This window comes from Tiliqua scincoides, chromosome 2 (genome assembly GCF_035046505.1).
Source record: "Tiliqua scincoides isolate rTilSci1 chromosome 2, rTilSci1.hap2, whole genome shotgun sequence".
Classification (NCBI taxonomy): Eukaryota; Metazoa; Chordata; class Lepidosauria; order Squamata; family Scincidae; genus Tiliqua; species Tiliqua scincoides.
The window spans coordinates 235,626,343-235,770,521 of NC_089822.1; the positions used below are offsets into that span (position 1 = coordinate 235,626,343).

At 44.7% G+C, this 144,179-nt stretch overlaps 1 protein-coding gene across 1 annotated transcript; it reads left to right on the forward strand.

The window, feature by feature from the left end:
* Positions 1-18,532: 18,532 nt before the first annotated feature.
* Positions 18,533-99,961, forward strand: SHQ1 (SHQ1, H/ACA ribonucleoprotein assembly factor). Its single transcript, XM_066614796.1, has 12 exons — positions 18,533-18,571; positions 23,157-23,330; positions 24,289-24,350; positions 25,579-25,701; positions 26,453-26,604; positions 32,119-32,231; positions 35,432-35,562; positions 47,412-47,566; positions 50,073-50,126; positions 51,953-52,076; positions 61,267-61,387; positions 95,942-99,961. Exons 2-12 carry the CDS (start codon positions 23,188-23,190, stop codon positions 96,606-96,608), a joined length of 1,845 nt encoding a protein of 614 aa, XP_066470893.1. The 5' UTR covers positions 18,533-18,571; positions 23,157-23,187; the 3' UTR covers positions 96,609-99,961.
* Positions 99,962-144,179: the final 44,218 nt, after the last annotated feature.

Genomic DNA, 144,179 nt, shown 5'->3' on the forward strand with positions numbered 1-144,179 from the left:
CGGATTCCTGAGCACTTGTGTAACCCTATTCATCCTTCCTGCAAAGATCGCCCCCCTCTGGGGCACCCTCCCTCAGGCAGCACATCGCCCCAGAAGACCCCCCCTCCTCTCCACCTGCTGTGTGTTAAACGGGCTGCACCCATCTCTTGGAAAAGAAAACAAATGGTTGAGAGCCCAAGCCTATGCGTGTCAGAAGTAAGCCCCAGTATCGTCCATGGGGCTTACTCCCAGGAAAGTGTGGCTAGGAGTGCAGCCTTAGTGCCCAAGCCTAGGCATGTCTCCTCAGAAGTAAGTCCCTTTATAGTCAATGGGGCTTACTCTCAGGAAAGGATGGATATAGGATTGTAGCCTACTGCAGTGGTTTTCAACCCTTTTTCTCTCATGGCATTCCGGCAAGGTGTTCAAATTGTCAGGGCACGCCATCGGTTTTTGGACAATTGACAAGGCACACTGCACTGCTGGCATCCCCCAGTGGCCCTACTAATATATGACTCTTCCCCAAACTCCTGAGAAACACCTGTAGACTATTGGGAGCATGCCAATGTGCCGTGGCACACTGGTTGAAAGTACCTGGTTTAATAGAACTTCGAATCACATTAGGGCACTCAAGAAGACCCCATCACTTCTTTTCCAGATAGTAAATGCAGCTGAAGATCCATAAGGGCCCAATCCTATCCAACATTGCAGCACCCATGCAGCCCCAAAGTAAGGCAACAAATGTTCCCATACCTTGAGGAGACCTCTGTGACTGCCTCCATACTACAGGATGCATTGCATGCCCCATTGGCACAGCTGCACCAACACTGGAAAACTGGATAGGATTTGGTCCTAAGACTCTTACAAGCTTAACAAAGTACTTTGCCCCGTATGTGTGTCTTCTGCACACACATACAGGCTTTATGATACAGGCCTTTTGTGTGACTGACTGTAAATATAATCATTGTAAAAGGGGACCATCTGGACCATCACCTGTAGAATACAGGTGTGCCTACTGCTGGATGTGCATTGAACACGTGTGAATACATACACACAGATGAGATCAGCATCCAATAGAACATGTGAACGGCCTTTAGTTAATCCGGGGCAAAAGGAATCCATTGGGGTGGGGGGGAAGCAGCATTGCAGCCAGAGGTTCCATTCTATATGTCTTTGGATACAATCCTAACCAACTTTCCAGCACTGACCTAGCTGTGCCAGTGTGGCATGCAGTGGGGGACCTCCTCAAGGTAATGTTTGTTACCTGACCTTGGGACTGTATTGTGGCTAGGTCAATGCTGGAAAGATGGTTAGGATTGCACCCTTCATTACAATGTGCACACAGATCCTGGCTTACAATGAAATTCTGTGCAGAGGTTCCACTTTTGGAGAGAGGGCTCTCCACACACAACACTCTAATAGAAAACACATGGGGAAAGCCTGTTACTGCAATGCCTCCCCACATGCATTCATTTTTCTTTGGATTAACATCCAAGAAGGGCTTGAAAAGGCAGAATGGTATCTACAAAGCTTATGTGCATACACTTCGTACATGCACAGGCACCTTTTACAAAGTATGCTAAGTGTACATGGGATGGAAGGGGAACCTCTGGGAATCCCTTAGCCCCCCTCTTCACATATCACGGGAAGAGCTCCAAGGATGTTCAGAAGTGTTTTCTATATGTATAAGCAGTTACGAGGTATGGAAAAATGAAAGTGAAGCAGTGCCCTAACATTTTGAGTCCATGCATGTGCACTGCATTCGCACGCTGAAAGTTAAGATACAACCTCCCATCCCCCACTCAGAGGTTTAAAGAGCTTCTAAAGACCCAACATTGCACCCCAAAGGTGAAATGGGGACAGATTTTTTCCAAGGACAGGTACCCCCAAATAGGAACAATCCCCGGTAAAAAGGAACAGTAAAGAGTATATGATAGTGTGAGCCTCATATTTAATCCCTTAAATGTATAAAATTATTACTTTCCAGTTAATGGATATATTTTAAATTATTAGGCTGACTCTGCTCAGCCAGGTCCCACATGGCATGAAAATAGAATTATTGAACAAAGGCAAAGGCATGGCAAGAATATTAAAACAGACTTGCTAGTTCAGACCATCTGGTCTAACATTAGGCCCAATCCTATCCTTGGCTGGCCTACTTGGCTTCATCTGCATCCCATGGGCTGGCTAGGGATCAGGCTGGTGAAGAGAGGTAAGTAAAGAAATTTTATCTCCTCTGCCGCTCCCTGATCCCCATTGGGACTACTCAAATCTATGCCAGCTGTTTCGCTGGCATAATCTATTAGGTTGAAGGAGACGGAACTGTTTCGCTGGCATAATCTTTTAGGCTGAAGGAGCTACTGGAAAGGGCTCTGGATCTCACAAATGCTGCCACCGCCAAGATCTGCCCCTGCCCTGCCCCCAGCACAGCCCTGCTCTCACCTTACCTGCTTCGGTGGCCAGTCTACTGTCTGCTGCTGCCAATTTACTGGCTTCCACACCACTGGAAGTGAGCCGCACACCGTCAGAGTGGCTCATGCAATGGTGGCCTGCGTGATACAATGTGTGATCAAGGGATCTGCTATTGCATCACAAAGCTAGGATTGGGCTGTTGGAAATAGAGTGCAATGGTGTCTATGTATATGATTCATTAATTTCTCCATCACTTTTCTATACAGCTCATCGTTAACATTTGCAGAAGAAATTAGATGAAAACATCCTGCCTTGTTTCTTTTATTAAAGGCACTCCTAAAATCTGGTTCCTATACATCTGGAAAATTCTGACTGCAAGAGAAATGCCTTGTTACGGCATTTTCCAAAAATAATAATTTAGAGTGATGCATTTTGGGGATCAAAGGGCTATGCCCTGTTTAGTGGTTAGACTAAGGTCTAAAGTTCAGAGAATCAATTCATCTGGCTCTATCCAGTGATTCACTGTATTACTCAGACTCAGAGTTTAATTTATGATTTGCTGGTTTCCAAAGTTGTGTGTGCAATTAAACTATGATATTTTATCCTTCCTGGAAGAAATATAAGAGGAGAACACTGAATAATGAGTTGTCATTGGAGGTGTTAACTAACTGGAAGGGGAAGAAGGAAGAAAACAGCCTAGCCAATCTGGAGACAACTGGAAGAGGGTAAGGAAAGCTGGTCCCCCACCCTATCTGGCTTTCCCACATATAAGTAATGTATTTGTATATTTAAAATATATTTAATTTGTATGTAGGTGTAGGAGTAGACTGAGCCGTGAGTAACCTGCTTTGCATACAGGCAACTGTGAATTTTAGACAGCAGCCATGAGCTAGAAATAGAGTCAGTGTTTCCTTGCCTGTATAATGCTGAGTTACCTTCTTTGGCTCACATCATGAGTAATCTGAGGTGTTTTGAGTTTCCTACTACGGAGTTACTGATTATTCCTGAGACTATCAATTTCAGCGTCAGTATTACCATCAGTAAAATGGGTAAATGCTTCCTAGAATGTCTCCTAAATGCTTATTTACTTATGCTGTGTCCATGTGTGTTATACTTCAGACTAGATTTGTAGTGTACAGTTGGACTCATTTGCTTTAGGTATCTTTTTTTGGCATGTACTTTTAGTCTTTGCTTCGTGCTAGTGGCATTCTTGAAGTCTGCATTGTGTTCAATTGCTCTAAGGTGCCCTCATATATGATGATGGCATTGCTTAGTGGTAGGGGTGAGTGGGCTCTGCCCCTTTGCTGCTCCATCCTCAGGTATGTCAGTCTTCAGTCTTTTATTGCTGGACAGTATCCTCAGGTGAACAAATCTCTACCATTAGGCTCTGCCCATTATTCCAGGCACTGTCCTAAATGACACACTGAACCACTTCTAGGCCCTACCTTGGAAGGTCAGAGTTATTTATTGCATAAGTTGGACACCCTAGCTGTTATCACGCAAGCATGCAAGCTATTATCATGAAGAATACTGAATTCTGAATACTGAATAATAATATCACTGAATTTTCACTTTCATACACGACATACTTAGGGTCATTGTTATCAGAAAGAATAATATATTGGATAAAGAAATCCAAACTAGGTCTTGTTTGTATTTTAAGAATGTTTGTACTGTGAAATTGTTAGTTTCTCTTAAAGCTCAATTTAAATTTATTCAGGATGGAAATAATTTCCCAGCATCTGATTTCCACTTAAAAACAGCTCACATACCAGATTAACTCTAAGTACTGGTTATTATAAGCAGAGACACATGGTCAGTCTCAGTTGTCACACAGCCAGAGCTTACAGAGGACTAGATTTGCTGTCTTGTAACATCCCAGAAGTTCAATCTGCTCCTTTAGAACTGGGAAGAGCCAAAGTGTCAAGACTTCTCTCACCTGTACTTTCCCCTCTTATTTCCACACTCCCTGCTCCAGCAATTTCCAAACTTTTTTGACTGGCAATTCCCTTGATCTACTGAGACATTGGCCACGGCTTTCAAGGGCTACAATCCTTTACATTGTATAGGACTGTGGGTTTTTCATGAGGATTCCACTGCTCCCCTGGCTGGTTTTTGCGACTCTCCAGGGAGCCACAGCTCACAATTTGGGAACCACATTCTCCTTTGGCTGTCCTGTGTACCTGAAATAGACTCATAATGACAGTTGGGGGAAAGGCAAACATCAACAGGGATGGGGAGGGAATGGGTGTGAAAAGCTATGGCTGTTGCATCTCTAAAAGGGATAGAGTGAATCTCTTGCTCATGATCTGGCAACTGGCATGATCCGGTAACTGGCTCTCCATAAGGTCAGTATTATCACATGGAACATTTTCCAGTAAAAACCACATGACATCTGATGCTACCCTCTGTTGAATATCCTACTTATTTCAAAGAAATTTACTTCTGTATGAGCCAATTACATGGAAATATTCTACTACAATTGTTAGGATTCCCCTTGACTTAAGAATGTCTCCCTCTCTTGAGACCTTTTGGCAAGGCCTGAAGACCCTTCTGTTTAAACAGGCCTTCTGAGTTCTCGGCCTGTTAACATCTTTTTAACATTTTTTAATATTTTTTACAGGCCTGATTCTTTTATGACTTGCTGCTGCTCTATGCTCTTTTTACCTATTTTTTTACTCTGACTGCTGTTTTTTATGATGTGTTAATATGTTTTTATTTGTTTTTTAAATTGTTTTTAATATGTTGTAAGCCGCCTTGAGTCCCTCAAAAGAAAGGAGAGGTAGAAAGGGAGAAAGGCGGGGTAAAAATAAAGTTATTATTATTATTATTAGGATTCAATATGATAAATTCAAATTCAACGGTTATAAACAGTAAACTCTAGACAAGTGTTCCTCAAACCCTCACTGAGGAAGCACTACCCTATCAAAAACAAGTTGAATTCCAATTCGTGCATCAGCTCTCCTACTGAACATCAGCGCATCTGCCTTGTCTCAATTAACTCAGTCTGTTACTCCACATTGAGTACATCGGTGACCCCAAATAACAGTTCAGAACATCACTATGTAGAAACAGCTGAGTATATGGTGTTATCCATATACTTGTGATAGCTCAACCCCAAAGCCGTGACAACCTCTCCCAGTGTTTTCATGTAAGTATTAAACTGTATTAGCCATGCAAGATGAAACCTGAGGGACCCCAAACATCATCACAAACTCAACCACCTTGCTGAAAAATTGGGTGATTAGTAATCAGATGGTAGCTGTCAAGGGTGGAGGGATCTGGTGAGGACATCTTACCACATCTGCCACATCCTTCAAAACAGATGGCACTTTGCATTCAGAGCTCCCTCTTCCCACTCATTGAGGGATCCCTGTCTGGCAGCTTTAATCAGCCAAAACGGAAAAAGGATCAAGAGCATAGGGAGACAAAAGTTGTAGGTTTGCAATCCTGGCGCTGCTATTTTCTCTATATTTAGTATTGTCTGAGCAGACAAACTGAACACGGGAGGGCAGGGACAGGTTACTGTGCACGTGTTATTGGTGGGGTGGCGGGGCTAATGCAAGAAGAAGACCCTCACATGAGAGCAAATGAACCAATTGGGTTTATGTATCTGCCGTATCAAAACAGGGCATCCAAGTATATTTCTGTTAGGCATAACTGATCTTTTTGTTTAAGTTGCTTTTCTTTTGTTTTTGTGCAGTTTGAAAATGCCTGGCCAATGTTGTCTGGAAACTTAACTAAGACCAGATGTTTTTCTCTGTAAACAAAGCAAATCAAGATGCAACCCAATATAAACATAGCATTGTTCAAACAGAATCTTTGCATTTAGCATTAAGATCACAAATGATCATTTTCCAATCCAAGTACAGTTACACGTCACATGCCATCATTGTGTTGTATATTCTCATATCTGGGGAAAAAACAGGGATAAGTTCATTTGTATATTGACATACACAATTGAATATGGGCAATGTGACTTCTTGTGCAAATGCATTTTTTCATACTGAGATTTGATCACAAATTTCACTATGTCTATGGCAGTGTCTGCACTAGTTATTGTGAAGATTTGTGGCAGCCTTACATATATATATATGACCTGCAGTGTCTGGTCCAAAAAGGAATCTGAGTTCCTGTGCTCTGACCACTGTTAAAATTTTTTGATGATGCTCCTCAGAGTTATCAGATTATGCTCACTCTCAAGGATTGATTCAAAGCAATTGTTGTTCATATCTAAGAGGAACAGATAACAGAAGTTACTGGTGAGAAGCCAACACGCTGCTCCACACTTTCATTCCAGTAATGTGATAAGTCAGGTATAAGAGGAACTGGGAACAATGATGCACATGGACAATGTACATAAAGGATAATAGATGGCAACAATGGTTGTTGCCCCACATAGCAATAAACGAAACTCTCCACTGAGAAAAAACTGAATCTCATAGTGAAACATCAGCCATACGGTTATGCAGTTGTCCTTCTTTTATAGCTGGTCAAAAGTTTTTTTGAGATAATTTCACAAGAATGTGTGTCCATATACATACTTGTGAGCATGTTTCTGAACAGAATTTTGTGCTACTTGCCAGTATATACAAAATTGCCAATGGACCAGGCAAAAGTGGCCAGACCTTGTACCTTTAAGCAGCAAATACAACTGCAGAAATCTGCAGGTGAAGCTTTTCCATGGCATGGAGATATTCACCTGCCTATGCCAGCAGATCAAGATGTTGTTAAAAATACAGGAGGAGGAGCTTGTAAAAAGTTGGAGTCTCCAAGCCAATAAAATCTGTGCATTGTTTCAAAACATATGAATGGATCCACAGCAGGTATGAGTAGATCCGGCAGCCAAGCACATGTTTACCCTAGTTGGCCAAGGGAACAAATGTTTCCTTGGCTCAAGGAGGCCTCTGGAGGGCAAATGTTCCCCCATTGGATAAAGTGGATGCACACTGGTGCCACTGCATCACATGCCATTGTGGGGAGTACATAAGACCCTAGTCAAATGTCTCAGTTTACCTGAGTAGCAAGACCAGGATGGAACAGCAGTGACCAGAGACAATGTCATTGCAGGAGCCCTCAATTCTGGGAGAGCTGCTAGCCTTAAAACAGATGGCAATTAGTTGCTGGGAGGGCTGGGCAACTAGTACTACCCAGAGAGGAGGAGCAAAGGGAGAGGAGAGAAACAAGAGGGGGAAGGAGAGAGAGAAGCTGACTACAGATTTGCAGACAAAGGAAAAAGAGGAAAGGAGGACAGGGAAAGAGGAACTGAGTGGGGGAAAGAGAGGACAGAGTAGAACCTAGGGCTGGAGAAGGCAAGGTGTGACAAGAAGATGAGTGCAGATGAAGAGACAGAAAGGGGCTTGACAGTGGAAAGAGATCAGAGGGGAAAGAGGGGCAAGAAGAAGAAAAGGAGAGAGCAACCACTCATAGATTTGGACTAGAGATGGGCACCTGGGACAGAGGCTGCCTGGGATTGCACCAAAATAAGGCCAACAGACCTGTTGCTACAAGGCCACGCTGAAAGCTGACTCCTTCCCTCAGGTGGAAACATCATGCCCACATTCCATCAGGAATCCTGGAGACTGAGTGGGCTGCCTGTTAGGCTGAACAGATATCCACTATCCTGCTATGCCTTTTCAGAGCTAGCATGGCAGGCTTTGACCTAGGAAGAGAATGAACAGATCTCCGAGGGGGAAGTAATTCTCAGGCTGACCCTAAAAAACTGCTTATTCACGGAGTGCAAGAACCCTGCGAAAGGCAAGGGGCTTATGTGTCTGTTCCATGGAAACCCTGTGTGGGTCCTGAATAAAAATGCAGAGTCCTGTTGTCCCAGACCAGCCATTTTCAACCACTGTGCCACGGCACATTAGTGTGCCATAAGTGGACCACAGGTGTGCCACAGGAATTTGGGGGAAGGTCATTTATTAGTATGGCCAATGGGGGATGTGAGCCCCCACGGCAGCATGGTGTGCCTTGTCAATTGTCAAAAATCTTATGGGGTGCCTTCACAATTTTAGTACCTTGTCAGCGTGCCATGAGATGAAAAAGGTTCCAGACTCTCACTTCGTAAGAATAAATGGCCTACACCCACCTCTTTGATGTTGAGCTGCCCCATTGAGCAGAGAAGGACACTACAATGACCTTGGGACAGTCACTCTCTCTCAGCCTCACCTACCTCACAGGACTGATGTGACAATTAAAGATGCTCAAGAACTACACATGCAACGCTGAGCTCCTTAAGAGAAAGGGCAAAATAAAGATGTAATAAATATCAGTCCTTTCCAGCATTGATGCAGCCATGCCAAAGTGGTCTGTGCTGCATTCTATGGTAGAGGGGCAGTCACAGAGTGGCTGCATTAGTGCTGGAAGTTAGTTAGGACCAGGCTGTAAATAATCTATACTGATGCAGAGTTAACATCTATATATGCAATGAAACGTGCAAACCCACTTTTAACTCTTTTAAAGGAAAGTACTCTAACTTAACTGGTTTGTGGACTACAGCCAATTACATAAATGACATCATGATATAATATAGGTACAGTTATGAATTGACAGTAATGATTTTATCATCAGCAGCAACAAGATGAAAAAGTCTTTAACATGGGAATCAGTCCAGCATAAAAGACTTTACAATACATCATTTTCTAAAGTAGCATATAAAGATGATTGATTCTTAATCAGGTTGTTAGTCTATTACTGCAAAGGCATTAAAATAGGACATAGATTATTTTTTCATATTGGCTCAAAAACATGGGCATTATGCCCTCTCACATACGGAGGCAGGAGGTAGGATATAAGTGATTTTAATAAATAAAATAAATACATGTGCAGCGCAATCCTATCTTGTGCTGGAACAGGCAGGACAGGAGGCCTGTGCTGTATCCAGCACAAGATAGTGACCCAAAGTGGCTCAGCCGGAGGTAAGGGGAAACTCTTCCCCTTACCCCTGGGTAAGCCACTGCACCCCAATGGGTCTTCTCAGACTTGCACCACCTCCAGAGGTGGCATAAGTCAGAGGAGAGTGGAGCGGCTTGCAACCACTCCACATTGCTTAGAAACGGGAGCTAGGATTCGACATATCTGCTGGGTCCCAATCCCGCCTCCCGCTCCCTGCCCACCCACCCCTGGGACCGTCCTCCCCCTACTCCAGAATGCCTCCCTCCCACCTCCTCCCTGCCCTCCCCACATCCCTGTCGGCCGGGCTCAGCTGATACAACTTACCTGGAGCAAGCCGCCGCAGAGGCTGGATGCAGTCTCCGTGCTCCAGCACACCTCTGTGTACTGTCACGGCTTGCTCCCAAAGAGGTGCAAACATGCTTTAAGGCGTGTTTGCGACCCTCCTGGGACTGGGCAAAGTTGTTGTGCTTGCCCAAGGGCACTTTAGGATTGCGCCCTTAGCCACAGCTGAAAATGGTGGCTATGTGCCATGCTTTGTCCTTTCTTGCTTTAATGCTGGGTAGAATTTACCCCATCCAACCCAATCCACACACCTGAGCAATGTTTGTGCACCCCAAGGGAAGTATCTGCTCTGCACAAACAGCACCTTCTTTGTACTAACAGCATGGGAATCCCAGCCTTTGTAGCAATTTTGCCTTTCTTCCATGCTGAAGTTCATTGTGTAGGAATGGAGCCAGGTGATACTGACTGCTGGCATGTTCATAAGTGGCAGCAAAAGCTTTTTGGACGGTCTCCCAAGCATCTTTGATGACTTTAATTATGTCTGTTCACAAGGTATGGTTTCTTATGTTTCCCGGAGCTGGTTCTTCCATGAAGCAGAGTGAGGAGGGCTGCTTCAGAGAGCAGACTGTGGATCACTTCCCAGGCAGGCCTCCCACCACTTCCCCTTAAGGTTGACAGCTCTTCAGAATTGGCCCAGAATCTCCAGAAATCATCTGCAATCTTCTGATGGCTACTGAAAGCAATCCTGGAAATGTTACCAGGGAATCTTTGCTTATAGGGCAAACCAAATGTAGACTTGAACTGATGCAGGCCCCCTGCGCCAGCTCCCGGGTGTCGCAAACGTGCCATAAAGTATTTTACACTGACTTGGGAGTCAGCTGGACCACCGTGGAGGCCTGCGCTGGATGGATCCATCCCTGGATGGGGTAGGTTTGCACCAACCAGGGCAGGGAAGTGCAGGAGGTGGAAGAGTGTGGCAGAAGGGTGGAGCACAGGTGGGGAGGGGCAGAGGAGGGAGGATCAGGAGGCGGATCAGGCCTGGGGGGGGTGGGAACGGCAGCAACAGTGTGTGCCAAATCCTAACCCAGACTTCCAGGCCTTGGAACCCTGCACAGGCTGCCTGGATTGTGCCAGTGAAATCACTGGCGCAGATCCAAGTAGCCTCATGGGGTGACTGGGGCTCAGCAGAGGATAAGGTGAAAAATATCCCCTTACCCTGAGTTTACCTCCAGCTTGCACCTAACCTGTGCTGGATATAGCGCAAGCCACTGTGGTCTGCCTGTTCCAGTGCAGGTTAGGATTGCACCCTCATTGACATTACAGCAAGCTGAAAGAAAAAAAAATATGTCCAGAAATAACTACAGACAGAGTTGGCAACTCTATGTGGATGGTCTGCAGAGACAGGAAAGCAAAATGGCACCACAGTGGTTTGCCCCTTCCCTCCCTAACAGAAAAGGAAGGCAAGTGGAAAGATGTGAAAGGAGGAAAGAACTGGGATTGTGATTTTAAGAAGTAAAAGGATAGGGAAGGGAAGTGCCATTTGACACAATAAATAGTTATGGGGGGGGGGGTTATGCTTTCTTGCCAGCTACCACCACAAAAGACATTTCACCTCCTGCCATGTCTGGGCATAGTTACACAGCTTTATGGTAAGAAATGTGCTTTGAGTTGAGCACATCTATTCACAGGTAAACATAAAAGGCATAGTTCAAATATAATAGAGCCACCATCCTCCATAGTCCTCAGTTAATGAAAAACTGCATTTGTCATTCAAACTGCATTCAAGTAATTCTCACACAGTGAATAGTATTTTAATGTTATGCGTAAAAATGCCTTACATTTTTCCTAATATGGAAATACTTTTGTTGATTTCAATAGATGTTTGTTCTTGGCAATCCCGCACAAATGCCATTGAATTTGCAGTAATGAATCTGCAACTTCAGCATTTGCCAGCTTATTGCCGGTGCGCCCTGTTGCAAACATGTTGTAAGGCACATTTGCAGGCCCTAGTGCTGGGTGAGTGCCAATGCTAGCCTGGTGCTGGGCTAGTGCCTGGCGGCCAGTGGAGCTCCACCGCTCAGCAGTTGTGTGAACCACCCAGCAGCAGAGAGGTAGGCGGGGGTGGAGGGGACATTCCAGGGAGGGGGAAGGCGGGCATTGGGCAGGGAGAGGGTGGGGAAGAGGTGTTACAGGGAGGGGGGAGGCGGGGAGGAGGTGTTCCGGGGGGAGGGAGCAGGGAGGAAAGGAGAGAAGGAGCCGCTGGTGGTTGCCTGGAGTGCACAGGATGCAGTGGCAGCCATTCTGTTGCCACTGCAGCCCTGAGCCCCAGGCAGCTCAGGACTGGGCTGTTAATTAACTAACACTACAAAGCATTTCAGGTCTGTGTAATACTTTAGCTTTATTTTTGTGATTCAAAAACTAAGCAGAATGGAAAATAAAGATATCTGTTCTGTGAAAGAAAATTCCCTTGATGAATGCCTCAAACAGTTACCAATCTGTAAAAAATCAGCAAATATACAGTATATCTAATAGTGCAATCCTATTCAGAAGCCAGCCCCATTGAGTTCAGTTGGACATACTCCCATGAAAGTGTATATCAAATTGCAGCCTAAATACACTAGCAAGTATATGACAAGAACCTCTGCTTTCTAATGTCTTCCCTTGCTGAAAGACAACTTTATTTCAAAGCAATTCCAAGCAAATAGAGACCACAGTCCAGAGTATTTTATGCTTGCACTAAGAACTTGCTCAGCTTGAAAGAAACTAGGTTTCCTACTAAAAATGAACACAGAATTGAAAGATTCAATTTTTTCATACTCTCTCTGCAAGGATTAAGCGAGGGATTTGGATAAAGATTGCACAAGGCTAGAAATAAAATAAAAAAAACCTAGAAAAATATCAGTGGATGGCCATAATACTATTATGAGTGAAACTACTAAGCCTATAAAGTCCTGAGAAATTAAATCAATGACCTGGAAAACAAGATGAAGTTAAGAAACATTAGATTAGAGGGGTATCCCTCAGGGCATACAAGAAAAGCAGCAGCCCTTCGTGTGTGTGTGTGTGTGTGTGTGTGTGTGTGTGTGTGTGTGTGTGTGTGTGTAGAAACACCACCATCAAACCTGGCATCTTGTAAATTCAAGGATGAAGTATGATTTTTTTTTTCTTCAGTAACATTTGGTGAGACTTTATATTCTAATCTCAGAAGGTCCTTTAAACACCATTTGCCTCATATCTAGAGATTGATGAGGGAGGCTCTGTGAATGTTTGGCAGTATGGAGCTTGGCAAGCCTGCAAGAATGCATTTTTAGCAATGGTTACATTGCCTTGAGAGTTGAGTCTGTTTGGTGCACCCAAAACCAACCTTTACGCCTTTCTTAATGTGCACACTGACTGCACAAGCCTAAGCCATGTCTACGCAGAAGTACTGGTAAGTCCAATAGTGTTTGATAGAGCTTACTCCCAGTGTGTTTAGCATTGCAAGCATAAAACATTAAACTGTACAAAATAAATAAATAAATAAATAAATAGTCTCACCTAGGAGGATCCCTACTTTTAAACCCTTTGGGCCTAATCCAGACAGACGTGTAACCTAATGCTGTTGAGCATTTAACCAGAAGTCAATCTCCATAAGCGTGGACAGGATTGTACTTTACAGCTCAATTCTATGCCTGTTGATTTCACAATAAGCCCAATGTAGTTCCAGCTAATTGAACATAGGATTGCAGCTGTAATTGAATTAAGTCCTATTGACATACACAGGAAAAATAAGTCATAAGTAAGTACAGGGGGAGCTCAGTATCCACTGATTTGGTATCCACTGAAATGACACACCACTGATACCGAAGTCCACCTTTAAATGCCTTGTAACAAGGGAAAAAGCACCAAAATCCAATTTGCTACCTTCGCTCTATTAAATAATTATAATTTCATTCCACTCGATTCCATTACTCACTGCATGAATGCGGTATAGTGTCTACATACCAATGCATTCTTGGGCGACAAAGGAGGAGCAAGAAACCTGGAAATGGATCTGGTAAAGCTATTTTTCCACTGATTTGGTATCCACTGTTTTTTAATCCACTGGAGATCCAGAACAGAACTCCCAGTGTTCTGTTCTCCCAAGGCACAACCTATTCTGTAATTTATATCCAGTTTACATATTTTGCATGTTTACAAATTTCCTTTCTGTCGAAGTAGTCTCTCATACTGTAATGTATGAGCCCAATCCTATGCGTTTACTCAGAAGTAAGTCTCATTAGAGTCAGTGGGGCTTACTTCCAGGGAAGTGTGGATAGGATTGGGCTGAAAGTTAGTAGAATATCACTGTAGATAATTAGATAGTTAGGAGATCTGTACTATCACTGTAGATAGTAGAAAGTTAGTAGAATGGTCACTGCCTGAGACAGTTTTACATTAAGAGGACCCAAATGGCTGTTGGTCCCAGTCGAGTCAGTGGAGGTGGCCTCATTGTCTCATCTCTCTTACTGCTGCACTCAAGAACATGGCTGCTAATAGTGTCCAGGAACTCTTGAGGAGCCAGATGACAGATGGTCCTAGCTGAGCCGAAGGAGATGCCCTCACTGTTTGTGTTGCCCTGATGTCAGTAGGCCTTAATTAGGACAAACAGTCTCTGGGTTAGGGGTTGTCCTCATGGATACATACATCTTAAGAAAAGCTTTTTCCTTTCTGGAAAATCTGTTCCATTTTTATTCATTAAATACAATACATTAAATTAGTTCTACTGATGTTTATCTTCCTAATTTTCAAGGCAGTCGTTTCCAATATATAAATATATATTTTTAACTTGTCCAGCCCCACTCCAGTTCTTACTGCCAGGAAAGTGTGCATAAAATCACAGCTGGGCTCCCCAATCCTACGTATCTTCCCATGCGGAGATGCAGCTGTACCAATGGGGTGCGCACTGTACCCTGTGGGGGAAACTCCTGTGGGGGAAACTCTGTGGGGTCCCAAGGAGTTTCCTTGGGTTAAGGCAAGATTTGTTCCCTTGCCCCAGGGTAAGCCTGGGCTGGCCCACTACTCAGGTCTGCTTGGACCTGAACCAGCCTCCATGATTAGAGAGTCTGCCTATGGAATGCTGGCATTGTGAAAGAGTTGAATGCTGCAGGTTCAGATGTGAGATGTGTTTCCTTGATAAAATGGGCTTTGATTAACCACAAATAGATATACCTGGCTGGGAGATTATGGCATGAACTAGCCAGAGGGGGCAATCTCTGGCTTGCGTATGACGCAGGTTCATTTTTGCTGCTCCATCCAGCCACATATAAACTGCAGAATTCCAAAGGTGATAAATACAAAGGCTTTATTGAACAAGTTCAAAGATGGAACAAAACCTGAAAAAAACACATACACAAGTGGGGTTGTCAATCATTCCATCATGTGCCTTTGCAACTTAAACTGTACAAGAGTAGCAGGAGTCAGTCTGAGTGCATCCAGACAGTGGTTCTCAAACTTTTTAGCACAGGGACCCACTTTTTAAAATAACACTCTATCGGGACCCACCTAGTTTTACAAGACATGACGAGATATGCCCTCTGTCATGTGCCCTTTCATCTATGGTCTCCCTGACCATAGACAGACATAAGTACTAGAGTAGGAAGGGCCTGTTTTTAGGCAATTGGGGAGATTTTGCCCAGTTGGGCCCTGCACATGTTAGGGCCCCTGCACAGTCCTTCCGCCCACCACTGCTTCTACTTGGCCTGAAATTGGGTCATTTCAGAAGCAGCTCCTGACCACGGCTGCTTCCAGTTGGCCCGAAATTGGTGCCAAGCAGGTAGCAGCATGCGCACCCAGCTCTTTCCCTGCCCTCACAGCTCCCAGCACCATCCTTTCCCCCATCTCGCTCCAGAGTGGGCTGATGTAGACAGGGCAAGAGTCAGGGAGTACTGCAAGCTGAGCATTTGCATTCCTCTCCCTCCGGCTGACCTCTCGGGCGCCTATTCTGCACTAAAGGGTACAGGATTCCTTTCCACTTGCACAGAAGTAACAGATTATTTTTCTTGGTCTGGTTCCATTCATGCTAAGAGTTAAAAAAAATAGTGGGGGCCCCCCACAAAAGTGTTTCCAATTGGGCCCTGCAGCTCCTCAAACCAGCCCTGAGGTGGGAATGCTCTGATTTGCTGTAGAGATTCATCTGAATCTTATGCTTCATTGTAGCAAATTGTTGAGGGTTGTGGAGGATGATGGGATTTTTCACTTATTTTTTCCTTCTATCTTTTGGTTTCTATGGGTGCATTTTGACACATGCCTCCTGGTGTAGAGTTCTGCCAATGCTGGTAGCTCACTTGTCACCTGGAGAGAATTTAGAATATGGTGGCCGCCAATTCCTCCTAGTCCTGCCCACATCTATACCCTGTCCTTTGGCTGGCAGTTGTGTCTTTGTGGAGTTACACGAGCATCCAAGGGCACATCTGTCAGCATGGCCAGACCTTCAGTTCATGAAGTTGACCGAGAGCCCAACTTTCCAGTACTGACCTAACTTTCCAGTACTGATGCAGCTGTGCCAATGGGCTGCATACTGCATTCTGTGGTGGGGGGTTAGTTACAGAGAGCCCCTGTAAAGGAACACTTGTTCCTTTACCTTGGGGTTGCATTGTGGCTGTCTTGGTGCTGGAAAGTTGGATAGGACTGGACCCTCAAATGGCCACCAAGCAGTGGACGGGGGGGGGGGGGTGGATTGGCCACTGCTGGCCTACCTGCCTGCCCAGTCCATCCAGCCACAGCCTCTCCCTCTCCTCATGTGCTCTCCAAGCAAGTGGGCTTTGGCAGTGCAGGGCTGGGCTTTTCCTGCTCCAGCTGCCATCACTGCTGCTTCCTTCAAATTGGCTAGGTGGGGGGATGGAGGGAATGGACAGGCTCCACTTACAGGACCTCCCCTGCCTGGACAGTTTTAAAGAAGCTCCAGCAGCAGAGAAGGACAGGTAATGACAGTGGCTGCAGTGGGGCAGTGTGTTGGAATGTGGTGCTGCTGTGTGGCTTGGCCACTCTCCCACGATGTGGTGCTCAGGGCAATTCTTTTTCTGGTCTAAGATGAGGCTGCCCCTCTTGGCAACTGGCCATGATAGAGTTCAAACTTAGGCATACTTATTCCATGCCTGGATTGAGAACTGGTTGGAGGCCAGGAAGCAGAGAGTGGGTGTCAATGGGCAATTTTCACAATGGAGAGAGGTGAAAAGCGGTGTGCCCCAAGGATCTGTCCTGGGACCGGTGCTTTTCAACCTCTTCATAAATGACCTGGAGACAGGGTTGAGCAGTGAAGTGGCTAAGTTTGCAGATGACACCAAACTTTTCCGAGTGGTAAAGACCAGAAGTGATTGTGAGGAGCTCCAGAAGGATCTCTCCAGACTGGCAGAATGGGCAGCAAAATGGCAGATGCGCTTCAATGTCAGTAAGTGTAAAGTCATGCACATTGGGGCAAAAAATCAAAACTTTAGATATAGGCTGATGGGTTCTGAGCTGTCTGTGACAGATCAGGAGAGAGATCTTGGGGTGGTGGTGGACAGGTCGATGAAAGTGTCGACCCAATGTGCGGCGGCAGTGAAGAAGGCCAATTCTATGCTTGGGATCATTAGGAATGGTATTGAGAACAAAACGGTTAGTATTATAATGCCGTTGTACAAATCGATGGTAAGGCCACACCTGGAGTATTGTGTCCAGTTCTGGTCGCCGCATCTCAAAAAAGACATAGTGGAAATGGAAAAGGTGCAAAAGAGAGCGACTAAGATGATTACGGGGCTGGGGCACCTTCCTTATGAGGAAAGGCTACGGCGTTTGGGCCTCTTCAGCCTAGAAAAGAGACGCTTGAGGGGGGACATGATTGAGACATACAAAATTATGCAGGGGATGGACAGAGTGGATAGGGAGATGCTCTTTACACTCTCACGTAATACCAGAACCAGGGGACATCCACTAAAATTGAGTGTTGGGCGGGTTAGGACAGACAAAAGAAAATATTTCTTTACTCAGCGCGTGGTCGGTCTGTGGAACTCCTTGCCACAGGATGTGGTGCTGGTGTCTAGCCTAGACGCCTTTAAAAGGGGATTGGACGAGTTTCTGGAGGAAAAATCCATTATGGGGTACAAGCCATGATGTGTATGCGCAACCTCCTGATTTTAGGAATGGGTTAAGTCAGAATGCCAGATGTAGGGGAGAGCACCAGGATGAGGTCTCTTGTTATCTGGTGTGCTCCCTGGGGCATTTGGTGGGCCGCTGTGAGATACAGGAAGCTGGACTAGATGGGCCTATGGCCTGATCCAGTGGGGCTGTTCTTATGTTCTTATGCTTAAGTAACAGCACCATGCTAGGCATGTCTACTCAAAGGTAAGTTCCATTTGGTTCAGTGGGCTTTACTCCCAGGAAAGTGTACATAGGACTGCAGCCTAAGGCTGCAAGCCATGTTGGCATCAATGCCTGTCTACGCAGAAGTAAGTTTATTTGAGTTCAACAGTGCTTACTCCCAGGCTGCAAGCCTATCCACACTTTCCTGGGAGTAAGCCCCATTGACCAGCATGGGACCAAGTCTTCTGAGTAGACTTGGGCTCGCCCATCCTTGCTTCGCATGGTTTCTATGCCAGTGTTCAACGTGGCCAGCAGCAGAGCCACGCGCCCCTCTCCCTGCACCAATCCCTGGGAAGCGGTGGGGGCGGGGGAGGAGCAGGAGGAAGCTCTCGAGTAGAGCGCATGCGCGGAACAACATTCCACATCACCCTGTTTCCCACCACCCCGCCTTGGGTCACGTGGGTTGCCTTCCCTCGGAGGCTCATTTCTTCGGCACCGCTCTTCCTCCGGACAGTTTGTGATTGGGTGACACGCAGCAGCTTTCCGCCAATCACGCTATAGCCCGCCTCCAGAGCGGCCCCGCCGCCTTGTTCCCCATTGGGGGAAATGCAAATGTGACCGCCAATAGGAAGCTTGTACGTCATCGAGATAGGCGGTCCTTAGACTGGAAAGAGAATGGTGAAAGCGTGAGTGTGGAGAGTTGGAGGTGAGTCACGTGGTTGTCTTTCCAGGTGGTCTCTTCAACCCTTTATTGCCTGGTCCACCGGTGTATAGTGTACTTTTGGTCCCTGTGGTGTCTATGCAGAAATGGCTCAGCTGCAGCCACACTTAGTAGTTGTGGGCAGCCTGGATTATGCAGGGCTGAGAGTCAGGCAGTGACCTCTTCTGCCTGACTACTCAGAAGTAAGTCCATTGTGTTCAGTGGGACTTACTCTCAGGAAAGTGTGGATAGCAGTGCAGCCTGGGAAGCCCACTGGGGGGGGGGGGAGGCTGGAGGGGAGCCCAGGCAGGCAGGCAGGCAGCCTGGGTCAGGAGTGGGAGGTTGTGGGCAAGCCTCATGGACGTGGTTCTGCAGGCACATAAGTTGAGGCACATAAGTTGAGGCACATAAGTTTCAGAGCGCGATACCATAGTCTTTCGAGACTGAAGGTTGCCAATACAATAAGTTGAGGAATGTGAGTGACCTGCTCACTGGCCATGGCTTCCCCACTGGTTGCTTGTGATACTCTGTTGAGTTTTATGGAGGAAGGAGGGGAACATAGCATGATGTGTGTGCTTAGTGGATATCCACTAAAATTACAACAGACAAAATATTTCTTCGACCAGCATGTAGGAGCCTGTGCAACTCCTTGCTACAGGGCATGGTGATGGCATCTGGCCTAGATGCCTTTAAAAGAGGACTGGACAAAGTTCTGGAGGAAAAGTCCATCTCAGGTTACAAGCCATGATGCGTCTTTGCAACCTCCTGATTTCAGAAGTGGGCTACCTCAGAATGCCAGATGCAAGGGAGGGCACCAGGATGCAGGTACCTTGTTGTCTTGAGTGCTCCCTGATGCATCTGGTGGGCCACGGTGGCATACAGGAAGCTGAACTAGATGGACCTTTGGCTTGATCCAGCGGGGCTCTTCTTACACGTACTTACTGTTTTCAAAGAAGAATTATAAGCCCTAACTAGAGCACTGTAGGTTTTTCTCAGCCTTGAAAAGCATAAACAGAAATTTATTGAACTGGCCCAAAGTTCAGAATTCTGTTTCTCACAGCCCCTTACCATTGTTTGTCCTGTTGTGTCTGGCCTCCCAATTTGGAAGGGATCATTGCCAGTTACTGTACTTCTGGTGGTACTTCCAATAAATGGACTAAGCAAAGTGTTATGGCAGGGGACAAATGTTGAGAAATAACTGCTCTAAATTGTATGGCTGCACAGCTAGTATCGGAGCGCCGCACAGCTACCTTCACAGTGCAGTGGATTACGGTGATGATAATGGCATGATGTCTGAGTTCTCCAGAGCTGTCCCTGTGTAATAAAGATACAGTGCTGCATCATCCTGATAACGTTTACAGGGAAGACAGGCCTTGAAGGGCAGATGACTGTAGCTGCCTTCCTTTTGAGGAAGGAAGGGGTGCAGAGAGAGAGGGAGAGGCAGCGGCAGCGGCAGCCCCCAAGCTTAGCTGACCAGCCCATGCTCGGTCAGTATCTAAGGACATAAAGAAGGCTTGAAAGGAAACAGGGTGATGGAGCATTACTGATCCTGGGTTTAGCTGGCTGGCCCAGTGGTTCTTGGAGGAGGTTGAAATGGGGGTGGTGGTTAATGCTTCATGGGCCAACAACAAAGCAGGTTTCAAAAAGAGCGATGGAACAGACAAGGTGAGGCTCTAAAGCCAAGGGCCTTTATAGGTATTTATGTCATATAATCCTATGTAATTCTAGATGGGGTTTCCTCATTCGGGGGATTCTCTATTGCTGGAAGTGACTGGAAAGGCACTTCTTGTTTGTCTGTGAGCCCCTGAGCGGATTTCATTATCTTCAGAATTCTGTATCCACGGGGGTCCAGGAATGCATCCCCTGAAGATACCTACCAAGGACCCACACTGTATGCCATTTCAACTGGATTTGGAGTTGTAAGGCTTTGTCTGAATTTTGGAGATGTGAAAACTCCATTTGAATCTGGTGTCTTGCCAGAAGACCTGTAAATAATCATGTTACTGGTCTGTTCCTTTGCTCTCTGGGTAAAAGGACCTGTGTGTGTGTGTCTTGCATGGCTTGATGAAAAGGAAATGAACAGAAATAGAATATTTACCATGTAACAATTCATGGACGCTTTTGTGGTGGGAGTAACTACTATGTGAGTGGATCTCTGCAGGTCTATACATCCAGTACTTATCACACCTATTAATTATAGTGCAGTTTCATCTAGTAGGGTATTTCTTTGCTGAAGTGACTGAAGCAATGTAATCATTTGAAATGGCAAGACCTTCCTTTGTTTTAAAACATATTACTTAACATAAGCAAGAGAAGGTTAGTTACATTACAAAATGTAGACATTTTTTATTCATTCATTTGATTTATTCCCCACTTCTTTCTCAAATGGCTTATATTCAGGTACTACACATGCAGAACTATACTTCTTTACTTTAGATCAGTGGTGGGCATACTTTCAGATTTAGGGATTCTGGACCTTTAACAGTTGTGTAGAGGAGGGAATTTCAGCCAGGCAGCTTGTCACCTGTGAGATGACAAGCTGCACCTGCTGAAATTCCTTCTCTCATAACTGTTAAATGACCAGGATCCCTAAAGCTGAAAGTTTGCCCACCACTGCTTTAGATTAAACTGAAACACTGACCTTCTTCTGTCTCTGCACTCACAATAATTAATGTGCTATGAAGTTGCACTTTTATCCACATTGAATGTAAGGCTAAGCAATTTAAATAGTTTTTAGTTGATAAATCTTCTGCCTATCAACTGATTAAGCCAGTGGTTCTCAAACTTCCCTGGAGTTTTACTCCCGGGGTAAGTCTTGGGGGGGGGGGCAGGGGCAGCAAAGCAATCCCCTAGATTGTGTCCCTTCAGGGGAGGGGGACTATTTTTTAACAAACCATACCTGCTCCCAGGGAGTTTGGGGAGCCCTGTGGAGCGCTTGCAGGGTTCCCTGTGGCTTCTAAACAGTGAAAGCTTCTAAACGGAAAGCTCTTCAACCTCTCCAGACTGAGAGCAAAATCCAAAGTCCAGCTGAAATGTCTGCGTGACTTCCTCTTTGCCGACGATGCAGCTGTCACTACCCACTCTGCCAAAGATCTCCAGCAGCTCATGGATCGTTTTAGCAAGGCCTGCCAAGATTTTGGACTGACAATCAGCCTGAAGAAAACACAGGTCATGGTTCAGGATGTGGACTCACCTCCCTGCATTACAATCTCTGAGCATGAACTGGAGGTTGTCCATGACTTTGTGTACCTTGGCTCAACGATCTCCGACACTCATTCTCTCGATGCCGAGCTAAACAGGCGCATCGGTAAAGCAGCTACCACGTTTTCCAGACTCACAAAGAGAGTCTGGTCCAACAAGAAGCTGACGGAACATACCAAGATCCAGGTCTACAGAGCTTGCATCCTGAGTACACTTCTGTACTGCAGCGAGTCATGGACTCTTCGCTCACAACAGGAGAGGAAACTGAATGCTTTCCACATGCGCTGCCTCCGAGGCATCCTCGGCATCACCTGGCAGGACAAAGTTCCAAACAACACAGTCCTGGAACGTGCTGGAATCCCTAGCATGTATTCACTGCTGAAACAGAGACGCCTGCGTTGGCTTGGTCATGTCGTGAGAATGGATGATGGCCGGATCCCAAAGGATCTCCTCTATGGAGAACTCGTGCAAGGAAAGCGCCCTACAGGTAGACCACAGCTGCGATACAAGGACATCTGCAAGAGGGATCTGAAGGCCTTAGGGATGGACCTCAACAAGTGGGAAACCCTGGCCTCTGAGCGGCCTGCTTGGAGGCAGGCTGTGCAGCATGGCCTTTCCCAGTTTGAAGAGACACTTTGCCAACAGTCTGAGGCTAAGAGGCAAAGAAGGAAGGCCCATAGCCAGGGAGACAGACCAGGGACAGACTGCACTTGCTCCCGGTGTGGAAGGGATTGTCACTCCCGGATTGGCCTTTTCAGCCACACTAGACGCTGTGCCAGAACCACCTTTCAGAGCGCGATACCATAGTCTTTCGAGACTGAAGGTTGCCAATACTAAACAGTGAAAATTCCAAGCATGATTAAATCGGAAGTGGAACTTTAACTGTTTAGAAGCCACGGGGAGCCCTGCAAGCGCTCTGCAGGGCTCCCCACACCCCCTGGACCCTGGGAGCATGTATGGTTTGTTTAAAAAAGTCCCCCTCCCCCACAGGGGCACAATCCTGGGGATAGCTTTGCTGCTTTCCCCCTGCCTCTTAAAGGGAACAGGGCATAGTTACACAAGCTGGTGGGTTGTGACCCGCCAGTTTGAGAACCACTGGATTAAGCAATTAAGTTTAAACAAATATGTGCATTTTTAAAAGCTCACCAGAGGTTTCTTTGAGGGTATTAAGAATTTATGGGGTAATGGTCATTTTCAGTATTTAGTTTTTCATTCTCTTAACCGCTGAGAACCAAAGTAGCCTCAAAAATGTTGTGTCTGCTCTTAATAAAAGCGCTATAAATTAAAATTTCCTGATCTCAAGTAAGATTGGCATCCACAGATGAAGAAAACTTTTAAAGTCTCCAATTGTCACTTCTATGTGTTTAGTATTTAGTCTTTTATTTTGCAGGTGGTTTGGTTATATTTTTGGCCTTATAACCATGATTACTCCAGCATTTGAACTGAGCCAGGATTCAGGTTTTCTTACAATAGTAATCAAGGTACCTTATGCACGAGTTTCAGAGTTTGATGTCTATTTTGAAGGGAAGGAGTTCAAATTTTATGCAAAACCGTACTTTCTCAGGTAAGTAATGCCATTTCCTTATTTCAAGTTTAATTTCTAATGTCTGGCATGGTTTGAGTACATTTTTTTTTTTAATGTAGTAACATCAATGAACCAGGAAGACTGGGAAAAACTTTGAGTGTTTCTGTGACAGAAAATTCTTGGTGTAGGATATTTATAGTGTACTTCATATACAATTTTTTGGGTGGTTTTGTTGTTTATGGTTTTTATATCTTTGGTACATTACTTTGAGCATGTGCCAGAATAGTGGTATAGGTTGAGCACTGCAAATCCAAAAAGCTCCAAAATCTGAAACCAGTGTCTGAGATAGTGATACCTTTTGCAGTCTGATAATTCTGTGTGCACAAACTTTGTTTCATGCACAAAATTATTAAAAGTATACTTTATGGCTAAAAATTTACTTTCGGGCTATGTTTATAAGGTGTATATGAAACATAAATGTTGTGTTTAGACTGGGATGGCAAGGTAGCTCATTTTCCTGTGGACTAATCAGAGGTAGTAATATTAAGCATACAAAGATTAGGTTTTTGGACTTGTACCTGTCTCTCTACCTAGCAGTTATTTTTTCTGACCCTGTTGGCAATCTGTACACAGTCTTCCTCCCTGTTCCTGTGTCTGTCATTTCCTTGCTACCTGTCACCCCTGACAGGCCCAAATCCTAACTGACTTTCCAGCACTGGCATAGCTATGCCAATGGAACGAGTGCTGAATCCTGCAGTTGGGTGGCACTCATGGAAGCCCCCTCAAAGTAAGGGAATGTTTGTTCCCTTACCTCGGAGCTGCATTGTCCTTATATCTGTGCAGGAAAGTGGGTTAGGATTGTGTCCACAGTTTGCCATTTGAACCTCTTCCTCTTTGCAGTGCATGCGCAAGTGGTTTGTCGAAACCCAGCAAAGGTACACTATTTTTATACCTATATCAGATATTTAATTAAAATCTTTTTAATCTTCTTCAACAGATTGGCTCTTCCTGGAAAAATTGTGGAAGATGGAAGAGAAAAAGCATCGTATGATGACAAAGGTTTGTAATGCTTTTAAGTTATAAACAAAGAATCTGTAAAAAATTTAATTCTGTTCTGTCATGTTATGCTTTCCGAACTTGCCTCTACCAGTAACAGAGTGCAGCGGTGACTATTGACTGCTAGATGATTGAACCATTCTGTCATTTCAAAGTGTATTGCTTTGAATAGATAGGTAGCATACTTAGCATGGCTTACATTTGCTAGATGGAAGATACCAGGATGGTTCCAATGTTATCCATTTCTTTGTGCACGCCGCTTCTAACACATGTTATCTGCCAAAATACACTGCATGACAAGCAGAACTCTGGACGAATTATTATGTATTGCATCTCTTGACTGCTTTGGGGATATATAAAGAACTACTTAAATTGGGTTCTTGTGGAATACGGATCTTGTAAGTTAGGGCTCTTTTGCACGGTACAGAAAGTGGCAAAAGAAAATGGAGTGATCTGTGCTTCTCTTGTTGCATTGGAAGCTTATGCATCTCCTTTACGAGTTTTGGATATGGAACTGACTTCTGTATTTTTTCACTGGGAAGTTGTTTGAGTTGTAATTTTGGTGTTAGTTTAGAACAGGGGTGTCAAACATAAGACCCGGGGGCCGGATGTGCTCCACAGAAGCTTTTTATCCAGCCCTTGGGCTTTCAGCTGCTGAGCAGTGCTGAGGTATTACTGCTGAAAAAGCAGCCCACGTGAAAATTGTGCTCTCCTAAATCTTGAAACATGATCAAGATTTGTGTAATTCCTCTTCAGTCATTTGAAGCTAAAGGGTTCTTAAGTGAGAAAAGGTGTTTATTTTTGGTTATGACCTGTTTAATGGCATCACCCTGCCTGACGACATCACTACCGGCCCTCAGCAGGTATCATGGATGCTATTCAACCTTCTGTATGAAATGAGTTTGACACCCCTGGTTTCGAACCTCAAAAAGAAGTGTGAGTCTCCTTATTTTTCTTTTTCTGGAAAATAAGAAAATATTAATGGAACAACTGGAGTTGTGTGACCCTTGCCTCTTTGACTAATGCAAGCAAACATGAGAGTAGGGTTTTTACTGTTGAACCGGGGATAAGTGGGCAAATGACATCTGGTATGGGTAGGAATTTTACCTTTAACATTATAAGAACATATTCTTATGTTCTTAACATTATGTTTTTATAGCTTAACAGAATATGAAAATAACCTGGTTCTTTAAATGGAGAAATACCTTTGTTTAAATCAATCTCTTTCAAGGTGTATTTACAATCCATCTTCCCAAGGAGACTCCTGGAGAGTATTTTGATGGATTAGATATGTTGACAGCTCTGTTGGCACCAAAGAAATCCAGATCAGCAAAACCTTTAGTGGAAGAGATGGGTTTGTATAATTTTAATTAAAAACTAATGAATTCCCTTCTTAGCTCATAAAGTGTTCAGTTCTGTATAAGAGATACAAAATTATGCATGGGAAGGATAAAGTGGGTAGAGAGATGCTATCCTGATTTCACACCAGTTCTAGAGGAATACATATTTCTTTACAGGCAACAGTAAAGAAATATGGCTGACATTATGTATGTCTCAGTCATGTCCCCCCTCAGGCGCCTCTTTTCTAGGCTGAAGCGGCCCAAACGCCGTAGCCTTTCCTCATAAGGAATGTGCCCCAGCCTAGTAATCACCTTAGTCACTTTCTTTTGCACCTTTTCCATCTCCACTATGTCCTTTTTGAGATGTGGTAACCAGACCATCCTCCTGGCTGTTTATGTCAACATGTGGAACTGTAATTGCTAAGTCGTCTTCTATAACTAGCCAGATTCTAGAATTCATTTAGATTCTAGAGCCCAGGCAGCAGAATAGATATTTAAGGTACTCCCAATGCTTTTTAAAGTGATATACAGGTTTTTAACTCGCCCTGTGATTGAGAGCCCTTCAGCTTGCCTGCATTACTTTGTATGCACATATGCCTCTAGTCATGTATAATAGCCAACTTGTGGACGGCGTAGGGTGGTCATGGGAGCAAAGGAAACCAGCACAGTTCTGATTTCTTCACTGGGTTCTGTTGGTGTTTCTCTTAAACTTTAAGATGTGTACATCACCTTTATGGTAACTTCTGGTTCACTTCAAAATTTCAGGTGCTGAACATGAAGGTGAGGAGGAGGAAGAAGAAGAATTTGACTGGGAAGTAGAACAGACACCTTATGATGAAAGCCAAGACAACCCCTTAAGTTCATGCTGTAGCTATGGATTTGGAAGCCTGAAATCGGGAGTTTTCAGACGGCTTCAGGTGTGTAATTTTTATCCTTTCTAAATAGCACCTTTTAGTATTTATATTATTATTATTATTACATTTTATTTTTATCCCGCCTTTCTCCCCGAAGGGACTCAAGGCGGCTTACAAACAAGGTTAAAACAAGTTAAAAACATAATTTAAAAGCAGATAAAAACAACATATCATAAAAACAGTAGTCAGATAAAAACTAATCAGGTAAGAGCATAGGGCAGCAAATTAGAAAAGGATCAGGCCTGTGAGCAGATGTTAAAGAATGTTAAGAGATGTTAAAAAGATGTTAAAAAGCCCAGGAACTCAGAACACTTGTCTAAACAGAAGGGTCTTCAGGCCTCGCCAGAAAGTTATAAGAGAGGGAGTCGTTCTTAAGTCAAGGGGAAGGGAATTCCATAGCGTTGGTGCCAGCACCCCATGTACCTCCCTAGGCAGCAGCACTTGTAAAAAAGCCTTCTCTGATGACCTAAGAGGACGAGCCGGATTGTATGGGAGTAGGTGATCTCTAAGATACCCTGGCCCAGAGCAGTATAGGGCTTTAAAGGTCAAAACCATCACCTTGAATTGGGCCCGGAAACGAATGGGCAGCCAGTGCAGCTGCTGGAGAAGCGGACTGACAGAGTCAAAACGCCTGCCTCCAGTAACTACACGGGCTGCTGCATTCTGCACTAGTTGCAGTTTCTGAACCGTCTTCAAGGGCAGCCCCACATAGAGCGCGTTACAATAATCTAGCCTCGATGTCACTGTGGCATGGATCACTGTGGCCAGGTCTGCACGATTCAAGTACGGCTGCAGCTGGCGCACCAGCCAAAGCTGAGCAAAGGCCCCCCTGGCCACAGTCGCTACCTGGGAATCCAGGAGCAGTTGCGAGTCCAGGTGGACCCCCAAGCTGCGGACCTGCTCCTTCAGGGGGAGTGCAGCCCCATTCACTGCAAGCCGTTACTCCAGCACCTGCATCGAGGGTTTCCGAACCAGGAGAGCCTCTGTCTTATCCGGATTTAATTTCAGCTTGTTAGCCCCCATCCAGATCTTCACTGCCTCCAGACAGCACTCCAGGACCTCAACCGCCACCCTGGAGACTGGAGGAAAGGAGAGAGAGAGCTGGGTATCAGCATATTGATGGCACCCCACTCCAAACCCCCGGATGACCTTTCCCAGCGGTTTCATGCAGATGTTAAATAGCATGGGGACAGAATTGAACCCTGTGGCACCCCGCACCTCAAGGGCCAGGGTGTTGAACAGGCATCCCCCAGTACCACCATCTGGGACCGATCCTCCAAGTAGGAGCGGAACCACCGTAAAACAGTGCCTCCAACTCCCAGCTCAGCCAATCGGCCCAGAAGGATACCACATTTGGCCCGTGGTCCTTATGTTTGACAACCCTGATCTAGATATTTCATAAAGCCTAGTTAGTGCTGGGTCTTGTCTTCTCAGGGAGAATAGGAGATTAATAAGCAAACATATTATAGTTCAATATTGATAACATGCAATAAGGAACGACCAACATGCTGTAGCAGGATTCATGAGGATAACAAATGATGCTGCTATAAGACCATTCTTGGTGTTGTAAAATACTTGACTGAAGTCAAATCGATTAGTTTTTAACTGGTTAGTTGACAAGCTTCATTAAGAGTTCTTGCAAACTTGGATATTGTTACAGTAGATTTAATGCAAAACCCTATAGCTAGCTCGCTCACTCACTCACTCACTCACTCACTCACTCACTCACTCAGATCCCAAATCTCCACTGCCTTGTGGCTACATCCAGTTAAGGAAAAGGCTTCAGGAGTCAACCTGAGGCAGTTCATGACTGAACACAGTCACGTTCCGGCAACTCCTGCGACGCCGCTGGAACCAACCGTATTGGCTTCTGCCTTTCCATTGGACCATTCCAGCGACGTGGAGAGGGGGGATTTGCTGCATGGGTAACAGCATATCCTCCATACCTTCTTTACCCAGGCTTCGCGCACTGGAGAGGACACTCCAACTTCGCCATACGGTGTCGGCACAACACGGCAAGCAGCAGTTTACCGGTTATAAGTCTTCGCTCGATTGGCGTAGAGCGTGACGCCAGGGGCTGCTTCCGACAGTGGGAGAGATCATTGCATCTCATTGGGCAGCTACCGCCCGCCTTAAGCTGGGCAGTCCCCAGCCAGTAAGGTGTTGCCTCGCCACGGTCCGTTAACCTTATGGGGTGCATGGGGTTTAGGGTGAAAACCGACAAGCGGATCGAAAACTCTGCACCATGCAACAGAAAACTCCTGCCCTAAAGCTGGGCACCTGGAACGTAAGGACAATGACACCTGGCTTCTCTGATGACCTGCAAGAAATAGACGATGCACGCAAAACAGCTGTCATCGACATGGAGCTGAGCAGACTGCAGATGGACATCGTCGCCCTTCAAGAGACAAGGCTGCCAGATTCCGGATCTGTCAAGGAGAGAAATTTCTCATTTTTCTGGCAGGGAAAACCACCAAACGAAACCAGGGAACATGGCGTTGGCTTTGCAGTCAGAAATACCCTGCTGGAATCCATCATCCCACCTACTGTGGGAAGTGAAAGAATTTTGTCCCTGCAGCTCCAGTCATCAGCAGGACCTGTCACACTCATCAGTGCTTATGCACCGACTCTGTCATCTCCAGCAGAAGCCAAAGACAAATTCTGCGATGATTTGGCCACCACTATCAAGAAGATCCCTGTAAAAGAGCTATTGTTCATCCTTGGCGATTTCAATGCTAGAGTTGGTGCTGATAACAGTTTGTGGCCCACTTGCTTAGGTCAGTTCGGCACTGGGAAGATGAACGAAAATGGCCAATGCCTGCTAGAGTTTTGCTGTCATCACGGTCTCTGTGTCAGCTGCACATTCTTCAACACGAAGCCCCAACATAGAGTCTCTTGGAGACACCCAAGATCAAAGCACTGGCACCAGCTCGACCTGATCCTCACCAGACGCTCCAGCCTTCCCAGCATCAAGATCACACGCAGTTATCACGGTGCTGCCTGCGACACTGACCACTCCCTGGTGTGCAGCAGAGTGAAACTGCAAGCAAAGCGACTGTATCACATGAAAAAGGAAGGAAGACCTCGCATTGATACCAGCAAGATCCGGGATCAGAGAAAAGTGGAGGAATTTGCACGAGCACTTGAGGAATCTCTTCCAGGCCCGGCCGATGCAAACGCATCCAACAGATGGGAACATTTCAAGAATACCGTTTACAACACCGCCTTGTCCATATTCGGCAAGAGGACCAACAAGACGGCAGACTGGTTTGAAGCCCACTCTGAGGAGTTGACACCAGTCATTGAGGAAAAGAGGAGAGCTCAAGCAGCATACAAGGCCTGTCCCAGTGAGCGCAACCTGCAGGTCCTCCGAACTGCTCGCAGCAAAGTCCAGCAGGCTGCCAGGAGATGTGCTAACGACTACTGGCTCCAGCTCTGTTCCCAGATACAGATAGCAGCTGACACCGGAAACATCAAGGGGATGTATGATGGTATCAAGCAGGCCCTAGGTCCAACACAGAAGAAAATTGCCCCTCTGAAGTCTGCAGCAGGCGAGGTCATCCAGGATCGGGCGCAGCAGATGGAACGCTGGGTGCAGCACTACTCTGAGCTATATTCCAGAGAAAATGTAGTCACCGAAGAAGCGCTCAACAACATTGAGTGCCTGCCTGTGTTGGAGGAGCTTGACAGTGAACCAACCCTAGAAGAACTTCACGTGGCCCTGGACTCCCTTGCCTTTGGCAAGGCACCTGGGAAAGACAGCATCCCTGCTGAAGTCCTAAAGTGCTGCAAAGAGATCATCGTCACTGAGCTGCATGAAATCCTCTGTCTCTGCTGGAGAGAAGGTGGAGTACCTCAAGACATGAGGGATGCAAACATCATCACGCTGTACAAGAACAAAGGTGACAGGGGTGACTGCAACAACTACTGTGGCATCTCTCTCCTTAGCGTTGTAGGAAAGTTGTTTGTCCGAGTTGCACTAAAGAGGCTCCAGGTACTTGCAGAGAGCGTCTATCCAGAATCGCAGTGCGGATTCCGAGCCAACAGGTCTACCACTGATATGGTATTCTCCCTTAGACAACTGCAGGAGAAATGCAGGGAACAACGACAGCCTCTTCAAGATTCTCCCCAAGATCGGATGTCCACCCAGGCTCCTCAGCATCATCAGATCTTTCCACAAGGACATGAAGGGCACTGTTGTCTTTGATGGCTCCACATCAGACCCCTTTGACATCCGAAGCGGCGTGAAGCAGGGCTGTGTTCTTGCACCAACCTTGTTTGGGATTTTCTTCACTGTCATGCTGAAGCATGCCTTTGGAACTGCAACAGAACATCTATCTCCGGACCAGATCTGACGGAAAGCTCTTCAACCTCTCCAGACTGAGAGCAAAGTCCAAAGTCCAGCTGAAATGTCTGCGTGAATTCCTCTTTGCCGACGATGCAGCTGTCACTGCCCACTCTGCCAAAGATCTCCAGCAGCTTATGGATCGTTTTAGCAAGGCCTGCCAAGATTTTGGAGTGACAATCATCTTAAAGAAAACACAGGTCATGGTTCAGGATGTGGACTCACCTCCCTGCATTACAATCTCTGCGCATGAACTGGAGGTTGTCTATGACTTTGTGTACCTTGGCTCAACGATCTCCGACACTCTTTCTCTCGATACCGAGCTAAACAAACACGTCGGTAAAGCAGCTACTACGTTTTCCAGACTCACAAAGTGAGTCTGGTCCAACAAGAAGCTGACGGAACATACCAAGATCCAGGTCTACAGAGCTTGCGTCCTGAGTACACTGCTGTACTGCAGCGAGTCAAGGACTCTCCGCTCACAACAGGAGAGGAAACTGAATGCTTTCCACATGCGCTGCCTCCGACGCATTCTCGGCATCACCTGGCAGGACAAAGTTCCTAACAACACAGTCCTGGAACGTGCTGGAATCCCTAGCATGTATGCACTGCTGAAACAGAGATGCCTGCGTTGGCTTGGTCATGTCGTGAGAATGGATGATGGCTGGATCCCAAAGGATCTCCTCTATGGAGAACTCGTGCAAGGAAAGCGCCCTACAGGTAGACCACAGCTGCGATACAAGGACATCTGCAAGAGGGATCTGAAGGCCTTAGGAATGGACCTAAACAAGTGGGAAACCCTGGCCTCTGAGCGGCCTGCTTGGAGGCAGGCTGTGCAGCATGGCCTTTCCCAGTTTGAAGAGACACTTGGCCAACAGTCTGAGGCTAAGAGGGAAAGAAGGAAGGCCCATAGCCAGGGAGACAGACCAGGGACAGAATGCACTTGCTCCTGGTGTGGAAGGGATTGTCACTCCCGGATTGGCCTCTTCAGCCACACTAGACGCTGTGCCAGAACCACCTTTCAGAGTGCAATACCATAGTCTTTCGAGACTGAAGGTTGCCAATATATATATATAATGCAAAACCCTGTAGCTTTCTAACTAAACCTTTAACAGTTATGTTTTTTCTTTAAAGCTTGGTGGTTAATTCTTTTGTTTTTGTTGTCTTTTCAGGATGAACTCAATGAGGTCATTGACCTTAAGAATCCAGATGTGACTCCTGCAACTGAACGCAGAGAAAAACGGCTGGCGGCAGAAGCTGCCAAATTTGATTCTGATCATTATCTGTAAGTATCTGCCTGATGGTGAGTACTGTTCTAATATCTAGAGCTCCAGAGCTTTGACTGTTGCATAAGTTTATATCTGTTTTGATTGCAAAAGGACTGTTTGTTTTTTTTTGTTCCAATACCTTGTTTTAAGTTGCAACTGGGTAAAGTATTCAGAAGTGTGACAGCCTTGATTCCTTGAATAGCAGCTAGCCATTGAGCTTTTTTTTTTTTTTTAAATGTCTATCCTGTAAAAGCAAACTGTGCAGAGCAGTGATTCCCAAACTGGTGGGTTATGATCTTAAGGGGAACCGGAAATAGGGCATTCCCCTTAAGGGGAATGGCCCTGCTCCAGTGGCAATGACAGTGCTGCAGAAATCTCAGCGCTGCCACTGCCACGGAGCTTCTTTACTTACCTGGGGGGCAGTGCTGGTCTACTGGAGGCTCGCAGCCCCCTCTGATCCTTCAGCAACTGCTGTAGAAAACCATCTCCAATCTAAAGCTACTTCCTGATTTCCCTGAAAACTGAAGTAGCTTTAGAGTGGAGATAAGGGATTTGTAAACAAGCTATGGGGGAGATCACTGGGGCTGCGAGCCTCCAGGACCCCGCAGGAGGCCAGCACTGCCCCACCAGGTAATTAAAAAAGCTCCTGGGCAGCAGCTGTGCAGTGATCTCTGTAGCACTGTTGCTGCCCCCTCCCTGCCCGTGCAAATACCTGGTTCCCAATTCTACTGTAGGAGTTTGGGAACCACTGGTTCAAATGTTGTTTCATAGCTGAGTTCACCTTTGATGGGGAAAACTTTTAATCATTTGATCTATGGACATTGTAGCTGCCTATTCACAACGAGTAATACGGCCATGTTGACAATGACCTTGCTTTCCAAAATGTGTGCAGTCTCTACCAACTCCATCTCACCCAGGTGATTTTCAGATGCCATCATCACCAAGGAGCATCCTGCTTTCTTTGTCCGAAGTCCTGTGAATACCCCTGGTCTAGGAGCAGAATTTTGGCATTTTCTTCCCCACTGATGGCGTCCAGGCTGTCTGTTTGGTAGTCTCTCTCCAGCAGAGGCTTCCACCCTGTCCATTTTCAGTGATGTTGGTTGGAAATCCTCTTTTTGTGTAGCCACCCTCACCTCTGGAGGAGCTACTCTCTCTGCCCACCATGGGGTACCTTTTTGGCTATCCCCTCCTTTTTTCTCTGGGATCTGCAGCCATATAGCTAAGCTTTTCTTTGCAGGACAGTGTATCCCCAGCAGGTTAAGGTAGTGTATCTGTCCAGCAGGTTAAGGTAGTGATTTTCAACCCTTTTCTCTCATGGCACACTGACAAGTCTCTAAAATTTCCATGCACACCATCAGTTTTTGGGCAACTGACATGACACACTGCTCTGCTAATGGTGGTGGGGGGCTCACATCCCTACTAATAAATGATCCTCTCCCAGACTCCTGCAGCACACCATCTGTGGCTCACCAATGGGCTGTGGCACAGTGGTTGAAAATCACTGGGTTAAGGATAGCTAATTTCTCTTCTCACCCTCCTAAAATTCCTCTGTTCTCTAGTACTTGTTTTAAACCTCCTGCTAACTCCTATCTTCCCATTGGCTCATCTCTGGCTGAGGAAACTCCACCCAGCTGACAGGCCAACTCACATGCTTTTGCACCCATGTATTGTACCAGTTGAAGTTTCCGATAGGGCTTCAAGGGCAGGCCTGCATAGTGTGTGTAATCCAGAGCAAGAGATGAGCAAGGGATGGGTGACCAAAGCAAGGCCTGACTGAGAAGGAAATGGCCACAGCTGATGCACCAGTCTAAGCTGTACAAAAGTATCCTGGGGCACAGTTGCCATCTCTGTATCCAGGAGTAAAGCTGTTTCCAGCAGTGCTTGCAAGCTGCAGGCTTGTGCATTCAAGGGGAGTGCTAACCCGTCTAGAATGGGTGGATGCACCATTACTGAAGCAGCCAGCCTCCTACCCAGGATAACCTCTTTCTTGTCCAGATTTAATTAATCAGCTGAAGACTGTCTCTCAGTAAGCATGTTGGTTTGAGGTCAAATGTGTGGACACATGACATACTCTTCAGAAGGACTGTTTTCAGTCCAGTTTTCCTTGAAAGACTTGAACCTTCATCTTCAAGTTTTGCTCTTTGATAACTTTTCTGCTAGTTTCTGACAAAAGGAAATATTTATTCACCAGCTTGTGATTAACCTGTGGAACAGCTTGTCACGGGATGTGATGATGGCACCTGGCCAAAGTGCCTTTAAGAGGAAATTGGACAGATTTATGGAGTAAAAGTTCCCAGGTTACAAGCCATGGTGTCTATATGCAACCTCTGGGTTTTAGAGGTATTTTATCTCTGAATGCCAGATGCAAAGGTGTCAGAATAGGATACTGGTATCTATTTGTCTTGAGTACTCCCTAAGGAATCTGGTGGGCCACTGTGAGATACAGAAAGCTGGACTTCTTGGGCCCATGGCCTGATCCAGCAGGACTCTTCTTGTGTTCTTAAGCATGGTAGGTGGGAAGCAGCACTGTAAATCCAAGCCAGAGAAGAACTTTTGGAGTCATAGTGCTTGTTTTGCATATGAGTGAGCCCATCCAGGTTCATATTTCCAAACTATGCTCAAATAATGTCCAGAAACATGACTTCATTAACAACATGAGATGTTAATGGTATGAGCAAGAAGTATTTCAGATTTTTTTTACTTTCCAGGTTCTCCCAGTGCTCCCAAAGTTCTTTCTGATGTATTGGAAGGGAACTATTCTTCTAGGAGGCCTGCATTTTTTCCCATTTTTGCTTGGCAGAAAGGCATATTGGTTTTCATCCTTCCTTTCTCTTTTTCCCTTCACCCCCAAACAGATTATGTTTGTGCTCAAGCTTTCGAAAGCTGGGTATTAAGTGGAAATAATAAAGAAATGCACTGCAGCTGTAGGATTGACATGGAAATGACCTGAAGGAGTGAACAGAGGAAATGATAGCTTGCGCTCTCAAGCATAAATCTTTTAAAAAACAAATACGCATAACTACAAGGGCCTGATTTTTTTTTCTCTTTTCACACATCCTGTGCTTAGTGTGCAAAATGGAGATCTCTAAATGTCAGTTGTGTGTGATGGTAGTGCACGTCAAGTCCTTGTTTTGTATACTTAAAATCCTACAGTAAAGTATTACATTGGCCGCATACATGGTATCAAACTGTAGTGCACGAATCCTTTTCTTTCCAGTGCTGACTTTTTTGAAGATGAAGCTGTTCACCATCTGTTGAAATACCAGCCTTGGTGGGTTAAAGCCTATGCAAAAAAGATGGCATCTCAAGAAAACAGTTCTCTGCATGAGGGTAGTCAAACTGCAGTTGGTAAGTTTGTACTCTTAAATTTTTGATTGCTTCTGTTTAATGTTGCTTGCCAGTGGTTTACACACTCCTTTGTTTGGAAAGGAGGGATTTTCCAAATACCTTTCTAAAGAAGGGTCACAAAAGTTTGCTTAAGGACAATTGACATGTTGTGGAATGATGGTGAAACGCACCTTCGCAATGGACTGCTACTTCTTACTTTTTCCTCTGAACTTATTTTTTGCTCTCTTCTCTCCACCCAAAAGACTGACTCATTATCTCCAATTTAAAAGGAATATTTTTAAGCATCTTGATGTGACCAGCCACCTGGCCTTAGCACTGAGGAATGTGCTTGTCACTGGCATAATTTAGATCCCATTGAAAAAGAGGGGAATTACAGATCAAAAATGGAAGATAAGCTGAATCTGAAGGAAGGCAGTCTGTCTGTCTGTCAGGGCCCTGGGGCAAAGGTGTAGTGGACCACTGACTTGGGGGTACTTCTTAGCCTTATTAATCCCACTAGGAGGCCATTATGTGGGTTTGATAAATCAAAGAGGAAAGCATCTATGGAAATGGCTGCCTCCTCTTCACCTTTCTCCAAGGTTTGGATTGGAGTTGGGCTCCTGCTCTGCATTATAGCTCCATGCTGCATGCTGTGCACCTTAGGCTGCAGTGATATGCAGCTGGGAGTAAGCCTCATTGAACCTAATGGGGCTTACTTCTGAGCAGACGCACTGCCAGTCTCTTCCTACCAGGGTACTAAATGTGTCATTTGACTTAAAGGTCTATTTTTACTATGTTTGGATTCCTTGTTCATTCAAAGAGCTTAGGGTAGCATGCATGGGATCATCTCATTTTATTCTCTCAAGAGTCCTTAGAGGCAAGCTGGGCAGAGAGACGATCACTTGCTAAGAGACTGACTGGCTGATGATTTGAAGTAGGATTACTGCCCTAGACTCACTCTTCACTGGCTTATAGGGTTTGTCTGCCAGATTTCCTATATAATTGTTGGAGGACAAGGAAAGGGTCTTAAATGTCTGGCATTGAACTTACCACGGGTGACTCTACATGCGCTGACATGGGGTGGTCTCCCCTCTCCAAGATCTGTGGCAGTCTGCCAAGAATGCCTGATGCAGAGTCTGCACCTGGCAGCAACAAGGAAGCTACTCCTCTTCCCCAGTGTAGCTGTACACACCTCCATCCTTGGTGGCAATGAGATCCCAGACAGGGGAGGCGGGGTAGGGTAGAGGCAGACCTGACTTCAACCATATTGCAAGGTGGCAAGTGGGGAATAGAACAGCTGAGTGGGTTGGAGGAGTTCTTAAGACTTGGGAACTTCATCTGGTATTTGGTTGCTGAGTTAATGTTTGCCTTCTGTGACTCTGAGTGATTTGCTGTCTGTGACAACTAATTTGATCTAAATTGGCCCAATGACATTTCTTAGATGTTGGTTTACGTTTCACTGTGTAATGTTAAAATTCATGTTTTAATGCCTGGTTTGATGTTTTTCTTTTTATTGGTTGTGATACTTTGTACTTTATAATAAAGCTGTGTAAGCCGCCTTAGGCATTTGCTTCAGCATGGGAAAGGCAGGCTACAAATTTCTTAAAGAAATTTCTTAAAGAAATAAATAAAATGAAGGGTGTGACAACTCCCTCCCCAGAAGCACTTCTGAGGCTCTATCCTGCTAATAGCCTGCCTTCGACATCAACTGGCTGGGAGGAGGGACTTGCTCCAAGCTAGCACAACTCTGTTAAGTAGGAGCCCCAGGCCAGCCCACAGGTGGGGTGAGGTACATCAACAATAAACAAGGCAGAATTCACTTTTGGCTCTGTGTCTGTTGTGCCTTGTGGTGGTGTAAAGTGCCACACATCTTATTGGAAAGGCTCTGCCTTTTTTAGTAACTAAGTGAAAATAGCCAAGTGCCAGAGTGTCACTGCAAGACATTCTTAAAAGGCTCTATTACCCAAACACCCCTTTTAAGTTAGTGGCGCATTTATGAGCCTATTCAACTAATGCAGATGAAAACCTTGCTTTGACATTTGTCACTGTCTGAGCAAATTGTGGCTGTGATGGGGTTTTTGTTCATGTGTTCGTGAATAGCACAGTTCTCCAATGGGATGATATTAACAGATGTACTACTTCTGGAATTGCGCTGCCTTGTGTCCTTAACTGTTACATTGAGTGAATGTATTAAAAGGAATGCATTATGTGCCCTTCTGAAGTTAGACAGTGCTTTCTGTTCCTGCTAGAAATTTTATGATGAGAAAAATTACTTCAATTTGCGCTGTTTTACAGAACTTAAGAATAAACTGTCAAGCCTTTTATTTGTAAAGTCATTTAGGTTGTGAAATCTAAAGTGCACATCATAGGCATTGGAAAGCTGTTTTTATTGTGCAACCAGAACAATTCCATTTTATGTAAGAAACAATTGATTTGCATATCTGAGGACACTGAGAGCCCAATCCTGTGGTCGGCGGCACACAGCTGTGCTGCCGTCCACAGTCTCAAACGTGCCATAAGGCACGTTTGCGGGGCTCACTGCTGGGCTCCCGCCAGTGCTAGCCCAGCACCGGCCAGTGCTGGGCTAGTGCGGGGTGGTCGCCCAGCTTCCATGGCTCGGCGGTCTCCCGGACTGCAGAGCAGCGGAACGGGAGGTGGGCTGTGGACCGGGGTAGGGAGGAGGCGTTCCGGGGAGGGGGAGGCTGGCGGGGATGGAGAAGGGGCGGGCGGGAGGCGTGCCGGGGAGCAGGAAGGAGGAGGATCCACGGAGCTGTGCTCCGCAGGATTCAGGGTGCTCATGGAGGGCTGCGTGCCCTACATGAGAGCCTTTTCCCATGGTAAAGTGAGTAGCCCCATTGCGGGACTGCTTACCTTACTCGGGGAAAGGGAAGGAACATCCCCTTCTCCCAAGGAGCCTCCCGCGGTAGTGCGGGAGGTGCAGGATTCAGCGGCAGCCCTTCTCGGTGCCACTGAGCCTGGGCGCTCTGGGCAGCTCAGGATTGGGCTGTGAATCTGTATCTTGGTTATAAGATTTGGTGCTTAAAGTGAAAGTGGGTGGCTAGGATCTTTTGATCATCTGGTGCTGTTTTACTCTCTAGGCACTTGATGTTGGGCAGCTTTTTACTCCTCATCTCTGTGATGCACTAGTGTGGGTTGTGGAGGCTGGAACATGGAAAGCACGTATGACTGAGCCTTGGCCTGCATTCTGTGGTTTTCTTTTGGTAGTCTGCTTCTGTGTATTTGTTGAGCCTTGTTAATCTTTGGATGTGGTATGGACCAAAAGAACCAAGTGCTTATAAGAATTGTATGCTTTAACCATCAGCTTGAAAATGGGACACTCGTTTATCTTCTCAAAATCTAGCCCACGTAAGTTATGTTCATCCCACATTGATTTTTCTGTTGTCAAAGATGTGTCTCATCTTCCTTGAGTACTGACATCACATGAATGAGCAGCTGCTTGTGACATTTGACTAGCTGTCAGTATTTTATAGCTTTGTTTTGTAGTAAGTGTCAAGCCCATCCTAGGCACCTTACATAGGAGTAAGTCCCATTGATTTTTCCCTGCAACATATTTCTGCGTGACGGAATGTCAGGCTGTGGTCCAAAGAATCTTTACTAGAAAATGAGTTTCACTGATTTCAGTGGTAGTAGTAAAATGAGTTTGTTTGGACTTGGGTTGTTGGCACTGGAGCAGAATGCGGTTAGTAGTTTTCACTCTGCAAAGGATTTGGTAACTACTGCAGCATAGTAACTCCCCCCCTGAATTTTATCAAATATAGTCATAATTTACAAGTGCAAAGTAGTTGGTTGAGCCCTGAGACGTCTGATATTTTCACATCTGTGCACCAGTCAGCTGCCCTTGTTGAAGGTCTCCAGTACCTTTAGGTACCCCCCCCCAATCCTCATTTTTCTCTACTGATGTCCCTCCACAATGCATGGCTTCTCTATAAGGTTTGCACCAGCCTCAAAAGTAACTTGACTCTACTGCTGATGGGATTTTTAAAATCTTGATTTCTATAGCAGTGCTACCCAAGCTCTTTAAATGACACAACCCACTTTGCACCCCAGAATGCTTCGTGGTGGCTGGGTATCACCCACAGTTTGGGAACCACTGTTCTAAAACATTTTATACTTTTATGACTTTGGACAACAGAGGCGGTGCCAGGAATACACAATCTGTTCACTCTTCTACTTGGGGTAGTTTTGCCTTGGGGAGTGCTGTATAATGGCCATCCATTGTGCTGCATAGAGGTGTGCCCCCATATCCATGGATAAGTGAATTCACAGATACAGGACCTGTGAATATGGGCAACCCAAGTAATTTTTCTTCAGCTTAAATCGGGGGTGGGGGGGAAGGCACTTAACAAAGGAGGCACACAGAATGTGAAGTTATGGATTGTGGCTGTAAGAACATGTTCTCCAGGGGAGTTGTGGCACCTCCTTCCATGGAGATATTGAAGTGGTATTGAACATCACTTCTGCATGAAAATGAAAGCCAGCAGTGATGGGGGCCACCTCCTGGGGGGGATGGGAGACATTTTCTAATGTTTGCATTGTGATAGAAAATGATTTGTGTTTGTGACCACCCACCAGACTTCAGTTAGTGGAGGAACATGTAGCAGGGTCTCTGAGCCTATTTTATTTATTCATTCATTCATATCCCCACTTTTCTACCACACCAAAGGGCCCTCATGGAGGCTTGCAAAATAAAACACCAATACAATTGTAGATAAAACATTAACATAAAAAACAATAAAAAAAACTCCAATGGATCACAACTAAAATTACATTTCATAAAAAAGGGAAGATAACATATCAATGAAGGTAGTTCATAAAGTACCCCATTATCAGCCTGTTTAGGACTTTAACGCAAGAGTGGCACATTAGATTGGTCCTGGGAACTGATGGAGAATGTTCCTCCATCTTGCCATCCTGGTCAATACCCTCATGGCAGAATTTTGGACTAATTGAACTTTCTGGACACGAAGCGATTTTTTTGAAATTGAGTGTACCTCAAAAATGCATTTTTGGCTTAGAGAACTATAACTGCTGCCCAGTGTGTTTCATTCTTTGCATTAGCTACCAATGTTGTTTGATTTGTTTTAAACTAATTTACTGCAGAGCTTTGGGGCAGAGTGTGTGTAAATTGCTATTGTCCCCTACTTTTCTATTTTAACTTCTGTGTTATGCATTTGTTTTGGTTTTTAAGTGGCTATCTTGCCCATTTTATCTCCCCTGATGTTTGCACTTCTCGCTCTTCCTCTCCTCTCTTCCTATATTTTACTCAAGAAACCCACAAGAAATTGTGATATGGCACATAGGCCATCATTGTTGTTGGCTTTGTAGCCAAGTATCCCTCCAGTAGGGGGCACTTCATTCCTTCAGCTGAAAGCCCCAAGCTTTCCTTCATGGTTCCATTGTGTAAAGCAAGTCATCAAATTCTTTGTATAAGCGTAACTAATTTTTTGACATTTCCTATGATGGGGAAAACTTTGCGAAGACGTAGGCTGCTGCAGCTGAGGTCTGCACTGTATTCCTTCTTCCTACATTCCTCCAGATGAAAGGGTTTAAGTTTTGTAGCAGTCACGTCAGGGTTCGTTAACTGATCCATTTTTATTTGGCTTCACAATGCAGAACTCTAAAAGTCCATTTTAGGTGACAGTCTTCAAAAGCACAGGCAGCCACATGTGTTTAATATATCATTTGCTTTCTGTGAAGTAATTTATTTTGTCTTTAGTAATCTATCATGCTTACTAGCAATCAGTCTCCAATTTCCTTTTATAGGAGAAGAAAAATGATAAAAAGGCCTTTCCCTAGGCTTCTAAGTGCCCAAATAAAATATTCACAGCTCTCACTTTTATTTATTAGGGCCTTGAATTTAATGAAATTAAACACTCCAGGTCCTACATTCCAGTCCTTGTAATGTCTGTCACGACAGTGTTGAGCAAAAGGATTTCACAAAGTTTCAAAAGTCGTGATGACTGTAATGGTATAATCCACGACATGTTATCACTTTGGGTTGATACTCCTATATCTTTGTAGAGCTGGTCTTTAAGATATAGACTAGTGTCAATCTGCAACCAGGTTCTCTGTTTGCCCTGCCTTTGCACAGTGATAACTCATGATACTTTCTAGAGCAAACAGTGTATTAACCCCTGCTAATTGGATAAGAGGCACTTTTTCAAGTGGGTGCTCCTTTTTTAAGCAGGGGGAGAGTAACTGGCCCATCTCACCCCAGCAGTGTCTGTTCTAGTGGCTGCCTGCTGGTATTCTTTTGCATCTTTTTAGATTGTGAGCCCTTTTGGGACAGGGAGCCATTTAGTTATTTGATTTTTCTCTGTAAACCGCTTTGTGAACTTTTAGTTGAAAAGCGGTATATAAATATTGTTAATAATAATAATATTGCTTTTATTTATAATTTTTAAATTACAAAGAGTGAGTGGTAAAAGTTGGTAGTCATTAACATCCCTGGCATCTGAATTTTGTTCCCTGTAAGTGCTTATCCTTAAGCATGGCTGTTTTAACTGGAGTACCCTATACATGAATATAGTTGAATCTTTTTATCCATGGGGGATCTATTCTAGGACCCCCTGCAGATATGGGAATCTTCGGATACATTAATTCCAGCAACTTCCAGTTTGACAAGCAAACATGCTTTCCCTGGAATCCACAGCATTCATAGTGTGTTAGATCCGTGGATGCTGGTTCCGTGGATACCAGGGTCACACATTACACAGGTTTGTCTTGTGGGACATATCTGGGAGGTGGCAGAAATCACAATTAGGTTTAGAACTGACAGCCAAGCACATACTGCAGACTTTAAATAGTTCTTTCTCATTCAAGGAACACAAACTGTTACAATGTAGTATAACTATTAGGGTGTGTTGCTACCTTAGCACAGTACGTTACTTACGTTATAGGTAAAGGTTCCCCCTGGTGTTATACTCAGTTTGGTGGATTCAGAAAGATAGTGGGAGTGCTAGTAGCAGGACTCAACCCAGTGTATAAGTCGTGGAAAGTGGTTCCTTGTCAGGATTCATCTTTCAACTAAGTGGTATGAGACGGCATTGTCAGAAAAACGTCTGTTGCAGTAGTAAGAACAGGCTTTCCTCTACTGCCAGTTGTCATGACTGTTTTTTTAAGTGGAGGAGGGAAGCAAAGGTGTGGGAACTTCTGACAATAGCAGGAGGGAACTGGCCTATTCAGTAGGCTCAAGGCCAAGGATTGGGCATCTAGAATAGCTAATTGGATCCAGAAAGGTAGAGCTCTGAAGCAGCAACTAATGCTGATTGGCCTTGTAGAAATAGCATATTTTACTATTTTGCCTTTGCTACTGAATGCCAGTCTGGATTTTTAAAAGGGCTGCATTTTGTTGTTGTAGGTGGTGTTTTTGTTTGTTTGGTATATTGTTTATTTCCTGGCTAAACAAATCCAAGATTAAAAGTTGACGGTACAGTAAATGTCCAGCTTCAGCATAAATGGAATCCTAGAGACAATTGATATATTTTAGAGGGAACTATGCTCTAGTGTTTGCTGACACTGCTGCTGAGCAAAGTCATGTACTTAAATAAATATTATATTATGTCAGTATGTTGTTGATTATATTATTGTTAAATGATGAAACATGAATACTTAATGCAGTTAAATATATTCTGCAAATATTTTTGCTGCTGTGACAAATGCATTTTAATCAGCTTGTGAAAATTAAATTTTCACCAGATTTCACATTAATTACCGACTGCAAAATACCTTTATATGTCAGTGAGAGCAGGAGAGGCCTTGAAGGAATATCTTTAACATCTAAAATATTTTGCATTAATCATCCCTCCACACCCATGCCTTAGGAAATAAAATGCAAACCTTATTTGCTCCTCTCCAATGGACTTCGATGTGCTTTGTATAATGCAGTGCTTCTCAAACTCTAAAACCCAATTTTTAGTATGTTGTGGGTCTACCAAGGGCCAGGAAGCTGCAGAATAAAATGGTGTGTGACCTGGAAGTTGTGTCATTGGCTGCATTGTGCCATGTTTCCCAAACTGTGTGTTGTGCTGGTTGCACCATTTTATTCTGCAATTTCCTGGCCTTGGTGGATCCTAGATCCACTGTGGTAGAATATATTTTAGCATCACTTGTTTCTGAAGCAGAAGGCTTCTTCCATGTAACTGCTTTCTTGGTACTGAACAGAAAGTTCATAGAGTTTCTTCAGGTGTTGAATATTCATGCTTCTCTAAGGCAGCATTTCTCAATGTTTGTACCACTTCATATGGCCTACCTATTGGACGTAGCACTGGAAGTAACTGGCATTGATATCACTTTTGGATTGGGAGGCCAGATGCAATGTGACAAACACTGGTAAGAGTCCCAGGGCAGACGGAAGGGCTTTTCCAAGAGCACAAAAAGCACACGTTGGAGTTTGGCCTGTCAAGCTGGGCCTCCTACTGCTGCTTCTTGCATTGCTTTGCTGGTCTTTGCTGCCAGGTGCTGGGGGTCCGAGGAGTATCACTGGGCACCACTTCAAGTACCATAGGTTGAAAAATACTGCTCTGAGGCATTTCTCTCGGCCGATAGAACTCCGTGAGAGCAACATGTAAGGAAACTGCTGGTTGGTTGGCAACCTTGAGTCTTGAAAGACTATGGTATAAGCCTACAGCATCCGGTATTTCCCAGGTGGTCTCCCATCCAAGTACTAACCAGGCCTGACCCTGCTTAGCTTCCAAGATCAGACAAGATCAGGCATGTGCAGGGTAAGGAAACTGCTATTACTCCTTAATGGTATCCTTAATGAGCATGATACCTGTGCTTTGCTACAATATTTAACTGTTCTAAATCCATTTTGCTCTAACAAACTTTCCTCTGATTGCAATAAACAATTAAGCATAATTACCTCATGTCAGGCAACACCCTGTAATTATTGAAAGTCGTGGTTCAATCAATTTTTTTTGTTTAATAAATTGTTTTTTGAATTGGTGTTGTGCTATAATAGCATAGCACCCATGCTTCACAAAGGTATTTGCAAAAGTAAAGGAAAACCAATTAAGAAAAAGTATATGTAGTTTGAATAAAGTGAAGTGTGTTGATTTAGAAAAATGATGAAGTGAAATTCGAAATGCAACATTTGGTGAAGAAATAACAAAGAGAAGATTGTCGTGAAAAAAATATTGTGAAAAAGACCTACGACCTTTGGTTCTCTACTTAAGGACATCTTTGTAGACCACATTGGTTGTTTTCCCCTCGGGTGCTAAGATCATCAGGCTGCTGGGTGAGCTCACTCTGGAGCAGGCAATGTAGAATTGCTCATGTTAGAAGCAGTCCTCCCTTAAGTCAATCCCTTCTACCTTCAGCGATTGCCTCTGGGACTTGTCAATGGCCATAGTAAAGCAGACCCTGAGGGCGAACAGCAGCCTCCAGAACTTGAAGGGATACTCTGATGATATGAGCAGTATACATGGTATGAACGCCGACTCTCTTCCCCCCCCCCCCAACTCAGCCAGTGAACACTGTGGCCTCTGACATTCCTGTGGAGGGCCTTCACTTGCAGCCTGTGCTATTGCAGGCTTTGGAGGGTTGAGTTTCTGAAACAACATTACTGGAGCCCCCACTTTGAAGAGAAGCTTGTGGGCTGGGAGACCAGGAGAGTTGAGGGTGCTGAGGAACTCCACGGGGTAGTGGACCGCATCATCAGTTTACACCACTGAGTCCACAGACCTGTATTCCATTTCTTTCCCTTCAAACTGTTATTTATAGTTTGTTTCAGCTGTTATTTGGAGAAACTAAAGTCAAGAGAAAATGCCTCCTGAGAGGGAAGCTAGATTGTACCATAGAACTCTAGAGCCAGTACCCGTCCCTAACTCTTCTCTCACTGGAACACAGGGATAAGCAAAGCATGGTCTGGCAATAGCACAAGTTCTCAGAAGACAAGCTTGTCAAAATTTTGGGGTGGCAGAACTTTGCATTGAGCCAGAAATACACTTCACTATTCAGAGTAAACACTAAAATGATTGTTGTTTTTCTATTATTTTACTGTACCTACCCCTTGCCATACCGACTAAAATATGCCCAGCCTGGCCTCAGTTGCCATGTAGGCCACAGGTCTCTCTTAGGCAGTAGCACATGGGGGAAAAGCCAGCCAGGCCTAAGTAACAGGTAGGGTTAGAACATAAGAACATAAGAACAGCCCCACTGGATCAGGCCATAGGCCCATCTAGTCCAGCTTCCTGTATCTCACAGCGGCCCACCAAATGCCCCAGGGAGCACACCAGATAACAAGAGACCTCATCCTGGTGCCCTCCCTTGCATCTGGCATTCTGACATAACCCATTTCTAAAATCAGGAGGTTGCGCATACACATCATGGCTTGTACCCCATAATGGATTTTTCCTCCAGAAACTTGTCCAATCCCCTTTTAAAGGCGTCTAGGCTAGACACCAGCACCACATCCTGTGGCAAGGAGTTCCACAGACCGACCACACGCTGAGTAAAGAAATATTTTCTTTTGTCTGTCCTAACCCGCCCAACACTCAATTTTAGTGGATGTCCCCTGGTTCTGGTATTATGTGAGAGTGTAAAGAGCATCTCCCTATCCACTCTGTCCATCCCCTGCATAATTTTGTATGTCTCAATCATGTCCCCCCTCAAGCGTCTCTTTTCTAGGCTGAAGAGGCCCAAACGCCGTAGCCTTTCCTCATAAGGAAGGTGCCCCAGCCCCGTAATCATCTTAGTCGCTCTCTTTTGCACCTTTTCCATTTCCACTATGTCTTTTTTGAGATGCGGCGACCAGAACTGGACACAATACTCCAGGTGTGGCCTTACCATAGATTTGTACAACGGCATTATAATACTAGCCGTTTTGTTCTCAATACCCTTCCTAATGATCCCAAGCATAGAATTGGCCTTCTTCACTGCCGCCGCACATTGGGTCGACACTTTCATCGACCTGTCCACCACCACCCCAAGATCTCTCTCCTGATCTGTCACAGACAGTTCAGAACCCATCAGCCTATATCTAAAATTTTGATTTTTTGCCCCAATGTGCATGACTTTACACTTACTGACATTGAAGCGCATCTGCCAATTTGCTGCCCATTCTGCCAGTCTGGAGAGATCCTTCTGGAGCTCCTCACAATCACTTCTGGTCTTTACCACTCGGAAAAGTTTGGTGTCGTCTGCAAACTTAGCCACTTCACTGCTCAACCCTGTCTCCAGGTCATTTATGAAGAGGTTGAAAAGCACCGGTCCCAGGACAGATCCTTGGGGCACACCGCTTTTCACCTCTCTCCATTGTGAAAATTGCCCATTGACACCCACTCTCTGCTTCCTGGCCTCCAACCAGTTCTCAATCCACGAGAGGACCTGTCCTCTAATTCTATAATTATAATATAATTCTAAGGGTTCTATAATTCACCCCCCAAATTTAGATTCGCCCCTTTAGGGGTTGATTAGGGTGAAATCCTGAATTCTGTTTTTAAGCATTTGTAAGCAAAAACCAAGTTGATATCTCATTGGGCCTAAGAGATATTGAGGAATCCTTGAAAACACATTTTACCCCTTTTCACCCCTTAGGGGTCACATTTCTAAAAAATTCCTTCTTAGTGGGTGCTTGCGTGATGGAAGGAATGCAGTCTCCGAATTTCATGTTTCTAGGTCCAGGGGTTTGGTTGGGCATTGATAAGTGAGTTGGGACATTCATATATATTTAGATATGGAAACAGGTGCTTTAGCAGCTAAGCGGTTAATGCCAGACTTAAATGGTGGTAGTCTAAGAACTTAAAAATAAAGATTCCCTTCATCAATACTTTCCTTATTTAATCCATGGTATGAGTTCTTACTGCGGCTATGGATATGGTGTGTTAAAATAACCTTGCTGTGTTTAGTTTCCTTTGCAGAAGACGAGAAAGAACAGCTAAGAAAATTCACAAACAGAACTTACCTGCTTGATAAAAGAGCCTGTCATCAAGTATATCTGAGCTTAGTTGATATACTTCTGGCATATTGCTATGAAGTCTGTGCCACTGAAGGAGAACATAATGTGAGTAGGTTTATATTTTTTCTTCGCTGTGTGAAACTTTAGTTGAGTGGCTCCACCAGTGTGGCTACAAGGCACACTGTCATCTGGGAAGCAGGGCTTTTAAAAGCGGACTTTGTTCCCAGCGTTAAAGCACAGAACTGAAATGCAATATCACTAGATTAGCTTGCCAGGTGGCCATGTGAAATTAACAGTTGAAACTGGGGGTTCCTTTCTTTTTTTGGAATGCAGATCTACAGCTCTGCTGTGTTGTGTGTAAAAGCAAAGGAAAAAAAGAGCTCTGTTGGACATGTGAACCTGAAAATGGTGCTTGAAATGATTTTACAAATCATGGCTGACATGTCTTGCTCCTGTTTGTAGGATGTCAGCTTTTTTTTTTTTGGATACTATTTTGATGTTTTCCCTGGTACTTCAGAACAGTGCTAATGTATGTTTTGAGCAACCTCATTTGCTGAGAGTTACGACTCGAGTTGTGAGGGGTGCGCCATTCTTCGTGGCCTATCTGAACAAGCCAGCCTGGTTCTGAGCAATGATATGGGCATCTGTATGTCTCCATGATAATTTGTGGGGACTTGTTGTGGACAGGCAGGTATGTAATCCTGGCTGGTTCAAAGCCAAGAACCAAGTTTTGGAAGGGTACAAATTCTGGCAGGCCAAGTCCATAGTAGACATAAGCTCATAGAGTCCAGGAATGTCTGGATGCAGGGATATGATAAGATTAGGAATAAAAATTGAGGGCATGCAGTAGTCTCAAAGGAACTTTCACAATGTGTGCAAGATAAGCAAAATAATGAAAAGATTCAGAAATGGTAAGGGAAAGTTCAGAGATATACTGTAGATACTTGCCTATAGTACGTGAAATTTTTGCCAAGTAATCAAGCTCAAACTATCACTTCACCTGATCTCCAGGTCAGTCAGAGGGCAAAGCCTTTCAACTCTGAAAAGTTTCACTTCTCAAGCGACAGACAGGTGCCAAGTTTCTCAAGCAGCAGACAGGCACAGCTCCTTAGAAGCAATTTGTTAACCTTTTATTCTCCTTCCTTCTGCTGCAGCCTGGTTCTGCTTTGCAAAGCTGGTCTGTTCTTTGAAACACCAGGATGGGAACCCTCCTTTCCATTTGAAGCAGGCTACAATTCAGTGCACGCTTACTTAAGAATAACACCCATGGAAAGCAATGGGTCTACTTTTGAGTAAAAAGGGTTGCAAATATATGCAGCTCCATCTCTCTGCTGTGAACTGAATTGCAGACTCCCAGTTATGTGTTATGGGTTGTATGTTGTACGTAGAGCTTCTGGCTTAACACACCAGAAACCTTAAAGGTGGATTTGATTCCTGGTTCTCCTGCAGTGGTTCCCAACCTTTTTCACTTGCATATCCCTTGGCAGCCCATTACCATAAATTGTACCCTTCATATTAGCAAAATGTTTGTAATTAATAATACAAGCCCTCAACTCCTCTATATGAAAGCCCAGACTTCATGTATTTATCACAGTGTTTTCTCTTTTTATCTGTTTGAAGAACAGAAGACTCTGCCTGCGCACTGTTTTGAACCAGAAGTGTGCTGAGAAATTCTGGGTGATTGATCACTTTTCATATTTCCATATTCCACAGCTATTTTACTGTGCTGGTTTTCAATCACTGGTTCATACATAAATTGATGACCAAAAACTAGCCATTGGTAGGGCTTTCACAGCCAACTAGCTACCTCCCTTCCTGCATTGCAGCTCCTTGCAAGGCATTCTGGAGCATGACCTGCCTTTTTCTGCCATTATTCCATTCTTTTTCAAGTATCCCTAAACGTCCTGTTGAGTGTCCCTGGGAGTACATGAATACCAGGTTGGGAAGCATTGTTTTACTGGTATGTTGTTTACAGTGCACTTACTCAGATAGTGCTTACAAAAAGGTGCTGAAGACCAGAATTTAAAAAGAATAAAAATGTATCTTATGATCTTTTACTATGTTTTTAATAAATTAGAGACTACAGTTCTTAGGTAACAATTAGTGGTGGGTTATTTTTCAGGATCTGACCTCGAGTAAAATCTGACAAACCTATAGTCAGACACCCCCCTAAGTTTAACCCCTGTCTTATCCGAAGGTCATAGAAAATTCCATGGTTGGCTCAAAACCTGCCCTCTACTTATCTGTGGGATCGACTTATAGGCGGGTATCTGTGGTAGTATTGGGCTAAATGCAGTAACTTGCAAGGTAGTCATTTTTCTTAAGCTTGGTGTTCTGAAATTGTTGACTTGTGAAACAAAATATAGAAAGAACATAAACATAGGTGAATATTTCAAAAGCTAAAGAACCAGCCAGGCCTTTCTGAAAACTGGGGGACATGGGAAGTATTTTGAGCTTGTTGGTATCAGAAAATTTCAAAGCACATTTATGTGCTTTATGAATTTTTATAATCTTGCAGTTTTGTTTTCTTAATTCCTGTGAGAACATCCTCTGATCTTTCTAACACAGCATACAGTATAATTGTGGACTTTTTCTTCTCTTAATGAACAAGGTTGAGTCATCATGGAATATTCGAAAACTGAGTTCAACTCTGTGCTGGCTGGAGGTAAAATGAACGCATAAGTGCTCTATTGGTGATGCAATGTGTGTTAAAATCCATATACAGGGCCCCCTGTATCCACAGATCCCATACCTGCAGATTCACTTATCTGCAGCCCCTCCAGAGGTGAGGAGAGCTCTGCTCCCCTATCCTCCGGTCCTCTTAATCCAACAGAGGCCACGGACATCCGTCCGCGGCCTCTGCCAGGCTCAGACTGTGCCTTAGAGGCAAAAAAGTAACTTCTGTTTTTTCTCCGTGGGAGAGAAGTATGCCTTTCTCTCTGCTTGTGAGGCTTCCCAGAGATAGCTGGTAGTCTGTTGTGTGAAACTGGCTGCTGGACTAGATGGACCTTCGATGTGATCCAGCAGGACTTTTTTTATGTGGTCTTGATCAACTGAACATTGCAAAATGACTCTGGGGCCAGCGGAAGCTTAAGTCTACTCAGGGGTTAGACGGCAAATTCCCTGTCAACTGGAAGCCCGTCCTTGACACCACAGAAATCCTCAGCATTAGAAATAATGCAACTTACTCTTACTGTGCTTTTGTGAAAGTTCAATGCCCAAACCTGTCTCATGGCTGCTCTAATCTCTGCCTGCCTGTCCTCATTCATGCTACCTTGAATCTCTGTAGGGTGCCTCTTTCACAAGAAGAAAAATGTAGCTATGAGAGGGGCTGACCAGGGCACCCAAAAACCGTTTGAAATGGAACTCCTGGAAGGTCTGCAAAAAGGCTTTCTGTGGAATTTATGTCCTTTTTACTACCTGAAAATTACCCATTCTTTTCACAGACAATATCTATTCATTTTACATGGTAATACCAGCTGACAGCGTCTGCTAGTGGGAATATTTTCAAATATCTTTGAAAAGCTAGCTACAGAACAGTCAGGAAGAAGCTTCATCTTCCTGGGCAGCTAACCTTGGTCTTAATTCTTACCTAGCTTGCAGTAAGTTCGGCATAGAACATGTTTTCCCTTTTGAAAGGACTCTAAGGGTGTAATAGTTTTGAAGCTGTTCTTTTATCCTACTTCTCTGATCAGCTAAAACCTTTTCATTGGTGTTTTTCTTCAAACAAGGTAATTGTGGCATGAGAGGAAGGACAAGGGAATAAACAGAAGTGCCCCCTGCAAGTGTCATGCAAAAATGAATTAATTCAAAGTCTCTTTAGGGAATGAGCCCATTTATGAACAATCGTAGGTTTGGAATGTAATGGATGAGAAGCATTTTTTCTTTGGCTGTAGGGTTACCTTCATTTCCTAGGTAGCAACGGACATGAAGCATGGGATTTTATATTTCAGACATATTAGTTACGTAATGTAAAATCAATATGGGTCTCTGTGCTGATACATCAGTGATGTGCAGGATAAATTATGGTCCTACTTGATGATAACCTTCTGTAATCTCATTTCCTACCAAGAGTACCAAAACAGAAAGTGCCTATAATTCACTACTTTGCCTAGGATTCTGGAGAACACATTCCATCTTGAAAATTCCAAAATATGACTTCAATCTCCAGCAATTTTTTCCTCTGTTTATATTTTCATCAGACACACAATTTATGGTTCTTGTCCTGAATGCTGAACAAGAAAGTTTGGGTTGACTTGTCTGCTAAACTAGGGAAGTGAGGCAGAATTTTGTTCCTGGTACTTAACCGAAGGGCAATCTTGTAGGCAAGACAAAATCACAAGCAATTTTGTAGGTAAAAGCATCTACTGCATTTTGTTTTTATTCTCTAATCTTTTATTATAGCTACTGTTAAAATCAACATGTCTTGTTAATTTTATAATTCACATAGGTCTTGTTTATAATTCTACTTTAAAAATTTGTTTCTTGCAGAGTTTTACTAGTGTTTCGGAAGTTCTGGTTTCCTTTGGAAGAAGAGTTATGTGCTACCCACTCTACAGACACTTCAGTTTAGTGGTCCAGGCCTTAAATGACACAGTTATGATATTACAACTAGGTAAGATACTTGTTTGCTTTGTGGATTAGGTTATGCTGTTTTAGGAATCTGCTCCTGTTTGCATGTAGTCGATTCAGTTTGCAAGAACAAAGCTTTAGAGCAGTGGTTCTCAAACATTTACAGAGATTTACTGCCTAAGTAAGTTTGTGTGAGGGAGGGGCCAGGGCAGTGAGGCGATCCCTAGGATTGTGTCTCTAAGAAGGGCGAGGGGAGTGCTTTTTACTTTTACTCATGTAGGGATGTTGCAACCTCCAGGAGGCACAGGGAGCCCCATGCAGTCCTCTGCAGGGCTCCCCAATGCAGACGTAATCACAAAGCACGCAATTATGTCTCAACATTCCAAGCCCTGCAGAAGGCTGTGTGGGACTCCCTGCACATCCTGGAAGTTTCAGCAGCCCTACATGAGTAAAAGTAAGTAGTTCAGTTCAATTCAGTTTTACTACGGTCACCGACCAGCATAAAAATAACAATACATTCATAGTATACAACTGAACATACATACGACCCATCACAGCATCCTAACATAGGCACTTAACAACATAAAATACTAACAATTAATAGACCTAAGTCTAGATAAGACTAAATGTGGTCTAGTTATTGTGGATTGAACGGGAGTACAGTAACTGAGGAAGGTACTTCTGAAAGTCTTCTAGTCCATAATGAATTAAAAACTTATTTAGAATATGAATACTCCTCTATGAGCAACCTGGAAGGCCACAATCCACTCTCTTCCTCCTGATGCTAACTGCAGCAGCTAAAAATTTAGCCACCCTCTGCGTTACGTCTGGATTTGCAACTGATAGAAGAGAATGACTATAATCTTGACCTGGGCATTTGGAGAGCTCTTCTAACAATGGGGAGATAAGGGATAACTGTATATCCTTATAAAAAATGCAATCCAGTCAAACGTGACTAGTGGTTTCTGTTTGGTTTGCCCCACAAGGACACAGTCGCTCCAAAAATGGGACCTTTCGAAAGTGTCCTTCCATTACAGCTGAGGGCAAACTATCACACCATCTCAATGTAAACGCCCTTCTGTGGCTTGGGATTTCCAACTGGAAAAGGTAGGGAGCTGGGGCAGCTATATATCTGAGCTTGATACAAAACTTTCTGACATTATTAAGGTCTTCCTGGCGCTCTATGTCAAAGATCCACTGCTTAATCCTAACTCCCGCCTGAGCCAGTCCCATGTCAAACACAAATGGCATGGAAAATCCCAGAGAGAACAGTTTTCGTTCCAACCCTTTAATCCACCTGGATTTATACTCATCTTGGAGGATTAGAGGAGCAATCCCTGATGGGTATAGGTGCAATCTTAACCAGTAAGAGCAAATTGCTATCCAGACACGGGCCTCTATCCTAATCAGGCCTGATTCCAGATGTAAAAAAGGGTTCGAGACAGTACTGGATACACTAAAGGCGGCCCTAATAAACTTAGACTGGACATGCTCCATTATCGTGATGTTGGGAAAAGGTCCCAACTGCGCTCCATACAATAATTGGGCTGTCACCTTTGCCTCAAACAATTTAAGGGCTGCTGGCAGATACTGGGCTCCTTTACTTCGCATAAATTGGAGAATAGCAGAAGAGGTTTGCTCACTGCTTAACGCTACATATTCTCCATGCACTTTCCTAGAACCATTTGTATGGAATACCACACCCAAATATTTTAAGTGGGACATCTGCTCTATTTTATGGCCATCAATCTTCCAGCACCAAATTTTCGGTTTCCTGGAGAAGGCCAAGATCTTAGTTTTACTATAATTTATCAGCAGTTGATTTTCCTTGCAGTACACATTCAGAGAGTTCAGAGCTCTTTTAAGGCCAGTAGGTGTTCTAGAAAGAATAACTGCATCGTCTGCATAAAGTAAGATTGCAATAGGCCTCCCAGCTAATTTAGGGGGATGGAAGTTGGGATTTTGTAGATGGTCAACCATCAAATTGATATAGAAATTAAAAAGAAGCGGGGCCAGAATACAGTCCTGCTTCACCCCCTTTTGAGTTGGTACCAGTTTAGTGAGGTGACCCTGCAGACTGCATTTCACTTTTAGTGTAGTATCTCTATGTAAGGACTATATAAGAAAAAGCAGGCACCGATCAACGTTAGTAGCCTTCAGCTTCTCCCATAGTTTAGTTTTTGCGATGGAGCCGAAAGCAGCCTTTAAATCTATAAAGGCCGCATAGAGGGAGATCGTTCTAGAGGACATATATTTCTCTACTAAATGTTGAAGTACTATGCACTGGTCGATTGTGGATCAACCCTCCCTGAAACCTGCCTGCTCCTCTGCTATTACGTTCTCTTGATTTAACCAATCCTTAAACTTTTCCTGCAAATGCTTCGCATACAATTTGCTGATAATATTGAGTAAACTTATAGGACTAAAATTGGAGGGGTCATTTTTCTTCCCCTTTTTGAAAATAGGGACAATAATTGCCATCCCCCAGTCTGTTGGTATGTGACCGGTTTAATCAATATACATGCCCTCCCCTTAGAATTGAGAACTGCTCCCTCGTTGTTAATATTTCGGCGTGAACTGAAGACCTTTTTATTTCAAAAAGCTTTTAATTGTTGACAGGCTGGCTGGCTCCTTTTATATTAAAATCCACGGGGTTTGTTTTTAGTTTGTTTTAATTTTTTAATTATTGAAAATTGTTTTTATTATTGTTTTAATTGTTAATTGTGTATTTTAATTGTTGTAAGCCGCCTTGTGTGCCCATGGGGCAAAAAGGCGGGATATAAATTAATAAAATAAGAAGAAGAAGAAGAAGAAGCTGCCGCGGGGACTGGAGGCCAAGGAGCAGTCTCCTCCAGATCACTTAGTGTCTCACTAGGGACAAAGTCTGGGTCATTATATAATTCATGAAAGTGCTTCTTGCAGCTACCTGGCTGTATATAGCGATTGGATAAAGTTGGCCCATAATTAGGTGCGTTCTTTATCAATCTCCAAAACCGACCCGAATCCTTGGCTCTGGCAGCCTGTGTCAATCCCGCCCACTCATTTCTCACAGCCACTTTCTTTTTGTAGGTCACCAGCTGTAAAAGTAAGTAAAAAGCACCCATCCCATAGCAACACAATCCTGAGAATCACCTTGCTGCCCTCTCCCCTTCCTCCGCCCCTTAAAGTGATGGGGGAACCCTTACATGAACTGGGTGGGTCGCGACCCACCAGTTTGAGAACTATTGCTTTAGGGAATATTGGTGTACAAGGAATTTTTAAAAGGTGTGGGGCATCTTTTAAAACATTTTACATACAGTTTTTTTTGCTGTTATAAATATTGAAAACCGGACCTTTCTTTAATTGTTTATCATAGTGCATCCAAGATCCATGAAGCAGTTGATATTACAGTTTGGAAATCCAACTTTAGCTCGGATTACCCACTAATAGTGATCTTGTTTCCTCAAGACAATGCTGTTCACACATTCTCAGAACCCTCTTGATCTTGAGGACTAGATAGTTGATCTTTTAAACAAGAAACCTGAGCTTTAGAATAGACTCATAAGCCTTACTGACAGGAAGTTCTGTAAAACCACATAATTCATGTAACTTAGTAAAATCGTGTTAAAGGTACAGGTGCTGGTTTCAGGAAGGTGAAAGCTTGGAGGTTGTGAAGCTGTACAAGTTAACATTCATGCAACTGAATTCTGAATAAAGGCACTTAGGTACTCCAGGAGTTTAGAACATTGCTTCCTCAGCATTTTTGTTGCTTGCATCCCCTGACTTTTCAGCAAATGAAGGGTGTAATGGTTAAGGGCTAAAAAATCTCAAGCCTGTAATTCCAGTAGAAGAATACTGTATATACACAGTAAACGTATACATTAGTATTGGTTCATATAAGTGAAATGAATTGTGATGACTGATGTGCAGAATCAGGAATAAGTCGAAAGAACAGCATCTTATTGATTGATGCAAGGAAAGCAACTGTTGCCCAGATTGCTTCTTGTGTTGATTTCTCTGTCAGCAGATTACCCATAATCATGCACCGAGTCAAAAAGACTTGGAGCATTTACCTCTGTCAAATTCCTATAATGTTGTCTTGGAATGTTTTAGGGCACCTGTTAACAGCCATTGACCAAGCTGAGTGAACTAGGTAAAGGTAAAATGCCACTGTGTCCAATCTTGAGTCACTCTGTGGCCTCGCTCATTAATAATGTTTAACAGTTTTAAAGCATTGTAAAAAGTCAAAAGTGGAACTGATTCAATTTCTTTTTTACTGTGGCAAATACTTTCCTTTGGTTGTATAAAGTTGCCTAGGAAACCATTGTAAAATGAGATGTGATTGGCTCAGCTGGATGATTGTTGGAGTTGTGGGTGGAATTTAACAGGCGTGCATGGAGTTGACAAAAATGTGTTCTTCACCGCATCCACTTGTATTATTTCATTAGAGAAAGGAAGAAAATAAAGCATGCTCATTATGGTTTTCCAGATGCTTTGAGGGAAGCTAATGAGACACTATTGAACTCAATAAGTTGGGAGTGAAAGAAGAGTTCCAATAATAGTGTATATAAAAATCATTGCTCTGAGTGAAAGTGTGTAATCTGTATTGTAAATGCCAGTGTTTGTGCAGTGGAAGCTTGTATTGCATGCAAGTATGGGTCTAATCCTGCCCATGTTTATCTGCAGTTGAAAGAAGCAACCACTGACATTGGGATCTGCCAGCCCCACCCCTTGCACTCCACTTCTTGCACCCATTAAATTATTATGTTAAGACAACCAAATAAGCCCTGGGTCAAAGCCATTTTTTTGTGTTTCAACTATAATACTTGGATTTCATCCTAACCTTTCATATAGAGATGCCCTATAGCTACATTTTCTTCCACTAATGAGAAGAGAATTGAACTCAGTAAAGAAGCTTTTGGCTACAGAGTGCCTCCATGCAAAGAATACAAACCTTTTGGTTTTGGAAGGAACTCGGGTTGAAAATGAAACACATACATGTTTAAATCTGTATTTCTAATGTCTTAAATGGAAGCCTTGATTCTCTGTAAAAGATGCTCTGTAAATGCGTGTTTTTTATGTAAAAGCATAAACGATGGAGGGGGGAATATGGTTTTTGACGTCAAACATTGCAAATAGCACAATTTGTTATATATATTATGTGGACTACCTGCTGGACCCAGGGAGTGACACATCATCACCAACAACCTAGTGTTTCTCTACAATCTTTTTTGGCACCTATCTTGGTGATCTTGTACTCCTGTTTTATGCCCTTAATTATCAGACCTCTGAAATGTGTTCATAACTCAGATTATGAACATCATGACTCTACCAACTAAAAGGCCTGGACATTTATTTTTTCATAGAGGCTTTCCAGAAGAAAAGGCTTAGTCATTGTGCGCAATACTGTTGTATTGTGCACAGTGATAGGCAGCGCAATCCTAACTTGCTCTGGAGCAGGCAGGCCAGTGGGCCTGCACTGTATCCAGTGCAAGTTTGGGGCTGACTGTGGCTCAGCCAGGGACAAGGGGAAACTTTTCCCTTTACCGTGGGGAGAACTGTAGCAGCCCCAATGGGTCTGCTTGGATCTGTACCACCTGACAAGGCAGCATAGATCTAAGCAGAACAGAGCAGGAGCAGTTCCATGCTGCCTGGGAATTGGGGCTAGGATCTGGCATAACAGCTGGGTCCTGGCCTCCCCCTTGCTTCCTGTCCACTTGCCCACAAGCCCGCCCACCCTCCCCCACCCCAAAACACCTCCTCCCCATGCTCCACCTGACCCCTGCGCTGGCTGAGCTTGTTCGGTGTGGGCCTTTTGTTTCCTGCTGCCATGGGGGCTGGATCTGGCCTCTGTTTGCCAGTGCGGCTTACTTCCATGGAGGCACAAATGTGCTTTATCGCATGTATGCTACCCTCCCAGGCTGGTGCAAAGAGACTTGCACTGGCCTGCAGTGCAGTTAGGATTGTGCCCTAAGACTTTACTTCTGGAAAGTTTGGGGTAGTAAGTAGATGCTACTACTGTTCTGTGCATGTGTGCAGAGAAATTAATTTCACAGTAACTCAAGGGAAGAGAAAACCAGAAACCCTTCCAAATCAGACTGTAAATCGGTACTAAATTAGTTCTCATATTGATCAACAGCACCTCTCTCTTGCCTGGATTAATCAATTCATTAACCTACATCTAGTCCTTCACTGCAGCCAAGCAGGAATTCACAACATTACAGTCTCCCTATATCCAGTCAGATTCGTCATGAGTCTTCCTCCACTCTGTCTCTTGTCATCTCCCTAGCTGTTTGATCTCTGCTGATTTTTCCCTGAAAACAGGGAAGTGTGAATTCTCTTTGGTGAGTGAGGATGCTTAGAAGCGACTCATGTCAACTTTCTGGATGGGGGGTGGGTGGGAATGGAGGTTGGGACAGTCCCAGGATGGGGTGGGATTGGCGGAGGCCTCCACCGTATCTTATCCTCCTCCTGAGTCATCAGGCTTTACACTGGGCTTCCTGAATTCAGATCCAAGAATCCCCATTGGGCAGGCTGGGGCCTTACTTGGCCTAAGGGGACAAATAGACCCCAAATAGACCTCCAGCATCCTCCTGACTGGTACTGGATACAATGGAGGATATGTGGCCTAGCATCACCAATGCTAATTAGGATTGGGCTGCCTGGCTAATAAGCTGTTGCCCCCATGTGTTTTTTAGGCTATGTGATTATGAAGTGTATTGGAGACAGCATCTCATGCTGTCCATTGTCAGTGAAAAGACCTAGTGAGAGACTGATATCTCTGAAAAATGTTGATGTTTATCAGTATATTTGTTCAGGAGTAACCTATGATTTGAAGTTTAAATAGTTTAAACAGTAGTTAGCCTATAAAGTTCCGTTTAGAGAGAGATTTAATTTTCCAGTTTTTCAGGACTTAATTTTAGAAATGAAAAGAGAAAATGTACCATATCTTAACTGAGTACCAAGTTGTGGTTTTTGTTTTAATTTTTATAGTTCAGTAGTTCAGATTGCAATTTGCATAGCCAGACGTGTTTTATAACACATTCCTTCTCTGCAAACCTCAACCTACTCAGTTTTATCCAGTTTTATCCTAGTCAACCTGTACCTCCTGACCGTCTAGATATTTGTTAAAAATCTTGGACAGCAGAGGGAGTTTTCAGTTGAAAACTTTGTGTTCCTGATCTGTCACTTAAAATATTACATATCCTCCCCATGCTCAGACACAGGATAATTGAGAGAAAACAAGGCCCAGAATCTTTGAAAGCTGCCATCTCCTTTGCTTGCGTTTACATGTTGACCAAATGTTTGTGTGTTCTCCTTGACCTTTTCATCATTGTTGATTATCGCTTATCACAAAAGTGAAATCCTCCTTTGGGGCGAGTAAGAGGGCTGGAACTTTCCAGGGCAAACATCTTATTAATGTATTTTTATAACTGGGCTCTCTTTCTCTTTAAAAGCTTGTTTCATTTTTCTACCAACAACAGTTGAAGATGGCTCTCTCCCTGTAATAGCAGCAATTTGACAAATTACAGGGTCTCGTTTTGTTGCATTACGGGAAACGGTGTATTTTATATCCAAGTACCTACATTGAAATGTTTTTTTTTAAAAAAAACCCATAAAAAACTAAATGCAGTTTCTCCTTCCCATGTAACTAACCTCTGACTCTTGCCTGATTTTTATAAACTTGCTAATAGCAAAATATGTCTCGCATTCTTTGTTACAATGTCCCAAGTTCACGTACATTTACTTAAATATCAATGGAACGCGATTGTGTAAATTCTCTTAATCTGGTTTTTCTAAATTGTTCTACAAAATCTATGCAGTACTTTAAAATGGTACCGACTTGCCCAATGCAGCTTTGGGTTTTTGAAAATTGGCGGTGGTGTGGTCTCAGTGTTGTCACCAGTGCTGCTTTAATGTCTGTATGAAACGGTGGGGGTAATACCATCTATAGATTTGGGTAGGGTGACATCAGTTTACTGCTGGTATCCATATTTGTCTAAGCATCTAGGTTAGAAGCATCTTAGTACCAGATGCTTAGTACCAGGAAGTTATAGCTGGATGGATGAAGAAAAAAGAAAAAGTTGTGGGACAGCATAGTGATGATGCTTGTTTGAAGTAGTAATAGTTGAAGGAATTTGCATTTACAGGTGGGATTACTGATTCCTCACATGAGCGGGTTCAGCATCTGAGGATGCTCTTAATCTTGCATCTGGATAAACAGAGGTGCCAGACAAAGGCATCCAAGAACTGCATTTCTTGTGTAGGGTCTATCCCTTCTTCGTAGCTATTTCAGAACTGCAGGTTCATAGGCACCATACCACTAAATACAGGTTGCTTAGGAGTGACAGTGGAAGAGGGCTATTTCTTTAATGTTATTTTGTGTCTCCATGAACGTATCTTGTTGGGAGCTTGATCCAGCCAAGCCTGCTCTTATGTTCTTGGACTAATGTAGGGATCTTGCTGTGTTCTTGTAACCTCTAGGATTGGTTGTTGTAATACATGGGATTGTCCTTGAGCATGATTGGAAGTTTGTACCTACTGCAGAATATTACTTCCCACATACTGATGAGTGTCAGGAACTGGGAGCACATTGAGGCAGTTTTGCAACAACTGCACAGCTATTAGTTGGCTTCTGGCCTGATTAAAGTGTACCTTTTTGTTTTTCCTTCTTGCTTAACACACTTCAAAGTGCGTTACATATTATCTTACCATAAGGCATCTAGAGTCAGTTGGTATTATCCCAGATTTTAGATTGGAAGGGAATTGGAGCTTAGGCAGAGAGAACTGTGTCTTTCCTAAGGATACTGATAGAGTTTATGGCTAAGCTGAGATTTGAAATGCGGACTGCCCACAGCTCTATAATCTTATGAGTACATTACTGCTGTCCTTATCTTATCTGTCTTTTTTTTATGGCTGACATTTCATATTGAAACTTATATTGAGAGGCTCTGATTCTTCCCCCCAGTACCTTCTGCAGAGTTATCTGTGCTTTGACACACGCAGCCACATTGACTTCGTGTTGCTTTGTATAGAAAGTGGTATGAAGACATCACAGTCTTCTTGACTCTGTTGCTGGTTTTCATCAGCCATTGATTAATGGTTGGTAGGAATGGGAGAAGTAATGACTGCCTTCAGGATTAATTTGGCAACTAACAACATGTACCCACTTCTGATCCAAATGTTTGAATAGGAAAGCTAAAGCAGTGAGTGGGGGAGATGGGAAATTAAATGTGTGTTCTTATCTCTTACAGGTAAAAGTGCAGTTCTGAAGTGTCTATTAGAAGTGCACAAAATTTTTCGAGAAAATGATCCTGCATACATTCTAAATGACCTGTACATCACAGACTACTGCATTTGGATTCAGAAAGCCAAGTAAGTTTCAGTTCTGTAGTTTGTTTGGCATGCTTTCATCCAATAAGCTACTGGAAAGTTAGAGAATTCATGGGGCATAAATATATTTGCCTTCTGAAAGTTACTGAGTGGAAATGTTATCAACCCACATATTCTGGTAGGCAAAAGCAGAAATGTTTGGTGGGATTCTAGCTAGTTTTTTCAAACATAAGTATTTCTGATAATGAACATCAGGTACAAGAAACACAATGTTAAAAGGTAATGTTAAACTTTTGAGAATAAAGGAAATGGCTAAATGGCAAGGGTGTAAAATGGCTAAGCAGCATGTATGCAGTCCAGTACAAACTTAACAGCTAGGAAGTCATGTCCTGGGCTGTTTATATTCTGCACCAAAGAGCCCCATATTCTGACAAAACAGGTTATGCAAATAAAGTTTTAGTTTGCATAAAAATGCCTAAATTGTGGGCATTTATTCTGGATTTAAAAAAAAAAAAATTTTTCTGCAAAATTTAGAAGCAAACATTATTGAGCCAGGAAGGAAAAATATGACCATGCGGTAGAGAGTATATCTGTTTAGCAGCAGCAATTTTTCAGTCTTTTTCAGCTTGTGGCACAAGGCACACCATCAGTTTTTGAACCATTGACAAGGCACACCGTACTGACAGTAGGGGCTCACATCTCACTGTGGCCCTACTAACAAATGATCCCCCCCCAAACTCCTGTGGCACACCTGCAGACCTGCCGCAGCACAATGGTTGAAAATGACTGGTTTTGAGGGTAGGACAAAAGGATATTGGAAGTGTGTTGCTTGGGGTCTTTTGCAGGCACTGTTGTTGTTCTTAATACAATCATGAGGACCTAGAATCTTTTGTTTGTTTAAAGTTAAGATAGTGTAAAGAAAAATATCACATTTGTATGTCAAGTGTCAGATTACTCATGACATTCCAAGTGTACTGCATCATGTAATGTTAACAACCCCAACCATGCTTAAACATTCATTTACAAGAAATGTGGACAAGCAGGATTAGTGTATATATAGATTTACACTGACATGAAGCTACTTAGGGGGATTATAAATAAGGATAACAAATAGTTCTGTTTGAGTGATTAGGTGGGGATATTCTACTGTGTTCCAAATAGTTTTTGGAGTATTTCCATATTGAAGTTTGTAGTGTCATTGCTGCACAAATTCTACAGTGTTTTTTTTTCTTCTTTCCAGGAGTTCACTTCTATATTAGCCAATCTGATTTATAACGTGGGAGTTAATGTGTAGGACAGTGGTTCTCAAACTTTTCAGTCTCTGGAGCTCTTTACTCTCATAAATGAAGTCTCAGGGAGTTCCACAGGGCACATACATGGAGTCTTTGGGAGCCCCAGAGCACTAGTGTATGTGTGGAGTGGTACAGTGCCAAACAGATGATGGCTACTTATTGAGTGTTTGTGGAGCCAGTGAAGCTCCTGAGGGCTTAGGGAGCCCCAGGGCTCCTAGGAGCACACTTTGAGAAACACTGGTGTAGGAGATACTCAGTCTGCAGAATTTTATATTCTCCTTCATGAGGAAGTAGACTGTTCCTTCGATTGCATTACTTGTCATGTAGCTGGCTACATGATGATCCACTTTAGAAGCATATCTTCAGTTGTAAAATTTCCCCATAGTCTTATCTTGACTCTACTGATTGACCTGAACTAGGTGCCTAATGCCCCCTGCATGAAAATGGAGCTAATTTTCCTATGCATGTAATATCATTTGCATAACATTGACACAAATATGATAAAGTGTTTTACAATTTCAGTATTTCACTATATGAGATCACCAGGCTTGGAAGTCAGTGTAGTGTGGAAGTCCATGCATTTGACCCTCAAAATACACTATGGACTAGGAAAACCAAAATTATCAGATGTCTATAACCTGAATAAAGTGCTTTGGACAAATCCAGAATGTTATGGCTTGGATCCCAATTGCTGCTCAGGCACATATAAGCGTTTGGGCAAGCCCTTTTGAATGGCAGATCTTCATGCTGTTTCATAAACTACTTTTCAAAGTCAAAGATCCTACAGAGCCAAACCTACCTAAATTCCAACCTATGTAGTTGCGCCACTGGAGTGAATGATGCATCCTGTCCTGGAGGTCTCCTCCATGTAAGGGAACATTCCCTTGTCCTGAAGTAAGTCCTCACTGCCCTGCTGGGTCTAGTCAGGCTTGTGCCAGTGATTTTTCTCGTGCAAGTCCAGATGGACCTGGGAAGGGGGATAGGATATCAGTGGTGCTGCTGCCGTGGATACTACTCCCTTCTCTGTCCTTTCACCCAAAAATCCATGGTCTGAGGAAAAACCAGGTTTTCTGTTTCAGCAGCCTCATATTTTGGGGGGTGGGGGGTGGAAGAGGAGGCTTTTTATTGTTTTTGTTAAATAATTGAGAAGTTTGCCCCCATGTCCCTGATTGACCTTGCTATCTTAGCTCCTTCATATAACTTGACTGGCCTAGTCATTCTTTTTGATATGCTATTAACATGGGCGATTATTTTTGGTTGTGGGAATTGAAAGGAATTTAATGTTTTGGTATCAGACTACTTAATCATAGTAAAGAAAATGTAACTTAGTTTAATCGGTTAAAGAATATACTGTAGTTTGATTTGTGTTTAGTTGATGAAGCTAATGCATGATTCCACTTGGAAGAAGAAGTTGGACAAATCATACGCAAGCTGAACAAAAGTAAAATGGATGAACATGAAATTATCTTCCAACAAGAAAAGAACTGAATGGAGACCACTGTTACTGCTGCCAGCCGTGGACCTCCACAGCCCCACGCCCAGGGCAAAGCTCCGCGATGCCACCCCCCCCCCCGCACAGAAATCTGCTCCCTCTACTCACAAGAGGCTCATGGAGCCTTGCGCGACCTCCACCCATGCTGGAGAAACCTCTGTGAGGTTCCCTGGCACTATAAACCGTGCTTCTGGCAAACCGGAAGCACAGTTTCTGCCCCTGTCGGGAGCCTCAGAAAGGTTTCTGCAGGGTCCTAGCGGCCGGTTACTGGGGCTTTTGCCCCATCTCACCCTATGGTAGGCACACAACTGACTGCTGCTCTATGCAAGTGACTATAATGTCTACCAAAACAGTCCCTAGATATCATCAGATGGCTAAAAACAGCATAAGCCACCTATAAATGTACTTAGTGCAAGAACTTTATTTAGATGCCAGTTTAAGCAGAACTGGGAAGAAAGCAATGTAGATACCTTACTGCCATAAAGACATGGCACAATTGCTACTTCCTTTTGAAGAAAGTCTGATAGATGGGCAATTTGTAACACTTTCTATTAATAGACGTATTGCAGCATATTGTTAGCAGTGTATGTAATATGTATGTAGTATGTAATATGGAATCACACCTATGTGCTGATCAGAACTCCTGCTAGTGTGGCCATGTGCAAAGGAGGACAAGGATCCTAACGGTGATATGAAAGAGGAAATTCAGGCAATTGCAGCTTATAGCTTTTCGAACCACTGCATAACACCTGCTAAAATATCATCATCTGTGCTACAATTTCTTCTGGCTTGATAAGTCTTAAGCTGGGTTTTGAAGGGTTTTGTTTTTTTTCATTTTTGCTGTGTGCTATAATTATCTCACACTTGGTGCTACTCAGATTGAGCTGAGGTTGGTGTGGCTGAGACATCTGCATTTGACAAACTAATTGACTGAATCTCATCTTTTCCACTTGACTGGTTGTGTTTGTATGTCTGCGTTAAGAAGATGTTCTTTTCCAGCTTGTAAAGATGTTCTCCTTTCTCCTTCACTCTTGCGGCTGTTATCTCCATCATCACTATCCCCGTAAGCATCTGATGAAGCAGAGCCCTGTTCCTGAAACTTAAAAAAAGCATCCATCTATCTCTATGTAACAAAAGGGGAAATTCTGCAAGAATTTTTTACAGTTAGAAAGGCCTGGTTCAAACAAGCACCAGCTTGTTCGAAACCACCAGTGGAAGTTGAAAACCTTCTACCCTCAGGTGCAGGGCCAGGGATTGCAGATGCTGCAGCAGTGTTCTTCAACCTGTGGGTCTTGACCCCATTGGGGTTATGAAGCCTCATTTGTGGCATCCTTTCAAAACCTGTGCAAGAGAGGGCTTGGATCCAATTCAGTACGGGTACAGCCTTCTCAAAACAGAGTTCTTGAAATAATTCTGCACAGCCTCGTTTTCTTGCTCTACACCTCTTAAGGCTGGGGTTGTTGTGATGACATAAGAGGTAGGGGAAACAGGTTGGGCAGAAGCAGGAATGGCCCTCGATGGGGGTGTGGGGGGAAACTGTTGACGACCACTGTACTACACAATAGTTTGAACTGGGACTGTGTCTATGAAAACTCAAACAACAATGAAATAGTTAATATTTGAAGTGCCTCAAGACTTCCCCCTGAAATGTATTTCTTTTTTAATGCTTTTGTGGGCCGTATGCTGCTTTTGTCTGCATATCCTTGGGTGCGCATATGCTTATGAAATCCCCTGTACAAAGTGAACCCTGGCAACAGGACCAACAGCAGCCCTCCCATTTGTGTGAGATATTGCTTGCTGCAGTAAAATGCAGGCGCATGTAAAATTATATTTTCTCTGAAAAAGAATCTTTAATCTGAAGGGCTCCATGGGGCCATTTTTTTTTCCTCTGTGAAGTTTCCCACCCTGTGTAACAAAGCAATTGGCAGTGTCCGATTATGTATAGGCTGCCTCATAGGTTAAATACTGCATGGCCAGTAATTTTCTAATAGTTATTGTTTTAATTACTCCCTTATACGTATTCAACATAGAACTTGCAGTTCAGCAATTATGGGCGGATAAGACATATTGCAACAATCTGCAAAACATGAGAGGAGGAAGCAGTTAATGGGCTCTCCAGGTTGCAGCGGATACATAGAAGGCAGTTGAGGCAGCTCATACAAGAGTCTCGGCAGGTGTCGTCAACACTTTATGTTGGAAAACCAGATGCGGCCAGATGGAAAATTGCATCTTTAACCCCTGAGGTCATACAGCATGTCACCACTTCACTTGATTTGCCTGCTAAGCGAGCTTAGCCCACTCCCTGCTGTCAACCTTGTTACAGCTTTCATTTTCACAATAAATTTAATTTGTGAGGGAACTCTTGATTTAAAAAAAAAAACACATTTGGAAGGGGCTATAAATGCTCACAGGAGAATGATGGAAGGTTTTTTGCCGATAATGAAAATCCAGATGACGTTTTATGTGCTTGGTTTTGTTATCCCTGTAACTTCTCATCACTTGCATAAAATCACTGAACTTCTTGCTATTCCTTTGCCTGAGTTTGGAAAAATCTATGCTAGAGGACAGCTATCAGAGCTGCAGAACTTTGGCAAGGAAGCAGCAGCTTGCTTTTCAAATCCTTTCAGCCAAGAAGAGCAACGAAGCTGGTTTGGTGAAAGTTCACCTGTTTCTTTAGTGCCTCAAGATACTTTCGAGTGTCTAGGCTCTTCCCGTAAAGCAGTGTTTGTCAAACCTTTTAGCACTTGGACCCTCTTTTTAAAACAACAATCTCTCTCTCTCACACACACACAAAATCTAAAAATATATTCTATTAATAATAATAAATTGTTAATCAGTGTCCTATGCTCCCGAAGCTACTAGATAACTTATAAGGCTGAACTAGAGAGCAGGATGTGCAGTTGGGGACTTCCAGGCCAGACAAAAGGCTGAAACTGGGTTCAGACATGATCTACAGCATGCCAATTACTAGAGAAAAATCAGAAAATGTGACTCTTTAATTTGGAGGTATGAAGATTGCCTCATACCACAGGTTAAAATTCTAGCTAACCATTTTCTTCTGCAAACTGGGCAAGGGTACTTACAAAGTTTTAATGTTTCAAAAACTTTTTGCAACCTACCAAAAATTGGCTCGCAAACCACTGGTGGGTCCTGACCCACAGTTTGGGAAACACTGCCCTAAAGGATTGTATGTGTTCCTTAATCTAATTTCCATTGTCTGGAACAGAGACAAATTGCTTTTTCCTTTGTAGATTTTACTGTTTGGTTATGGCAGCAACAAGTTGAAAGGATTGAGCTACTGGCTTTCTCCTTGAGAATAGACTATTCTTGTGATTTAAAGTCTTAAGCTGACCTTTTCCCAACTCACGGCCTTTTAGTTGCTACTTACACTAGCAATGAAGTCCTAACTGGACTGCTGTGAACTCTGCCTGTGCTTTTGACTGCTGGTTATGTGAGTCTATTGCAGGTGTAATCTTGCCTTTTCTTGAACTGAGAGCCAGCATTCAGAGTGTGCTGTCTTCTGTTTGTCTTAACCATGGTTTAGTGGTACTCATACTGACTATGGTTTGAAGTAGGCTTACAAACCCTGGTTAAGGAGGAGCCTGATCAGCTTTGACCATGATTAGTATCTGGGCACATGAGATGCTAAACCATGGTTAAGGCAAACAAGAGAAAGGAGAGGGGGATTTTGTCTGGGAAGAAACCTACATTCCTGGTTTGTGTACACTGTTTTTCAGGGACTCAATTATATCATCACTAGACCTTAGAGTTGATCAACAATGCAATGCAACAGTGTTATCTTTGAACATCTGCCATTGCTTATCTCAAAGATTTTGAAGACCTAGCTACATGTATAAAGTAATAGACTTTCGGTATAATAATAATAATAATTTTATTTTTACCCCGCCTTTCTCCCCGAAGGGACTCAAGGCGGCTTACAACATATTAAAAACAATTTAAAAACAAATAAAAACATATTAACACATCATAAAAAACAGCAGTCAGAGTAAAAAAAATAGGTAAAAAGAGCATAGAGCAGCAGCAAGTCATAAAAGAATCAGGCCTGTAAAAAATATTAAAAGATGTTAAAAAGATGTTAAAAGGCCGAGAACTCAGAAGGCCTGTTTAAACAGAAGGGTCTTCAGGCCTTGCCGAAAGGTCTCAAGAGAGGGAGCCATTCTTAAGCCAAGGGGAAGGGTGCCACTACTGAGAAGGCCCTGCGAAGGTATGCCAGAAGGTATGCGATAATTGTAATAAAATGTCTACATTCTAGCTCCCTTGCTTACACCATTAACAGAGCCTTAAAGTCTAAGCAGAAAACATTCATATTGCAATCACTTTGGCCACAATCCTAACCCTTTATGTCAGTGCTTTCCAGCACAGGCATAGCTGTGCCAATGGGACATTTTCTGCATCCTGCAGTTGGGTGTCGCTCATGGAGCCCTCCTCAAAGTAAAGGAATGTTTGTTCCTTTACCTCAGAGCTGCATTGCCCTTATGTCAGTGCTGGAAAGCACTGACATAAGGGGTTAGGATTGCGCAGTTTGAGAATGAGTACCAAAGGGCAGTTTACTGATTAGCATTAAATAATCTTGAGTGCTCACCCTTGATGCTACTGATTGTGTCTTTGTCATAGCAGTCCAAGAGAGCCGGTCTGACTCTGGAGTGACAAATAGGGCTTTGGCAATAGTCGTGCAGTCCACGAAGGCTTCAGCTCTATCCAGTGATGACTTTGCAACAGCAGCTCAGCCCTTCATGACCCAAAGGCTCAATTATTGTAATTCCCTCTTAGCACAGCTTACAAGCACAGCATTGCTGTAGCTGACAGCACTCTCAGAATGTAGCAGCACATCTGCTTATGCCTCAGAGCAGGCATGCTGTGTTAAGCTTGTCCCTTTATTTATGTCTTGGATGGCCTCTGCCCATGGATAGGGCAGTTTTAAAATCCCTGATTGATAGACACCATTGTTGCCTCTTTCATCTTTCTGAGAGTTGTCCAAAAGAGTGTGTGCCTGCTCGTGTTTATCTGCCTTATGAGAGAGGCAGTGGCTTAGATGATTGCATTTCTTGGCCTTTGTGATGTTACTTCCCTTTGCTCAGGCCCACAAAACTCATGGGTGGCATTGTCTTTTCTCTTCCTCCCCCTTGCCCAATAATGTAACACTTCATAGGATAGTTGTGAGGACAGAATTGTTGGGGAGCTCTTTGGAGGAAGGGTTGGATAAAAGTGCATTGAATAACTTAGTCATTGAGTGTGCTGAGCATAACCATGAGAAATGGACTCATCCCAGAACATTCTGCTTTCACACTTTTCAAGCAAGCCAAGAACATAGGCAGCATCTACTTAGAGTGGCTGGGATCCAAACCTAAGTGCTCTTCTGGATGATGACCCATGCCTCACCTTTCTTCCATGGTGGACTTCAGGAAGGTTTGCTTAAGATTCTCCAGATAGTCTCGCATCTGGGCGCTGTCATGACCCAGACCTGCTTCACCGCTGCTTCATACATCACATAATTTAAGGACTTCACTGCTGCCTGGTAATGTGGTGGCCACTAACTCAGATGGCTTTGCAAAGAATTAGCCAAATGCACAGTGGGCAGGTTCTGACTGGCTGCTATTCATGATGGCTGAGTGCTGCTCTTAGAATTGGAGGCAGTGTGCATCTGAAAACCAACTGGAGAGAAGCAGAGGTTGGAGAGGAGTGTGCCACCTTCTCCAATTTGCAGGTTACCCAGAGGTGACTGGTTAGCTACAGGGAAGCAGTCTGCTGGACTTGATGGGCCTTTGACTTGATCCAGCAAGGACTACTAATTATTATTATTAATAATAAAATAATACTCTTATGTAACAGCAACCTTGGTGAAGCTATCATGTGCCTTCAGAGCATGTCCTGGGACAACTTTTAGCACTGTAACTTGGATAGTACAAGTGTCATATCAAAATGTTTACATTTAAATAAAGCTTATCTATTTTTTATTTGCCTTTCCTTTCTGTTTCACTTGTCACCCTGAAGCACCACCTCTTCAAGAGAGAAAGTGCCTCCCCACCCCCTACCTGTCCTCATCTTGGCTCTGCAGAGCAGCAGTTGCACCAAGGGCATTTTTGTGAATAATGGGAGCTGTGTAATCCAACATGCAAGGTTTGGAGTAAGGGTAGGTTTGCCCTGCAAACTGGAAGGAGTGACAGGCAGGAGCAGAGGGATGCCAGAAATTTACCTTTATGTGTGTATTAGCAGCCCTGTAAAGCATACCTTTTTAGCAGGGGATTTAAGCTCTTTTGAGAGCTGTTCACTCATGTTTCATTTGATGTTTGTACTCATTCCCCTCACTCCCTGTTTATTCCATCATCTTTCTCTTCCCCTGTAGTTCCTGTTCCTTGAGGCTGTGTCTGAATGATGCACCTTGCCATAGGTGGAGAGGAGACGAAAGAAAGGCTCATCATCTCTCCCTTAGGGCTCTGGCTTTGATTTCTCTGAAGTTGCAGGGCAGGAGGCAGTTTCCTATCAGCTTGCTGCAAGTGTATATGTATGAGAGAGAACAATTCTTGTCATCTCTTTTCAGTCAGCACTCTTCTGCTGTTTCCTACTGTTTTGACTACAGGGACGACATTTAGCCTGTGTAGCTTGTTGCCTCTTTTAAGCAGGTGCTGTGTGCAGCTGTGATCAAAGAGGGGGAGGCTGCTCTCCATGCAAATACAGCATCTTTCTGTTCTTGGCCTTGTCAGTTACTGACACTCTTTGACTGTGATTCTGCCATCAACCACTTAACCAGGGTGAGCGGGGAGGGGGGGGAGGGAAGAAGGGCAAATGTTCCTTTCTCATGCTCCCTTTTGATGTTCAACTGTAGATGATGATCTATAGTTGAGGGGGGGGGGTTCTCATCCTTCCACTATCAGCTGTTTCTCCAGGGGTTTCCCTTGTCAGCAAGAATTGCTTTTAGCCTGTCCCTTGGGCTTGGGGCAGCAGCTGATGTGAAATAATCAGTGGACAAGTGGAGGAAAGGCCATTCATTTATATATTAGGATAGAGCAGCTTATGCCATTGGATTGGTGAGGACAAACTAGTTCCTGCCATCTGCCAGGAATATTCTGAATCCTGCAGCGCTGTGTTCTCTAAAACCATCAGTCAAAATTAAACAGTGTTGAAAGAAAAAGAAAGATTGTTACATGTGTGTGATTTCTACTGTGTGTTTTCCTTTGCAATTATTTATGATGAAAATGGGGGTAGCAGGAGACTGACTAACACTGCCGTTTAATCTGTGGTTCATCCTAGCAAACAAGTCTCCTTGGAGTAGCTCATCAAGGCACAGGTAGATCCAGCCTCTGTCTTGTGGCTCAAGACCATTTTGCACATGGTTTTGTAATGTTTCTGAATCTAGTTGGCTATTCTTTGTAGATAATACTCTGTTCTGAAAGGAACTTGCAAAAGAACCAAGTTGATAAGTAGACTCCTCTCTAAAATCACAGTGGGGATGATCGTAGTGATAGCAGTTTAGTTCCCATTTTGTTTTGTCCAACCAGAATCTGAGGTTTCCATCCATTTTTTTTTTTACTCCATTGCTTCCTTTCAAAAGCGAACAAAAACCAATTGATTAGGACTGGGTTGGACTAATCAGTACTGAATCTATCAGATTCTAGTGCTATCAGAAGACACAGAGGTGACATCCTTTTGAACATAACTCTGAGATCTCTCAGAGTCAGACATGTACTGCTAGGAAAGGTGTGAAACGAGCTTGGCAGGTCAGTGTCACACAACTTATGAAGATGTCAATGATTATATGTGCGCCGTCATCATTAAGAAATAGCAAACCAGTGCAGAATTGGGTTGGCTGTGGAATCTGGATGTTTAAGAAAAGAAAAAGAAAAAAAAAAGCAGGGGTTGGTTGCTGGAAGGAGGAAACTGTTTTTTCTCTTCCCCTCCCCCCCCAGCCTTCTTAAAGCTAAAAATACTTACTCTGCAAAGGAAGAATGTTTCTTTAAAAAAAAGTGATTGAAAAGTTGAGATGTTGGGAGAGTTTCGCCCGTTTTGTCTTTCTTATCCGTTTTGTCTGACCCAATTTCTTTAGGTCACCCTGCCCATCTCATCTAGTTGCACACTTGGTGGAGTGGAAAACTATTTAGAAAACTAAATTTATTCCTGAAACCAGTGCTAATAGGTAAAACTTAATTACGACAGTTGGTTCTTTTTGTGTGCTGAATGAGTCATTCATCTGTTTCATTATTAATATTCTTTTTTTCTGTTGCGCTGTTAGAGCATAACACTTGCTTTTTTTGGCTTGGACCAGAGGTCCATTTAGTCCAGCTCTCAGTTTCCAACAGCAGCCAGCCAACTGCCACAAAACTGTGTTACTGCTGAGTGCTTTGATTGGCTGCCAGTCTTTGTGTCTCATTGACTTTTTTTTTTTGGCAATATCAAGTGGTTTTCAAAGCCCAAGTAATTGTCTGCCCCTTCCCCCCCCCCCAAAGAAAACAACAAATGTAGTACAGTTTCTTTTTATAGTATACTATTCTTTACCCAAGGATCACTTATGTCCTTTTCATACACATGCTCAGGTGTAGACTACAGTATTCTCAGTGTGTATGTTTCTTCTTTAAAAATTGCTGCCTAAGTAGAGGAAAATAAAATGCTGCAGCTTTATTTTGTATTGATTCTTATGTTCCTTTAGCTTGGGATGAGCTTTCGGAGTTCAGGATTGACCAAGATGGGGATAACATTGAACATTCAACTAATTTCAGGCTTATGTCGCCATTGTCTACAGAACAGTTGTGCTTAGAAGAGGACAGCACTGGAGAAAAGCAAGGAGAAAGAAAGCACACATGCGTAGACAGGGTATTGGATTGAAATGCACTACAACTTTCATTTGATTCTTTACAACTATCACATAAGTTTGACGTACCCCTCAGGCAGGGACAAGAGTATGATGCCTGTGAAGGCTGTAGATCCAGCTAAGCATTGGACTGCCTTAACTGAAAAGGGGTGGATGTTTAAACAAAGGAAACTGCGGGTCACACGGCTTCCTGAAGGCAGATGACAGGAACTGGAGGTGTGGTTTTGTGTCTGCCACACCCACCTGTAGACAGTGTGGCAAAGATGGGAAGAAAAAAAATTATGTGCTTGTGCCAGTGCTTGGCACTGGTGGCAAATAACTTTTGACCCTGTCATCCAATCATAGCAATTCCCAGTTGCAAGTTACTAGTGCAAGCCTTAACATTGGGATGTGAAAGTCACCTGAGGTTCCAGGTGGAGTGGCATACCCCAGTGGGGTGAACCAGAGGAAAAAGAAGAAAAAGGTTTTTCTTTCCAGGTTTGTCCACACTGAGCTGTATCCTTGAGCTAAAACCACTGAACAGTGCTAGCCAAAAAGACAGGCCTGATGCCTTAGATACCCAGCACAACCCAGTCAAGAGTCATTGTTTACCCTGTCAAGACTCCCTTGCCCTACCAAGCAGAATTCCATCCCCACTGCAAGGCAGAAAGCTAAGGCAGAAGTTAGGTCCAAAATAGGCATCTTGTTAAGCAGTTTGATCACTAGCAACAGCAGAAGTGGGCATATTCAACTTCCTGATTCCGCAGGTTCTGATGTTGCAGTGTTTCAGATTTTCCTTCTGATGCTCAACATCATTGGCAGTCTATGACAGGAGGTGGGGAAATGTGCAATGTTATGACCCTAGGGTACAACTGTATTGTGTGAGATGGGGAGGAGCTAAACATCGAACTGCCACTTTCACCAGCAGCCGCGTGTAAGGTGTAGCGTGGTCCAAAGTCTTGCACACAGATAAGACTCGCTATCTGTTGGATGTCTGTGCTTTTTATAACACCTGAGGTTCTGAATCAGTGTGGGAAATGGTATGCTACTCATTTGAACAGCGTTCAGATAAGCAGCTATTCTAACAGCAGCAACAACAAAATCTTTTTGTCGCAAGGTCAGGATCTCTCTGTGCTTTCTTGGGCAAGTATGTATCTGCTCATTTCCTCCCTCCTCTTTTTGGATAATCCAGTAGAAGAATGTATTGCCAGATCTGTTGTACATCTTCATTTAGCTTTAGGGTGAATTTACATGTTAAAATATTAATGTGATGCCAGCAGATGTAACTCGAGCTATCTGTACATGTAAGATTACTATCATCAGTTAAATCATTGGGGGTTCTTCATCTAGATGTGATGACTATTCAACAGTAAAGCCCAAGCAGAGTTGTGATTAAAAACTGATCATGCTCTGGCTGTCACTCAAACTGAAACTCACTCAGTTGCATTATCAGGAGGCTTGAAACGGCATCCTTTGGCTAACGAGAGGTTTTAATATGACAGAGTTGAAGCATGTATTCTTTGTGTATCATTTGCATAAGAGAAGATCACCAACCTTGGGGTCTACACATTTTTGTTCCCCTGCTGAGCATGAGTTGGAGTTGGAAAATTGACAATTCCACACAACTTGGACTCTGTCCCTATGCAGACATTATTGTCTTCAAGATCCCCACCATTTGGGGGAGGAACTGAGTGCTCAATGGTAGGCCCCATCCCTGTGCCGAGCTGGTTCTGAAGTCCTCACCTTCATGTGTACAGCGTTTATCAGCGCCAACAGTTATTGTACCTGGGGATCTCCATGCCATGTCACAACCTACTTTCAGACTTTCCTCAGTTGCAAAAGAGATTTGTCATGCAGCATGTGGGATGGGGGGGGGGGGGTACTGCTGCTCAAAAAACACAATTCTAAATTCCTTGAGTGTGTGAAAGTAGTTAACACGGTTCTTCGATTCCAACTCCATGTTATAACTCCAACTCAATGATATACCATTGGTCTCTAACCACTTCCCTTTGTGACTCCTGGTGTATGTATGTAAATACACCCACCCCAACCCCAATTTACTGCAAACATGATTTTGTGCACTTTCCTTTCATCAGTATCTCTTTACCTAAAAAATACTCCAACTTGGCAAAAAAAAAAAAAATTACAGTTGGGAAAATGTTGCCCATTTATACTCAGAACAGGAATATTTGTGTTCAGTGACAGCTTTCAGCTCTCTACTTTCATTGTTGCTTTTTTCCCCTCCTCGAGACCTCTTGTGTACAGTGTGGAATGGGCCGTGTCATTGTTTTGACAGCTGATAACCACCAGAGAAGGTTTCACAGCTACTATGTTGCTTGTTATCCTGCCCCGTTGGAAGAGCTGCTGTTTGCCCTGAGAAGTGTTAGTAATTTAACTCTGGCTTCCTGTGTGCAAGTCATGCTATTTGCCATGATCTGCCTTAACCTACTTTTCCATTCTTCTGCTGATAACATAATAAATGTTTCAAAACACACATATCCTACCTCTTCCAGCACCAGAAGAAACAGAGCTGTTAATTATGCCACTTGAGGTATGGGGGAGAAACAAAGATGTTTTAAAAATATATAATGTGCACCTCCTCTTTCTCTTTGCCAATTAGATTCCATAGGAGAGAATGCTTGGCAGAGCATGGTTCTCTTTTATTGGCTTTGACTTCCTGCATGAAGTGGGAGAAAGTGAGTGTGACTATTTGACCGAGGTATTGTTTCTGCTCTGATGTCCAGTGCTTTGAGCCACATCACACCACTGAAGCATTAGCCCTTTCAGCGCTCTTCAGCTGAGCAAGGCTTGTGATGAGTTTCACTGAAGGAGGAGAGCTCTCCAGGGACTGGCTTTGATGTGTGAGGCTGGGGAATAGTTGGAGTTGAGTCGCTAACCACTTGTTTCTCTTCAGTGGTGCCTGACAGGTGTTTTAGGAAGCGGTGTGGCCAAACTCCTGTGCCATGGTGGAGCTGGGAAATGAATCCCGACAGCCAGGCTCATTGAACAGCCTGCAGCGTTTGATGTAAGGTCTGCTCAATCCCAGCTCTCAGCTGTGGCTCGATTAAAATTGTAGCGCTCTGTGACTAAATAAAAATGTCAGGCATGCTCTTGTTTTGGCTTCCTTTCTCCCACAGGAAAGGTGGTGCTGCTTGACTACAGCTGTTGCTCTTCAACACAGACGTGACTGGCGGTCAGAGCGAAGTCTCTCCTTTTCTTCTGTTGGATTTTGATATTCCAAGGAAAGCAGTCTGCATGTCCTACATATGAGTAGGAATACAATTTTATTTAGTACCTTTTTATCCACCTTTTTATCAGGGTACCTTGCAGGGTTCCCTCCTTGCCCCGTCCTCTATTTTAGAATCTATAACAGGGATGTCCAAAGTTTTTGGCAGGAGGGCCACATTGTCTCTCTAACACTGTGTCAGGGGCCGGGGGGGGGGGGAAAGAATTCATTTACATTTAAAATTTGAATAAATTTACATAAGTTTACATAAATGAATATATTAAATATGAACTTATATGAATGAATGAAGGTCTTGCAATAGCTCAAGGCCTATAAAAGGCCTTGCACAAAGCAAGGCTGGCCTGTCCTTTGCTGCCACTACTGCATCACAGACATGAAACAACAAGCAGTGGAGGGAGCCCTCACCCACAGCTCACGCGAGAGGTCAAACAGTCTCCCTCAAGCTGAGAGCAGTTGCAGCGGGCCAGTGGGCTCCAACAAATCACTGGAGAGCCAGAGGCTCATTGGAGTCTGGGGGAACCTGAGGGCCTCATTTTGAAAAAATTTCAAAGTGTTTCCACATACCTGAAAACAATTGTTGCATTTGGTAACCTATGGTAGTCTACATACATGTTTTTTACAGGCACTTTCTTGAGTGGTATTAATTCCTATGGAAATCAAGCAAGAAAAATGAATTTAATCCAGAAAATCTTTTTTTGAAAAATAAAAAACCCACCACCACAGTTTTACTGATCACACAGCTACTGAAAAAGATCTTACGCTATTTCCACGTAGTGATTCATTCAGGAGTACAATATGTGATTTATTTGAAAAGTGTGATTTATTAAAACACTCCTTGCTTAATTACATCACTGCTGGCACAATGATGTCACTTCCTCCTTCATGACATCACTTCATGTCTTAGGGGGATCCTGACAGGTTGTCATACATAAAAAGTGAGTCCCGATGCTAAAGATTTTGGGAACCACTGAATTAGTGGTAAGAATTAGACAAAGACCAGGGAGATTTGAATTCCAATTCCCCCTTCTGTCTTGAAGCTCATTGGGTGAGCTTGGGTCACTTTTCTTTTATTATCTTACCTGCCTGACTTCATGTGGTTACTGTGGTGATAAAATGGGGGAGAAAGAGCATCATACAGCACTCTGAGATCCTCAGTGGAAAGGTGAGATAAAAGTTCAATACACACTGTTAAATAAATGAGATTGTGACTAAGGGCCCAATCCTATCCAACATTCCAGCTCCAGTGGAGCCACAGTGCAGCTCTGTGGTGAGGGGACACATGTTCCCACACCTTGAAGAGGCCCCAGTGACTGCCTCTCCACCACAGGATGCAGCTCACACTCCACTTGCATGACTACACCAGTACTGGAAAATTGGATAGGATTGGGCCCTAAGTTAACTGAGGAACAGTTAACTGAGAACTGAGGTTCCTGTGGTCTTAATCCAACACTCCAGTCATGATGCTTCACTGGTGTTCAATGCACTCATTATAAGTAGCAAATAGAATGACCAAAAGCTGAGCTGTTGACTCTTGTAGCAGTGGTAATCATACCCCCCCCCCAATGTATTAAGTAGTACATGGTATAAATGGAGCATAAAGTTGTCTTTTTGATAAATTTGCATAGCAGTCTGTTAACATGAACATTAGCCAGGAAACAATAACTGAATAAGTTTTCTAAACTAAACAAATATAGGTATAGTCGCAGGATGTATAAAGTCATAGGATATGGCTTTCCTTGGCTCAACATTTTGCATGCTTTGTGTTCCCCCCCCCCCAACCTGAACAGAGACTTGTGTACATGAACTATGTCAAAATGTGTGACTTTGATTTGTGGCTTCAGTTATAAATGTTGTCAGCAAAATGTATTGGTGTAGTACAATTCATTGTTAGCATTAGAAGTACCGTAGATACTCGCCTATAAGGCGAAAAATTTATTCCCAGAAAAGCAGCCTGAATCATTATCTCCGGGGCGGGCAGGCAAGCAGCGAGGGTGGGGGGGAGACAGGAGTGAGCCAGCCACTCACTATTGTGGGAGGGAGGGAGGGAGCAAGTGATCTTCTGCTGAGAGGAGGCTGTGCAGGCTGGGGTTGCTGCTGAGCATTTGCAGCTGCCTGCAGGTGTGGTGTGCTCCACGTGCTCCTTCAGGCTGTTGCCCAGCTGCAGAAGCTTCAAGCGCAGGGCAGGACAATTGCTACCGAAGCCATCAGCAGCTGCCCTCGCTCAGCACCAGCGCCATCTCTGGAGCGGCACCCAAGACTAGGAGACAATGAGCTGTGTGTGGGAGGGGGCATCTGAGCGAGGGAGAAGCAGTCATTTGAAACAACTGAGTCCATCTTCTCTTTCCTTCTTGTTCCCCCCTTCCCCCCTTCCTGCGGTATTTAAACTTCAAGCACTCCATTGGAAAGCCCAACTTGCTAACCCCCTTCCCATCTCCCCACAGATGAAGTTGGACAGGGTGGGGAAGGGGGGAGAGTGATCTTTTTAAAGAGAGAGATAGAGAGAGAGAGAGAGAGAGGCAGCCTGCAGAAGGCTGTATCTTTGTTTCTCAAGCCATTGAAAGGGATAAGTCCATCTCCTCTGTCCTTCTTGTTTTTGCCCCTCCCCCTTATTGAATCCAAACTTTAAACTCTCTGTTTCGAAGCTTAGGCTTGCTAGCCCCTCTCCCCATAATCATTCACCACTGATGAAGTTGTACTGGGGGGGGGGGGAGAGAGGAAGAGTTAACTTTTATAAAAGGAAAAGTTTGTGTGTGTGAGTGTGTGTGAGAAAGAGCGCTTAAAACAGTTAAGGCTACAATCCTAGCCTCACTTTCATGGGAGTAAACCCCACTGACTATTAAGGGACTTGCTTCTGAGTAGGCATGCTTAGGATTGGGCTCCCAGTCTATTCCCTCCTCATGCTTTCCTCTCCACCTCTCCCCTTACTGTATACAGTCACACTTCAGTCTCTCCTTTGCAAAACTTTTTGCAAACCTCCTTGCTAACCTCATTTCCCCCTATCCTCACCAATGAAGTTGGACTGGAGGGGAACATAAGAACAGCCCCACTGGGGCAGGCCATAGGCCCATCTAGTCCAGCTTCCTGTATCTCACAGCAGCCCACCAAATGCCCCAGGGAGCACACCAGATAACAAGAGACCTCATCCTGGTGCCCTCCCTTGCATCTGGCATTCTGACATGACCCTTGTCAGAGGCATAAGACATAACCCTTGCATAAGGCATTATGAGTATGCATCTGGCATTCTGACATTAAAGTCCCTGCATTTGTGTATGTGGGGGGACCATCTGTGAGAAAGAGAGACTCAATCTCCCTGTGTGTGTGTCCTTTTCACTGGAAGAGTCCTGGAGACCTTGCAAAGATGCAAAACACAAGCAGAGAGTAGAATTTAAAAGTAGAATTATTCTGCAGCAACAGGTATTTTAGCCAGAGATCTTAGCTGCATGCTGGCAGGAGCTAGGAAGCACTTGCAACAGCTGCTTATGTAAAAAGCTTGTAGGAGAGCATGCTTGCTTCTGCAATATCCCCCTGCCAGGACCTCCACATGAGCACCACTGTCCTTCCTCCACAGAGGGTCTACTTTCAAGTAAATCAGGTGCAACTATGTGCAGCTGCACTTGCTCAGTCACTCCTCATTGCTTGTCTACTGTGAACTGAATTGCACACTCCCAGTTGTGTGTTGTGTGTTCTTCGGAGAGCCTTTGGCTTAAGGCACCAGGCACTTTAAAGGAGGATTTCATTAATGGTTCTACTGGTATGCTGTTTCCAGTGTACTTAGAGCCTAGGCTTGTCTACTCAGAAGTAAGTCCCATTAAAGTCAATGAGGCTTATTCCCAGGAAAGTGTGGATCGGATTGTGGCCTTACTCTGATAATGTTTACAAATGGTTGTTGAGAGAACAATTAAAAAAATTAGTGAACAAAAATGTATCTTATGATCTATGAGATAGATCATAGTTTTTAATAAATTAGAGACTATTTTAAATACTGTTTTGCTATAGCAAAAAAGTATTAAAAATAGTGTATGTATGTATGTATACATGTATGTATACATGTATGTATAGATGTATACATACTATGTATATACACTGCGTTTTTAATAAATTAGTGACTGTACAGTTCTTAGGTAACAATTACTGGGAGGTTATTTTTCAGGATAAAAATATTTTATCCTCGGGTAAAATCAGACAAAATTATAGTCAGACACCTCCCTAAGTTAAACCCGCAACTTATCCGAGGGTCATAGCAAATTCCATGATTTTGGGCTCAAAACCTACCCTCGTCTTATCTGTGAGATCGACTTAAGTGTCTACAGTGATTTGAGTGAATTGGCAGAAAGTCCATATATAAGTGGAGAAAATAGACTTTGCAATTCTTCAGAGAGCCTTCCTGTATCAAATGGTCTAAGTGTACCATTAGCAATGAAAGTGTAATGCATTTTGGTTTCTGCTGTTTGATCATTACGTTGGTATCCTAGACCAAACACTCACGCGCTGAGGAGACATTGCATTCTTGCATGGAACATAATGAGCAGGTGCAAGAGCGCATCCTTTCCGAAGTTCCATAGCTACGATATTTACACAGCCATTTAGGAAAGCTGCAGTTGTAAAACCAGAGGTAGTCAGATGGTGTATAATTTTGTGTACACAATACCATGAAAGACTAATCCACCCTTTAGGCTAAGTTCCTGTTGAGTCTAGCTAATTACCACGGGGCACATCATGTTGCATGTGTTTGCAGTGAAGCCAGAGTGTATGCTCAGCACTGATGTGCTTCGTATGTGACCAGTGGAATCGCAATGACTCTGACTGATGAGATTTCACAACAGTGAGCCAAAAGTGGTCTGCTTTCTGAATTCTGGAAAAATGCTGTATTAATTCTGTTTGTGTCAAAGGTTGTCTACAGATTAGGCTTTTCGTACATGTACTCTAAATTCCTAATATACTTGGCAAGTACTTATACTAGGTTAAATACGTATACAGTGTTTTCAAAGCTTGTTGACAACTCTCAAGCTCAGATGCTCCTTAGGAAGAGCCTTTATGTTGTTATACGGGATAATGGAATTATAGCATCTCTGCTGACAGTCATCTCTGCTACACCTTAAAAATATAATGGGCAGCCCAATCCTAAACTGCACTTGCGCAGCAGAATTATACAGCATGGTCTCTGCTGTATCCAGTGCAGCTTAGGGGCAGGCTGGAAGTCGTCTCTGGGTAAAGGGATATTTTTCCCTGAATCCTGAGTAACACCCCAGCCTGCCCTATTGGGTTATTTGGATCTGCACCTGTTGAATAGTGAGTAGACCTGGGAGGGGCGTAAGGATATGGTAGAGCCTGCTCTGTTTATCCCAACCCCTCCTGGGCTGTATCTGTCCCCTTTTCACCTCCGCTCCACCTCCCCCCCAGTGCATTCCTTACCTTTGCCAGCATCTAGTCTCCTGGATTCAGCATCAGAAGGGCAGCACAGGCCCCCCCCCATCAGTTCTACTTACTCTCTGGGTGCACAGATGTGCATTATGGCATGTTTGCAACATCCTCTGCTGGTTTAGGGACCACTGCACTGGTGAATCTGCATGTTTGGATTGCACCGTGACTCAAAATGGGTCTTACACACTTTTGTCTTCTGAAATATTTCAGCAAAATGGGAATGTTTAGAGGCAGATAGATTTCTTTTAGTTGCAGTTAAAGATTAGTCATAAAGACTTTTATCTCACAAGTACTGTACATAAGTATCACTGACGGTTCAGTTTTTGGTTCCTTACTGCCGGAAGTTTCTGTTTTGCTATTGGTTGTACCACTGACCCTGCTTGCTTCTGTGTGAGAGGGTTTGTTCCAGCCCTCCATCTGTGGTATCTTTCAGCCTTTACTGAAGCTTAATTGAACTTCTATTGTATTTCAGTTCTACATTTTCTGCTGTTAAATTGCTGTCAGTTTTTCTTGTCATCTGCTTGGAATTACTGTTCCTAATTTAGATTAAAGTTTGATTTCCGAGGGCAGCGTGTATCTTAGTGCCTTGACCTCTCAAAGTTTTAGAACATTTGTGAAGCTGGAATCCTGTGCTCTGCATGGATGTAAAAATAGCTGCTTTAATTTTCTCATGAGTTTATCTTCATTTTCTAAGTGATATTGTAATATACCCAGTAGCTGTCTTGTGTGCAGGAGCCATTTTGTATAACTTAAAGTGTGACCAACCAAAGGTGGGAGAAGGTTCTAAACGAGACGAAGGCAGTTCTTGGAGGGGGGCAATTTATACTGTGGTTCCCTGCTTCACCTTTATCAATATGCACTGTCCAGAGGTGGTGTGGATGTGGGCTAACAAGCTAAAACTAAATCAGCACAAAACAGAGGTTATTTTCCTTCGGAAACCCACAATGCAGGTCTTAGAACAGCGGTTCTTAAACTTTCTAGAAGCCCTAAAGGCTACTGCCTGATTTATAAATGCCAAGGTGTCTATAATGGTGAATGGGCAGAAGTGCTTGCTCCCCTATAAGTAGCAGCTTGTTTAACCCTTGATGCACATCACCTAATCTGCCTTGTCAGTTTTGCCACCACCAAAAACTGGGAAACAGGCCACTGGTGGGTCCGGACCTGCAGTTTGAGAACCGCTGTCTTAGAATATTGGACTATTCAGTACAAGGCTGCATTCCTTCTGCAGGAGCAGGTCTACGGTTTGGGGGTCATCTTTGCTGCTCCTGGATGTCCAGGTTGGATCCTTTGCCCAGCTTAGGCTAGTATGCTCTCTTAGGCCATATCTATCAAACCTAAAACCATCGGTGTCTTGACGACATTGAAACTTGCCTACTACAGTGCACTTGATGTAAGGCTACCCTTGAAGACTGTCTGGAATCACAGTTACTGCAGAATGCAGCAGCCTGTGTATCCTCTGGGGCTCGGTGAGTTGATTCAGCCTGCATGCTGTTCCTGCTGTATGCTGGCTCCTGATCTGTTTTCAGGCTTGATTCAAGATGCTGCTTTTAACCTTTAAAACCTTATACGGCTAGGGAGCAGGATAGCTCTCTCTCTCTCACATGAACTGTCCCCTGAAGTCAGCGGTGGCAGCGGCACTGCTGCACATGTCCCCTCTGGTGGAGGCCATGTTGACAGCAATTGGGAACGGGGCCTTCTCTATTGTGGTTTCTCTTGCTGTTCTTTTTAAACAGAATTCAGTCTCAGTGGGAGTAAGAACTGCCTTGTTAGCCTTTTGTCAAAGGTTGAAGACTTTCCTTTTCCACCTGGCCTTGCCTTCTGAGTGAGTTGCTTTTGGCTTTTCTGGTTGTGTTCTGTATTCTGTGTTAATAATTTTGTATTGCATTCTTTATGATTGCTTACGATTATTGGAACTTTATATTTTGTTTCTATGTGTTGCATTTTACTTTTTTTCTTCTATTTTTATACTGCCTTGAACCCACGATTTATTAGCAAGGGAAGGTGGGACATTCCATATTTAAATATGGTGAACCCTTGGTATCCGCAGGGGATCTGTTCCAGGACCCACCCCCCCGGCAGATACTGAAATCCGAGGAGTGGCGGCACAGTACCATAATTACCGTAGGACCCTGCCAGACTAGAAAACCCCTCCTGGATGCAACCAAAAGTCATGTCTGTGAACCAGAAGTGGCTTCTGGTTGTGTCAGATACGTGTTAAGTGTCAGATAAGAGGCTGAGGAAGGCCCTGGGCCATGGCCCTTCCCTTGCCTCAGAACACCTCCCAGGTGGCTTCTGATTGTGTCCTGGAGACACTCTGAGTAGCGGGCCCAGCATCTGCAGATGTTGGAATCCATGGATGGGATGCTGTAGATACTGAGGGTCCACAGTAACTAGCCTGCCCCCAATTAGGATGTCCAAGCTTGTTTTTTTATTATCAACGTCTCCTTTTAAATCTCCACTTTCCAAAGATAGATAGATATCTGCCACTTGCTCACATTCTCACATAAACCATGGCAGGGAGAGAATATACTCTTGCTTGATAGAACCTCTTTGAAAGGTGGATTCTCTGCCCCATAGCTGCCTGGTGGAAAACATAAGTGGGAGGGAGAGAGAAGATGTGATAACTGTCAATAGAGGAATGTTTTTTTCAAGTGCCTCAAGGAGGGTTTTGAGGGCCCCCCTGTGACCTCACTTGGGAACTACGAATCTAGTCATCTGGTTTTGTACTTTCTCTTCCCTAAGTGGTGAAAAGGTTATGGAAGCTTCAATAGTGTCTATTCCCTTTGAAAGAGAGAAGAATAGAGATCTTCAGTGTCACTATAATACTGTGTTCATTCACATTATATAGATGGGAGAACAAGCGATATGGGCTCTGCAACAGCAAGCGCACTTAAGAGAAACCTCAGCAAAATCAGTCTAGTCTTCCAAAGCGCAACCCAACTCCAAATATAGCAAATTCTGAAGCTGCTTGTCCCCAGTTTGTTGAATGACCCTGAGCCAGACAACTCTGTTAAGCCTCCACCCTATTGCTGCCGAGAGTGACTTCCCGACATCTTTTTAAATGGTTCATAAAGATATAGACCATGAATTTTAACTGTCTGAATTGCTACCATTCATCACAGGGTGGCACCCTAGTCTGAGCTCTGAGAGAAAGTCCCATAAATGTGATCTGGGGCTTTTCTTGTATTCTGATAATAGTCCAACAATGAAACTACTTCTTTTAAAAAAAAGATAATCATTAATGAAATGTTTTTAGATAAGGAATAGATTCAAAAGAATGAGCAAGCATTTTGTGTGAGTTGAGTAGTGGGGTGATGGAGCCAGGGCAACAAACACTCTCCTTCCTTTGAGAACAGAATTACTCAACACCCTACCTACAAGCACTTATAGACCATGCACAAAGAATTCCAAGTACGTTAAACCACCTTGGCTGAAACCAACCAGGAACATATAGTACCACAACGAAACTGTGAAGGCAGAAAGCCTGCAGTGGGGTGAGGGCTATCCAGTGTATTGCACAAAATGTCATATATATGACTATATAGGTTGGGCATCCCTTATCCAAAGCGCTTTGTACCAAAAATATTTTGGATACCAGATTTTTCCATATTTCGGAATACTTGCATATACATCATGAGAGATCTTGGGGATGGGGCCCCAAGTCTAAACCCAAAATTCATGTATCTTATAACCTTTATGCACAAATACTGGAGGTAATTTTATACGATATTTTTTAATAGTTCTGTGCATGAATCAAGATTTGTGCATGAAACACAGTCTGTGATTTCATTTCTTTAGGCAAAAAAAAAAAGTCATGTTGGTGCTCGAAAAAGTTGGAATATTCTGTATTTCAGAATTCTGGATAAGGGGCACTCAGCCAGTATGACATTATGGACTGCTATTTTTCTAGTATGAAAAGTGCTTTGGACTGGGCGCTGGTGTAGCTGGGGGGGGAGGCGCACTAAGTTTTGCAAGGAGCCTCCTGGCAATGTGCAAGGTGCACATGACTTCCATGTGTTGCCCAATCCCACTGGTGTAGCTGGGGGGGGCACACTAAGTTTTGCAGGGAGCCTTCCTGCAGCGTGCAAGGGTTCTTCCCCCTCCCCTTGGGAGGCATTTGCCTCTGTTCCCCGTCGCATGGCTCCAAAGGGGAGGGAAGGAGCCGCTTGCACACTGCCGGGAGGCTAAACGGAGGCGAATGGCTCCCAAGGGATGGGGGAGGAACCCTTGCACGCTGCAGGGAGGCTCCCTGCAAAACTTAGTGCGCCACCCCCAGCTACACCAGTGGGATTGGGCAACACATGGAAGTCATGTGCACCTGAATTTGTGACATCATACCTTCTGTGGGCAATTTCCCACTGAAATTGTTCCCGTGCACCCTGACCCAGGGGAAAATGTGAACTATAGCTCCACTTTATGTTTCTGTTTGAGCTAATACAGAGCTCAATCAGAAATGCAAAGTGGAGCTCTATTTCACATTTTGTAGATGAGAAACTGTAAATGAGAAAGACACTTCTAAATTATTTTGCCACCTGTCTTTCAAAGGCTTCCTGCAAATAGTGAAGGTTTTAGGAACATTTCTGAACACAATTTAGCCAGGGGGAAGACCAGAAGGGGTGCAGGGTGACTGCTAGCCCCACCAACAATAACACAGCTTTTTGTCTTGGTTGTCGCCCCACATGTGTTGGCAACCTCTGGGATGCTGCCTCCACTTCTTTGTCTGTTCCCTAAAGCTGTATGTTAAATTGATCATATGCATGTTTTCATTTAACTTGCAATTAAACATTTTCCTTAAGCAGTTGGCACAACGACAGCTGATAATTACCAGCGCAACACTTTGAAAAAGCCTTATTATGCTTGTTTATGTAGGTTCACTCTTGGCATAATAATAAGCTATCATTACTACAAATGTACTTACTTTATGAGCACACCTTAGTGTAATCATGAGACTCAATTAATCACATGGGAGAATTAAAATGAGTGACTTTAATCTTCCCAAATTAAACACTTGCCAAAAGAGCTTTAAAACTTAGGGCATATTCACCTGATCGTGATAACCCATGCTTTGCACCCTTTTTTTGTCTTGGCTAACTGCCTGGGGTCACCTCTACTGCAAGCACTTGTTTTTTTCCTTTACTAAGTAAGATCTGTTCAGCTGCATTCCTGCTCATGGTGTCTCTCTTGGGATGGTGCCTGCATTGTGTTTACTGCAGTTTGGCTTGCCTCTCTTCCACTGATTTAGATTTCGGAGTGTTTATAAGCTTTCCTTCTAAGCTGGCAAGTAGATGGGGGGGAAAAAGCAAAATTGGCAATTTCTGTCAACAGGAGTCTGCTGTAGCTCAATGGCAAAGCACACACTTTGCATTCAAAGGGTCCAAGCTTCAATTCCTGGCATGGGATCTCTTAGTAGTGTGGCTGGGAAAGGCTTCTGCCCAGGACCTCGCAGGGCTGGTGCCATTCCTAGCAGGCTGGATTAACCAGCTGCTTGGCAGCTTCATTTGTTCTTCATTAACTCTGGTTCACGAGAAACCTTTTCTTCCTAGCAGCATCTGCCCAGCAAATGTCACAAAACTTTTTATTAACCTTGTTCTGAAAAGAAGTCTGGCATACTTGTCATGTGCTTAGCATCCACTTCCATTGCCGATTACTGATATTAATGACTCTTTTGTGTCCTGTGACCAGCTAGAAGATTAGAGCCACTGGGGGCATGTCTCCGGTTTGTATGCTTGAGCCAATAATCTGAGGCTATGTCCTTGCTCATTTCTGTTTCACTGTTTCTCAGAAGACATGTCAGTGTGATAAGTTCTTCTCTCCTACGGCTCACTGGCAAAAGAAAAACGTCTGTGTTACTTTATGCTGTCAGTGTGATGTGTTTTTCTGTACCCAGGTGGGCCTGCAAATACTAACCACTTTATGGAATGTCTCATTATGAAAACCTATTGCTTGCGCTAACAAAATCAAAGGGGTTGGTGTGTGGATGTATGTGTATTTGGCATAATTATTCCCACAACACAGAACAAGTAAAACGTTACTAGTACCCAAGTACAGTATCTCATTTCTAGTATTTGGGAAAACCATTTGGATCTACCTTGGTTGAAAATAGAGCAGTCTCTGGTGTATTGAAATTTTGAAGGATTTACAGGGACAGGCTATTAGCTCATTCCAAACTCTTTAGAAACTAAATTGTTTCTAAAATTGTTATGATTCTAACTAGTTATAGTGTGATTGTCTAGTAATAATAAATAATAATAATACTGGTATTTATATACTGCCTTTCTGTTCATCTTTGTGCAAGGCGTTTTATAGGCCTTGAGCTATTGCAAGACCTTCATTCATTCATATAAGTTCATCTTTAATATATTAATTTATGTAAACTTCTGTAAATTTATTCAAATTTTAAATGCAAATTAATTATTTTTTTCCCCGGCTTCCCCTCCTGCCCAAAACTTTGGACACCCCTGCTCTAGACCAAACTTCCTGCCTGGTCCAAATTGTTCATTATAATATAGTCTAAATCAGTGGTTCCCAAACATTTTAGCACCAGGACCCACTTTTTTTTAAAAAAAAAACACACTATTGGGACCCACCTAGGTTTACAAGACTTAAAAATAATCTAGAAAGAAATGATATTTTTACTTATTTACTTGTAATAATAACCAGAAAATAGATACTCCAACATTTATCTCTGTATACTTACACATGTTTGTAAACTGCGGGAGCTCTTTGCTGGGCAATTCTGATTTTTGAAAAGCCTCAGGACTTGAGGCAATTAGTTATCTGATCCTTGCATCACCTGTGTGTTCATTGGGGGCTCTGCTCAGCGGCTTTGTGACCCACCAAAAATCAAGTCATGACCCACCAGTGGGTCCCGACCCACAGCTTGGGAACCACTACTCTAAATAATTATAGTGCTAAAATGGAGGGTATTTATTTAAAAGATGTATTTCACACCTTTCCTGAGCTCAAGGCGGCTGGGAAGTTCATATTTGATAAAACACAATCATAAAACATAATAGAATACAAGTAATCTATAAATTGTGACCTGAAATTATTTCACACTATTCTACACAGGGTTTTTATTATAAAGTGAAACTGGAATTCTGCCAGTGCAAATGATTGCTCACCTATAATTTATGACCCTGTGTTTGTGGTGAGGACAGAATGGAATGTATTCTGAACAGGATGTTCTGTGGTTTCACCTTCTGAATGTGACAAATAGATTTCTCCCGAGGGCCATGTGCATTGGTCAAGCCAGCCACAAACAGAATACCTGCTTGCTAACCGCAACAGAGAAATTCACCCAGACAGTGACCACTTTTTGCGTTGCATGTTGAGAAACAGAAAAGGAGGTATTTCAACTCTCATCTTGGTAAGCTGGATACTAGAGGTGGTGTTGAATAATCTCTTAAGGCTTTTGTTATGGCAGTTTGTTTTGGTTTTTGATTCTACCCAGTGTCAATTGTATTCTCTTGTTTATAGTTTCATTCTTAGTATGATATGGCTAATAGTTGAGACAAATGAACATGAACGGAAACACTGAAATAGCAACCGTAGTGCATGCAATGAATTTATATACTTGAACAAGCCTCAGATTGGGAGAGCTGCAGGAAGCCAAGGAAATGCAACTATACTTGCAGGCTGCCACCTGGATCCTTTCAGTTTATGTAAATTTTGCTGCCTGCAAAGCCAACAGCACATATCCAAGAAACATCCAGAACACATTTGGACTAGTTATGCTTTTTAAAAGCCAAATGCTTCTGGTTTAGTCGTGGGGAGAGATGGCATTGGGTTGTTTGGGTCAGGCACTGGCCAAGGGCCCACACCCTTCTGAGGGACCACCTGACCCAGGGATCCTTAGTGGAAGTTGTAGTGCCCCATGCACTGGCAGGATATAGGCAAGGAGGACCATGGGCAGGCGATGCAGGGCTTTTGCCCCCCCCGGGCCCCCATTAACCCGGTACCAGCAATTAGGACTCTACAGCAGTGTTTCTCGAGGTTTGTCCTTCACCGTACCACTTCACATGGTCCACTTTCCACCACAAGTAACTGGAGAGGACATCATCATCAGTTAACTTCTGGGTTGGGAGACCAGATGTGATGCGACAACCACCAATAAGGGGGGCTCAGGGTGGATGGGAAGAATTTTTTGAGCATGGAAAAGCATGCTTTGGAGCTGTACCAGAGCTCTGCCCACCGAGCTGAGCCTCCTACCACTATTGGTTGTGCCACGTTTCCTGCTCTCACTGCCAGGCAGTGGGGTCCTGTACGTACCAACTAACACCATCTCACGTTCCACTGATAGAACTAATACCACTGTTTGAGGATAGCTACTGGCTGTATTTTTGTAAGTATGTTGGGGTTCTTGTTATGTGACTGAGATAGATTTGCTCTTTTTCAGCTCTTTGGACAGGTGATAAGTCTTTCAGCTATTGACTGAGATATTAAAGCAAGAAATGTTTAGTATAAATACCTTAGGGCGCAATTCAAACCTGCGCTGGAGCAGGCAAGCCAGGAGGTTTGTTCTGCATCCAACGCAGTGTCGTTGGCTGCAGCGGCTCAGCCAGGGGCAAGGGGAAGCTCTTCCCCTTACCCTGGGTAAGGGCTGCGCGCCCTAATGGGTCTCCTTGGACCTGCGCCACCTCTGGAGGTGGTGCAAGTCCAAGGAGAGCGAAGCGGCTGGAAGCCGCTCCATTCTCTCCGGGGATGGGGGTTGGGAATTGGCATAACCGCCGGCTCCCAGCCCTGCCCCCAACTCCCCCAGGGCCGCCCTCCCCCAGCCAGAAATACCCCCTCCCCAACCCCCCACGCCTACCTTTGCGCTTGCATTGGTGTGGGAGCTGCCATGGAGGCTTCTGCCTGCCTCCGCACATCGGCGCATCTAAATGCGCCAACGCGGCTCCCACCCACAGAGGTGCAAGCATGCTTTACAGCACGTTTGCGACCCTCCTATGCTGGCCCATGGGACTTGGGCCGGCATAAGGCGCCTTTAGGATTGCGCCCTTAGTCGTGTTATGAATTATAATTTCTGGATTCAAGTAGATTCATCTAAGTGGGAATCTTGCTTTAAGATAAGTAGGCTATTTGAACAGGGCTGTTATTTCTCTACAGCCTGCCTCTTGCAGAACCTCTTTCTCTGGTTAAGGCAACCTGAATTTGTTGTCTCAAAGCTTTTCTTCAGAGCATAGCCATATTTCTTTTTAATAGTAAATGAAACAGAATTAGAGCTATTCCAGGCTATAAACTGGTATGTCAGTCTGCAATCAAACAAAATTTATCTTTTCCTTAAAGAAGTTGGATTCTTCAGAGAAGGAGCAACCAGATGAATTGCTGAGTTTGGGGATGTTCCAAAGGGTTAAAGAGAATGTCATTGCTCATGGGAGACACTGGAGGTAGAGACAGTAGGGGAGATAGTGGGGGAGACTCTCGGGAGAGTATTGGGGGTAGACATGACAGAAGGAAGACGTCTCCAGTGTATAGGGTAGGCAGGGGTAGGTGAGGAAAGGGAAACAGAAAGTTGCCAATGAAAGCAGAATTCGTTATGGGAAGAAAAAGGGACTCTGTTAGATATTGCAAGGGGGAAAAAGAGCAGCGATAGAATTTGAAGGCTGAAGATCTGCCTGTGAGGGGGTGAATGTTCTTGCTGTCACAGCAGGTCACTGTTGTCGGCGAAGCTTAAAAGTATCAGACAACTTGAAACTGGTAAAGGAAACTTTTCCTGTGTAGTGTATTCTTGTGTTAGCCTGGGGAATGCGTTTGCTGGAAGGTATCCTTGGCACCAAGGCATTCTCAGAGCATCAAGAAGCTTGTACTGACAAGGCTGCTTCTTTCCAGGGATTACAATCCAGCAGCCGCTCTTGACAGTGTAACTGCCTTCGTCAGAGTGTTTACTCCACCAGCTTGGCTGTGTGCTGGTGCTCCATTTATAGCAGCTGCTCTTGTTGGACTTGCTTGTTAGGGAAAGTGATATTCATAAGGGATAGTCATGCAACAGGAAATGCTGTGTTGTTTTTTTTCCTGGGTAGCTCATATGATGTATACATACTTCTTGATTACTCATGATGGTTTTGCACTCCCTCTGGGTTCAGCAGCAGTAGGTGTCTGAATAAGTCTGCCTTCCTTTCCTGCTTGTGGGTTTACCAGAGGCAGTTGGTGGGCCACTGTGGGAAACAGGATACTGAACTAGACGGCCTCATGGCCTGATCCTGCTGGGCTTGTCTTATGTTCTGTTGCTGTGAGGCAAATGGTCATCCACCAGCTTTGTTCCTATGCTGTCTTGACTATCTCTGAAAGCAGGTGAATTGCAGAAAGATGCTTTAAATCCTTCTAATTTCAGGGGGTGTGTCAGGTTCTTTGAATTGTATACATCATAGGCTTTTCATTATGGATGTTTGTACTACTATATAGAAGCACCTATTAGGTCAGAAGGAGGTGTGTTGTAAATTAGTTGACTGTTAATTTATTCCTTGAGGTTGAGTAATCTCTTGATCTCTCTCTTTGTGGGTGGAGGGAAGGAATAACTGTACCATAGGACAGCAGCCAAGGCAACTCTCCTACGTTCTGTAATAAAGCTGTGAGCACAGGGGGAGGGAGGGAATCAAGCAAGTATTGCAGATTAAATGCATTCCTTACTGGAAAGCTGTGCCACAGACTTTTTTTTGCAAAGAAAAGGATGGCAGTCAAAAATACACAGCCGTGTTGCATGAAAAATGGAGCAGGAGGGAGAGAAAGGAAGAAAGGGAAACAGGTATAAACAGCAGGCATTCCTCCTACATTTTTTTGCAGTAGAGTTTTGTCTCAGGCTATCAATCAACTTTTCACCACTTCCTGCAACAGCAGGTCTGCTATAAATCCTGCCGTAACTGACTGGGTTTCATTTCCTCTGCGAAACCCTGCTAACCTGCGAGGCATGACACAATGACACCAGTGTGAGCTGCTGATAATGTAATACACGACTCCTGTGAGGCTAAAGTTGAAGTGCTTGTTCGCTCAGCTGAATGATTTTAAAGATCTTTATATTTGACTTCCCAGAGGGGATAATTACTCAGTATAACACACGACTTTTTCTCTAAATCTCTTAAAGGAATTTTATTTAAAGGTGTGTAGAAAAGATGGGAACTACTGAATGGCAGCTCTGATGCTCTCTCACCTGTCCAAATTGCGTCCGTTTCAGGAGACAATGCAACGACTAAAAACACGTTGCAGGCAGGAGGTTTTGGTTCAACACCAATTATAAGAATATGATGGGAAAGGCAGAGCTGGGCAGAAGAGCACATGTGAGGTCCTTTCCAGTTCAACCACTGGTATTTCAACTTAAAGGGCCCCCACGAGTGGAAGAAGAACAAACTTCTACCTGGAATTCTGAAGAACTACTGCAAAATGGCAGTGACTGCACTGAGCATGTAAAAAGGCCACTGGCTTGATCTTTCACAAAGCAGATCCTTGCATTTTGATAGGACCCAAACTGCATTTTACTCAAATCACTCTCCCTAATAATAATAATAATAATAAACTTTATTTATATCCCGCCCTTCTCCCCGAAAGGGACCCAGGGCGGCTTACAACGTGTTAAAAATAGATTAAAAACATAATTTAACAGCGAATAAAAACATATTAAAACACATTAACAGATACTATAAAAACAGTAGTCAGATAAAAAGTCAGATAAAAAGAGCAGAACGCAGCAAATCATAGAGGAATCAGGCCTTTAAAAATACTAAAAGATATAGAAAAGATGTTAAAAAGGCCATGAACTCAGAAGGCTTGTTTAAACAAAAAGCCTTCAGGCCTTGCCGAAAAGTCTCAAGAGAGGGAGCCATTCTCAAGTCAAGGGGAAGGGAGTTCCATAACGTTGGTGCCACTACTGAGAAGGCCCTATTTCTATTTCTAGGCCCTAATCCCTAAAAATATTAACTGTACAGAACACCCTACAATATTTGAGAACAGCACCCAAAAATTTACAATTCTCTCTTAATTCAGTTGTTAAAGATAACTGTCAAAGCTATTAATTTATATCACCTTATTTTCCCATGTTTTCTTTTTTCCTTCTTCTAACTGAACAAATTTTCGTTGTTCAGGACAGGACAGGTGGGCAGAGGTTTCTGAAAAAAGCTTATTTCTCCTTGGTCTTGTTCACAATGGTTTCTCACACTCACGCAACTCATTTGTTCAAACAGACTTTATCGTGCTTAAACATGCATTTTCCCATGCGTTAGGACTCTTACAGAAAGGTCTGCTCATCAAGGCAGGTCATGCACCTTTCTTGTAAATGTGGTGGGTGGGTGAGTAGGCAGCCTCCATTTCTTAATTTCTCAGACTTTGCAGACATTTGTCTTCATGCAAACACCTAAACCTGGCAAAAGACCATGTTCAAAACTCAATGGATCTATAACTCCAGGCATGCCTCATCTTTTTGTCTTTTATTTTTTTTTTTAAAGAAATGCAGAATCCCTGATTAGGTTCTATTAAGTTAACTTTTGCTTGTTAGACACTCAATGACAGAGTTCAAGGGCGCAATCCTAACCCCTTATGTCAGTGCTTTCTAGCACTGGCATAGCGGTACCAGTGGGACATAAGCTACATCCTACAGTTGGGTATCACTCATAGCTCCTCAAATTAAGGGAATGTTTGTTCCCTTACCTCAGAGCTGCATTGCCCTTATGTCAGGGCTGGAAAGCATTGACATAAGGGGTTAGGATTGCACCCGAAAACAGATACTGAAGGTCATTAGCACCTAGGACCTCTTTTTTTAGATGCTCAACAGGTAATGACTATTTTATTAGATGAAAATTGTAGTATCAAACTACAAAAATCCAGATTTTTCCAAACTCTGGCTTTTGAAATGAAGTAACCTTTTTCATTCTGTGGAAGCATAAAGCTTTTTTTTAAAAAAAAAAATTGGCATCCATTGTGTAGGACAATGAAGTTCTGGAATATAGAGTGCCAAGTTAAAGTGAGAGATGTCCTTTAAAGCAGAGGGTCCCAAACTGGGGCGCTGTGATGCCCCAACCAGGGAAGCTCTGTCACTGCCCCCTTATGGGGAAGGGCAACAGTGATGGCAGCTGCAAAATTGCTATGATCACGCTGCTGCCTGGGGTGGGGGGGGAAGGGTTTTTTAAATTTACCTGGGGCTATGTTTTATGTGCTATGGCTCTCTGGAGGGTCCAGGGAGCCTGCAATGCCCTCTGCAGCCCTCTCCACACTTCCAAAGTTTTGTAAAAGGGGAGGAAACCACTTCCGTTTTTGCGGAAATTGCATGACTGCCTTTGCTCCTCCCCCACAAGCACTTACCCCAGCTCCCAAACTCCCGGAGAGTTTGGGAATTGCTACCTTAAAGTTAGGAACATATGGAAACCATATGATTTGATCTGCCTGCCCCAATATTGGACTAAGGGGAAGTTGTACCTGAAGAGCTGTATCTTGTTTTGTTCTGTTAACTCTTGCCGCCAAGGTCTGTAGTTGTTCTGCAGTTAAATCCACTTAGGGAATCTTTCATTCGCTATTTTGGAGCAATCTCCACTCCTTCCTAGAAAGAACCTCTCAAGTGTTGTTTTTTGGTATTTTGCATCAGTAATGTCCTTCAGTTTCTCTGGCACTGGAATTGATAGGATGGGACAAGCCAGTCCAGAGATTTAAAAAAGAAGAGTGTGTGTTTGCAAAGCTAGTGGATCTCTTTATTTTTCATTAAGGGAATGTGGTGCTTTTTCGTCATTCTTTGCTACAAGAAAAGTATTGCACAGTATTAGAAATCGACCAAAAAGGATATGTGCGTGGGTAGGGCTGGAAAGACATTTTCCCACCCAGAGAGGAAATTTAATTCAAAGATGCCTCTTTAAAGCCTAAGTCACCAATTCCAAAACTTGACACTTCAATAGTGTTACATTTTCCCTGTGCCAGGATGCCGGTTTCTTACCAGTCTTAATAGCAAGAAGAGCATCTCTTAAAGAGAAAATTGCTTTCTGCTGACACTTTCTGGAGTGACCTGAATGTTTTGCCAATCCAGGGAAAGTAAATCAGCCAGAGGAAAAACGAACCAATCTCTTTTGTACAGATTACTGCAGCCTTGTGCATCTGAAGAGCTTCAGAGGGAAAGGGCATAATCAAGTCGTCAGAGGGATTTTTTTTGTAGTGTAGCTTGAAGGGACCGAATAATAATTTAGACTGCACAGTCACTGTGTAGGACATTTGCTGCACAGGACGTTTGCATAACGTGGGTAATAGGAGCATTCTCATTTCAGCATTGAGGTTCACTAGTTTTAATGCTCTTTGAATTTGTGGCAGTCAAATACCGCATGTTAAAAAGTATTAAATTCTTATTCTGTTTGTTGTGTTGTTTTTTTTAAAGGTCAAAGAAGTTGGCTGCCCTTGCTGAATGTGTGCAGAAAGCAAAGCTAAGTAAGGCCAGTTTAGGTTTTGAGCTGGAGGAGCTGGAAGCAGCAGCTCTTCTAGTGCAAGAGGAAGCCAAGGAGTTAAAAGCCGCTGGCACAGCCGTTTCCAGGCAGCAGCTGCCTCCCTCCAGAGGAGAGGGGAACGACTCTGAAGACTCGAGCAGCACTTCATCATATGAGACAGGAGGCTCGGATTCAGAGGAACAAGAGTCCTCAGCCAGTGAAGATGGGAAAATAAATCCTTTACAAAGCACACTCCAAGAGAAGAGGACAGCCCCACTTATTGACTGTAATGGATTAAGGCGAGACACAGACACTTTGACGTTGGATGTTAGTAATGAAAAATCAAAGTCTGTCTTACCATCTACATCTGTTCCGGGGAAACTGATAGAGGAATTAAGAAAGCAAATGCAGACTGCAATTAGGCTTTCGGAGCAGCCTGAAGGATCACGTCCTGCAAGTGACAGCAGCAGTCACAGCCACGCTTCAGAAGAGACGGCAACAAGCTGTGCAGATCAACCTGGAGGACTTTCACTGAATCCGAATGGAAAGGGACAATTCTTGGAGGTGACGCCAAAGCCCAGCCCTTTTCTGTTTCTTGGCACCACAGATGAGGCTTCCTAAGCATCTAGGAATTGAATGAGGCTGGAGACAGGAAGGATTTGAAGTTAGGAAGGTCCATTTTAACAGTTGAATGATGCTTCAGCAATAATATGCAAAGACAAAATGGAGGAGTCCATAGGTGTTGCATTTATTTTTCAATTGCCTGCCATGTCCTTAGTCAAAACTTTATGACAAAAGTGTACAAGATTGTATTAGAAGTTAATATGCTATTGATAAACCCCAATAAAACTGGTGCCTATATGTAGAAGATTTTGATAACCTTGAGTTAGCGCTGAAGTAACATCATTCCGCAAGCTTAGTAGTCTTATCGCCAAGACATGATCACTTATAGATGAAGGCTGTTGGTTCCTATTCAGTAACTTGTATAAAATATTTTTCTTGTAAACATTGTTTTCCTGATTCCTAGCTTTAAAAAAAAGGTTCACTTGCTATTATGTTATCATACATTTGTAGTGATCCATTTGAGTTATCCATAGTGTGTAAGCAAGCAGTGAATTCCTGACTTCAGAATCGAACAAGCTTGTGTCTTAATACTTTCTGCCACCTCTTCAGTTCATTTGCAGCTTTATCCTGTGCATGTTTATGCAGAAGTAAATCCCACTATGTTCAGTGGAGTTACTGCACATTTAAGTGAGCGTAGAACTGTACTTGTATGTTTTGTTTTCTGTGAAACATAACTCGTTTTTGTTCTTTAATCATGTAACTTGTGTAGACAAAACACATTTCACTTATATAAGAAGTCAAATGATTTGATGCATGAAATCAAAATGATTTTAAATGATCGTTGCTTCCACTGTACTGCTAGGATGTGTCTGGGATCTTAAGGAAGGATGGGGTAGTGGTTAGAGCATAGAGCTAACTACAGGAAACTGTCCTTTTTGTTGTTGTGATTCTTCCAGTGAGTAATTATCAGTCAAACTAGACATGATCATAAACATGAGATTTTCTCTTATGTGTGTGTTAAAAGAAATGGAGTATAAGGGAAGGGAGTGCTCTGAAAATTTAGCAGGGTGCTAGAGGACTCTAGTGCTTGATCTTACCATAGTTCCAATCCCAGTTGCACCCCAACACAGTGTTTTGATGGGAAAAAGCTTCAACTGCAGTGGCAAATTGCTTAAAGGCTCTCTACCCCTCTACTGCACTTTCAGGATGATGTGTTGTTTCTTTAAAAACAAACAGAGCACTGAAGTGTAATTGACACCTTTAGGGACATGTCTAGCTTAACCTTAAAAGATGCAATATAACTAATTGCCAGACTTGGGCTACAGAACGTTTTCTGCCTGTTTTAAGACCTGTGCTGCAACCACTACTCTCCAAGTTTCCATGGCTAGCAGTAGGCAGCACTGTATTTATTTAATGCATTTGTGGTTGCACAGTCTGCAAGTGTGGTATCAAGTGTGCAGTACAGCATCCAAAGGATTTTCTTTCTTTTTCATTTTTTATTTAACTTGTTCTTTCCTCCATGTTTAGCAGAGACAGAATAAATTATGGATGTAACATGTGCATTTTTTTTAATTGCCCTGATTTTATTAGGTACATTTGAAACAGTATGTATCCTGCACATGGTCCTTGCTGTGGGATGCTTTAAAGAAATTTCTGCTGCAAAAAAGGACCTCATTCTTCCATCTCTCTCCTCCAGTTTGTGGCTGGCAGCCAAGAAAAGAATCTGCTTGTCTGCTATGTGAACAGCTCTGTTTCTCTCTAGGAACTGACAACTCCTGTGTTAGTGACATCAATCTCTTTGCTCTGACCAGAACATTGCATTTTCTCCTCTAGTAGGGAAGAATGCTACTTTGTTCTAGTGTATCTTGGTGTACTTGATCTCTTCACTCTCTCTTTTTTCTTCTTTACCTCCCTCTTCCCAATACGGAATTTTTATTAGACAGAGATGACAGCGACATCCTTCATTTGACATCCCTGTTGTAGTGACATCTTTCATCTGTCAAGGTGAATCACACAGAGAGATGTAAAGTAATGTGAAAACGTGGCTTATGTCCAAACTAACACCATCTGATATATCATGGTTTGTGGGCACAATCTTAACCCCTCCGCTATCCATTAATGCTGTGGCACCAAAACGGTAATTCTAGCTACTGTCCCAAGTCAGTGTTCAAAATGTGCCTGCTCTCATGCCTGGAACTGTTTGGTTCTGATCTTTTCATTGCCAGCGTTCTAGCCGTTGTCCCCACTCAGTTCTGCTTCTGCCCCATGATGGCACCTGTTCTTGTGAGCCATTGCTGTGCCTTCCACTTAACAGGAGTCAACTGGGAGCCACCTCTCCCAGTACTTGAGCTGGCATAACAGACCCCTTCCACCTTCTTCCTCTTGCATCTAAATGCCTAAACCATGCTATGCTTTGTAAGGAAGGTGCTTGCAATTCTAGAACTTTGTTTTGCACTTTCTTTTGCAGGGAGCATTACAGCTAGCTTCCCCTGATGTTTTATTGCTGTGTGTGAACTGTAAAGGTGAGATATATATCTCTAAACCTGCAGATCTCTGGTGGGTATGCCTTTCACACTTGTCATGTACTTCAGAGAAATGCCAACAGCCCGCTGTATATCTGTTGTTTAAATGTGAAGACATTTTCTAAAGTGGCTTGTCTCTGTATTGGAATCTGGAAGAACTGGCGAGGAGGTAGATGTGGTGTCAGCAGTGGCCCCTTTAAGGGAAAGGCCTGGGCATCCAGCAGAGTGTGCTGCACAGCTGCAGCCACTGGAAGGCAATAGAGCCCTCAGGGATATAAGGAGCACCTGAGGCAGAAAGGGTTGGTGGGTTTTGAAGGAGTGCAGGTTGGAGGTAGGAGAGGAGACTGACTGACTTTATTGAATTTGGAATCTGACTGTGGATTGTGACTGGGCTTTGGCTTTGGACTTGGATACCCTGACGGATTTGACTGACCTACCTGGAACCTGACCTTGGACTGTAACTTGGCTTATTGGCTCTGGACTCTGATTTGGCAACTCTCATTGATTGGACTGGTTTACTTGGCATCTGTGGACTGGAACTGGACTCTGACTTTTGCTTACTGCACTGGTGAGTTGCACAAGGGGGACTGATCAGCCTTAAGTGGGCATGAGGCCCAGTGGATTGGGATTTGGCAGAACAGTCTCCTGTGTGTCCCAGTGTCGGAGAACACCTTTGTAACAATGTCGTCCATGTCTGGAAAGCAAAGGTCTGTTGGTGAGGAACTTTTCCCATTTTCAGTGACTATGTCTTGCTGGAGACTTGCCAGAGCTATTGCATCTTTTAGGAACCAAAGGGTTAAGGCAGAAGCAGCTTTAATTAGGGTTACTATCTTGGGTTATTTACTGGTTACAGACATGTACTTTCAACAAGCTACTATGTATATTCTTTTAACAGTGATAGTAAAGAATCATTTCTCAGAATGGGATTGTTGGCATTGTTTCTGGTCATAGCCCATGCTCTTAAATTGCTCTGCAAGAGAAATGTGGCAGATGTGCCAATCTTTTTCTCCCAACTTCCTAGCTTTGTCTCCTCTCTCTGGAAAGTTATCTGGAATTTTATATCAAAATCAGGGAAGTGCTGATGAGCCTTTATTTGGTAAATTCAGCATATAATGTACCAAAGGAATTGATTCATTCTTCTGGAGGGAGTGGGCTTAGCAGCCTGCCATCGTTGACACAGCTAAATATTGTCAAAGCTGGTGTTTCAAGGCTGGAGAGAACAAACAAGGAAACACATGTCAGACAGATAAATGGCTTTGCTGTTTTGAGCTGTCCATGGACGCCATTTATTTCTGAGATAAGGCAGGATACTCTCCAAAGAAGATAAGCCAGAAGAGCAGAATGCGGAATTGTTTGCTTATTTGGCTGAAAGGAATGTGCAACTAGGGATGATATTAAAATATGATAAAGTGGGACTTCTGCAGTCCCCCATCCAGTGCCCTGTGTTCATGCTCGTGTACGACTGCCCTCATTACTTCCGTCGAAAGGGTAGTTCCAGGGCTGCCTTTAAGCCAGTTGACCAATTGCTCCCAAATGGGCCCCGTGCCCAAGGAGGCCACATGTTGGGATAATCTACCCTAGTCTTGGGGAAAATTTAGCAACCACTGATGCACTTTCCCCTCTCTTTTTTTTCTCTCCCACAAAACAGGCTATATGCTTGTCAGGGGGATTAATCCAGCCCTTTGGGGAGGAGCATTGTTTGATGTAATCCCCCCGTTTCCTTGTCTGTTCATGATGCAGCAAAGCCTGAGTACTAGGGGGAAAAAAATTGTAAATTCTTTTCATTTGGCCTGCCTCTTGGTAACTAGGGTTAAGCTGGAAACAGTGAAATTTTCACTTATTTCATTTTTCCTGACTGTTCTTGTATTTCATTTGCAGCTGTTTGTTATTTTTTGCCAAATTTTTGAACTGTAAGGACCAGGGGTGGGCAAGTTCTGCATGGCTTTGACTCGAGTCGACTTGGGAGTCTCTACTCAATCACCCAGAGCATTTCCATGACTCGAAAAGACTCAAGTCTTGAATGGTTCCCTTTAAAAAGCCCACCATGGCTCCACAGAAAAAAATGAGGCTGTTGCCAGGCTGTGTGTGTGCTTCGGAGTTTCCTTTAAACGATCCCCTGCTGTCCCCACCCATCCCATTTAAGGCAGCAGTGTAGAATGTGCTAATCTGTTCCTCTCCCCTGTTCTGGGGGGCCAAAGTATCCACTATCCAGGTGTCCAATAATAACAGCCTAACTATCAGCCTGAACATGGGAGAACCCTCTGCATGTCAAGCAAGCAGCAGAACACAGTCAAGAATGACACACCTCAGGTCTGCAACCCGACCTGCTTCACTAAGCTACCTGTCCAGTGTGTGCCGCTCAGAGGCACACCTGACCTGTAGTGTTGACTGGAGGTGTCAGACCCACCCCGCCCTCTCCTCGTGCTTGCAAAACCCACTTGTCCCTATGGGGAAAATCGGCTGCTCCCATCCCCCTCCCTCTCCCGGAGTTGCATCATCTGGCCAATGGATGGTCCGGGGAAGAAGAAGCGCCTCCCTCCCTCAGGTTCTGCATGCATGCCAGACCCTCACGTGGATTACTGAGCCAGCTATGCCAGCTAAAATGGATATTTCTGCAAAAGTTGGTACAGGTTCTGCACCACAAGACCCTGCAAGTTCTCCAGTGGGATCTCCATGTTTGTCTTGGCCCTAACAAGTGGTGGGTAGCTCCTCCCTCTCAGGTAGGCAGGCCAGAGTCTTTTGTTCCTCCTGAGGGGAGGGGCTGCCTGGACTCCCCAGACTGGCCTAGCCTTTCGGCCAAGCAGGATGGAGTCGGTTCAGCTCTGCTGAACCCCCGTTGGAGAACTCAGGGAAGGACCTTTTCATAGTTTTTTCCCCCTTCCCCCCTCTCCCAGTTTCAGCAGACTATCTTGCCTGCTGTTTCCTGCCTCACCTGTTCCTACAGCAGGCTACTGCCTGCACGGAGGCTTCCATGTGGCTGCCTGCTTTAGAGCAGAGCAGCCACATCTAGATTTAAATTGGGTGCCCTTCTGCACCTGAGCCCAGCTTGCCGGCTCCACCCGCGCTCGCCTAGCAGCCCAGGCTTGAGGGCTGCCCTCAGCTGACCCCAGGGCAGCCCTCCTCAGCAGAGAGCCCACTCGACCAAGCTGTCCTCAGCCGACCCCAGCGCAGCCCCTCCTCCACAGGCGCTGTGCAGCCAAGTGGAGCCTTGCCTGACCCAGGGCAGCCCTCTTCTAGTGGTGGCAGCCACGCAGCCAAGTGGAGCACTCCCACGTCTCCAGCTGCTCGCCCCTCTCACACTTGGCAAGGCGAAGCAGGCTTGCCCGCGAGCGCTCCGGCTGCAGCCAGCCTCTGGAGCAGCTTTCCCCCAATCACTGTGGGGGCCAGAGCTCCTCTTCCCTCCTTCCTCCGGAGTGCCACACAGCGGGCACCATCTTGGACTAGCGCCCGAAGAGCGCGAAGACTAGCCCCCCCCCCAGTGGGGCAGGGGTGACAGAGGCAGGCTCACGGCGGCAGCAGGGCTGCCCGGCTGCTCAAGCAGCCTCCATCGGCAGCAGGAAGGCAGTGGAGCGCAGGACTACGTGCGTGGTGCCATCTTGGCCATGCGCCAGACCGAGTCTGGATCAATCCTTGGAAGAGCTGTGAGTCCCCAGAACTGGCAGAAGCCCCCCTTCACCCATGGCCACCCCAAATGAGGCCCCTGAAGCATCCACCCCCTGTGCAGGTCTCAGTGCCTTAGACTGGGGGAGCTCTCAAGGGCCATCCAGGACATGGTCCATGCCAGCGTATCCACCGCCATGGAGGCCCACCAGCAGCCACAGGGAGTCACCCTGGAACACCCAATGGGGCTCCCAGCTCCCACCCCAGAGGAGGCAGAGGAGGAGGACCCAATTAAGAGGCACTGGACGCCCTCCACGTGCAGTGCCACCCCAGGATCAGGACCAGGGCGCGAGGGCAGCTCCCACACCTCGTCTGGAGAGGAGGGGGAAATATCGGGACGAGGTCGAGACCCACAAGCCCCATCTCTTCTACGCTGAACAGTTCAGCAAACTAATCTCAGGGGTGGTCCAGGTGCTAGACCTGCAGGCCAAGCGCCCTGAGGACATGGCGCCCAAGACCAAGTGGGGGTCTCCCTCAGTCTTCCCTAACCAGCAGGAAACCCCCCAATGGTTTCCCTTCCCTCCCTTCTTCCAACAACTGCTGGACAAGGAGTGGAACAATCCAGCCAAGGCAAGGGACTCCAACAAACCCTCCACCAGGTTCTATAACCTGCCCCCAGAGATCATGGCCCACCTCAAGTCACCCCTGGTGGATGCTCCAGTAGCAGCAATGGGATCCCCAGCTATCCCTCTCTGGACACCGATGGCCTACCAAGGGACCCCACAGACAAGAAGGTCGAGCTGGCCACCAGGAGGGGATTCAAGGCTTCCTCTAATGTGCTGCAAGCCTCCACCTCTGCCTTCCTCTGTATCAGGGTGTTGGTGCTGTGGCTTCAGCAGTTCAGCAAGACCCACAAGCTACATGCCAGGGCCCGATCGGATATCAGAAAGATGGCTTCAGCTGCCGCCTTCGCAGCAGTTGCCACAGCTGATGCCATGTAGTTCTCAGCCAGGGCCAGGGCTGCTGGAGTCGCCATGCGCCGCAGCACCTGGCTGCACAACTGGGACGTGGACGCAGCATCACACGCCAGGGTCTCCAGCCTCCCCTTCCAGGGAGCCAAGTTGTTCGGGGATGCCTCGGATCCACTCCTTGTGGAATCCAGGGGCAAGAAGAGGGTGCTGCCCACCAGAGAGAGGAACCCAAGGCCTGCCCAGCAACCCCAGCACCGGCCCTTTTGTACCCCAAGAAGCTCTCAGCCTGTCACCTAAACCTCTCCGGCCCCTTTCAGAAGCCAAAGACCTGTCTGGCACCCTAGACAGCCAGCCCACAAGCCCAGAGGACAGCAGCCCCAGCGCTTCGGTGCAAAGGGCCCAAAGTCAGAATGACGACCAGCCATCCTCGTCCCACATCATCGGTGGAAGGCTGCAACACTTCGCGGACAGGTGGGACGAGGTGACCACCGACCAGTGGATGCGGGACACCATCCGCTGGAAGTATTCCTTGGAACTCCGTGTGCCTCCCCCCAAGTCCACAGACCCAAATGCCTGCTGAAACACAGCAAGACGCTTGAGGCAATCCAACACCTCCTACAGGTTGGGGCCATCGAACCGGTTCCAAGGGAGCAATGGGGGTCCGGGGTGTACTCCCACCTCTTCACCGTGCCCAAGAGATCCGGCAGCACCAGAGCCATCCTCGACCTCAAGTGGCTCAACAGATGGATGCGACATCAGAAATTCAAGATGGAGACCCTACGCTCCATCCTGACGTCCATTAGAAAGCGCAGCTACATGACCTCGCTGGACCTCCAGGAGGCGTACCTGCACTTACCCATATTGCCTGCCCACCGCCACTACCTCCGGTTCTGCTACCAAAACCAGCACCATCAATTCAAGGCACTCCCTTTAGGCTTATCTTCAGCGCCAAGAGTCTTCACGAAGATCTTTATTGTGCTGATTGTGCACCTACGCACAAGGGGCGTGGCCACCTTTCCGTACCTGGACGATGTCCTTCTGAGATCAGCCACACCAGAAGAGGGCGCCCTACATCTGCACCAGACCATCCAATGCCTCCGGAACCACTGGTTCCTCATCTACTTGGAGAAGAGTCACCTGACTCCCTCATAGTCTATAGAGTACCTGGGAGCAATCATCGACACCTCCCAGTTCAAAGTGTTCTTGTCCCCAGAGCGGCGGACCAAGACCACGGACCTGATCAATGCTGTCCTCTGATCCCCCAGACCGGATGTACTGATGTTGGCCTGCCTCCTGGGCATGCTGACCTCCTGTCAGGACATCTGATAAGGTTTAAGGGGGGCTTGTAAAAACTTATAAGAGGATTGGTGTAGGTTCCCAGTCTTGTCCCAATATGAGCAGGTTGCAAGAACAACACTTCAACTACAGCAGAGTACTTTCAGCAGTTGCATTGGTCAAGGGATATCACATATAGAGTAGTCATTTAACAGTCCAAGAGTCAGCACGGAGAGCAGTCAGTTCCAGTATAACAAATCCAAATCAGTTCCAATAATACACAGTCAAAGGTTCAGTCCATAAGTCAGTAATATCACATACATGCAGTATCCAGCCTCTTCAGTCACTGGCAGCAGTCTCACAGTTACTCCATCAACTCCCTTACTGCTGCACTTGAGGCTCCTCCTGACTATCTTCATGTAGTCAGCTCAGCCAATCAGTATTTGGCTTGATCACACCCAGGGTGTGCCTGTCCCAGGTGCTTGCTGATTCTGCTGAATCATTGCTCTGCACCTGCTCCCTGAACCAACATGTAAGCTTTGGTTCTGCATCACTCAGAACTCAAGCTGACAACATCATCCCATGGGCCAGGCACAGGGCACCTCCAGCACCTACTGCTACCTTTCCAGGACTTCATCATCTCTCAAAGGAGCAAGCATGTCAGACTGGACCCCCTCACTCTCAAGGACCTTCGATGGTGGACGCGGCCATTGAGGTTCGACCAGGGCTCGCCCATCCAAATACACCACAGAGCCATCCTGTTCACGGACGCAAGTCTCCAGGGATGGGGGGCTCACACGCCCGAGGAGGTAGTCCAGGGTCGCTGGTCCCCAAGCGAGAGGACGACTCCCATCAACCTGCTAGAGCTGAAGACCATTCGACTAGCCCTTCTGGCCCTCCCCCAACTCAGATGTCAGGACGTACTAGTGTACACCGACAACATCGCGGCAAGGGCCTACGTAAACCATCAAGGGAGCACCAGGTCAGCAGCCCAGCAGGTGGAGGCACGCAGGCTGATGCTGTGGGCGGAAAAGAACCTCGGCTCCATCAGAGCCGAGCACATCACCGGACTGGAAAACACAGCAGTGAACTGGCTGCGTCGCCAGGACCTCGACCATTCAGAACAGAAGCTCCATCCACAGGTCTTTGCTTGGATCAACAGTCAGTTCGGTCCGATGACCATAGATCTGTTCGCCAGCAGCCACAATCACCAGCTGCCAAGGTTCTTCTCCCGAGGACACTGTCCGGAGGCAGAGGGGATGGACGCACTCCACCAACGGTGGCCCCAAGGGGTAACATATGCCTTTCCCCCCACAAAGCTCCTTCAGAGGGTCCTTACCCTCTAGAGGGACCAGGCTAGAGCAGGTCGAAGTCCTCCTCATAGCACCAGACTGGCCCCGCCAGCCCTGATACCCAGACCTGTGGGAGTTGGCCATCTCCCCTTCCCCAGTGCCCTGACCTTCTGTCACAGGGCCCAGTCCTCCACCCACAGATAGCCAAACTCCATCTAGCTGCCTGGAGATTGAGCGGAAGAGACTAGCCAGGTCAGGCTACTCCCCTGCCGTCCTGGCTACTCTCCTCTCTGACCGGAGAGGATCTGCCAACCGGGTCTAAATGGAACCTGGAGGGTCCTAACTGATTGGTGCCAATCCCTAAATCTTGACCAAGAGAGGATCAGGGTCAAAGATTTCCTGAGCTTCCTTCAGGCAGGCCTCGACAAGGGCGTCAGCATGGCCACCCTTAAGAGGCAGGTCTCAGTGTTCGCCTCCATTCTGGGGTTCCCCAAGGGAAGGGCCCTCACGTCACACCCGCACGTTAGAAAATTCCACAAGGGAGTGAGTCTCCTCAACCTGCCACCCATGACCAGGGCTCCCACGTGGGACCTGACACTGGTGCTGAGGGCGTTGATGAGGCCTCCTTTTCAACCGATGGTGACGTCGGTGGCAACCGATGGCAGAGGAACTCTGTCAGATCCAGGAGGACAGGATCGTCTTCCGCACCAACCCTACCTCCCCACCCAAGGTGAACTCCCTGTTTCACCGCTCGCAGGAGGTGGTGCTACCCACCTTCTACCCCAACCCTTCTCATCCCAGAGAGCAGGAATGGCATGCCCTCAATGTGCATCGGGCGGTGAGCTTTTATCTCTCCAGGACCTCAGCCCACCAGCGTTCAGAGGCATTGTTTGTTTCATCCTGACCCAGTGACCAAGGCAGAAAGGTGTCTCCCTCCACCATTTCTAGATGGGTTAGAGAGGCCATAGCTGAGGCATACAGGGCATCTGGCAAGGATCCCCCTAGGGGCATAGTGGCCTGCTCCCTCAGGGGGGCCGCCACCTCAGCTGCATTCAGGGCTCACCCCTCCCTGGAGGCAGTGTGCAGGGCAGCTACATGGAGCTCACCTAACACCTTCATCAAGCACTACAAGATCGACGCCTTCGCCTCTGGAGATGCAGCCTTCACAAGGCACTATAGGCTTACGGCAGCTCCCATCCTTGAGGAGCACTGCTTGGGTACATCCCACTTGTTAGGACTAAGACGGACATGGAGATCCCACTGGAGAAGGGGGAGATTTGTACTTACCTTGAATCCCCCTTCTCAGTGGTCTCCATGTCCGGATTAGTCCGCCCGCCCTCGCTGCCATAACAAAAAAAAAAGGAGAAAAGAAGCAGAGGAGAAGCAGATATATATTGATCACCAGAACCATAAGGTCAGGGGGGTGCAGTACAGCGCACAGTGGCAATAGAATTAGGGTAAGGCCTTGCACCACCTGGGCCCATTCTGCACTCATCCCCCGAGCTAACATGCAGCGCAGCACGTGACATCAGATGACTGCCACTACAGTGTATCCGGAGGGACACGAGACACCTGGTGTCAGGGGCGGGGCTCTGTAAGCTTGGACGGTCTGGGGAGTCCAGGCAGCCCCTCCCTTCAGGAGGACCAAAAGACTCTGGCCTGCCTACCTGAGAGGGAGGAGCTACCCACTTGTTAGGACTAATCTGGACATGGAGACCACTGAGAAGGGGGATTCATGGCAAATACAAATCTCCCCGTTTTAATCCCAAACAAAAAAATGTTAACTATTTTGCTCTACCCCTTCCCCAGGCCCTGCCTCTGATAACTCACCCTTCTGCTTGCTGGGGCTGCTGCTCATATGTGCAAAGCCCGACTTCCGGATCAACGCAAGAGGTTTTTTGGGGGCAAGACAGAGGTGGCACAACCCATAGCCACTTGTGGGTCACTCGAGTTGCCTGAGTCGATGGTGACTCGTGTCAGGAGCCCCTGAATTGAGTGTTTTGCTGAGTCATTGGTGTGGGTGACTCAAGTCTCCACAAGACAGTGAAAAATGCGAATTTTCACAACTCAAACTTGAGTCACCTGACTCGAATTCCCATCCCTGGTAAGGACCACATCACAAGTGTGTAGTGTTCTACTCAAAACATCAGACAAATGTTAAGTAGTATTACTACAACCCCTAGGGACAGATAACAGATGTATGTAAGGAACCAGCAGGCTACATACTTCTGATTTGGTGTATTGAATCTTCATTAGGCATCACTGTTTCTCATGACCACAACGGCTGGAATCCAGAAATGAGCATATCCCCAAAAAGGGAAAACAGACGTTCAAAAGGAAGCAAAGTCCCATTTAAGGGTTTAAAATACCATGCCGTACATCTGCAAACACAGGAAACACATAGGACAATACCATCTAATCGCTCTCCGATTTGGCAAACCTTGCTATGTTGTTCAGTAGATTAAGCTCAGAAAAGTGATGATGGCATCAGGCAATTTTATGAAGCAGGGACACCCTCCCTTCTCTGAACTGCTGATTAAATGTTTTTTTAATGACACATGTTTGTGAAGAGTGGACACCACACCCTCTGGACTGAACTCTTCTGCCTGTTTCGCAAGAAGGGTGGCCCTACATGGAAGCACCACTGGTAATTGCCTTCCTGTCCTGCATCTTTCCCACCTCAGTCTCACAGCCCTTAGTAGTATTTATTCTTGTGTATGAGTTAATATGATTCTCATTGGTTTATATCAGGGGCGCCCAAACCCCGGCCCTGGGGCCACTTGCAGCCCTCAAGGACTCTCAATGTGGCCCTCAGGGAGCCCCCAGTCTCCAATGAGCCTCTGGCTCTCTGGAGATTTGTTGGAGCCCACACTGGCCCTTTCAGCGTGAGGGTGACTGTTCAACCTCTCGCATGAGCTGTGGGATGAGGGCTCCATCCACTGCTTGCTGTTTCACGTCTGTGATGCGGTAGCAGCAGCAAAGGAAAGGCTGGCCTTGCTTTGTGCAAGGCCTTTTATAGGTTTTGAGCTATTGCAAGACCTTCATTCAATCATATAAGTCCATCTTTAATATATTCATTTATGTAAACTTATGCAAATTTCCCCCAGCCCCTAACACAGCGTCAGAGAGATGATGTGGCCCTCCTGCCAAAAACTTTGGACACCCCTGGTTTATATGATTCTCATTCTCATTGGTTAATATGATTCTCATTCTCTAAGCACAAAGGCCCCTAGCAAGTGTGATAGTTCTCCAGGTTGATAAATTCATCATTTATATTGAAAATAAAGAGGGAGAGAAAAGTGTTCCAAACAAAATACACACAACCTCTCTCCATGAATTAACATTCTACAGTTTGGTTGGGAGGCAATGCCAAACCATGATTCATGCTCACCAGAGTTTAGACTTAGAACCATTATTTTCAGATTCAGTACCTTTATTGGCATACAGAGAATCATTATTTGTAATTCAGGTGTGCAGAAATGCCTTGTGGTATTTTGTGTGATTTCACTCTGAGACCCCACAGATATTATCCCAAACCACCATTTCTGGTACAGATGTAACACCAAACCATGGTGTATGCAAACCAGTGTAAGCCACTGTTTTAGTTGTCAAATGGCACTAGTTCAGATGACACAACAAACCATGGTCTGGTGTGACACCCAAACCATCCCAAGAACTTGTCGTATGGGTGGGCCTACCTGCATTGAAAACTATCATGTCAGGTGATAATGAAAGTTTTGTCTGTGCCATTTGAGCTGCACTAACATTTTTACGCCAGCAAGGTTCCCATTTGGGGTGGCAGTTCTCCAACCTGAATGAACTCCAAACATCCTTCAGGTAAGCTGTGGGAAGGCAAGTGCTGTACGGTTCAGGGTTAAGATGGAACAAAGTGCCATCTAATTACTCATGAATGCCTAGACGGTTCCAGTGAGTGAGTCATAAATGTTAATGGGACTTGTAAGTATAAATCACCTGTGAGCCAAGCTACAAGCTCATCCTATAAATTCCACTCTTAAATATTCTTGGCAATGACCAGGGCTCGAGAAGGCCCCCCTGCTTACTGTTGGGGTAATTAATCTCTGCCTCCCGTCTGCACTTTTGGAGTAATTTGAGCAAAAACGTCCCAATCACTACAGTAGATAAACTGGAGTCTGTGCTTGGCTGGCTGTAGCTCCACCCGCTGTAATCCACTGCACTGGCCATTGACTTGCCTAATTATGTGTATTACAACTGCAGAGGCTTACAGTGACAGCAGGGGGGCTAACTGTGGAATGAGTACAATGATTGTTCCATCTGTTCCAGCCGAGCTGGAAAGAGAGGCGAGCACTGAGGCCAGGCTGGAGGGAGCACGGAAGGAAGTGCCGTCTAGCACAGGTGCCTCTGGAAGTGGAGTCCCTTTACCAGGTGCTGACAGACAAGCAACAATGTCTTTGTGCTTTAATTACAGCATATTGAGGCTTCCTACTTTAAATTAGCACATCCAGGCATGACCAAAGGGTTGGAAGAAAACTGGAGGCCCTGAGCTGAATTTTTGATTCTAATTTATTTTATTGGTCTTCCCGTGTTTTGGTATTTTGTGCAGTGAAGGGGACAGTTTTCTGCAGAGAGGCAACGAAGGTGCAGAGAGGGCGTTTTAAAAAACCAAAACCTGTAACATTCTCTTAATTGCAATGCTCGGAATCATAAAAAAGGGCAAGCTAAGAAAAACAGACGCAGACATCAAATGAAAAAGGGAAACAAAGACAGGAAAGACCCATTTTACAGCTAGCAACTCCAATACTTCATGACCCCAGGAAGTATTACGTACTAGAAATCACCGAGAAAATTACAAGAAGCAGAGGCAATTCTGTCCCAACAGTGAGTCAGATTGGCTGGGGGAGGAGCCCCCAACTATGCCCCATCTGCATAAAGATGTGCATTTATATGGGGGGGGGGGCTTTTTAAACAAGAAACTTGGTAAAAGAAAGAAAAACAAGTACAGTATTGAAAAATTGGAATTATTCCCTTGTACTTTGGCCACAGCATGGCATGGCATAATTTGCTGTGTACTGCAGAATGTTACAATCTTTCAGTCCTCAGTGATGACTTTTTTTGAGGGTGGGGTAGTCAGGAGGGCTTCAAAAGGTAGAAAGGGGAAGTATGATGTCTTGTACTGGCACATGTTATCCCATTTTGCCCCTTGGTGCTCTGGCTGCCAACAATATGTTACAACATGGTGCATAGTTTGGACTGTAAGGCTGCAATTCTGTACCCGCTTTCTTGGGAGCAAGTCCCATCAGCACAGTAGGACCTACTTCTGAGTAAGCATAAATGGGCTTTCACTGTATGAGCACTGGAATAAATCTACCAGCAGACGAATAACATGTCTAAAGGGGGAGGGGAAGAGCCCATTCTATTGCTGACCCCTTGTTGTCATTTCATCTGATTTTCAAATGTCTGTCTGGCTTCAATGCCCTGTAGGTTTATGCCCCATCTCCACCCCACCCCCACCCCCGTTCCTATCTCTATATCTCTCTTTCAAGGCACATGTAAAGTATCCTACAAAGTACTAAAAAGAACTCTGCGGCACCAAAGACTACCAGCACTGAGTGATGTCAATTCATTCAAGGGGGCATTAATGCAGGCAAGATGGGTCTATCAGCTCTCTATGGGGAGAACTGCTGAAAACAGTTGCTGGGGGAAAATGGCAGAAGAGGGTGTCGTCCTCTTTTTGTAGGCTTCCTGGAGGCATCTGACTGGAAAGCAACAGGCTGGATTTTAGGGAGAAGCTGCAGTGCAAGGCAGAGCATATGTTTTGCATGACCGTGCCTAGTGTCTCTGAGTGAGACTGGGAAAGGCCCCTGTCTGAAACTCAGGGGGAGGGGGCACTGTTAGGTGTTGTAGACAACTCTGAACTGCATGGACCAGTGATAGTTGTGTCCTGTGTAAGGCAGCTTTGCAGGAATAGTTTGCTGTTGGAGTTGGCACAACTCCATCTCTGCCAGGGGGACAGACCACTGTCCGAAGGGGGCAACATCTGTCCGAAGGGGGCAACCCTGTCCACATTCCTACCTGTGCTCTCTGTGATCCTTGCGGGGTGATGGTGGCGGCGGCCTTAACTTTATTTTCTTCCCTTCCACTCTGAGCACATCTCTGAGCATCTCAAGGGCCTTATCATCTCTAAGTGTTAGCCAAACCTCTGATCTTAATCAGACTCTGTAAATATGCACCCATTGGAACCCTGAGTAAACTTTTCTTTTGCAACTTTACCAAGTCACTGCCTCATGTTTTTTATTAATAGCAGTCAGCCTGGGTAAGGGAGGTTGCCTAAGTGTTATACTAAAGGTGGGGGTCTGCTGGCTACTCTACTCTGCTTCCCCCCCTTTGTTCACCAGTAACAAAGTTGATGAGTAACTTTGATGAGTTGATGAGTAACTTTGATGAGTTAAGTTGATGAGTAACAGTAACACCATCCATATTTCTAGTTGCTTTCTAGATATCCAATAATACCATCTAGAAAGTCAACCAGGGCTGGTCCATCTATGAGGCTGACTGAGGCAGTTGCCTCAGGTAGTAGATTGGTGTGGGGACCTACCTCCATCTCCCCCATATGCTTTCACTACTTCTCCACTTTCCCCCATTCCCTGTTTTGGATATGGAAAAGGGGGACTGAGCAGAAGAGGAAGTGTGGAGAAGAGGAGAGTTTCCAATGCTCTAACATGCCCAAGTGTAGTGGCGTCACTAAGGGGGTGCAGCCTGCACCAGGTGACGTGCACAGGGGGGTGACACAGTGGGGGGTGACACCACCAGTGACCAAAATCTCTAAAATTGTGGTTTGTAAGAATAATACCATCCTGTTATATACCATTCAATGTGTAATTTACAGCAGAATGCAATGATAAAACCAGAGTGAAGTATCTCCGTTCTATCAAAAGTTATGGCCAAAAAACCAAACGTGCAACTGACTAAAAAGCACATTTCCTTAATTCTAAACAGACCAATGAAGCAGATTGTTGGAAGAGTCAGTGAGATATTATTATGAGCCAATAAGGTGTTAGTAAGGTGATACACTGGGGGTATCACTCTCCAGACCACCTCTTTGTTGCTGAGCTAATACGCATTTTCTCTTCGGTCATTTGCAGCTAATGAGTTTCTATGTGAGAACAAAGTGCTTATTTCTGGCCATCATCTGCTTGATGACATCATGTCCTGCTTAATTGTGTCCCTGCTGGCCCCCAGCATGCATCATGAATGCTATTTCGGCCCACTATATGAAACAAGTCTGACACTCCTGTTCTAGCACACCCTCTCCATTCTCCCTCTTCTGCCCCACTCCCCTTTTCCATTCCAAGGAGTAGGAAGAGCAGAGGCTGGCCTGCCTTTGCGGGGCGGGGGGGCAGCATTCGGCACATCACCTGAGACGCCAGGAGGTCTCAGGCTGACCCTGAAGCCAAATGATGACATTTTTTGCATCACTTCCAAAAAACCAAATGGGCAGGTGCAAACAACATTAAACCTCCGGCAGAAAAGCCATTCCACATTGGAGTAGCTACCAAGAAGGCCTCTGCAGATGTCTTCACTTGGCACACACACTGCATTAAGCGGCTCATCTCAGCTGGGACTGAAGCAGTGACAGTTCACAGACGTATATGTGCTTGAAAGGACTCCTCGGAGTGGCATAAAAACTGGAAGCTGCGGAGCTTCCACTGTGAGGTGATTTCCCTTGGCGCTGCTCAGTTTGCAGTCTGAGTGCTAACTGCTTATTGTGCTAATGGCATCATCGCACCAGAGAAAACATTATACTTCACATCTGAAGTGGTTGGCAGAAGCTGCAATCGAGGTGTGAAGTGAGTCCTCCGAAGAACATGGTTTTCCTGCTCTTGGGTGTCGGGTTCCTCGCTTGCCTTGCCACGTGGAACTCTATTATCGAAACCTCCTCATCCATTAGGGCTTATAAAAGGATCTGGCAGGCTTGCAGTGGCTGGGTCTTAGTACTCTCCGTGGATGTTGTTCTGAATCCCACATTTACCAAGGGGAATCAATACTGCTTAAGCATTGTTACGTTTAGCAAAGGCATCTACAAGGATTTAAGCTGGCAACTCGTGTCTCTTGGACAGAAACAAACCTTTGCCTACATTTTTTTAAGCACAATAGTTAAAAAAAAAAAAGCCAAGAAAGTAGTTCAGATTTATTTCTGGGATAGGGCTGTCTTGCAATGGGACAGTGCCTGCCTTTCATGGTGAAGGTTCAATCCTTTGCATTTGCAAGGAGGTCTGAGAAACAAGCCTTGAGCAGCGGCTGGAGGGGAACAATGACCCGACAAGGGAGACTCTGCACCAGATGTCAGCCTCCCAGGGACTTCACCCAGCTCTCAAATCCTCTTCTCCCTCGATGACAGAAAGGAAGAGGATCAGGGCAGAAGCAACCCATCTCTCCTCCAGTGCCAACAATGGTAGGGCTGCAGGAGGATGCAGCACAGTAATGATCTTTTGGTCGCCAGCTTCAATGAGCAAACCAAACAGAGGAGGAGGCAGAGCAATTCAGTCTTGCTTGCTCAGTAAGAAGACCAGGTGGGCAAGAAGAAGATCTCCTCCTTATGAAGTTTGCAATCATCTCTTCATGCTTGCTGTGTGTCCAGACCTACATTGGCTGTCTGATCTATTCTGTTCTGGGCCATATTCAAGGTGCTGGTGATTTTTAAAGCGCTGGATAGCATAGGACTGGGGTACCTCAAGGAACAACACCTTTCCCCATATACTCCTGCATATCCCCTATGCCTGTCAGATAGGGCTGTGCTTAGGATATTCACATCATCTGAAGGCAAGGGGGTGGTAGTGAGATGCAGGGCCTTTTCTGTTGTGGCACCATGTCTTTGGAACCAGCTTTCAGAGAACCTGAGCACGGTCTCTCTCTCTCTCTGTTTTCTTGCAGGGTTTAAAAACATTTTCATTCTGCTGAGTTTTTGAGGCGATGGGAACCTCTGAGAGATCCCTTTGTAATTTTAACATTCATAGGTCTTGATTGATGGCTTATACTATGTATTGCAGTTTTCACACCTTTTAATCTGATCCAGTATCATTTTAATTGTTTTAATTGGTTAAATAAAATGTTGTTTTAATTGACTTTGTTGAATGTTTTTATTATGTGGTTTTGTAATTTCATTGTTGTACACCACTTTGAGCATTGAAAAAGCGGTACAAATTCTTTTAAATCAAATAAAAAATATTCACACTGTTGAAAGGGGCGGGGGTAGAAGCTGGTAAGAGCCGTGAATCTTCACCAAGTAACAGATCCACTGGAGCAGCCTCAGAAAAACCCCATCTGAAACCCTGAAGTGTTGCCACCAGCCAGAGTAGGCAATACTGAGCAAGATGGTCTGACTCCGTAGGAGGCAGCTTCCTACATACAGCAAGATATATAAACCTGGTGCGATGGACCAACTCGCCATTACACGATTGGGTGGGATATGAATAATAGGAGGGTCAGGAAAGGCTCCAAGACTTTCTCTTAGAACTCTTGATGTGGTGTGGGCGCTTCTTTGACATCACCTGTAATAATTTCACTAATTGCTGTCGCCGCCACCACCAATGAGGCCCTGCAAATCTGGGACAACTAAGGGTCCAATCCTATCCAACTTTCCAGAGCTGGTGCAGCTGCAATGCAACCTTAAGAGGATTGCATCAGAGGATGCAGCGCACACCCCATTGGCACAGCCACACCAGGGCTGGAAGACTGGATAGCATCCTAAGGCAATGGAGGCTCTGTGAAATATTTTCATTATTATAATGATGCAGTTTGAAAAACGGTTCATTTTAAATATTTTCCCAAAGAACCCTTGGCTTTTGTAGTGTGACTCACCAGATGAACTAGCCTGCTCATTTAAAACTGCTCAATATAAAGATATGCAAAAACTAAAAACAGCAAAAAACAAACAAAAAAAATTAGACAGCTGCAGCTATTATCTTATTAGCGAAGGGAAGAAGATTACTCCCAGAAAAGTATTTTGCAAACATCTGGTGCATACAAGATGGCAGCAAGAGGGAGGCAAGTGGCTTTCCAGTGTGTTATCTGCAGCAGAGTTTCTGCCAAAATTAGTTTCAAGTCAATGCTATCCGTGGGCCTCCCTAGTGACATTTTGCCCCTTGTTCATATGAATGAAAACAACAGTGCCCTTGGGAATATGCAAAGTGTTTGATCGCTGCATGATTGCTGCTAACTACCAACATCTACGATTAGGGGAAGGGACTTCTCTGGGATAAAGGCTATTACTTCCAGGCAGATACTAATCCCAACACCTAACTTCCTCCCTCCCTCCTTCCCTCAAGGGAACAGAGTGGAAGAGGAAGTGTGAAGGAGAGGAAAGTGGTAGAGTGTTGAAGACACTATAGCCTACCACTTTGCTTCTATTTCATTCTCCTCTTCCTTTCAAATTCAGGGAGCAGCAGGAAGAGTAGCAGTGGAGACCAGGAGGTAGGTCTGTCTGTCTGTCTGTCTGTGTCTGTCTATCTTTCTAGTTAGCTAGCTAGCTTTTCCCGAAACGTAAAGTGGTGTAAAATAATTAACAGCGCAATCCTCAGCCAGGCTGTGTGCACTTTATCCAATGCAGGGTTGGATATTTTCCCCTTAACCCATGTGAAGCCCCAGCCTGCCCTATGAGGCTATTTAGCTGGCACACAACTGAGAAGCCTGTGTAGAGCTCCGAGACCTGAGAGTGAAGATTAGGATATTCTGCACCTTCCGGAGCCTGATTCCACCCTCCCCACCCCAGAAACGCTCCCTCCCAGCCTCCAAAATGCCCTCTTGCCACCCCCTCCCCTCTCCCTGTGTCGCCTGGTGCATGCTTACCTGTGCCAGTTGGCATGCAGACTGGATCCAGCACCGACAGGCTAGCACACATCATTGGACCAGCACTGCTGGCTCTTGAGTTGGTACAAATATGCCTTAAGGCTCATTTGCAACACTCAAAGCTGGCACAAGAAGCCCTGCGCCAGCTCAAATCCATCTTTAGATTGGCTTCATTTTTAATTAAGTAATTAAATACGCAATAAAAACAATTAAAACAATATCAAACAGTACAGGAGTGGGTTATGAAACAACAATAAAATAATGAAAACAGCGCAGAGTAAAACCTGTATACACTGATTTAAAAGGGTGTCTCTAGAAGCATCTGCCCTATTTAAAAGCCAAGAAAAATGGATTTGTTTTTAATCCCACTCAAGGGGGTTATTCTCAGTTCATTTGGGAGCTGATTTCACAGATGTGGTGCCACTATAGAAAAGTCCCTGTATCCCCTTGGCTTCAGATGGCAGCAGTATCCTAAGCAGGGCCTTATCTGATGATTGTAGTAGATGTGCAGGATTATGTGGGAGAAGGTGCTCCTTTGAGAGAGCACCATGGATCCTGGTTCCATGCCATATAGGACTTTACAACTCATCATCAACATCTTGAATTGGGCTTGGAATTGAATTGGGCAGCCAGTGTAGCTGTTAGAGCAACACGCCAAGCCCAGGCAACTAAGCGGGCCACTGCTTTCTGCACTAACGGCAGCTTCCAGACCATCTTCAAGGGTAGCCCCTCATAGAGTGTGTTACAGTAGTCTAAACAAGTAGTCGCTAGGGCAGGGGTGTCAAACATAAGGCTTGGGGGCCGGATGTGGCCCACAGAAACTTTGTATCTGGCTCTTATACACTGGCTATAAGGACAGCTGCTGAGCAGTGCTGAGGTGTTACTGCTAAAAGGACAGCCCGCATGAAAATTGGGCTCTCCCATATCTTGAAATTTGATCAAGATTTGTGTATTTTCTCTTCTGCAGCTAATGAGTTCCTAAGTGAGAAGTGCTTTTTTTTGCTTATGACTTTTTTAAAGACATCATTTCCTGCCTAATGACATCACTTCTGGCTCTCAGCAGGCACCATGAATGCTGTTCAACCCTTGGTTTGAAACGAGTTTGACACCCCTGCACTAGGGAATGATTTGACTGTTACTCAGATGTAACTATAGCCAGATCTGACTGTTATTATGTCTCTAAGAGTAACCAGGCAGGTTCTCTTGGAATGACTACAGGTGTCACTCAGTGTCTGTGTGTGTGGGTGCAATCCTAACCCCTTATGTCAGTGCTTTCCAGCTTTCCAGCACTAACATAAGGGCAATGCAGCTCTGAGGTAAGGGAACAAACATTCCCTTGCTTTGAGGAGGCCTCTGTGAGTGACACCCAACTGTAGGATGCAGCATATGCCCTATTGGCACCGCTATGCCAGTGCTGGAAAGCACTGACATAAAGGGTTAGGATTGCGCCCTGTGTGTGTATATGTGTTTTTAACATAATTAGGGAGGCCCAATGTGATCTACTGCCCAGTGCAGCTTCTGACCTGCTGCCATGCCCCCAAAACCCAGGCACAAGAATTCAGCTCCTTGCTCCACTTCTTCCTGGACCACTCTTGTTTACAAAACAGAAAGTATGGAACTGCACATCCTGATTTGTTTAAAGGGACTACCTGAGAAAAGAGCAAAGTGAATGGATGGGGAGGCAGATTGTGGCTGCCCACATGGTTTTTGGGGGCAAAGGTGGCACTTCTGGATTTCTCTAAAGGAACCATACAGGGAAGGAGAGAGGTGAGTGGGCCGGGAAGCACCATCTGCCACTAATGTTCTCAAATTTTTTTCATGTGACCAGAAACAAAGTTGTGACTAACAGCCAGAATAGATGTTACATGGTAATGTATGGGGGGCTTGGATTGCAGCCATGGCATTGGGAGTAGGGGGTTAATCCTTTGCAGTGGTCTAAGTCAAAACTTTCAATTCTGGCCAAAGCTGGTAATAAAGAGGTGAAAATTTACAAGCACATTTTGCTCATGTTTTACCTGACAAAGCTAATAGCAACTTCAAGGTGGGTTGGTATAACAGACCCCCACATTATTGCCCTGATCCAAATGCCTTACGGCTGCTTCAAGGCTGTGTTGTTTCTGAGCCTTTGTTTTGATCCAGCAGGGCTCCTCTTATGCTCTTGATCTCCTGCCAATTGGATTCCACAACCTGTGTGTTGTAAATTGGAGAATATAAACTCCAGTCTTGGCTCCAGGTCTGGATGCTTATAGCCATGACCTAGCTGTAAGAGGACTGTTGGGCTAAATGGAATAAGGATTATCTGGCACTTTGCATGCTAGAACTGTTATATGCCCCTGCTAATTGAGCAGAGATGCATCTTTTAAAGTGGTATTCTTATAGTTAGCGGGAGGGGGGGAGGGAGGAGAGCAACTATCCCTATTCACCCCCACATAGTGCCTTTTCTAGTGGGCTGTTTGCTAATGTTTCTTATGTACTTTTTAAGATTATGAACGTTTTTGGGACAGGAAACTACTTATTCATTAATTTTGCTTTATATATGACTTTGTGAACTTTTTTGTGACTGAAAAATGTTATTTAAATATTCTTAATAAGAAGAACAAATGGATAATTAGTAACCATTTCTTATTTGCTGCTAGGAGTTCTCCAGGGATCATCTTCACTGTCCATACAATTGCATTTCAAATCGTTAGAGGAATTTCAGAATCCACAAACAGAACACGAAGTTCTGATTTTTTTCCCCCTATTCCTTTTGCCCTATTACGAGAACAATTAATTAAAAATGGTAGCACTGAGCCCTATTGATTCATTTAGCACTTGGAAGCTTAATGAGGTGTAAATCCTACAGGCAGCTGCATGGTGGAGCTGACAAAGTAATTTATATCAATTGATGTGATTAGTACAGGTCCTCAATCACTCCATTGTTGCTCCCTGCAATCTGTCATATTCTGAACAGGGGAAGCTTAATTTTGGAATTTCTGATAGATTGGATATAATGTTCTCCGGGTTGCACTAATGAGACTGGAGATGTGATATTCTGCATAGACAAATAAATACACATTGCTCTCTGTTGCAAAAGGAGTTGTTCAGGTCCAGCCTTTTGCTTGCTCGAAACATTTGCATATGTGTTTTGGTCAACTTCATAATGGCTGCAGTACTTTCCACTGCTCTGGAGTGGATGATTCTGGCATAACTCTGGGATTCCTGAGACCTGTTTGGGTGTAGTGTCACAGATATAATACAGGTGGCAAAATTCTGCTCCCTTTGTTGGAGCAACTGGGGATGTTAATGCAGGTGGGAGGGCTGCCTTCTCCATTAAGCCTTTAACTATCACCCCCAACTTATCTGCTGGGCTCCACAGGCAGAATGCATATTCCACCAGTGGAGGTGGCAGGATTCAGGCAGAAGTACCTGGACCCTACCAGAAGACATGCAATGGTGTTGGGTGCTCCAGCACTGCTGGCAAGCCCAACAAGGCCCCCAGTTGCTAGCTTGGGCTGGCAGCAGAGCCTTCATCTGGTGGTGTGAGGTAACCTAGCAATGGAGGCAGGTGATGAGAGGGGTGGGAGGGATCAGGGGTGTTTCTGGACTGAGAGGGGGAGGAACAGGGGGCAAGGAGGAGGCAGGAGGGGGTGGATCTGGCAGTAATGGCGCAGATCAGATGTTTTCCCTTCTGTTTCAAACCTCCCTGCCCTTTTCCTCTCCTTGGGCATATGCCATCAAAATAGGTGGCGTATGTCCGAGGAGGCCTATAACTTTCAGAATTTCAGTACTCGGTGTATACAGGTGGAACCTTTTTATGTATGTGAGTCCCATTCCCTGAACTGCCTCGATTAGGAAAAAATGTGTTGTGCTAAATTGCATAGAGTTATGCAAATACACTGCAGCCTGACACTTGGAGATGGAAGGAAACTAAGGCAGCTGTTCTCAATCACCTCCCCTGCTCCGTACTCAGCCCTCCCTGTTGCCAGCTGTCCCACTTCGTTTACAGGTGGGATGCTGAGCTTTTAAGAGTCCAGTCCTATGCATTTCTACTCAGAAGTAAGCCCCATTGTAGTCAATAGGGCTTACTCATAGGAAAGTGTGGAGAGGATTGTAGCCTGAGAGCCCAGTTCTATGCCGTCTACTCAGAAGTAAGTCCCATTCTAGTCAATGGGGTTACTCCCAGGAAAGTGTGGATTGGCCTGAATCTCATGCTTTGGCTTGCTGGGAAGACTTGCTTGCTGGGCTGTTTTGTTTCCATAGGCTGTAGCATGGACAGCCTGCACCATCTCAGTCTGAAGGGGGGGAATTCAGCAAACACTCCCTGGGTTTTTTAAAGCAATCCCCTCTGTTACTACTGCACCTGCCGTGTGTGTGTGTGTGTGTGTGTGTGTGGGGGGGGGGGGGAGGGAGGCAGGCAGGCAGGGGCGGCGGCGGCGGCGGCGGCGGCGGCAAAGGTGTGTTCGACTTTCCGTTCCCCCCACCCCATTCACATTGAGACAAATCTTAAGATAAAAAAACCCGTGGATAAATAGGTTGCACCTGTACTTGTAAAATCTTTACAAATATTATATTTTTATCATCAGTGTTGTCCCAGCCTGCCACGTGTTTAGACTGGTGTTTTTGGGTGCTCACTAGTTTGCACTCTACCCAAGAGTAGTTGTTGTTGTTGTTGTTGTTGTTGTTGTTATACGTACCCTATTTATATTCTGCTTTTCAGCACAAAAATTCACAAACACTTTACACAGAAAAATAAACGTTAAGAAATGGTTCCCTGGCCCACAGGGCTCACCATCAGAGTAATATAAGAACAACAAAGTGGTAATTTGTGGGCCATCTAGAGGCATTTGGAGTTATGCTACAGTACATGCAACTAGCTCACACACACACACAGAAAAAATAGATCTAAGTCTATTAAGAAAGTACCACTGGAGGATATTCTAAGGCAGGGCCAAAAATACAATTTATTAGCAGTCAATAAGAGCTCAAATAGGCTTTCTACATACTGAGTGCAGTCATTTAAAAAAGAGAGCAATTTGTTTGCATAGGGACAGGGAATGCGTACAGTGCTCACACAAAAGACACCTTTGTTCCCTGCTTGAAAGAAGCTGCTTCTTGTAGCAAACACATTGTTGTTTACTTTGTACCAGCAGCTTGCCTCAAGCCAACAGAGTTCCCTGCTCAAGGCAAGCTAAGGCAGCAGTTTTCAAACTCTCAGGGAGAGTTTGAGCCACTCTAAGCTCTTGCAGGGGCGGGGGAGAGGCAATGGGGACAGGATATCCAGGATCGAGCCACTCTGGGGTGCTGCAGGGGCTTGAGTCCACTTACCCGAACCACCTGCAGCCTGGTGGGGGTGCGGGGAGCCCTACGCGACCTTCTGCAGATTTCTCCCCAGCTTCAGAAGTGAATGTGGATTGATCGCACTCCACTTCTGCTTTAGCTGAAGCGGGGCGCGATTGTTCCGCTTTCGCTTTCAAAGCTGCAGGGAGCCCTGCAGAAGGTCACGCAGGTCTCCCTGCACCCCTGGGAGGCTGCAGGAGGCTCGGGTAAGTGGACCCAAGCCCCTGCAGCCTCCCTGAGTGGCACAATCCTGGGGACTGCGCCGCTGCCCCCAGCTTGCCCCCCCCAAGGGTAAACAGGCCAGGGCCCACAGGCTGGGGCATCATGATGCCCCAGTTTGAAAAGCCCTGAGCTAAGGGCCTATTTTTGGCAACCATTGTGATATGCAGCGTCTCGTGTGGCAGTGACTTGCAGCCCTGTTACGCTAGCTACTAGTGGTGTGCCAAGAGCAGCTCCCCACACATGCTGGCCGGACACATGATCAGTCTCAGTGGCTGGAAGTCAAGCCTTAATTCTTTGTGGAGATGGAGAACTTGCTCAAACTGGAAACAGTTAGGATAAATGCACCTCTAGACAAAGCTTTCAATCTCTATAATAGCAGAAAGAAGCCCCCATTATTAACATGTGTGTCCTTACAGCCTGACTCTTAAGCTGCACTGTCACCATCCGTTCATTTTCAGGATCTGTAATACAGAAGCAAAGGGATGAATTTTCAGGGTCCACAATTGACTGCAATAAGAGTTAAGGCTGCAATCCTATCCACACTTTCCTGAGAGTAAGCCCCATTGAACACAATAGGACTTATTTCTGAGCAGACATGCATAGGATTGTGCCCTAAGTCAATGAACTTGGCTAGAAGTCTAACTGATTGGATTTGTTAATGTCCTTGATGAGAGTCCAGCTGAGCCAATGGGCACAAATGTTGCAGAGTGCAGATTTTGTCGGCCTTCTGCCAGAACCAAACAGTTACATTGTGCTCAGACTGACCTGGAGGAAACACAGTAGTTAACATTTATTGGTCTTTTATGGGATTGCAAGTCCTGATCACTTGTATTGAAATTGTGCCCAGTGTTGGAGCTTATCTCCCACATGAAGCTTTTTGTGGCTGAAACATTCCTTTTCCTTTGCTTGGGACCTGGATTATGTACAGTCAGTTCTTGTTATCTGCTAGGGTTATGTTCCTAGAGAACCTAGTGGATACCGCATTAGCTGATATTGAATCATTGAGCCTATGGGGAAAATGGGGTTAGGTTCTAGGGGACCCTTTTACCATACACTCTATGAACTTCATAAACTTGAATCTTAATTTGAAGTTTATGGGGATGGGTTATAGCTAGGGCTTCTAAACTTCTCCAACATCTGTTGCTTCTTCATCCATGCTGGCGATCCCTCAGTGAGTTGAAGGTTGTGGTGATGGCAGTTTCTTTGTGCTAGCTATCCCTCAACTCATTGAAGGCTGCTGACCCAACAGAGTTCAGCAGTGGGGATGGGGTTGCTTCACCCCTCCTCCTCTTCTACCTGTCTCTTGGCTCCTTCCCCAGGCCTTGCTCCAGCCCCAGAGCAGCTCTCAGGTAACCTTCCAGAGACCTCTCATCTCTGCCTCTGCCATCTTTTTCCTGCCTCATCACCAGGGTTGTCAAGCTTTAGCTGGAGTCCCTGAGATGGCGTCCACGATGGCAGGGCAAGTCTGGAAGTGGACATAAACATGTCCGATAATTGTCCATGGGTCAATACCAATGCCAATTTGATGCAGAAAATTGACCTAATCCAGACACCTTTCTAAACAATAAGTATAATTGGCTGGGTGCAATAACGGAAGTCTTCCCCCATTGGTTGTATACTGTGTAGGTGTCTCTTCCTTGCATGGTGCTTGCCCTGCCTGCTGTCCTCAAGGAGGCCACTGTTGCTTGCTGTCTTCCCGCAACCTCTCTCACCCCACCTGCCTGCTCATAGCTGTGCCCCATAGTCCCCCCTGCCCCAAGTGCACTGGCACAGTATTCGGTGATAGCAAGAACAGACTCAAAGATAAGGAGAGGTAGGTGGCAATTCTGCCCCTCGCAGATAAGCAAATTCACAGATAGTGAATTTGCATACAAAGAGAACTGACTGTACAACTCTGCCACTGTTCACAGGAGTTTGAATCTGAACCTCCAAAGACTTAGGAAGATGGCATGCTGGTATTTTCAGCCACTTAAGAGAGGTGAGTAAGATGCTTCCAAGAGACTCCCCTTAACAAAGGAGGTCATAACACTGGAACTGAGGCCCAGACGTTCATGCCACAATTTTGCCCTATGCCAGTGGCCCTTTGGGCAATCGCTGCCATGGCTGCCTAGTTGTGAAACTTGCTGCTCCACTAATACTTCTTCCTCACTGCAATGAAAAGGACACACTAAAGGTTGCTAATTTATGATTTCAGAAATGTTGAGTCAGGGTCAGAGGAGGCCATTGTGCAGATCACGTTGAGAAGCAGTTGGGAGAGAAGTCCCTAAAGCTGCCAATAGGGCTGGCCTTAGGAGCTGTGGGGCCCAATGCAAAACATTTTTGCAGGGCCCCCACCCCCTATAGGGGCTCCCCACTCACCAGAATGAGCTGCAATGGCAAACCTGGAACTGATGGTGCTCCGCATAAAGTTTCAGCACCTGAAAGTGGGTGGCAGCGTCATGATAACATCACCGCCAACCGCTTCAAAGGGGGGGGGCCCTATTTCAATTGGACATAGGAGTGGGAGGGTGGGCCATCCAGCAGAAATGCTCCACTTGCTGTGCTCTCCTTGCGATACCTTGCGATACCTACAGAGCGAGGTGGCAGCTGCATGCACTCCACTCGCTGCCCCAGCATGGAGTCTGATTTGGCCAAATTGATCAAATTGCCCTAAGGGCAGCCCTGGCTCCCTTGCTGTTGCTCCCTTCTCTTCCACCAGCTTGGCATCGTGCTGCCTGGAAGTGAGCTCTCAGATTCAGGCAAGTGCCACAATCCCCTGGCCTACTCAGGGAGCAGGACCCAATTTGGCCACATTGGCCTAAAGCCAGCCCTGGCTGCCAAGTCCAATGCACCATGCCACTGTGCTGCCCCTCCCCCCCAACAACACGAGAGCAGTTAAGCACAGTATGCACATGATGCACTGAAGTCTTAAATGCAGGAGTATGAGAAGGGGTACGCTGGAGATGAACTGAAGAACCTGACACTTTCATGTGGGAGACACAGTTTAAGTACGTGCATAACAGAAGATGATGATTCTGACTTGAACTTGAACATAAATCTGGCTTAGCTGAAAACATCTGCCACACCTAGACCAGTTATCTGACACTTACAAAATAAAACATTCAGACAACTGAAAATGTTCCTGCCCATTCAGGCTTTTTCTGATTGGTTTGCTGCCAGCCCTGCCCTGTATTCCTGGTTCACTGCCTTACTTCCTTGGGACCAAACACCAGTTTTGGCCACTACATTTCCAGGGTTTTTTTTTCCCCCTTAGAGATTATAACACAGCAAAACCACAGCAGGGGCACAGGGGGTGTCTATACTTTGCCTCTGCTGTGATGTTGATTGAGATCACCCACCCCCTGCACACTCTTTACGAAAGGAAAAGCACTTCAGTTGTGAAGTCAATCACACTCTGTAGTGAGCCAATCAACCCTCATCTCTGCTGAGTCCAGTGCTGTCAGATTTGCAAGGAAAAGGACTTAGGGTTAGATGAGCCATGAACAGCAGTCCCTTAAGTTGTCTACACACAGTATGGGGATCACATCAGCCTAATGCTTCCTGTATGGCTGAGGAAGGCCCTTTCGGGACTGGCAGACACTGAAGCAGAGCAACCAACAATGGATCTTGTGTGTTATAAGCCACAGCCAGGGTCAGTTTGAGCTGGCCAGACTGCAGCCTGTCTGAAAAAGCTCTGAATAAATCACAGGGACCATTTCCACGCACACCCTTTGGATATAAGGAGGACTATTTCTGAAGGAAGAGTTAAGATGCCAGCAGGCTGCGTCTGTGCTGAGGGGATGAAAGATTACAGCGATCAGCTATGTGAGGAGAAGAGATTTTTCTCCATCTGTCCACCCTCAAGGTCCTATTTCCTCATAAACTATTCCCTGAGACACCGAGAAAATTGAAGCTGCTCAGAAATGAAAAAGATATTTAGCCCCAAAATGAATGAATATCTGACACACTGGCTGACTTCCATGGAACATATGGGAAGCAGCCAGCTGAACTGATGGATTTTCTGCAGCTTGCTCTATTCTTTAAGAGAGAGAGAGAGAGAGAGTGAGATGCACCCCCTCCATCAAATTGACTCTTCTCTCACGAAATTAAAAAAAGGTTTCCAAGAAATGTTGTTGAGAACTTGAAAATCCAACACAAACCTCAGCTGTACTGCAACTCTGTTATTTCCCAGCCTAACACCATGGGAACATGGAGGGTGTGTGTGTGTGGGGGGGGGATGGACGTTAAGCATTTTAAGCATACACTATTACTCCTGTACACATTAAGTTTTGTGAGGGAAGTTTCCCTGAGGGAAATGTTTTGTGAGGGAAGTTTCCCTGAGGGAAATGTGAAAGGAAGGAGGAAGAAGAGTGCAAATTCACTCTATCTGCTTTTCTTGGCTACTACCACCAAGTAGTGACCAGTGGGGGGGGCGTGCAGGGCAGTAGATACACCTACTGGCCACCATTGCTGGATCCAGGGGTTTGGAGTGCAGGGAAAGACTTCTGGCTCATTCAGTTTGAACCACCAAAGCCCCCAAATTTATTTAATTATTTTTATTTTTCACATTTTTATACCGCCCTTCCTCCAAAGAGCTCAGGGCTGTGTACACAGCTGCTCCCCTCCTTCTTGTCCTCATAACAACCCTGTGAGGTTAGGTGAGGCTGAGAGAAAGTGACTGGCCCAAGGTCACCCAGGAAGCTTCATGGCTGAGGGGGGATTTGAACCTGGATCTTCCAGGTCTAAGCCCACCTCCCAAACCACGATACCACCCTGGCTCCAGGGTTACCACTACTCTGGCTCTCTAGGGTTTACCGCTACTGTGACACCCTCAGAACTGGAAGTGAATAACGGCGACACAAAACATTTCACATGGTGACATTGCTGCCATTCATTTCCTGGTTCTGAGGCCTAACACAAGCCTTTAAGTAGCAGTAAGAAGGTCAGGGCAGGCAGGAGGGCTTTTTGAAGCACAGTTTTCATGCGCTGCAGCTCAGCCTGCTGTGCTGAGCCTCCTGCCGCCATCTGGAAGCTCACACCATGGTCTTGCTGATCGGCAATGGGTGGCCCTTGGGTGGCACTCTGGTAAGTGCCTTGCAATACCCCAGGGTGCCGTGACACAGAGATTGGGAACTGCTGACCAGATGCTCTCATCTGTCAGGATCTCCTTACTAGAAGGCTGTACAATGAACACAGTCAATGAAAATATGCAAATATTTTAAAAGGGTAGCAGAAATAAGCCAAAGGAGAGGAGAAAGATGGCATAAAATAAAAATAAAACTGCAAGGACAGTTTTGTCTCAGTTCTACTTCAGGATTACCTTTATAGGAGCACCTGTCAGAAAAGGATTGAGACCTGCTTCCATGTATTTTATTTAAAGGGACAAGCAGTGAATAACAGACGTGAATCTTGAATACTGGATCTTGGTTCCACACAGGAGTTGGGAATGTATCAGAGATATATACTGTTTTTCTGGCAGGGCTCTAAACACAGGACCACAGCAGGGTTTCTCCTATTTCAGGGAAGGGGCAGGTTTGTGCGGAGGCTGGGATGTACTTAAGGGGGCAATCCACACTTTCACCCACTTCATTGAATACAATGCAAGGCAAAATGGAGATGATGCATATCTCTTTGTATGTGAGCACTTGTAGTCAAGTGAAAAGCAGTGCTTAGTGATAAGTGTTACTGTCTTTTTGAGTGCCATACAGCAGCATTCCAGAAAGGGGCTTGAAATGGAGACAATAGGGTTGAAGAGGGAGGTGCCAGGATGATGGATTTCTAGGAAATATTAGCTTTGAGTAAGATGTAGTGAATTGTGCAGGCTCCTGAAATTTAAGTCACCACCCGTAATTATGTTGTTGATCCCTGCAACTAGAGGTTGTTTCCCACTATCTTTGCAGCGGCTGTTCCTGCTTCTTGTGTACCTGAGCATGTAACTCACTGAGAAGGGGCTGTAGATCAGTGGTAAAGCATATGTTTTTCATGTAGAAGTTACCAGGTTCAATCTTCGTTGTTTTCAGGGCTGGGAAAAGTTCCCATCTGAAAATCCTGCAGGGAAGTAGATTTCTGAAATCTGGAGGTAACTTCTGCAGGCCATTCTGAAGCCCAGCACAACTTGGAAGAGGCCTCTGGAGCCTCTTAAGGACACTACCACAGTAAAGAGTTTCAACTGTTTCACCGTAAATTAACAAAGGACCATCGTATCTGTGGTCTGTCACTGGTCAGAATGTTGCTAAGCGATGCACACCTATAGGTGGACAAATAGTTTGCCTCAGTACACATAGGCAGCTTCCATGCAGGAAATGTGCCCTTTTTCATTTTCCATAGGGCTTCCCCTGCCATCTTTTTTATCTCTAATGTTCCACTTTTATCATCCTTCTTCCTAATCCCAGTCCATCAAACTTGCCTACACACTTCATACAAATTTGCTTGGCTGATGGAAAACAGCTTGAAAAACTTGAAACCCAATTCACCTTCAGCCCTATAACATACACGATTTTTTTTTCCTTCAGGGGAATTTTCACAGTCTGAATAAATTATTCCATTTTTTTTAGAAAGCATTAAACCATCAAGAGTGTGTGATGTGAACATGATCCCTCATCTCGCATGGGGGATTCCCATGTGTTTTCTCAATGGTACACACCAGCATGGGCTTTCTATGCAACATATCGCATTACAGCAACTTGGGGGAAATTCAATCCATAGCATTATACTTTACTTGCTGGACAATTAGGTACAGCAGCTGCACATGTAAGGTACCCCACCAATAGGCGTTTTGCATGCTGTCAGTGTAGGGGGACAACTGATCAAGAGAGGAGGGGGCAAAATATCAACTCCATTATTCACTAGGAAGGCTAGGAGGGTGGCTGCTTATTTCTACCACCTAAGGTTCATAAACTCTGGTCCATAACCTCAATTCAGGAGGGGTGTGTTTTTCTCTTTAAGTAATTGAGTGTTTTCCAGTTATTTCAAAAGGATCCAGCATTTTTCTTACTCCGTCTAAAAAGCATCCTTGAACTCCAGTGTTGAATGTATTCTCCAGTGGAATAACCCTGTCTCTCCATTCACTGCTTTGTACTCCTAATTGCTGGTGGACCTTCATTTTCATTTGTTTTCCTGAGCCTGTGGAGCATATTTCCATGGAAAAGTTCCTGCCTATTCAGATTTGAGCTGGCTGTGTTCAATGGCAGTTTCTTTAATATTTTCAGTTGTCTGCTTCAGTTAAGGCCTTCAGGCATTCTGGTGCATGTGCATGTCCCCCCCCCCCCCGGCCATTGTTTGACACAGGGAGGGGAGGGCACCAGGATGAGGTCTCTTGTTATCTGGTGTGCTCCCTGGGGCATTTGGTGGGCCGCTGTGAGATACAGGAAGCTGGACTAGATGGGCCTATGGCCTGATCCATTGGGGCTGTTCTTATGACACTTTGAATAAATATTATAGGAGGCTCTTGACTGTGGGGAAAGGCATTGCTAAGTAATATACAGGTCAAGACTAATTATTCGCAGTGGGTTCCAAGCACTCACTGTGGATAAAAAAACACACTATAGCAAATCAATTTAAAAAACAAAGTTTCTTTGCTCCAGTGATTGAAAAACAACCTTGCTGACCTTTTGACTCTAAGATAAGAGTCATTAAGAAGACAATCCATCAGCACTTCACTCAGCCCCTCCCTTCACCAATGCAAAATGATCACCTTTCTTTCACGTGCTGGGGGAAGGGAGGGGTCCACAGGAGAGAGAAGGATTGATGGATTGTTAGCCTGCTGCCCCCTCTCTCTCTCATTAAGGAGGCTGTTGTTAAAGGACTGTTCAGTTTTTCAAACTGATTTTAAAGGGATGCATTTTCCCCCTTCTCCAGGGATCAGCACATTCTTTCTCATTTGCAGGGGCCATTGGTGTTGAGTCAAATCCATGTATAAAAAAATCCAAGTTAAGGAATAAGATGTATCTTAGGATCTTTTACTATATTTTTAATAAAATGGAGACTGTACAGTTCCTAGGTAACAGTTACTGGTAAGTTATTTTTTAGGATCTGGCCTCGGGTAAAATCAGACAAAATTAGTCATAGAAAATTCCACGATCTTTTTTTCTCAAACCTGCCTTTGACTTATCTGTGAGATCGGCATAGGCCAGTATGTTAAGTTGTAGTCTGCACGGTACTTCATGGGCCCTCACTGTAGTGTTTATGATGAATAAAACTGACTTTTGGGGGGACATGTGACCTCTTATCCCTTCCCCCAATTTGTTGATATTAAAACTTTGGCAGTTCTCTTAAGAGGTGAGTGTGCATTCCAGATAGGGAAATGCTATGCTTATAGACTGTTGACTGTGCCTATTATTTCTAATCTTTTGATTCAACATATACATTTTTGACAGGGTTGGAATGTTTGGTCAACAGTACTCAAATCTCTTGAAAAATCTATTTTCCAGAGTAGTTTTGCAATGTCAACACACAATGTTGCTTTAGGGAGGGCTACCATGCGGCACCTGCTGGGGAAAGGGCCAGGCCAGGGACTTTTACCCATCCCTAAAAATCGCTGAAATGCCCCCTCCCCCAGCTTTGCACATGGCATTTCATGTAGTAGTGCCAACAATGTGCAAACGTGAATACATTCCTGGGAGCAGGGCCAGCTTTAGGAACAGCAGGGCCCAATTGGAAACATTTTTAGGGGGGGGGGCCCAGGTTTGCAGGACTCAGCTAAGGTATGTAGAATCTTTATATAGATTAACCCCTGCTAATTGGGTAAGAGGCACTTTTTCAAGTGAGTGCTCCTTTTTTTTAGCAGGGGGAGAGTAACTGGCCCACCTCACCCCAGCAGTGTCTGTTTTAGCGGCTGTCTGCTGGTATTCTTTTTGCATCTTTTTAGATTATGAGCCCTTTTGGGACAGGGAGCCATTTAGTTATTTGATTTTTCTCTGTAAACCGCTTTGTGAACTTTTAGTTGAAAAGCAGTATATAAATACTGTTGTTATTATTATTATTATTATTATTATTATTATTATTATTATTATTATTATTATTAATAATAATAATAATAATCTGTAGTACAATTTTAAAGTGATGAATGGAACATCCACTTTAATTCAATTTCTAGCTAATTGCAGAGAAAACAGGATTACAGCAGAAGTAGTAGTGCAGAAGCAACAGAAGGAATGAGCAAGAAGCATTCTTATGCTAAGGTGACCTGAATCTTGACCCTCTGCTATTTTACCTACATTAGCTTCACAAAGACTGAGATACTGTGGATGTTCACAAAGCTGAAACATAACTATGATTTTAAGAAAGAGCACAGACCAAAAGCAGCTTCAGTTTCCTTTTTGCAGAGTTACAGAATGACTCCTCTTGTGCTTGATTTCAGAGCTCACACCTTGTCACAGAGCCAGTGTCTGGATTATCAGCCTTGTTCCCTTGGCTTGGTTTGGCTTCATTCCATCTCGCCAAGTGCTGTGAATCATTTACACCCAGAGCAGGCAAGCAACTGATGCACAATGGCTGAGGACTGCCACTATGGCCGAGCCTGTAATGTTGACTGGCATGATGCTCAGGGAGGGTGCAATGCCAGCTGGTCTCCATTCTGCAATTGTTCAACCACTGCTCCCTGAGTTTCCCAGTCAGGTATTGCCCCATTTGAGAAGGCTCTTGTGACACTAATTACCTTCCTAATTTATTCACACCTGAGGTCCAGAAGATGGTTGGTCCACTGATCATTCAGCTTTAAACATGCAGGTGTCATCAGGATTGTAGCTGAGGCTTTGGCTGGGAACTTAACATAGGAATCTACCTTATCACATGATCCATCTAACACTATGTAGACCAACTGACAGCAGCTCACCAGGTTTCCAGACAGGGCACTTCCCAGCCCTACCTACAGGTGTCAAGGATTGAAAGTGGAACCCCTGGTATGCAAAGCATGTGTTCTGCTACTAAACTACAGACCCATCCCTTGATGTCTGCCAGAGTAACAGTACATAGAAGCCATTCCAACCAATTGATTCTGTTCCACCCACCCTGTGGCTCACTATCATTAAACCCAACGCATTGGTGGTGTGACTACGGGATCTGGCAGGCATTTATAGAACTGTTCTTGAGCATCTGGCAGTGCCTACTTTCTGGCTTGTAGCTGTTTGGTTCATTGACCCGAAATCCCTTCATCACTCAAGGAAGATGGCAATGAATCATAGAAGGCTTCTTCTTTCTCATTGCCCTTTATGTATGTCATTCAGCATCCCAATTTGGAGCTGTCACTTCCATGACACCAAAAACCATGCTGCTTTTACTCCCCCAACCTGGAGAGTGAACAAGAGGAAGCAGGAAACAGAATCAGCAGCTATGGAAAAGCTGTTGTGAAGTTCATATTGTGTAAAGAGGCAAATCCTTGTTTTGGTGGAAGAAGAGGAGAGATGGTGAGACGCAGAACACAGGTATACTTGTTAAGGGGTAGTGCAGAGTCCCATCATGTCAATCTGTACTGATGTGAACCTGGTCTGTGGACAAACACTCTTTGAACCAATGCATTTTTATACCGTGGTTGGAAGGTTTAAATTCAGCCATCAAAGCCCAAATTGCTCCTGTCAGTTTCACAGCTTTTGAGTTCAGTGTAATTAGTTCTTATTTGTACTGCTGTAAAACATTGAAAAGCCAGCCCCTTATCAATTATTCTACTGCATGTGTGAATGCTCAGGTGCTTTCCTGACAGACAAGGCTTCAGGCTCTAAGCAGTTCTCATAAGATTTAATTGCCAGCATATTGGAATAAAGTAGCATTGTTCCGGACTGGGTTTGTCTTTGTCTAAAACCAGGGAACTGTTGCAGAACAGTCTCTCAGGGCCACATTGCCAGATTGACAAAGGCGTGCAGGTTGCTAAAACATAGCTGAGTGTGCCACATCGCTTTCCCTCTCTCTGTGTGTACATGGGCAAAGTTGTGCGATCTCTCAAAGCACAAAATCCAATTGGTAGATTGAAAATATGAGCTGTGCGGGTCGATACAGAGTTTAGCACAAGGTCAAGTAGTCCTGTGATTGCCATACTATGCACACAGCTTGCAACTCTTATCCCAGTTTCAAGAGAGGGAGCAGATAGCGGTGGATCTGGAGGCAAAATGTGGGAGAGCCAGGAGCACATCAGTGGTTGGTCTGTGGAACTCCTTGCCACATGATGTGATGATGACATCTGGCCTGGACGCCTTTAAAAGGGGATTGGACAAATTTCTGGAGGAAAAATCCATTATGGGTTACAAGACATGATGCATATGTGCAACCTCCTGATTTTAGAAATGGGCTATGTCAGAATGCCAATGCAAGGGAGGGCACCAGGATGCAGGTCTCTTGTTATCTGGTGTGCTCTCTGGGGCATTTGGTGGGCCACTGTGAGATACGGGAAGCTGGACTAGATGGGCCTATGGCCTGATCCAGTGGGGCTGTTCTTATGTTCTTACTATGTTTTGGGGAACTTGGCTCCCATTGATCTCTGATACATACTAGCACTGAAAATGAAGCCTTTGGAAGCATGATTAGTAACCCAACAATTCAACATCCAGGTGGGAAGACCATGGTTGTGTTAAAAGATTAAAATCCATGTGGTTAAAAAAGTCCAGTGTTTTGTTCTTTAACCTTTTTCAGAACTTCATCAGGGAAACAAGCCTGGATAGGACACATTGCTAGAGAGAAAAGCAGAAACAGCAGTTAAAAAGCAGCACCCTCCAGGTGGCTGACAAGGAGTTAATTGTTTAGTTGTAGAGTTCCATTTTGCTGACTGCATTCTTAAAGCAAACTCAGCCTAATCACAGTACCCCATCTCTGCTGGGAACCTCTTCCTTAGAAACCTCTTTAATCTGTTTTTTTAAAGACTGGAAGCCTGGTATTGCTAATATGTAGAGCCTCTTCTTTTCTGTTGCTATGTTGGGGGTGTTTGTTTAAATATCTCTATAGTTTCTCTGTAAAGTCTTGGGAAATAAGATCTATTATTAGAAAGAACCTGTGTTGCTTTGAAATTTATTTGATGACTTGTTTTTATTGCATGTTGTACTATTGCTGACTGATCTGGGTACAGTAGACAGCAGTGCCTCTCATGTTCAGCAAATTTAGTTTTTATAGAACCAGACCTTTTGGGTTAGGTATGTGGCTGACGGTTTTTTAATTTGGGACCATGGAGTCAAGGAGTTGGAGAATTTCCTCAGCTATCTTAACAAGATACATCCAGCTGTCAGGTGCACAACAGAGAAAGAAAAGATGGAAGTCTACCATTCTTGCACCCAGATCAATCAGCAATAGCTATAGAAATATTTAAACACCCCCAAAATAGCAACAGAAAAGAAGAGGCTCTACATATTAACAATACCAGGACGTGTTGAATTGTTGGATTAGTAGCCATTATGAGCTATCCTCTCCTTGAAACATTCACTTTTGTTGATGGCCATTATAGCATCCCTCCACCGAGAGTTCTATAAGTTGATTATGTGTTGTATATTTAAAATACCTCCTTTCGGTTTTTCTGAACTTGCTGCCTATCAGTTTCTCAGCATGAGATACGCTTTGAGACAGAGAGGGAATCATTTCTATCTGTCTTCCTATTTAAGCCTTAAAAGGTGGACTCAAATCATTCATCCATTTAGGCTCAACTACACTACTTAGGCTTAAAGGGAAACAATCCTATCTCACATGTGTTAATTAGCTCTACTACATTTTCCATTGTTCCTGCTGTTGGGAATCATCACAGTACTTATCCCTCTCATTTAAGCTTTGCTTAAGAATGGGTACAGATTTTCATGTCATTGTCCTTTGACCTACTAACCATACCCATGTGTATGCACTGAGGATAGCATTTCATGCAAAGTCCATGACAGCTGATGGTCTAGTAATTTGTTCCTCTCTGATTCTTTTGCTGTTTTCACTACCACAAACAAATATTATTTTGTCACCCTTGCTGTGCACCCAAGTACACATAAAGTAGCAGCCTTCCTCCAAGCTTGCAAGAGATAGAAACTTCTGGCCCATCAAGGATGGTTTCAAAAGACAGGTCATCCTGTCTGACAGTCATGGATAAGTGCAGTTGTATTGCCACAGCTGCATAGATCTGTTTGTGGCTAGAACATTTCATGCTTGACAAAAAGATGCTATTATTATTTGTGAATTTTGCTTGGAAAAGACATTGCCTAGAATACTTGCAGCTTTAGAAACAGTCCCTTGTAAATGGCTAAGAGCCCAATCGTATGCATGTAGTAAATCCCATTGTAATCAATGGAGTTTAGCCCCAGGTAAATGGGGAAAGGATTGCAGCCTCATTCTCTCTACATCAGGTTGATGTGATAGAGAGTGAAATTTACCAGCTGTGGGAACAGCAAGACCAACCGTGTCTTACTCACTAAATTGCCTCTGATTTCTACAACAGTTTTCAGGTTAAATTGCTAAAGAGCAAACCAGTCATTTTTTATGACAGCAGCCAGGCCTCACCAGAGGTTGACCCCTCACCTCATTGGGAAGCCTGGCAAGTGACCACAAGAACTGCTCAGGAGAAAAGCTCCACACCCCATTATTCAGATGAACTAGCAGCTTCACCTTGGACCTGGCCTGTTGACAGAGGGTTTTTTCCCCCTGCACATCTGGCTGAAGAAGCTGCACTCTGAATTGAATGGACTCTGGCTGTAATGACACCAGCTCAGCAGTGGGGGAGCCCAGTTTGCCTTGAATGCTGGGGAATACTCATTAGTACAGCCAATCCAAAGTTCTCTAAAGTACAACACATTTGAACAGAAGCAAAGGTATTTATATATATGCTTCCAAGTGGATCATCTGGACCCCTTGGGGAAGGGGATTCCAGAATCTGGGATCACCACTAGCTCCATATCCCCACCAACCATACCCTACCAGGCAATGTTGGCAAAAGTATAAGCTTTCATTGCTATGAAAGTTGCTTCCAAGGTGACCTCTGGCCCCCAAGTTTGGTTGCATTTGTCTTTTGCACTGTCACTCCCATTGTCTCCCTAACTGCTTCATTGGGTGCAGTGTCCTGCCTTTTGCCTCCCTCTCCAACTACCTGAAGCTCTCCTTTCCCTAACAGCTTGGGGTAGAAGGAAAAACTGGGCCAAACAGGCGTGGGCGTCACACTATAGCAAGCTTTAAGGACCATTTCACATGTTACACAGATGCAAATCTACGTTTACCCTAAATGTACACTAAGAAAGATGCAGCCAATCCTGGGACCTGGATTTAACTAGTAAAAGTTCTGGCCAACATGTATCTGTTGCATTCACACTATGTGTGTTTAGGCAGATACTTTTAACTATATACTGATCAGTCACTATAGGCCCCAGATGGATTACTGGATCCCCTGAACCAAACTTTGGGTTTTTTTAGTGTCTCTTGGGAAGACTGGTCCAACATGTAGGAAAGCTTAGTCCTCTCTGTACTTCACAGGACAAGGGAGTTGGGTGTTCTCATGACAGCAGGCCCTTGTGCTTTGAGACTCGCACTCCTCTGGCCCTTTGAAGCTATGTGTCCTTCTACCAGAAACAGCCAGGTGCTGATTATAATGAGTTGTGTTCACCTCTTAATTGGGCAACTGGAGTGTGCCTGATAGTTACCCCAGTCAGAGTGAGCTCATCACCCGATGTTTGATAAGAGCTAGAAATAATTGGCATGTCTCTTTGAATTAAGTGTCCTCAAGCATGATTTATGGTCTATTTTGATGCTCCCTTGGGTGAGAGATTGGAGTAGGTCAAACAAAAGTTGTTTTCTTTTCAGTAGTGAAGTTTTAATTGTAGGCTTTGATTCCTTCCCTCAGAGACTGTAAAAAAGAAAAAAAAGGTGAGAGAGAATGTTAATGGGTGTGGAAGCTCTGGAATGCAAGGCTAGTAAGTTTGCAGTGTGCACACGACAGGGCCAGCTTCCAAGACCACCTGTCACTTGAGGCAGCATATCTAATGCTGCTGCTTCACCTTGCAACCCTATGCATGTTTACTTGCAAGTAAGTTCCACTGAATTCAGAGACTGACTCTCAAGTAGGATTGAGAGTATGGATAGAGAGGATTGAGTATGCATAGGATTGCAGCCAGGGACAACCCAACCAGGCTTGCTACCTGATGCCACCCCTGACCTGCCACTACTACCACACATGCTGCTCCACCCCCACAAAAACCCAGAAACAACCAAAAACTAAACTGCCACTTACCTTGCTCCTTCCCACCATGAACTTTTTTTCTTTTTTTCTTTTGACCAAACAGGAATGTGAGCCCTGCTGGGAATACTCAGCATGTTCCACACTATTTTATTTAAGGGGACTGCATGGAGGAGGGAGATTACGGGGCTGCTTCCCTGCCCCCTCATCTCTCTTCTTTCTTCTATAGTCCCTTTAAATGTAAAATGACTAAGCGAGGAAGGAGGGAGTACAACATCCCTCTAGAATTGCCAGTTTTCCCAAAATGAGTCTGTTTATCAAGCTTTTTGTCCTTAGGTCGATAGGTAACAAATAATCTTGGGTCATTTGGGGGCAGATGTTGGACCATGCCTCTTCACCTCAGGATTCTGCCCATATTGGGCCCACTTCCAGATGTTTCCCAGTTTTTAAAAGAATTGACAGCCTTGTGACATTACCAGGTCCTGCCTCAGAAATATCAGATTTTGGGGAAACATCTGAGAGCTCTAATGTCATATGTTCTAGTGCTGAATTCAACAGCGGCATTTCTTCTCGTCATTATTCTACTGGCCCTCAGCTGATATGTCAATGCTGAAAGGAAGAAATCATGGGTTTTTGGAGTGGGGCATTTTCTCACTGAAGCTTAGCACTCAAAAATAGCCAAAACTAGCAGTGGCACAAACAATCTCAAACAAGATTCACCTCTGTCACTCCCAAATCGGCCTTTTCCGACACACTAGACGCTGTGCCAGAACCACCATCCAGAGCGCAATACCATAGTCTTCCGAGACTGAAGGTTGCCAACAAGACAAGGCCCTGGACAGAGAGAAGAGAGGTACTCATCCCAGCTTTAACAACCTGTTTAGAGGTGTCCATGCCTCATGCACATTTTAAGAACTGTGATCTTTCAATAAAACACTCCGGATTGCTGCAGTATCTGCCAGGGACTGTGAAGGATGGTTGCTCCCTTATCCTGACATGATAGAGGCCCATGAGAATTGCATGCCTGGAGTGCTGCCAATTGGAATATGCTGCGTACTGTATATACAAATCTATCAATACTGGATTAGTGTAATGCACTCAATGTGAGGTTACCCACAAAGATTGCTCACAAATGTCAGAAACTGTTGGAAATAAATAATAAATAAATAGAATTCGAACTGAAAGCAAGTTTGTTATGTACAATGCAGCTGTCTTGCTAGCTGTGGGGGGGGGGGGAATCTGCACTTGCTTTGTGCTTCCACTTCCTTTTGCATGAAAAAGCACTAGAGATTTCTGGGACCTTTTTTACCAATATACAAGCTGAATAGGCAGGAAGCCTGTAAGCCTACAAACATCTCACTTAGTTCCAAAGGAGCGTCAATCCCCCAAAGCAATAATACTTCTTGCATGGTAACATTTGAAGGTAATTGGGTCATCATGGGTGTGGGTGTGTATTTATAGAATCATAGAGTTGCAAGGGGCCTAATAGGTCATCTAGTCCAACCCCCTGCCTATAGCAGCAAATCCTCTTAGAGCATCTCCAACAGGTTCTTGTCGAGCCTCTGCTTGAAGATTTCCAGTGAAGGAGAGTCCACCACCTCTCTCAACAATCTGTTCCACTGCCAAACTACCCTTCTCTTGTCCAGGTTGAACATACCAAGTTCCCTCAATCTTTCTTCATAGGACTTGTCCTCCAGTCCTCTGATCATCCTTGTTGCTCTCCTCTGAACCTGATCCAGTTTGGCTGCATCTTTCTTAAAGTGAGGTTCCCAGAATTGGAGACAGTACTCCAGGTGAGGTCTAACCAGTACAGAGTAAAGCAGAACCATGACTTTTCGTGACTTGGAAGCTATGGTTCTACTAATGCAGGCTAAAATTGTATTCACCTTCTTTGCAGCCGCATCACACTGCTGACTCATGTTCATCCCGTGATCCAGGGCAACTCCAAGATCCTGCTCACATGTTGTGCTGCCAAGCCAGGTATCTCCCAATTTATACCTGCGTCTTTGGTTATTTTTGCCTGAGTGCAGAACCTTGCATTTGTCTCTGTTGAATTTCATCTTGTTCATTTCAGTCCAGTATTGTAGACTGTCAGGGTCTTCCTAAAGGCTTCTACTGTCTTCTGTTGTGTTTGCTACTCCTACCAGTTTGGTGTCATCCAAATTAGATGAGGCCCCCTTATATCCCTTCAACCAAGTCATTGATGAAGATATTCAAGAGAATATCTTTAGAGTTAAAGAGTGCTGTTTGCTTCCTATCTGTTTCCTATGTCATTCATGCACAAGTTGAGGGCAGCTTCAACACACCTGTATATTTTTCATATGCCTGTGCTTTCTTTTGGATACACCATCCGAGCCAAGTAAATATTTACAGCCATTCTTACCCTACTTCAGAAATCACCACAGACTGTGTTAGCATTATCAGGGAATTTCAGGCAGGAAATTGCCTCTGAACCTATGCAGAGTTCATTCCTTGCATGACTGAAGCTTCCACTCTACTTCCACTCTACTTCCACTTGCCTTCCACTCTACTAGATGATATCTGCAAATTGCCAGCTGAAATTATCATCTGAGTGAGAACTACTGATACCCTCAACAGGTAGAATAATCCACTCTTCTAAACATTTTTAACTAGTCCATTTATAAACTTACAAAGGTGGAGAAGGGGGTGAATGTGTTCAGTGTTTCTCAACCAAAGGTATGGATACCACCAGTGTACTTGAGGTGGTATCTAGTGGTACAGTGGGACTCCTGGACTCTTGCTACCTGGCAGTGAGACCAGGAATGTGACACCACAAACAGCGGTAGGAGACTCAGGACCAAATCCTATCCAATTTTCCAGTGCCAGTGCAGCTGTGCCAATGGGGCGTGCACTGCATCGTGTGGTGGGGAGGCAGTTTCAGAGGCCTCCTCAGGGTATGGGAATATTTGTTCCCTTACTTTGAAGCTTCATTGCGGCTGCATCAGTGCTGGAAAGTTGGATAGGATTGGGCCTTCATCTCGGTGGGTAGAGCTCCAAAGCATGCTTTTTGCATGCTTGAAAAAGTCTTCCCATCCACCCTGAGCCACTTACTAGTGTTTGTCATCTCACATATGGCCTCCCAATGCAGAAGTAACTGGCGATGATGTCATCACCAGTTACTTCTGGTGGTCCTTTGAATAGGTGAACCATGTGAAGTGGTATGATGGAGGACAAATGTTGAGAAGCACTGCTTTAGTTAATACCAAAATGGAATCTGCAACAACGCATATCTGAAGGCTGGGGAAAAAATGAGCAGATAATATAATGCCATTAACTGGAATGACGTCCACAGTGCAATATGTAAGCTTTTGAGTTGAACCTACTTCCCCCTTTTTAATTGCCTCCAGCCTGAGGAAAAAGTCTGACGTTCCTGAGAGAGGGCATAGCGTTTTGCTAGGCCTGCAATCTGTTTCACATGTAAATGTTCTTGCTGGCTAATTAAGTACTGCGTGCTTATTTGAAACAGTTCTATGCAGATTTCCCCCCCCCCTCTTTTTTAAGTCTGGGCAGCCCTCCAAAGCTGCTTACGTAAAATATCAATATCATCATAATGAAAGGATAGAAAACAGTATAATATTCACATGTGCTAAAAGTCTCAGATTGAGCCATGCCAGTCAGAGAAGACAAATTATGAGCATGATCCTATTTATGTCTATGAAAAAGGCGGTCCAATTAATTTCAGTCTGGCTCACTCCCAATAAATGTGCTCTGAGAATCTAACTTTTAGAAGTACAGGTACAGAAAAACCCCAGCTGTTACCGGGTGCTATTACCAGAGTCGGTATTTGAAGCCAGCCCAAGAAAAGGGTGACTAGATGGGCCTATGGCCTGATCGAGTGGGGCTGTTCGTATGTTCTTTGTTACCAAGTTACTATAATTATGGAGTCAGAGAAAAGAGAATGGGAAGTTTGGCACTTAGATTCTCACGAGTTTTGCTGCTGTTCCATGGAAGAAAATGTCCATGGGTGACTTCCATGAGGGTCACTCCATATTCTGACCATCCACTGCAATCTAGGGTAGTGATTTTCAACCTTTTTATCTCATGGCACACTGACAAGGTGCTAGAATTGCCAAGGTGCACCATCAGCATTTTAACAATTGACAAGGCACACCATGCTGCTGGTAGGGGGCTGAAATCTCCCAATGGCCATACTAATAAATGACCCTCCCCAGACTCCTGCAGCACACCTGCAGATCATCCATGGCACACCGGTGTGCCATGGCAAAGTGGTTGAAAATGACTGATTTTCTAGGGGTTTCTGATTGTGTAGCAGAAGCTCTGCTAGTTCCTCCTCCTACCCTGCCAATCATCCTTTGGCAGGCTTTGGGTGTCTGTCGGTATCCAAAAAGGGTGGACGTTTTCTCCTGAGAACTTGCCCTTCTGAGGGTAGAAAACTTCCTGGTTCAGGCAGGTCATGTGATCTGCCACTCCATCTTTCACTGGAAATGCTTTTTCTCTCATTCAGTTCAATTCTTCAACCAAGAAAGCTGAATTTCCCCAAGCTGGAACTCCTGTTCAAAAATTTTGGCTCCCTTTCACGCTAACAAACAGGGGAGTAACCCACAAACTGATTGGCAGTGGCCGCCAATTGATCATAGTCAAGGCTATGACTATAGTCAAGGCTATCAAGTCAAGGCTATCATAGCAAGGCTGATCAACCCAGTTGGATCCAGGAAAGGAAGCCATCTGGTTTAGTACAACGCAATTAATTGGTTCAATTAATTGTATCTGAATGGTGGCCAGCGAAGTGTGCCCCTCAGTTTTCACCAGACGCTTTAAGCTCCGTGGGCTGACACTAGACCAAGGCCATTTGAGGGTGGGGGAGACATGGGCAAAGGGACGAAAACAGGAAGGAAAGCTACACATTCCAAATTTGTTGGAATTTTGAAAGCAACGCTCCCTAAGGTTACATAATAAATTGGCAAAGGCCTTTTATTGGGTAACTAGTTTATTCCCAGATGGGAAATATTCTCCCCAGTGACCTGCATGTCATTGGGTGGAACATCACTATTGCCCAACCTCAGTTTGGCAAATTTATCTAGCTGCAAATGTGCCAATTATAAGCATAGCAAGCTATTTGCTTGGCTGGTTCAAGTTTAATAGGGATGTTCTTTCCCTTGTTTCTTGACTCAAAAGGTGGGGATTCTCCCAAAGCCTATTGGTTTCAGATTGCCCTGGCTAGATACTGGGGAAGGGAGATGGTTGGTTGGTTGGTTGGTTGGTTGGTTTGTTGGTTGAAAGGGAGCTGGTCTGATGAATTGTACAACAATTCTGGATTTGTGCAATTTTTGGCCAAAAAGATCAGAGGCACTCTCTGCTTCTAAAGAGGCAATGGAGGACTGGATTAATCAGTGGTTCACATAAAGAGATGAGGTGATTTAAAAAAAATCAAGCAAGGCTTTATTTTTAAAACAGTTCACTGCCATGTTACCAATTAGAAAACAGTGTGTTTACCACGCTCCAATGCAAGAACAGGTAATTACAAATGCACACAAAATGGCGTGGTGCCTCTGTAACAGCCGATAATTACAACAGCAGCTATTTGCAAACGCACATGAAAGAGGTGCTTGCAAATGGGTTCGCAAAAGCTGTTCGTGGCTCCTCAATGAGGTGACCTTTAGCTGTTTCTTTCTCCCTCAGCTTGTGCAGACTTTTGCCTGCACAGGTAAGCCTCCATCACCACAGGTTGCCTGCTTCTCTATGAAGGTACTCTCATGTGCTGAGTGCCCTCAACAGTTCCAACCAGCATCCTTATGTCCTGGCACCTTTGCTATGCCAATGCTTCAAGCCTGGTGGCCATATTGTCCAAGGTTCACTCCTGGCTGGCTACTCCCCCCTCTAAGTTCTCGCCCCAGGTTGCAAGGTCACTGTTCTAGAAGTGGTTGACAGTCTCTGTGAGCTTGTTGCTTATGTCCAGTTGGCCTGCAACCGCTTCTGGTTGAACTTGAGATACTGACACTTCTGCATGTCCCTCAGATGCTGCATCCTGTCTGTTCCAGTTATCAGAGGTCTCTGTGACTTAGGGCACAATCCTAACCAGGTCTACGGAGAAGTAAGTCCTATTTTATTCAATGGGGCTTACTCTCAGGAAAGTGTGGTTAGGATTGTAGCCTTAGGGCCCAATCCTATCCAATTTTCCAGCACCAGTGCAGCCACAAGGAGGCCTCTGGAGGCCTCTGTGACTGTTGCCCCACCACAAGATGCAGCACATGCCCCATTGGCACAGCTGCACCGGCACTGGAAAATTGGATAGGACTGGGCCCTTAGTTTCTACAAAGGGAGCCTGGTTTTAACTAGCATAGTAGCTGCCCAATCCTTACTGTGGTTATATGACAAAAGATTCAGAAAGCATTCTTTCCCATTCTTCCTGCTTCTGCTGACTTTCCAAAGCATCAGTTCCAAATGGCATTCATCTGCTCTTGCTTCAGTCAATGGCAGAGGTAGAGAGGACAGCCCTGTCCCTACTGCTGCTGACTCCCCCACCCCCTTTT

What these genes read in the sequence shown, in the direction of transcription:
- SHQ1 (XM_066614796.1), top strand. Translation starts at nt 23,188, where the DNA reads ATGATTACTCCAGCATTTGAACTGAGCCAGGATTCAGGTTTTCTTACA. An exon ending in ACCTTTAGTGGAAGAGATGG is followed by an intron (nt 25,702 to 26,452) that starts GTTTGTATAATT and finishes TCAAAATTTCAG; the next exon opens with GTGCTGAACATGAAGGTGAG. An exon ending in GGGTAGTCAAACTGCAGTTG is followed by an intron (nt 35,563 to 47,411) that starts GTAAGTTTGTAC and finishes TGCTGTGTTTAG; the next exon opens with TTTCCTTTGCAGAAGACGAG.